Source organism: Microplitis mediator, chromosome 2 (assembly GCF_029852145.1).
Source record: "Microplitis mediator isolate UGA2020A chromosome 2, iyMicMedi2.1, whole genome shotgun sequence".
NCBI lineage: Eukaryota > Metazoa > Arthropoda > Insecta > Hymenoptera > Braconidae > Microplitis > Microplitis mediator.
The window spans coordinates 720,536-856,489 of NC_079970.1; the positions used below are offsets into that span (position 1 = coordinate 720,536).

The following is a 135,954-nucleotide window of genomic DNA, read 5'->3' on the forward strand; positions in this document are numbered from 1 at the left end:
TAACTATGGTTGTTTTAGGAATAATAAATTATTCAAAATTTGAGACAAATTAAAATTCGTACGTTAAAATAAAGTGGCGGCAGAATATGATATAAAAAAAAATATTTAAAATATTTAAAAAAAAACACTGAAGTGTTTGAACAAACCTTGGCAGGGAAATAATATGCAGAAGGGTGTCCTAATACAGTTGGAGATTTAAATTAAATTGCTCCAAGTGTATTGCAGCTAAAAAACGTCACTTAACTGCTATTTCCCACCAGACGATGCCAGATGATTTTGCTCAGGAACTCGGAAGTCATCAGCATCAGCCATCAGCAAAACTTTATACACTACCACTGAACACTTAACACTTTACACCAGCACTGAACACTTAACTACACCAAAAATACTTTGCACAATTTAAATTAATAAAAGATAAATTTAACAATCACTGCACAATTTTACACGACGCCACAATACTGTGTTCCAATTCAAACGTAAAGAAGGATCTGGACTACTACTGCCATTATAGATGATACTGACTGCCGCTATCGAACCACCAGTTGATACAAAACAATCGATTCTACGATTCATTCGATCGCCCCCACTCTAGCAAAAATTTAATGATCCTGAAGTTAGCAGACAATTCGTAATTTTCGGTTTTTTTTTTTCACCAAACCAATTACAAAAAAACAAAAACTAAAAATATGCACACGTAGAAAATTTAAAAAACTAAAGGTGCAATTTTTTCAAATATTATTTTTTTCGGCCTATCGTCTAAAAAAAAATCCAAAAATTATTAGATGTCTGCTAACTTCAGTATCATAAAATTTAAATGACGCACACAGCAACGCACAGTAGCGCCAACTTTAAAAGTAGCGCGAAATTTCAAAGTTGACATTTAATAATAATTATCAAATTTACAAGTCATGCGCACTAGCGAAGTATTTTCAAAAACTCATGCGCAGCTCCGTTTTAGGTCTTGGTGGGGGTATTTATCAATCACCAACGTAACCCCATACCACCATACCTTGTACGTTGGCCCATACTCCAGTCTGGTTCTATACAGTATACGTGGTGCGCGTATTTTCTTTATATTACCAATCGATAAAAAACCGAAACAAAAACATTGTCAAGTGCTGCGGTAATCGGAGTCTCAAAATATTGAGTCGATAATTTATATTTATTCAAAATATCTCTGTGAAAAAATAAACAATTTCCTACGCAAAGAAAATCAATCTAATTAAAAGTGAAATAGTTGTGATAAATCAAGGCGTGGGAGTCTGGTAAATCCTCGGCAAGTTTGGTGTTGATCGTCACAGCCGAGTTCGACGTCGGCCATTTCCCGTCATCTTTCATACCGAGAAATACGTTTCCAAACATTGAATTTTTTTTTATTTTATAAATTACGATCTAAGTAAACTAGACCATGCTTAGTCTAAATGAGCAGCCACCAGGGCCCTTGTGGCTGAAAAGTCCACCGGTATCATTTAATATATATTCGTCGACGAATCCTGACATGGTTGCAGTATTCTATTTTCCTCTTAAAGACGCATATTCTGATTCGTATAAAGATAATAATCTTGAAACATTTAAAAAGCAATTAGTGGTAAGTACTTTTGCTTAGAATCATTTAAATCCCATTTCTCGGGTCGCATTTTGCAATTATCATTTATTTTCGATATAATTATAATTACATTCCATTATTTTTACATTATAGGATTTGAAAATTCTTAAGGGTGAAGTAAAATCAATGGACTACATTGATGACGAAGATGATGTAATTCGTATTGATTCTGAACACGAATTCATGGAAGCACTTAAAGTAAGTAATTATTTATGATCCTGAAGTTAGCCGACAATTAAAAATTTTCGGATTTTTTTTTTTTCAACAAATAAATTACAAACAAAAAAATCTAAAAATTTGCACATGTAGATAATTTAAAAAACTATGTGCGCAATTTTTTGAAACATTTTTTTTTTTATTATTTATTGTTTCAAATAAATTTCAAAAATTATTAGACGTCAGTTAACTTCAGTATCATGATTATTTATTATTCAGTTTAATTATTAATTTCTCAGGTAATTTAATATATATATTTTTTTTTTAAATTTAAAGTTCGCTCGAGCGTATAAAGAGAAAACTGGCCAGAGTGTTTTTCTGCTGATTGATGAAAAATCAGAGGAAGAGGTCACCGAAAGCGCCATGATTCCTAGTGACGATGACCCAGCAGAATCGATTGTAGAAGAAGTTATGGGTACCCGCAAGATAACTCACGATAAATCAAAGAGGAAAGGTTTTGCTGTGGGAAGTGGGTTGAAGGCTAGAAGCTTGAAGGAAAAGAGGAGATACAAATCAGCCAAAGTTGATGATAAATTGGAACCAAGTGCTTGCTGCCAAAAATATTTAGAAAAGGTAAGAGATTAAATTAATTACGGTTTAATTTATTTATTGATTGTAGGATTTTTTGTTTCAATGATTTATTGTATTTGTTTCAGTTTAAGCAAGAAATAGTTGCTGAAGTGACGAAAAATGTAATGAAGAAAGTAGCCAGTGCTTTTAATATAGCAGATCTTGATGTCGATGCTGCCAAAGAAACGCCAGAGGAAGAAACATGCCACCAACCGGATGCTGGACAATCCTGCTCCATCTCCGACACCAAGACACAAGCAAAGCACATTGAGAATATTGTTGATTCACCAAAGAAAAGAGCTGATATCCTCAGCGAGGCTTTTCATCTAGAATCGAAGGCCGCTTTGCTCCGACTGTCTGTTGAACCGAGAGCAGGTCGTCCAATAACTTATGCAGAAACAGCGGCTAAGGATAAAACACTTGATCGAGAGTATTCCATTCACAAGGTACCAAATTATCCCCATCATCCAGCTTCCTACGGGCCAAACCCACTAGGACGTTATTTCCCGTCACTTCCCATGGTCCCGCCATTCTATTCATCATATAATCCAATGCCATATATACGTCCGGGAAGCATCATGGGACCTTCAGGACTACCCCCCTTTCCAAGTCTTAACAGCGCCCAGTATTTAAATGACTATATGAAACAGTACGCACCGATATGCCGTCCATCACCCCATGCTTCAGTTCCTGCTCCCGCGCCAGCTCTCGCACCAGCACCAGCTCCAGCTCCAGCTCCAGCTTCACCTTCAGCTGAAGAAAAGAATGGTGACAGCCAGAAAAAGAAACCTAAGATAACAGATTACGTGGTACTAAATCGTGATGATTTAACAGAAGAACAAAAGAATTTACTTGAACAGGCTAAAAAAATTAAGTTTAAGAAGTCAAATGCACTGGAAATAAAGTCAACGATTAAAAAAATGACAACACCTTCTCCGAAAAAATCAAGCTCTTCAAAAATTAAAAACAAGAATAAAATGGAAAAAGAGTTGATGATGAACGTTAAGAAAATGTACAACATTAAAATAGACGATCAAGTCCAAAAGACGAGCGGATGCAAAAGGAAATCCCGGTCAACTGACGAAATTCTCAATCTATGGGCAACTAGGTGTTCATTGTTGAATCATGTACCCGGTACAGAAAAATTTAATCCGGAGAGAGCGCTCAATTCGAACTTAGAAAACCTGGGAATTTACGCTTGGCCGCCATCAGACTCAGTTAAAGGCGAAGACAGGGAGGCTAAAGTTGTAAAGGATGCTGTCGAGGACAAAGAGATTGAAGACAATGATGAAAAAAATTTTGATCAGGATGAACAGTCCTCCAGTGACGACGCCAGTACGCTTTCAGAAACAAGTAATTTGTCTATACCCAGTGAAACTAATAATTTTGAGCTCGTCTATTATGATAAAGACACCAATGACTTTGGTATTAAAGATGATAAACCCGATTATGTGGAATTTATGAAAAAGTATTCTCCGGCAGTCTTTATGTCAGCTGGCCTAGGCTGGCCAGCCACTCAGTCTGGAAATAAAATCAAAGAAGTGGAAAACGAGGCTAGTACTGGGTCAGGCTCAAAACCTCTAAAACAATCTGATGAACCTAAAAAAGAAGTACGTTTCGAAGTAGAGGTCGAAGACATTGGACCGGATGAGTCTGAAGAATTGATCCCTGAATTAAATAAACGTTCTGGTGGTGGTTATTCGTTTGTAAGCGAGACGTTACCTAAAGCTGAAGAAAGTATTACAGAAAGCACAGCTAGTGCTGATGAAAAAAATACTGAGAAAGAAAAGAGCAGCCAACAATCCCAAGAGCAATCTCAGCAGAGCTCAGAATTTAATCATCAACGTAATTTATGTCCTTCTCTTAGTCAGCTCAATGCAGGGTCTAGCTGCGAGACACAGTATCCAGAAAAACCTACCACTGGAACCAAAAGTAAATCAGAAAAAAAATCTAAAGATAAAGAGAGTCAACAAAAGCGCCCAAGTTACTCAGAAACAGTTCCAAATGTATCAGCTCACTGCTTCGTTATGAAATCATCAGCCGAAAATGTTCAAGCATCAAAACTGTTGAAGGCCGACGAAAAATTAAAGAAAGCAGAAAAACAGTTGAAGGAGTACCAGAAAAAATGTAAAGAAGCTGAAAAAAAGTCCAAGTCGGCCCAAGATCAATCGTCACGAAGCAAGACTGCTCGTGATGATTATGTTAGAAGTAGTTTTTGTTACCCTGAAATGCCAACCAACAAACCCGGTTATCCGCCGCACCCTACAAATGCTTGTTATTCAAGCGCCAAAAGCAGTCCTAAGCACAATTACCCATATGTATGTGAACCTCCCAGAAACTTTTTTAGTCTCTATGATCCCGGCTTCGTCGATCTTCCTCCAACTGCTAGCAAACCCAGACTCTCTTTTCCAGATTACTCTGAACCAATGCCTGTAGTGTTCCCACCACCTTCACCTTACCCACCAAACATGCCACCATTAACTTCCAATACAAGACCGAATCCACTCGGTCCCAGCGCTACTGATCCTCCAACAAATCTTGGGCAGGGATTCTTTCCTCGTCCTCCACCTCCTTTCAATCCTTGTCACATACCCAGAAACGGCATGATGTACTCAAGAAATCCAGGAAGCGATTTTGATCCCTCACAGTCATTCCCCGATACAATCGCCCACGAAGCTGCAACTCAGGCTTTCGTCCATGCTCGCCAAGCTGTCAGCAGTTACATCAAAAATCAGGTAAACTTTTGAATTAATTAACCATCCAAATGGATTTTGAATTATTTTTAATATTAATAATAATAAATACTAACAATTGTTTTTTATTTTTCTTACAGCTGAACAACAACAAACCTTAAGTCTACTGCATTTACCTGATGGGCTTTCCATCTTTTTACGTTTGTTTTATATTTCTTTAATATAATTACTGCAACATATAACATTATAATAAAAATTATAATCTATAATCTCTCTGAAATTACTATTTGTAAAAGTATTTAAATGTAGTATTACAATTACATTATCATTTTATGTCTACTTGATATCAAGTAAATATTATCATTTTTTAATTTAGATTAATCTAAATTTAACTGTATCACGATATATCTCATAAATGTATGACTTTCTTTTAAAATAAAGTACACAAAAGTAAAAAAAAAGATTTTGTAATTTTATTTTTAAAAATAATTATGAATCACAAAACATTTTATTATGAAATGAAAAATATCAATGTCATTGATAAATACCTATATACAGTTATTTAAAAACTTATAATTACAGACAATTAACTTATAAATCAACAAGTAAACAACATTCTTAATCTTGGATAATAATACAGCTTAAAAAATAATACAAAATGAATTTATTCATCATTTTTTGTAAAAGACAAATTATTTTCTCCATAGTCTTTAAGTGTCGTGCCGTTACTTGTGTCAGTGATCTCATCATCACTATCATTGACGACAATGTATCTATAGAATTTGGCCATGACTGCAAATATCATCATGTCGACGATCATAAGTCCAGCGAAAAGGAAAAATTCTTTTGCCTGATAAAAAAAAACATGATTAATTATCATCACCGTCATTAATAATTAATAAATGGAAGTGAGTAATCAGCAAATATCCGGTGGTATTAATTAATTATAGGTCAAAGACATCGACATTTAATTAAATATCAACTGACCTGTCTATCGAAAATTTTTGCTTCAGCAACTATCACAACAATGAGATTACCGAAGGCAACAGTAAACAGCCAACCGGCTTGCAGCAAAGATTTCATGCTGACGGGTGCCTGAGTAAATGCAAACTCTAATCCTGTAACTGAGAACATCACTTCGCCCGTGGTGATGATGATGTACTGAGGAATCAACCAGAGGATGTGCATTGAATTCGGCTGAGTTACTGTCACTATTTTAGCTGTCATTAATTCTTCGGACGCGTAAACCTGAACGGTATAAACGCCGCCCATATGTAATACTATTTCGCTGCTGACTCCGTTTACTTTGACTCTGTAAGTTCCTGGATCAAGAGGAACGAAGAGCGAGTGCTCGACTTTGCCAGTCACTACTGATTTATAAAGAATTTTATCTTTACTATTTAATATTTGTACAATTGCTGGAGTGTCCAGAGCATTGTATGTAAGTACCCGTACTGCTGGATTTCCAATTTCTGTTTTATTTACATGGTCTTCGTATTCATATGGACTAGAATCAGGTATCAAAGCGTAGGACATCGCTTTCTTTTCAATCAGATTTAAAAATCCTGGTGAAAATAATAATTCATTTTTAATTTTGGGTTTCAAAATATAATTTGGTGTTTTTTCTTACCGCGATTTAATTTTTCAAAACCACACTTTGAAAAATTTGCCTCGTATTCGATTGATTTATCATCAATTGTATTTATATTTGTGTCTTGCCACATTGCAAATGGCGATATATCGAAAGATTGATTATTATTTAATTTAATTCCTATATCACAATTGTTTGGATTGAACAGCCTCAATTGCGCCAATCCGCTGGACGGTAATACTGGATATGTTTTCTACAATAATAATAATAATAAATTATCGGCTTTATTGGAATGAGTGATTAATTAATTAATTTATTAAATAGTCACCTCGAGTTGCAGTTCCACGATACCGGAAACAATAAACGCGAGACCGGCGAGAAACCCACCGGTGACCATTTTCTTTAATGGCGTATTTATAAATTTAATTTTAGCCATTAAAGGATAAATACAAGTCTCAAAAATGGGAATGAATATAACGATGAATAGTGGATTGACAACTTGCATTTGGTCGGCTTTTAGAACGAAATTCCCGATCTGGCCATCCATCCTCGTCGCCTGGAATGTCCACCGCGATCCCTGTTGGTCGTATAGTGCCCAAAAAAATGGCAATGGAATAAAAAGTTTGAGAACTTTAAGCGTTGACTTTATGTCAGATATCAACTTTGCGTCGTATTTATCATCCGCGTGATCTAGCCAGTGATCACGAGTTATTTTTCTCTCGTTCATTTTTTTATAAATCGCATGCTATAATCAACAATCGATTCACAAATTAATAAATAATCTATTGATTAATATATTTTTTTTTTAAGTAATTAACTCACATAAATACATTTGGTGACATTCAAAATAACATTTCCTTCAGGTTTCTTCATTCTGTACATCGGTTTTCCAAGTACAAAAATAACTGCCAAGTAAAAAATAATCAATCTATTAATATTTTTACCGTAGTAAATAAATAATGAAATTTTGACTAATTACCGATTGATGAAATCATCAAAATGGCCGGAACAAGAAATGCAACAGAGTAACAAGTTTGGTCACCAAAACATTTAACGCCATGACGCAGTTCTGGAGTAGCAAACGTCGAGATCAACGATCCCAAATTAATAGCAAAGTAAAAAACAGAGAAAAACATTCCCAAATATTTTTCCTGCTGGGGGAGAATAAATTGGTCCCCACCAAAAGCCGCGACGCATGGTTTTATTCCACCGGACCCCAGCGCAATCAGAAGCAAACCCAGGATTGAAAACTCTCTGCAAACAATATATTGCAATACAAATTACGTGTAACATTAAAAATATTACCAGTGTCATATAATTCAATCACGTAAACAGTCGTTAACTATTTTCCAATTACTCATATATCACTCGTAATTTAATTGCGTGATAACGATATATTTTCAAAAACTAATTATATTTTACAACAAATGCACACTGTTAAACATTTATTTACAAAATATTATACATTGTTATTTTATTTTAATTTTTCTTATTTTAAAATTTAAAGTTACGTAAAAAACAAGTATATAAATAAGTTCATTTATATTTTATATTCAAGAGTAATTTAAAATTTTTAACTTCAAGTAATTCAATTTATATTTTCAGGAGAAATTTTAACAGTGCAATGCATTCAATATGTAATCCAAGTTTATCATTAAAATATATAAGTTTTTTTATAGAATTACATAATGAATCGCAATTAGGAACGGAGAAATCTGCCCGGTAAGTGGGACATGCCCTTGAAATAAAAGATAATCCTCACCTGATAGGCAGCCCAAATGTCGGCGCGGCACTCGCCGATAGTAAAAGTTGTCCAATTGCATAAACGATACTTAAATACAGAATGGTCCTGAACTTGCCGAGTAATGAGTCTGCGATAATTGCACCAATTAACGGGAAAAAGTACACAAACATTGTGAAAGTATGATAAATAACTGTAGCCGTGTCATCACTGTACTCTAATTTTGAACTCAGGTACAATGACAGTATTGCTAGTAAAACAATTAATACAAACATTCAGTTAATTGAACACATATATACACAGAAAAAAAGGATTTCTTGGCGCAAACAATTTTTTCTTGTTCTAAGAAAATTTTTACTTGACCCAAGAAATTTTTTGTATTATAAAGTGAAAACAAAACTTTTCTTGGGGTAAGAAAAAATTTTCTCGGAACAAGAAAAAAATTTTTTAGGCGAGAAAAAAATTCTTCAGCCAAGAAAAATTTTTGTCTTCAATTCATAATACAAAATATTTCTTGCGCCAAGAAATTCTTTTTTTCTGTGTATGTATCCGGTAAAAATATATCTATGTTTTTTATTAATCTAGATTACTTACTTCGCATTCCATAGTAAGAAAATCGTTCACAGAATTCATTACTGACAATAAAGAATACGGACTTTGGATATTTAAGTTTCTAAAATTAATAATTATTATTTTTAAAATTTATTTGATTAATGATGAGGTAATTAGACATAAATAACTAAATATTAATTATATTAGTGTGATAGTGAAAAATATTTATAAACTCAATATTTATAATTGCGATTTTATTTTTATTCAAAAATTCAACGACGCATTAACAATTGCAATAACAATTATTATCGGTTACTTTGTACGATATTTGCATTGAAGTATAATATAAAAAAAATATATAACTGTAGATAAATATTTAGGTGGATAGAAAAAAAAGATTGGAATTTTTTGAAATCTCGGGATTTAATGATGAGAGAAAATATACGTGACAGAACTCATTAAAACAATTCAATACAATTCTTCAAGCATTTAAACACGGATTCATTGCCTTTCCTGTCAAGTACTTGACCTCATACCGAGAACAAATAGATATTTATATAAATATATGTATGTATTCATACACAGGCTACATTGGGACCCAAGATTTCGTTTAGTTTGTAAAGCAGAAAAAAAAGGATACCAGACATATATTTATGGTACCATTAAAATAATATCGCGGATATCTTCAACCATATCTTCAAAACTAATTTTTTTTATCTTGTTAATATAACGATTTAGATTAACTCTAATTTTATCAATTACTCTGATTAAATCTTGAGTAGATTTTCATTTACAAAAATTATTTTAGAAAACGTGTTTTTTTTTCTTAATTCAATTACAAATTCATATTTTTTCATAGCGTTGATACAACTGAGTTTACAAAACAATTAATAACACAACATTCGATAACTTGTCATACATTTATATATATATATATATTTATAATTATAATTACGATTATTTTGTCAACCGGTTAATTTTTTTTTCAACAGCAATTAGTAGTTGACACTTAAAATTATTCATTATTTTTATAAAATTATGCCCAAAAATTACCTTCGTCCGTTTTTCTTCATCAATATTCATGATAAATTATTTAAGTGCAACTTGGAGTAAAATAACTTCTCAATAAACTTTCACTTTGAATTGTTACTTAATATGAACTCAATTTAATATCAGTAGTCAACGAATTTAAAAAATGTTTCTTAGGTAAGAAAAGAATCGAAATTTCTCTGTTAAAAATTTTGGTAACGGATTGAAAGCGACTTCAAAAAACGATGTAACTCAAAAAAATGGATAAGCGAGACATAGTTGTGCTTACAATGACGATGAAAACGCGACTGACTTTAATTCATGTGACAAAGATTGTAACCAATACACGTATATGAGTCGTGGGTAAGAAGGAACAGAGTCAAAGTTGTCATTATAACGAAGGCCAATACAATACGAGTATCTTCGTGGGGATACTGATATGATCAACTGTCATCAGACAGCATCGCGATGTGATGGTTTTTAAAAACTCAGGCTATTAAAACAGAACTGATGTCTTCAATTGGAGACAAATTGTCATCAGTTAGTATTGATATTAATGTTAGATTGTATATGTCTTGACTCGAGAGAAAGTTTTATTAAATCTCAGACACTCTGATATAATTTATAGATAAGATTGTGTCATTGATACACTCACGTTTTAAAATATATCCTCTCAAGTGTCAATGAAGCGTAAAGAAGTAATATCACTCAACATAATAATTATACTGCCACTATTTATTTTTATAATTGAGGCCAATGACTTGTAAAATAAATTAATACCAAAGATTTTTATTTATTTACTTTAATATTTTTTAGTAAACTTATTTTTAACTTTATGTGCTAACAAAAAATTCATAAATATTTATTTATAATTTTTATTGGTAATAAATATTTACTACTTCTCTGCTTTAATTTTGGAATAAGTAAATATTTATATTTTATGTAGAAATAAAACTGTTTATTTTTTTAAATAAAATTCATCTTATCTTCGATTGGAAAAAAAAATTCATACCTGATAAATAAATTTTTCTTTACTTTCATCCAATAATAAATTTCGTTCCATGATAAAAGTTATTAGTTTCAGTTTTTATTTAAAAATACTTGTAACTGTTTTATTAAAAGTTTAAAAAAATAATAATAATAGTTAATAATAATGTAGAACGGGAAGTATTTTGCGAGAATGTGGCAACTAGATAATTACTTTAAACTCTTGGAATTACCCGCAGTTGCATTATATCTGCAATCGCTCAACAATTTTACACAATAACTATTTAAATTTATAACACTTTATCGATGGCTATTAACTAAAATTACCATTTTTTTATGTCACCTAACTATTTTTACTGCTCGATAAAAATTTTTTATTTACGCTTAAATACCGAAAGTTGACTTTAAATGTAAGGAAAATATTGTTTTGAATGCAAGGCTACTTTTGTTATCTTTTACAAATTTAACTGCAATTATCGATAGCGAACAATTATTTTAGTCAAGAAGATAAGACAATTTTAAAGGCCAGAAAACCAATTAATTGTCGTACAAATATCAATAATTAGTGTCAATTTATTTCAATCTATAAATTATCAAACGTACAAATGATACAAAATAAAGAAAATTATTAAAACACTTCTTAAGTAATTGAGTATGTGCGCAGATCTGATGGGTTTTTAAATCAAAGGATGATGCGAAGGTCATTTATTAATAAATATTAAATGTAAAACGTGTGAAAAAAATTAATTACTGTGCAATGTAACAAATGATAGATAACTTACAGAAATTAATTGAATTAAAAATACATAATTAAATTTTTTATCTTATCCCAATTTTTTAAACTTCGTACCTGACATAATTTAAGATTAAAAGTAATTTTATTATAAATAAATTAATAAATTGAAGATTAATTACAATAAATGTAATTAATTTTATTTTAATTGTAAAAAAAAATGTATTAAACTTTATTTTTTAATTAAAATAAATTTTTAAAAATTACCTCATTAGAATCGTTTTCAGTTCCAATACTTTCTTCAGAATCTAAAATAATCAATTAATTAATAAGAAGAATCTTTGAAGAATATGCAATTTATTTGATAAATTGTAATCATTACCGGGTTCTTCCGTTACCCGCTGCATAATTATTAATAATTAAATTACAAAAATAAAAAAAAAATAAATTGACTTATTTAATTAAAAAACTAGACTGTTTCGCAGCAATCGTTGAGGATAAACTGCAAAGAGATATTATTGATACGACAGATACTAAAAGCTTAAATATGAGCTGCGCATCTTATCTTTGAAAAAAATTTTCATCGTTTTATTGAATCAATCATTTGATTTTATCGTAATACTGATAATATTATGACTCTAGCTGTTCAGTATTTTATTTATTATTAACATATTAATGTTTATCAACTGTAATCATTTTTTTAACTTCCCGCTAAGAAAATTTAAAATTTTCAAAAATTCAGAAAGTTATTGGTTTCGGTCCGATTTGCAAAAACCGAATTTCTATCAGATTTTGACGTTTTGAGGTTCTAGGAAGCTACCCTGACTAATTTCACGATGATGTCCGAGTGTATGTAGGTGTGTACGTCCGTACGTATGTATGTAAATATTCATAACTCTTGAATGGATGAACCAATTTTGGTCTTTGAGGTGTCATTCGACGAGGTTTGTTAATATCTTAAAGGTCTAAAAATTTGAGCTTAATCGGTTGGGTGCGTTCGGAGATATTTCAAAAATGTTTTATTCGGATAACTTTTAATTTGCTCAATAGATTGATTCCAAAATCTAATCAGCTCTAAAACTTTATAAGCTGCGTCGAATGCCACCTCAACCATCAAAATCGGTCAATTCGTTCGTGAGATATCGTGGGAGGAAGAAATGCTAAAAAATGTTTTTTTAGAAAACAATGACATACAATAACTTGACATACATTTTTCGCGGGATTTTTCAAGTTGACAAGACGCCATCTTGTGGCGCAAACAAAAATGATCACCATCTATTAGATCTTCCTGTACTGAGCTATCGTCGGGTGGTATGTTGACCGTTATATATTGTATCGTCGTACCGGTCGTACCTTCACGGGTGTCGGTAGTCTCATTATCACTATCATTGGCGGTAATATAATTATTGAATTTGGCCATGATTTCAAAAATCATCATGTCGACGTCATTCATAAGTACCTATATACAATTACTTGAAAACTTACAGGCAATTAACTTATAAATCAACAAGTAAACGACATTCTTAATCTTGGATAATAATACAGCTTAAAAAATAATACAAAATAAATTTATTCATCATTTTTTGTGAAAGACAAATTATTTTCTCCATAGTCTTTGAGTGTCGTACCGTTACTCTTATCAGTGATCTTATCATCACTATCATTGACGACAATGTATCTATAGAATTTGGCCATGACTGAAAATATCATCATGTCGACAATCATAAGTCCAGCGAAAAGGAAAAATTCATTTGCCTAAAAAAAAAAAAACATAATTATTAATCAATAATTAATAAGTAAAAGTAAGTAATCAGCAAATGCCCGGTAACATTAATTAATTATAAGTCAAAGTCATCTAAATTTAATAAAATATCAACTGACCTGTCTATCGAAGATTTTTGCTTCAGTAACTATCACGACAATGAAATTACCCAAGGCAGCAGTAAACAACCAACCGGCTTGCACTAAAGATTTCATGCTGATGGGAGCCTGAGTAAACGCAAACTCGAATCCTGTAATTGCAAGCATCACTTCGCCTATGGTGATGATCACGTATTGAGGAATCAACCAGAGGATATGCATTGAATTCGGCTGAGTTACTGTCACTATTTTAGCTGTAGTTAATTCTTTAGACGCGTATGCCTGGACGGTATAAACGCCGCCCATATGTAATACTATTTCGTTGCTGACTCCGTTCACTTCGACTCTGTAATTTCCTGTATCAAGAGGAACGAAGAGCGAGTGCTCGACTTTGCCAGTCACTACTGATTTATAAAGAATTTTATCTTTACTATTTATTATTTGTACAATTGCTGGAGTATCCAGAGTATTGTATGTAAGTACCCGTACTGCTGGATTTCCAATTTCTGTTTTATTTACATGGTCTTGATATTCATATGGACTAGAATCAGGTATCAAAGCGTAGGACATCGCTTTCTTTTCAGTCAGATTTAATAATCCTGGTGAAAATAATAAATTATTATCGATTTTGGGTTTTAAAATATAATTTAATTTTTTTGCTTACCGCGATTTAATTTTTCAAAACCACATTTTGAAAAATTTGCCTCGTATTCGATTGATTTATCACCAATTGTATTTATATTTGTGTCTTGCCACATTGCAAATGGCGATATATCGAAAGATTGATTATTATTTAATTTAATTCCTATATCACAATTGTTTGGATTGAACAGCCTCAATTGCGCCAATCCGCTGGACGGTAATACTGGATATGTTTTCTACAATAATAATAATAATAAATTATCGGCTTTATTGGAATGAGTGATTAATTAATTAATTTATTAAATAGACACCTCGAGTTGCAGTTCCACGATACCGGAAACAATAAACGCGAGACCGGCGAGAAACCCACCGGTGACCATTTTCTTTAATGGCGTATTTATAAATTTAATTTTAGCCATTAAAGGATAAATACAAGTCTCAAAAATGGGAATGAATATAACGATGAATAGTGGATTGACAACTTGCATTTGGTCGGCTTTTAGAACGAAACTCCCGATCTGGCCATCCATCCTCGTCGCCTGGAATGTCCACCGCGATCCCTGTTGGTCGTATAGTGCCCAAAAAAATGGCAATGGAATAAAAAGTTTGAGAACTTTAAGCGTTGACTTTATGTCAGATATCAACTTTGCGTCGTATTTATCATCCGCGTGATCTAGCCAGTGATCACGAGTTATTTTTCTCTCGTTCATTTTTTTATGAATCGCATGCTAAAACCAACAATCAATTAACAAATTAATAAATAATCAATTGATTAATTATTTTTTGTAAAAAAAACTAACTCACATAAATACATTTGGTGACATTCAAAATAACATTTCCTTCAGGTTTCTTCATTCTGTACATCGGTTTTCCAAGTACAAAAATAACTGCCAAGTAAAAAATAATCAATCTATTAATATTTTTACCGTAGTAAATAAATAATGAAATTTTGACTAATTACCGATTGATGAAATCATCAAAATGGCCGGAACAAGAAATGCAACAGAGTAACAAGTTTGGTCACCAAAACATTTAACGCCATGACGCAGTTCTGGAGTAGCAAACGTCGAGATCAACGATCCCAAATTAATAGCAAAGTAAAAAACAGAGAAAAACATTCCCAAATATTTTTCCTGCTGGGGGAGAATAAATTGGTCCCCACCAAAAGCCGCGACGCATGGTTTTATTCCACCGGACCCCAGCGCAATCAGAAGCAAACCCAGGATTGAAAACTCTCTGCAAACAATATATTGCAATACAAATTACGTGTAACATTAAAAATATTACCAGTGTCATATAATTCAATCACGTAAACAGTCGTTAACTATTTTTCAATTACTCATATATCACGTAATTTAATTGCGTGATAACGATATATTTTCAAAAACTAATTATATTTTACAACAAATGCACACTGTTAAACATTTATTTACAAAATATTATACATTGTTATTTTATTTTAATTTTTCTTATTTTAAAATTTAAAGTTACGTAAAAAAACAAGTATATAAATAAGTTAATTTATATTTTATATTCATGAGTAATTTAAAATTTTTAACTTCAAGTAATTCAATTTATATTTTCAGGAAAATTTTAACAGTGCAATGCATTCAATATGTAATCCAAGTTTATCATTAAAATATATAAGTTTTTTTATAGAATTACATAATGAATCGCAATTAGGAACGGAGAAATCTGCCCGGTAAGTGGGACATGCCCTTGAAATAAAAGATAATCCTCACCTGATAGGCAGCCCGAATGTCGGCGCGGCACTTGCCGATAGTAAAAGTTGTCCAATTGCATAAACGATACTTAAATACAGAATGGTCCTGAACTTGCCGAGTAATGAGTCTGCGATAATTGCACCAATTAACGGGAAAAAGTACACAAACATTGTGAAAGTATGATAAATAACTGTAGCCGTGTCATCACTGTACTCTAACTTTGAACTCAGGTACAATGACAGTATTGCTAGTAAAACAATTAATACAAACATTCAGTTAATTGAATACATATATATGTATCCGGTAAAAATATATATATGTTTTTTATTAATCTAGATTACTTACTTCGCATTCCATAGTAAGAAAATCGTTCACAGAATTCATTACTGACAATAAAGAATACGGACTTTGGATATTTAAGTTTCTAAAATTAATAATTATTATTTTTAAAATTTATTTGATTAATGATGATGTAATTAGACATAAATAACCAAATATTAATTATATTAGTGTGATAGTGAAAAATATTTATAAACTCAATATTTATAATTGCGATTTTATTTTTATTCAAAAATTTAATGACGCATTAACAATTGCAATAACAATTATTATCGGTTACTTTGTACGATATTTGCATTGAAGTATAATATAAAAAAAATATATAACTGTAGATAAATATTTAGGTGGATAGAAAAAAAAGATTGGAATTTTTTGAAATCTCGGGATTTAATGATGAGAGAAAATATACGTGACAGTACTCATTAAAACAATTCAATACAATTCTTCAAGCATTTAAACACGGATTCATTGCCTTTCCTGTCAAGTACTTGACCTCATACCGAGAACAAATAGATACTTATATAAATATATGTATGTATTCATACACAGGCTACATTGGGACCCAAGATTTCGTTTAGTTTGTAAAGCAGAAAAAAAAGGATACACCAGACATATATTTATGGTACCATTAAAATAATATCGCGGATATCTTCAACCATATCTTCAAAACTAATTTTTTTTATCTTGTTAATATAACGATTTAGATTAACTCAAATTTTATCAATTACTCTGATTAAATCTTCAGTAGATTTTCATTTACAAAAAATTATTTTAGAAAACGTATTTTTTTTTTTTCTTAATTCAATTATAAATTCATATTTTTTCATAGCGTTGATACAACTGTGTTTACAAAACAATTAATAACACAACATTCGATAACTTGTCATACATTTATATATATATATATATATATATATTTATAATTATAATTACGATTATTTTATCAACCGGTTAATTTTTTTTTCAACAGCAATTATTAGTTGACACTTAAAAATATTCATTATTTTTATAAAATTATACCAAAAAAATTACCTTCGTCCGTTTTTCTTCATCAATATTCATGATTAATTATTTAAGTGCAACTTGGAGTAAAATAACTTCTCAATAAACTTTCACTTTGAATTGTTACTTAATATGAACTCAATTTAATATCGATAGTCAACAGATTTAAAAACAGAATGTGTTGAGGTAAAAAAAGAATCAAAATTTCTCTATTGAAAATTTTGGTAACGGATTGAAAGCGACTTCAAAAAACGATATAACTCAAAAAAATGGATAAGCGAGACATAGTTGTGCTTACAATGACGATGAAAACGCGACTGACTTTAATTCATGTGACAAAGATTGTAACCAATACACGTATATGAGTCGTGGGTAAGAAGGAACAGAGTCAAAGTTGTCATTATAACGAAGGCCAACACAATACGAGTATCTTCGTGGGGATACTGATATGATCAACTGTCATCAGACAGCATCGCGATGTGATGGTTTTTAAAAACTCAGACTATTAAAACAGAACTTATGTCTTCAATTGGAGACAAATTGTCATCAGTTAGTATTGATATTAATGTTAGATTGTATATGTCTTGACTCGAGAGAAAGTTTTATTAAATCTCAGACACTCTGATATAATTTATAGATAAGATTGTGTCATTGATACACTCACGTTTTAAAATATATCCTCTCAAGTGTCAATGAAGCGTAAAGAAGTAATATCACTCAACATAATAATTATACTGCCACTATTTATTTTTATAATTGAGGCCAATGACTTGTAAAATAAATTAATACCAAAGATTTTTATTTATTTACTTTAATATTTTTTAGTAAACTTATTTTTAACTTTATGTGCTAACAAAAAATTCATAAATATTTATTTATAATTTTTATTGGTAATAAATATTTACTACTTCTCTGCTTTAATTTTGGAATAAGTAAATATTTATATTTTATGTACAAATAAAACTGTTTATTTTTTTAAATAAAATTCATCTTATCTTCGATTGGAAAAAAAAATTCATACCTGATAAATAAATTTTTCTTTACTTTCATCCAATAATAAATTTCTTTCCATGATAAAAGTTATTAGTTTTAGATTTAATTTAGAAATATTTGTAAATGTTCTATTAAAAGTTTAAAAAAATAATAATAATAGTTAATAATAATGTAGAACGGGAAGTATTTTGCGAGAATGTGGCAACTAGATAATTACTTTAAACTCTTGGAATTACCCGCAGTTGCATTATATCTGCAATCGCTCAACAATTTTACACAATAACTATTTAAATTTATAACACTTTATCGATGGCTATTAACTAAAATTACCATTTTTTTATGTCACCTAACTATTTTTACTGCTCGATAAAAATTTTTTATTTACGCTTAAATACCGAAAGTTGACTTTGAATGTAAAGAAAATATTGTTTTGAATGCAAGGCTACTTTTGTTATCTTTTATAAATTTAACTGCAATTATCGATAGCGAACAATTATTTTAGTCAAGAAGATAAGACAATTTTAAAGGCCAGAAAACCAATTAATTGTCGTACAAATATCAATAATTAGTGTCAATTTATTTCAATCTATAAATTATCAAACGTACAAATGATACAAAATAAAGAAAATTATTAAAACACTTCTTAAGCAATTGAGTATGTGCGCAGATCTGATGGGTTTTTAAATCAAAGGATGATGCGAAGGTCATTTATTAATAAATATTAAATGTAAAACGTGTGAAAAAAATTAATTACTGTGCAATGTAACAAATGATAGATAACTTACAGAAATTAATTGAATTAAAAATACATAATTAAATTTTTTATCTTATCCCAATTTTTTAAACTTCGTACCTGACATAATTTAAGATTAAAAGTAATTTTATTATAAATAAATTAATAAATTGAAGATTAATTACAATAAATGTAATTAATTTTATTTTAATTGTAAAAAAAAATGTATTAAACTTTATTTTTTAATTAAAATAAATTTTTAACAATTACCTCATTAGAATCGTTTTCAGTTCCAATACTTTCTTCAGAATCTAAAATAATCAATTAATTAATAAGAAGAATCTTTGAAGAATATGCAATTTATTTGATAAATCGTAACCATTACCGAGTTCTTCCGTTACCCGCTGCATAATTATTAATAATTAAATTACAAAAATAAAAAAAAAATAAATTGACTTGTTTAATTAAAAAACTAGATTGTTTCGCAGCAATCGTTGAGGATAAACTGCAAAGAGATATTATTGATACGACAGATACTAAAAGCTTAAATATGAGCTGCGCATCTTATCTTTGAAAAAAATTTTCATCGTTTTATTGAATCAATCATTTGATTTTATCGTAATACTGATAATATTATGACTCTAGCTGTTTTGTATTTTATTTATTATTAACATATTAATGTTTATCAACTGTAATCATTTTTTTAACTTCCCGCTAAGAAAATTTAAAATTTTCAAAAATTCAGGAAGTTATTGGTTTCGGTCCGATTTGCAAAAACCGAATTTCTATCAGATTTTGACGTTTTGAGGTTTTAGGAAGCTACCCTGACTAATTTCACGATGATGTCCGAGTGTATATAGGTGTGTACGTCCGTACGTATGTATGTAAATATTCATAACTCTTGAATGGATGAACCAATTTTGATCTTTGAGGTGTCATTCGACGAGGCTTGTTAATATCTTGAAGGTCTAAAAATTTGAGCTTAATCGGTTGGGTGCGTTCGGAGATATTTCAAAAATGTTTTATTCGGATAACTTTTAATTTGCTCGATGGATTGATTCCAAAATCTAATCAGCTCTAAAACTTTATAAGCCGCGTCGAATGCCACCACAACCATCAAAATCGGTCAATTCGTTCGTGAGATATCGTGGGAGAAAGAAATGCTAAAAAATGTTTTTTTAGAAAACAATGACATACAATAACTTGACATAGATTTTTCGCGGGATTTTTCAAGTTGACAAGACGCCATCTTGTGGCGCAAACAAAAATGATCACCATCTATTAGATCTTCCTGTACTGAGCTATCGTCGGGTGGTATGTTGACCGTTATATATTATATCGTCGTACCGGTCGTACCTTCACGGGTGTCGGTAGTCTCATTATCACTATCATTGGCGGTAATATAATTATTGAATTTGGCCATGATTTCAAAAATCATCATGTCGACGTCATTCATAAGTACCTATATACAATTACTTGAAAACTTACAGGCAATTAACTTATAAATCAACAAGTAAACGACATTCTTAATCTTGGATAATAATACAGCTTAAAAAATAATACAAAATAAAATTTTTATTCATCATTTTTTGTGAAAGACAAATTATTTTCTCCATAGTCTTTGAGTGTCGTACCGTTACTCTTATCAGTGATCTTATCATCACTATCATTGACGACAATGTATCTATAGAATTTGGCCATGACTGAAAATATCATCATGTCGACAATCATAAGTCCAGCGAAAAGGAAAAATTCATTTGCCTAAAAAAAAAAAAACATAATTATTAATCAATAATTAATAAGTAAAAGTAAGTAATCAGCAAATGCCCGGTGACATTAATTAATTATAAGTCAAAGTCATCTAAATTTAATAAAATATCAACTGACCTGTCTATCGAAGATTTTTGCTTCAGTAACTATCACGACAATGAAATTACCCAAGGCAGCAGTAAACAACCAACCGGCTTGCACTAAAGATTTCATGCTGATGGGAGCCTGAGTAAACGCAAACTCGAATCCTGTAATTGCAAGCATCACTTCGCCTATGGTGATGATCACGTATTGAGGAATCAACCAGAGGATATGCATTGAATTCGGCTGAGTTACTGTCACTATTTTAGCTGTAGTCAATTCTTTAGACGCGTATGCCTGGACGGTATAAACGCCGCCCATATGTAATACTATTTCGTTGCTGACTCCGTTCACTTCGACTCTGTAATTTCCTGTATCAAGAGGAACGAAGAGCGAGTGCTCGACTTTGCCAGTCACTACTGATTTATAAAGAATTTTATCTTTACTATTTATTATTTGTACAATTGCTGGAGTATCCAGAGTATTGTATGTAAGTACCCGTACTGCTGGATTTCCAATTTCTGTTTTATTGACATGGTCTTGATATTCATATGGACTAGAATCAGGTATCAAAGCGTAGGACATCGCTTTCTTTTCAGTCAGATTTAATAATCCTGGTGAAAATAATAAATTATTATTGATTTTGGGTTTTAAAATATAATTTAATGTTTTTGCTTACCGCGATTTAATTTTTCAAAACCACACTGTGAAAAATTTGCTTCGTATTCGATTGATTTATCACCAATTGTATTTATATTTGTGTCTTGCCACATTGCAAATGGCGATATATCGAAAGATTGATTATTATTTAATTTAATTCCTATATCACAATTGTTTGGATTGAACAGCCTCAATTGCGCCAATCCGCTGGACGGTAATACTGGATATGTTTTCTACAATAATAATAATAATAAATTATCGGTTATATTGGACTGAGTGATTGATTAATAAATTTATTAAATAGACACCTCGAGTTGCAGTTCCACGATACCGGAAACAATAAACGCGAGACCGCCGAGAAACCCACCGGCGACCATTTTCTTTAATGGCGTATTTATAAATTTAATTTTAGCCATTAAAGGATAAATACAAGTCTCAAAAATGGGAATGAATATAGCGATGAATAGTGGATTGACAACTGGCATTTGGTCGGCTTTTAGAACGAAACTCCCGATCTGGCCATCCATCCTCGTCGCCTGGAATATCCACCGCGATCCCTGCTGGTCGTACAGCGCCCAAAAAAGTGACAACGGTATAAGAAGTTTGATAACTTTAAGCGTTGTCTTTATGTCAGAAATCAACTTTGCGTCGTATTTATCATCCGCATGATCTAGCCAGTGATCACGGGTTATTTTTCTCATGCTCATTTTTTTATAGATCGCATGCTAAAATTACCATTCAATTAATTAATCGCCAATAACTACTCATAGTTTTTAACTTTCGGGAAATATAAGGTCTAGCCCGCAGGGTTAACCGTAGTCTAAATTTTTTTTAAACAATCAACTCACATAAATACATTTGGTGACACTCAAAATAACATTTCCTTCGGGTTTCTTTATTCTGTACATCGGTTTTCCAAGTACAAAAATAACTGCCAAGTAAAAATAACCAATTTATTAATATTTTAACGTAATTAATAAATAATGAAATTTTAAGCTATTACCAATTGATGAAATCATTAAAATAGCCGGAACAAAAAATGCAACAGAGTAACAAGTTTGGTCGCCGAAACATTTAATGCCATGTCGCAATTCTGGAGTAGCAAACGTCGAGATCAACGAACCTAAATTAATAGCAAAGTAATAAACAGAGAAAAACGTTGCAAACACTTTTTCCTGCTGGGGGAGAATAAACTGATCCCCACCAAAAGCCGCGACGCATGGTTTTATTCCACCAGAACCCAGCGCAATCAGAAGCAAACTCAAAATTGAAAATTCTCTGAAAACAATATATTGCAATACAAATTACTTGTTACATAAAAAATATTGAAAATTTCATACAATTCAATCATTTATATACGGTTGTTAAATATTTTTTATTTACTCATATATTGCTCGTAATTAAATTTAGTGATAACGATATATTTTTCAGAATTACATTACATTTTACAACATATGCTTATATGGAGTCGCAATTAGTAGCGGCAAAAACTAACAAAGTATAACACGTCCTTGAAATAAAATTTATTCCTCACCTGATAGGCAGCCCGAAAGTCGGCGCGGCACTTGCCGATAGTAAAAGTTGTCCAATCGCATAAACGATACTCAAATACAGAATGGTCTTGAACTTGCCGAGTAATGAGTCTGCGATAATTCCACCTATTAGCGGGAATAAGTACACCAACATTGTGAATATATGATAGATAACTGTAGCCGTGTCATCACTGTACTCTAATTTAGTACTCAGGTACAAGGACAGTATTGCTAGTAAAATAATTAATATAAACATTTAATTACTCAAATACATATATAGGTATCCGGTTAGAATATGTATGCATCTTTTATTAATCTAGAATACTCACTTCGCATTCCATAGTAAGAAAATCTTTCGCAGAATTCACTACTGACAATAAAGAATACGGACTTCGGATATTTTAGTTTCTAAAATTAATAATAATTATTAATATACATATATAATTTTAATCACGATTATTCAGTTAACCAGATAATTTTCTTTCCTAAAAACCTGAAAAAATGGCAATGGAAAAAATACAGTTTCGAATTCAAAAACAGTGACCTCGTATCAAAAACTTCAAATATTATAGTTTGCACTGTAATAATTGATACAATTTCTTGTAATAAAATAATTACAATTATAGATACAAAATTTTACTGTTTCTGATGTATTTTTATTTGATTGAAACTTTATTATGTATGAAACGCTTTCAAGGACTGAAAAAAGTCTTACATGAAACTGTAATAATTGCTAAATAATTCCTACGTCTCAAAAATAATGTAATTTTTACAGTTTCGAAGTAGTGGGACTTTGCAGATATTTGAAACTGTAATTTCTTCACTATTCTTCTTCTCATGTAATTATTAATCAGCATTAAAAACTAATATTAATCAACATTTATTATTTTTATTAAATTAAAACAAAAAATTACTTTTGTGTCATTTTTTTCATCACTATTCATGATTGATTATTTAAATGCGATTGAGATTAAAACAAAAACTTGATAAAAATAACTTGTCAATAAACGTTTACTTTAAATTGTTACTTAATCACATCTTAATTTAATATCAATATTTAATGGATCTAAACAACGTATTAAGATAAGAGCAATAAAAATTTCCTATTGTAGACCTTGGCGACGGATTGGAAACGACTTAAAAATGCGATGACGGTAAGAACGTGACTAAGTTTGATTCATGTGACAAAGATTGAAACCAATAGAAATATGTAAGTTGTAAGTAAGAAGAGAGTCAAAGTTGTCATTATGCTGAAGGCCAAAACTATACGAGCACCTTCGTGGGTATACTGATATGATCAACTGTCATTAGACCGCATTAAAACAAAACTTGCGTGTTTGCGTAGACAAACTCTTATCAGTTATCAGTTAAGTGTAAATGCAACGTAACGAAATAATATCACCTATAGCAAAATAATCATATCGCTACACTTAATATTTATAAAAGAGGCCAATGTCTTGTAAAATAAATTTATGCCAGAAAATTAAATTTATTTGAATAATCTGTAGTAAATTTATCTTTTAAAAGATGTAGGAATCATTTTCCGTGAATGAATTAATTGAAAAAACAATTTTAATCGTAAAGCAGATACAGCGCTTCGCGTTTGAGGTGTGCAATTAATACTTATCTATAATTATATTTAGTATTTTTAATTTTTAATGGTAATTAATATTAATATTCCCTACTTCCGTTCTTTAATTTTACACTGTAAAAAATCAAGAGTGAATTCGGAGTGATTACGGATTTTATTTAAATCCATATTCACGAGTCTCGGAATTTAAAAAAAAATCACTCTGCACACGGAGTAATTAGGGAGTTGTCTTTTCAGCGGAGTGATTTCAGAGTGGTTTGGATTATATTTGAATCCGCATTCACTCCGATTTTATGTTAAAATGAACTCCCCTTCGAAGGAAATTTCACTCCGAGGGAATTAAATAAATAAACAGTCATCCGCTCCGTATTCATTCCGAATTTAATCCGCGTTCTCTGCAGAATTTTCACAGTGTAAAATAGATAAATAATTATTTTTATTCTATGTAACAAAAAAATTAGCTATTTTTATAAATAAAATTTATCTTATCTTTTTATTTAAAAAAAGAAAGTCCATATCTGATAAATCAATTTTTACAAATATTAATAATTAGTATCAATTCATTTCAATTTGTTAATTATGAACCGTACTAAAGACACAAAAGGGAGAAAATTATTAAAACATTTTTTAAGTGATTGAGTATGCGCGCAGATCTGATGGGTATTGAAATCAAAGGATGATGCGAAGGTCATTTATCAATAAATATTAAATGTAAAACGTGTGAAAAAAAATAATTACTGTGTAATGTAACAAATGATAGATAACTTACAGAAATTAATTAAATTGAAAATAAATAATTAAACTTTTTATCTTATTCCAGTTTTTAAATTTCGTAGCTGACATAATTTAAGATTAAAAATAATTTTACTATAAATTAATTAACAATTTGGAAATTAATCACAATAACTGTAATTAATTTTATTTTAATTGTAAACAAAAATGCATTAAACTTTATTTTTTAATTACAATAAATTTTTAAAAATTACCTCATTAGAATCGTTTTTAGTTCCAATACTTTCTTCAGAATCTAAAATAATCAATTAATTAATAAGAAGAATCTTTGAAGAATATGCAATTTATTTGATAAATCGTAACCATTACCGAGTTCTTCCGTTACCCGCTGCATAATTATTAACAATTAAATTACAAAAATAAAAAAAAAATAAATTGACTTGTTTAATTAAAAAACTAGATTGTTCCGCAGCAATCGTTGCGGATAAACTGCAAAGAAATATTATTAATATGATAGATACTAAAGGCTTAAATATGAGCCGCGCATCTTATCTTTTAAAAAAAGTTTTGATCGTTTTATTGCATTAATTATTTTATTTCACCGTAATACCGATAGTTTTAACTCTATTTATTCTGTATTTTATTTATTATCAACTTCATTAAATTTATCAACAGTAATCACTTTTTTACATTTAGTCCAAAAAAATAAAAAAAAATTGAAGTAAAAATTTCACTAAAAGAAATAGAAAGGATCCATAGACCTCTGGAGGATTCCATTTGAAAGTATTTATTTATAAGTTGCAAAATTAATAATTTGTTGCCTTAATTTCATTCTTATCAATGAAGTATATCAGGGAGAGAAGGGAGGGCACTCAAATATTTTCTTTGAAAACTTTCTTTAAATTTAGATAATATTTATTTAATTATCAATATAAATATTATATTGAAATAATTAAAAATAAATATGCTAAGGACATATTTATAAAAATTCTATTTATGCTATAAACATAAATATTAATAAATTAATTATGTTACAATAATAGTAATAGTAGTGAGATTTAAAAAAATTAAATTTTTCGCGGGAGTTTTAAAATTAACGAAACGCCATCTTCAGGTGCAAACAAACTTATCGCCAACTATTGGATTTTTCTGTACTAAGCTATCGTCGGGGGGTATGTTGGTCCTTAATCGTCGTACCGGTCGTGCCGTCACGGGTATCGGTAGTCTCATTATTACTATCATTGACGACAATGTATCTATAGAATTTGGCCATGACTGCAAATATCATCATGTCGACAATCATAAGTCCAGCGAAAAGGAAAAATTCATTTGCCTAAAACAAAGAAAACATAATTATTAATTGTCTTCATCTTCATCAATCATTAATAAATGAAAGTAAGTAATCGGCGACATTAATTAATCATAGGTCAAAAATATAAACATTTAATTAAACATTAACCGACCTGTCTGTCGAAGATTTTTGCTTCAGCAATTATCACAACGATGAGATTACCTAAGGCAGCAGTAAACAACCAAGAGGCTTGCAGTAAAGATTTCATGCTGATGGGAGCCTGAGTAAATGCAAACTCTAATCCCGTAACTGAGAACATCACTTCGCCCATGGTGATGATCACGTACTGAGGAATCAACCAGAGAATATGCATTGAATTCGGCTGAGTTACTGTCACTATTTTAGCTGTAGTCAATTCTTTGGACGCGTAAGCCTGGACGGTATAAACGCCACCCATGTGTAATAATATTTCGTTGCTGACTCCGTTTACTTTGACTTTGTAAGTTCCTGGATCAAGAGGAACGAAGAGCGAGTGCTCGACTTTGCCAGTCACTACTGATTTATAAAGAATTTTATCTTTACTATTTATTATTTGTACAATTACTGGAGTGTCCAGAGTATTGTATGTAAGTACCCGTACTGCTGGATTTCCAATTTCTGTTTTATTTACATGGTCTTGATATTCATATGGACTAGAATCTGGTATCAAAGCGTAGGACATCGCTTTCTTTTCAGTCAGATTTAATAATCCTGGTGAAAATAATAAATTATTATCGATATTGGGTTTTAAAATATAATTTAATTTTTTTGCTTACCGCGATTTAATTTTTCAAAACCACATTTTGAAAAATTTGCTTCGTATTCGATTGATTTATCACCAATCGTATTTATATTTGTGTCTTGCCACATTGCAAATGGCGATATATCGAAAGATTGATTATTATTTAATATAATTCCTATATCACAATTGTTTGGATTGAACAGCCTCAATTGCGCCAATCCGCTGGACGGTAATACTGGATATGTTTTCTATAATAATAATAATAATAAATCGTCAGTTTCATTGGAATGAGCGATTGATTAATTAATTCATTAACTAGACACCTCGAGTTGCAGTTCCACGACACCGGAAACAATAAACGCGAAACCGGCAAGAAATCCACCGATAGCCATTTTTTTTAACGGTGTATTTATTAATTTAATTTTAGCCATTAAAGGATAAATACAAGTCTCAAAAATGGGAATGAATATAACGATGAATAGTGGACTGACAACTTGCATTTGGTCAGCTTTGAGAACGAAACTCCCGATCTGACCATCCATCCTCGTTGCTTGGAATGTCCACCGCGATCCCTGTTGATCAGTTAACGCCCAAAAAAGTGGCACCGGTATAAAAAGTTTGAGAACCTTAAGCGTTGACTTTATGTTAGATATCAACTTTGCGTCGTACTTCTCATCCGCATGATCTAGCCAGTGATCACGGGTTATTTCTCTCATGCTCATTTTTTTATAGATCGCATGCTAAAATTACCATTCAATCAACTAATTAATAAATCGCCAATAAGTAATTTATAGTTTTTAACTCCCCGAAAGTATCAGGGCTAGCCCGCAGGGTTAACCGTAGTCTAGATTTTTTTTTAAATAATTGACTCACAGAAATACACTTGATAACATGAAGAATAACATTTCCTTCAGGTTTCTTCATTCTGTACATCGGTTTTCCAAGTACAAAAATAACTGCCAAGTAAAAAATAATTAATATTTTACCGTAGTAAATAAATAATGAAATTTTGACTAATTACCGATTGATGAAATCATCAAAATGGCCGGAACAAGAAATGCAACAGAGTAACAAGTTTGGTCACCAAAACATTTAACGCCATGACGCAATTCTGGAGTCACAAACGTCGAGATCAACGAACCCAAATTAATAGCAAAATAAAAAACAGAAAAATACATTCCCAAATATTTTTCCTGCTGGGGGAGAATAAATTGGTCCCCACCAAAAGCCGCGACGCATGGTTTTACTCCACCAGTTCCCACCGCAATAAGGAACAAACCCAGGATTGAAAATTCTCTGCGAACAATATATTGCAATACAAATCACTTGTAACATCGCAATTAGGAGCAGAAAAATCTGATTGAAAGTATAACACGTCCTTGAAATAAAATATATTCCGCACCTGATAGGTAACCCGAATGTAGGTGCGGCACTTGCCGATAGTAAAAGTTGTCCAATTGCATAAACGATACTTAAATACAGAATGGTCCTGAACTTGCCGAGAAATGAGTCTGCGATAATTGCACCAATTAACGGGAAAAAATACACAAACGCTGCGAATATATGATAGATAACTGTAGCTGTGTCATCACTGTAATCTAACTTAGAAGTCAGGTATAAGGACAGTATTGCTATTGAATAAAATAATATAAACATTTAATTACTCAAATACATATATATGTATCCGGTTAAAATATGTATATGTTTTTTATTAATCTGGATTACTCACTTCGCATTCCATAGTAAGAAAATCGCTCACAGAATTCATTACTGACAATAAAGAATACGGCCTTCGGATATTTAAGTTTCTAAAATTAATAATTATGTTTCATATATATATATATATATATATTATATAATTTTAATCACGATTATTCCGTTAACCATCAGATGATTATCTTTTCTAAAAACTAACACGGAAAAAAGAGCAGTGGAAAAAATACAGTTTTCAGTCGAAAAACAGTACCCTTGTATAGAAAACTTTAAGTATTATAGTTTGCACTGTAAAAATTTAGACAACTTCTTGTAATAAAGTAATTGCAATTATAGATACAAAATTTTACTGCCTCTAATGTACTTTTAGTTGATCGAAACTTTTTGCCGATATTTGAAACTGTAATTTTTTCACTATTCTTCTTATCATGTAATTATTAATCAGCCTTAAAAAACAATATCAATTAACATTTATTATTTTTATTAAATTAAAACAAAAATTACTGTTGTTTGTTTTTTCGCATCACTATTCATGATTGATTATTTAAATGCGATTTAGTTTAAAATAAAAACTTGATAAAATAACTTGTCAATAAACTTTCACTTTGAATTGTTACTTAATAAAATTTTAATTTAATATCAATATTTAATGGATTTTAAAAATTTCGATTGAAGATCTTGATGACGGATTGAAAGCGAATTCAAAATACGATAAAACTCAAAAAAATAGATGAATAGGGCATAGTTGTGCTTACGACGACGAAGAGAACGCGACTACGTTTAATTTATGAGACAAAGATTGAAACCAATAGAAATATATAAGTTGTAAGTGAGAATAGAGTCAAAGTTGTCATTATGCTGAAGGCCAAAACTGTACGAGCACCTTCGTGGGTATACTGATATGATCAACTGTCATTAGATCGCATTAAAACAAAACTTGCGTGTTCGCGGAGACAAACTCTTATCAGTTATCAGTTAAGTGTCAATGCAACGTAACGAAATAATATCACCTGTAGCATAACAATTATACTGCCTCACTTAATATTTATAAAAGAGGCCAATGACTAGTATAAAATAAATTTATGCAAGAAAATTAAATTTATTTGAATAATCTGTAGTAAATTTATTTTTCATTGAAAGGCAGATTCGGCGCTTCACGCACGTGGCCTGCAATTAATACTTATCCATAATTACACTTAGTAATTTTAATTTTTATCGGTAATTAATATGAATATTTACTACTTCTATATATACTTTAATTTTAAAATAAATAAATATTTTTATTTTATGTAACAATGAAATTGGCTATTTTTATAAATAAAATTTATCTTATCTTTTCATTTAGAAAAATAAAATTAATACCTGATAAATAAATTTTTCTTTGCTTTCATCCGATAATAGATTTCTTTCCATGATAAAAGTTTTGAGTTTTAATTTTTATTTAAACCCACTTGTTTTATTTTATTAAAGTAATTAAAAAAATAATAATGATTTTTAGTAATGTAGTACACAAAGTATTGTGCGATAGTGTGGTAACTAACAAACTATCCTATGTTAATGTTTATCTGCCATCGCAACAGTTGTATACAATAAATTTTTAAATTTATAGCACATTTTTATCGATTAACTAAAAATGCCATTTGTTAATGTCACATAAAATATTTTAGCCGATTGATGAACAATTTCAAAACTTCACTAAGTATATTTTTAATTTACACAGTAGTGTCGAAAGTTGACTTGGACTAAAATAAAAATTTGTATTAAATGCAGCACTATTTCCATTATTTTTTTTTTGTAATCTAACTGCAATTATAGATAACGAACGATTGTTTAATTTAGTTGTATAAGTTAATTTTACCGATAAGAAATTAATAAAATTCATAAATGTCAATAATTGGTGTCAATATATATCAGTAATGTTACCAAATGAAGAATCAGCTATTCAGAGATTAATTACGATAAATATAATTAATTTTATTTTACTTGTGAAAAAATAAATTTATCAAACTTTAATTTTGAATTAACATTAATTTGTAAAAAATTACCTCATTAGAATCGTCTTTAGTTCCAATACTTTCTTCAGAATCTAAAATAATTAATTAATTAATAAGAAGAATCTTTGAAGAATATGCAATTTATTTGATAAATCGTATCCATTACCGGGTTCTTCCGTTACCCGCTTCATAATTATTAACAATTAAAATACAAAAATAAAAAAAAAATAAATTGATTTGTTTAATTAAAAAACTAGATTGTTCCGCAGCAATCGTTGCGGATAAACTGCAAAGTAGATATTATTAATATGATAGATACTAAAGGCTTAAATATGAGCCGCGCATCTTATCTTTTAAAAAAAGTTTTGAACGTTTTATTGCATTAATTATTTTATTTCGTCGTAATACCGATAGTTTTAACTCTATTTATTCTGTACTTTATTTATTATCAACTTCATTAAATTTATCAACAGTAATCACTTTTTTACATTTAGTCCACAAAAAAAAAAAAAAAATGGAGTAAAAATTCGACAAGAAAAAAGTAGAGAGGGTCCATGTATCTTTTGCGATTTCTATTTTAAAGTATTTATTTATCAGTTGCAAAATTAATTATTCACTGTCTTGATATCAATTTTAATTAATAAAATATATCAGGGACGGAGGGGAGGGGAATCAGATATTTTTTTTTAATATCTATTTAAATTTAATCAATATCTATTTAATTATTAACATAAATATTGTATTTAAATAATTAAAATACATTATATAAAATATATATGCATATATATATTTATAAAAATTTCATTTAAGTTATAAAAATAACTATTAATATACTAATTAAATAACAACAACAGCAGCGGTAATGAGATTTAAATAATTCAATTTTTCGCGGGAGTTTCAAAGTAAACAAAACGCCACCTGGAGGCTCAAACAAAAACTAAATTCCCCGAAAAGGTAATTCGGCATTATTGTGATATTGTTGTCTTTGTCTGTCACTTGACGTTTTTTATATATTTTTTTTTGACATTACTTGTTTTATTTTTTAGTTACAAAAGTGACACAAGTGCAGCTACGAAACTTGTTTTCAATGATCGATCATTTTCATCATCAGTTCATTTCTCCGAACTCCAGCTAACAATTTATTTTAAACAAATAAATTTTACTGTTTCTAAACAAATAAAAAATAACAAAACAAATTATTTTATAAATATCTGGAGCAAAGTATAAATATATGTAACAATAAAAGTGGTCGTTGGTTTCCAAACGAGCAATTCATCTACCAAATTTGGAGAAAGGTCTAGTTCTTATCAAATTATTTCTGATACCGCTTCCAGGTCAATCCAGGTAACAGTCTGATGTCTGGTGTCTGATGTCCTGGTTCTTTGGTGGGAGACCAACACTAAAGTAAGTCCAAAAAAAATTAATCTCCGTTACCGGTACTTTTGTCTGACGTAAAAAAACAAAACTCAGACCTGGGACCTCAGCCCAGTCTCTTTACCACTGGAATACTATCACTATTGATAGCAATAATAAATAACTTTTGTTTCAGATAAAATATTGTAACCATGATTGAAATGTTTGTGAGGATTTCACATGTCAAAGACACTGGAGTTTATTGAAACGTGTGAGACTAACCTCGAATATCATCAAAAAATTTATTTACTTAACAAAATATATGACTTAGACGTTTTATTTTAAGTGAGTAACGAAAAAAATGGGGTTTGACGTTAATAGATTCCAAGGAGAAGTCGACGAAGAATTGATATGTCCAATATGTTCTGGTGTACTCGAGGATCCTGTTCAGGTAAATTTTTTTTATTTTCACTTTTAATTCAATCAGATTTTTTATTTAATATAAATTATTATTTACTGACAATTTAAATTTAAATTTCATGTAGAGATTTTTTGAAAATTTAAATTTAAAAAAAAATAATAATGATTAATAAAAAATAAAATAAGACATGCAGTATCTGAAGAGCGTTAGGTGAGTGATGTGTTGCAGGCAGCGGTTTGTGAGCATGCATTTTGCCGTGTCTGCATCAACGAATGGATTGGCCGTCAGCCGACGTGTCCTCTGGACAGGACACCGATAACCCCAGCTCAGCTGCGACCTGTTCCGCGGATCCTGAGAAATCTGCTGGCGCGCCTGTGCATCAACTGCGACAACATCGTCTACGGATGCCAGACGGTGATAAAGCTGGACAGTCTGGTGACACATCTAGAGGAATGCGAGTTCAACCCCAAGAGACCTGTACCCTGCGAGCAGGGCTGCAGTCTCATTGTGCCCAAGGATGAACTTAAAAATCACAACTGCGTGCGCGAGCTCCGGAGCCTGATTCAGTCCCAGCATCAGAAACTCAGTGATATGAAACGCGAGTTAAGTGAACAGCAGTTCCAAATGAATGAACAGAGACGTGAAATAAATTTACTTAAAGATTTTATGCGTGCTATGAGAGTTTCTAATCCAGCAATGCGGGCTATTGCTGACCAGATGGAACGCGATGAAGTTGTTAAATGGTCTGCTACACTTCCTCGTGCCCGAGTTACAAGATGGGGTGGAATGATTTCTACTCCAGATGAACTTTTACAAGTAATTAATTTATTTTAGTCAATCATCGTCTTGATAATTTTAATAATAATAATTTATATTTTTTAGACAATGATAAAAAGAACATTATCAGAATATAATTGTCCGCCGCACGTAATTGACGAGCTGATGGAAAATTGCCACGAAAGAAAGTGGCCGCCTGGTCTGAGTTCACTGGAGACGCGACAAAACTCCCGGCGTCAGTATGAAAACTACGTCTGCAAACGGGTACCTGGTAAACAAGCTGTCCTAGTACTTTATTGCGACAATACACACATGCCGGAAGACATGATGGTCGAGCCGGGATTAGTTATGATTTTCGCTCACGGCATCGAGTAAATTTAAATAAACTTTTAAAATATATTAATTAAATTAAATTAAATTAAATTAAATTAAGCAAAGACGCTTTCCCAAGTGAATTAATATAAGAGTCATTACCATAAGTAACTTGTAAATTAATTGTTTGATTACTCTTAAAAAAAATCCATATTTTATGATCATTAAATTTAGTGTTTTTTTAATTATTACTTACATGTAGCTCGCACTTCATTGGTAGTTAAATAATTTTTATTTTTTTTTAAGTCATGCAGGATTTTAAAATTAATTACAAAGACTGGCGCGCAAAAAAACTAAACTTTAAATATTAAATTATTTTGATCTCTTACTTACAATTTTATAATTAAGACTTATCAATAAGTAGTTATTATTATTAATTTTTTTTATATATATTCCAAATGAACAATATAAATTAAAAATAATATTTTTTACAAGCTAGACTATATTTTTAAATAAAATCAACAAAAGCATAAATTTTGATGGTGAAAGACAGAGTCGAGCGAATTTATCGCAAACCGAAAAACTGTGATAACACTTTACACCATTTAAAATCCTTAACTCGTTCAACTAATAAATATACAGATACTTTTGTTAATTAGTAAAATATTTGCTGCATACGTCATCAATTAAACAATTAATTAACAAGATCACAAATGCTTTCAAACATCACAATCGACTTTGACACTTTTTCGAACCCCGACAATTTTTATTGGAGTTTAAATTTTAAATGATTAATTAATTAAATTAATTTTTCAGTTAATTCCTATGTGATATTTTAAGAAAGTACATAAATATATAAATATATATATCTTTATTTGAAAAAGTGTGATCAGTTTAATTCTGATGATTTCAATAATTATTCTAAATCGAATGATATGCGCACCATGTCCGATGCAATTAATTATAAATAGTTAGTTAATTATATCGATTGACAATTAATACATTTTTTAAAATTAATAAACATTTATATTAAATGTATTCCAGTGTTTTTTAGTTGATGGGATCCGTTAATATGCTTTGCTTATTATTTTTTGTAATTATTTCAATAAAAAATTTTAAATATTATTATATTTAATTTATTTATTTATTATTTTTTTTTTTCAGACTAACAAAATATATAAAAACTTATTCTAATTTGGTTTGTAAAAATGAATTTTACTTTTTTTTTTAAATTATTGGACACACTCCGGTGGTGACGTGACCGAAGGCACGTTCAGGATCCGGAGTTATTTCATTTGAATTAATAATTATGTTTTTAATACAGCCGACGTACTGCGAGTGAGATGTACTTCCGCGCAATCGCTTTCCGAGGAGCGGATGCCCGCCTATAAATATCGGATGCTTCGATAAAACACCCGCGGAATTTTTGTTCCCGATTCCTGGTGGTGCTGCTGCATGATCTACTGACAGTAGCACAGCATTCTTTTGCTTTACAGCTGAAATTATTTTAAATAATTAATTTTTTTATCATTTACTTATGAGTAGAAAAAAATAAAATTACCTCTGATATTGTGCCAGTTTCCGTCGCACAATGAATTAGGCATCTTTGGTACAAAGGAAGTTTCAATTGGACCTTTTGTTGTCTTAACCAAGAACTTGATGGTACCATTGACCATTTCTAGTAACAAGAAATCACGTTTTCCGTGTACGGATAATAAATGACCGGATGTTGATCTAGGCTTTATGTCCATTTGTATGTCGACACTCCGTCCGACAGTAAATTTATCCACTGGTTAATTAAAAAAAAATATATCAATTACTATCATTAAAGTATTTAATTTAAAAATAATTATTGTAACTTTTTTTATTCAAGATTATAAACATACTCGCACGGAATAAATTGCTGCCGTTTCCAGGGTAGAAGAATACACCAGACTCGACGCGATTCGAGCATGGAATCACTCCAACTTTCTCATCAGGATCACCAACAGGCTGTCCGTTCATCATAAAGTTACTCAGGCATCCATTGAATGTTTTATTGGTTCCCTGAAAAAAAGAAGAAAAAATTTTAAAAAATAATGTCGTAAATTGTAAATAATTAATTAATGAGTCTTACAATATTAGCTTGAACATTGGCAGACAATTCGGGAAGTATTCCACCCAAGTAGAACGGAGGATTAACATCCATGGTGGCAGCATTGCCTTGTGAGTATTCCGCGACCGCGAGATTTTCATCGACGATAAGTTCGCCGAAGTTGCCGCTTCTCTTGAAGACAATAGTGTGCCACTGGTTGTCATTTATTTTTATTTCACTCTTGAGCCAGGCGGGTCCAGTGCCGCAGTCGAATGAATAATGAACGCGGCCACCCTGAATGTAAACAGCGATGAAGTGATTTTTGGTGATCGCCGAGCTGTAGAAAATGATTCCTTCGTCTGCGGCGGTCTTCAAATCTATCTGGAGATCGTAGTCATCCTTGTACCGGCCATTCAGCGATCCGTATTCCAGTCTGCTGTTTCTGGCAGTTCCGAATCTCCAACCGCTCTCACTTTCGGGATCAACTGCAGGCATATACGGGAGCTTGCAAGAGTCTACTGTGTAAGGAGGCGCTTGAGTAGTCACTGGCTCCACAGGTCTCTCGGGTTTCTCAGGTTTTTCGGGTTCTTCAGGCTCATCTGGCTCTTCAGTAGGCGATTCAGTCAAGGGAACATTGAGGGTAACTCGTCCCTCAACTTCATTAGGACCCGGTTCGACGGTGTCGACCTCAACGTCAATAATGTTGCTCTTAGTTGAAGCCATTGTTATTGTTTCAGGCAGTCCAGTGACAGGTGGAGGAGGCCAGACCCCGATGTCAGTTTCAGTCGGCAGATAAGCAGGAGTCTCACCACCCAAACACTTGCCGAGGAAGGCATTGGGACGTTCTTTTGTATTAGCGAAGTTTATGATCTCTCCATTGAGAGTCGCGTCGCCGATGCACCCGACAAATGGCTCTGTGGACTTTGAACCGCTTGGCGCATTAGGTAACCCACCGATATACAAATTTCCTTTCCGAATACTCAAAGCGGGAGGGGGGTAATCTGTTACAAAGTTATCAATATCATCAATGTCTATCCTCAGAGCGGTGTCATCATGAGTTGCAGTGACGACGTGCCACTCATTGTCATTGAATTTGCTACCAGCGCTGCTACTCCGGACGACTTCACCTTGACTCTTGAAGACCAGGACTCCCTCTTCGATGGACAACGCGCTGTTGGACGTCTGGTCGGCATTGGTGGCGTAGAAGATGAGACCATTGTCTGCAGTGGTCTTGAACTTGAGGTTTACCTGCAGCGTTGGATCAGCGGTTACGTTCTGCCACTTTACATAACCAGGTGAGTCTTCTTCAAACGATACTAAGCTTGCGAATCTCACTGGGCATCCTGGCATTACACCAAACGCCTGAGAATTCCTACTGAGATCAACTGAAGTGTCTAGAATTACAACTTCGTCAATGCAGCCCTCGAAACCGAGATTAGTCACGGATCTGTACGAGTGTCGTATGTTTGGTGGATACCCGCCCACATATATGTGGTCATTTGCAGCTAGAGTCTTTCCGCCAGCTTCTATTTCATTTTTCGCTACCATGATACCGTCGATCTCCATCAAACCGATGCCTCCGAGTCTCCGGGCCTCGAGAGTGTGCCACTCCCCGTCGTTGTACTTTTGCTGAGACATCAGAGCCACCGGGCCGTCTCCCAGATCAAACTGGTACAGCACTTGTCCGTTTTTCATCTCCAGCGCCAAGAAGTGCTTGCCCTTACCCATCAGATACATCAACCCGTCTTCAGCGAAGGTCTTGAAGTTCATCTTCAAGCTGAATTTCGAAGGATCGTGTCGTATTTGCGAGTTCTTCATACTCAGGACCGCGAACCCGTTTCTGTCAAACCTGTAGCCCGTGCTGGGAGTAAAGTCAATAAGTTTGTCGCGTTCCATAGCGCCTTGCTGATTGTTCTCGCCCTTGATAAAGTTCCAGAACGACACGGGAATGTCTCCGATAACCAGGTCCTCCATTTGTCCTTCAAACGAGGACGCGGTCACGACATCCGGAGTCTGGAATGACGTTGGGTAGCCACCGACGAACAATTTCGAGTGCTCCTGATCCAAATTGAATATCGAGTAAGTACCTGGTAGCACTTGTTCCTTGACGATCTGCTCGTCTCTTCCCTCTCCGATGTCCTCGCGTACGATAAGTTTTACATTCTTACCGGTTCTGTCGACAATTATCTGACGCCATACATTGTCCGACACGTATTTATTGTTAATAATCTTCACTGGACCAGAACCCAAGTCGATAATCAGTACCGGGTAACCGCCTTCGATCATCAGCGCCAAGAAATCATGAGTTTTATGCCGCGTCACCTTTCCTCTGTCTTCATTTCCGAGGTACAGAAGGAATCCATTGGCTTTGTCTGTTCTAAAGTACAGAGACAACTTTGTGGACGTCGCTAGTAAAGGCAGACTCTCTGGGTTCTTCAACTGCAAGGTCGTGTTGCGATAGAATGTCACTCCTATTTTGAATCGATCAGCGAGTTCTCGCGCATTAGCTATTTTATTTTTCAAAGCTTCTATTTTGATTTTTAAGTCATTGCCAGTAACGTCAATACTATTTTGAGTCTCTCCCAATTTGCTCAACAGGTCCGCCATGTTGGGCAGAACTTTGCTGACCGAGTCCAACTGCTTCTTGGCCTGAGAGACGTCGCGCATTGAATCCGTAGTGTCTTTAGTCAAATTCTTAGTGTCTTTTAAATCATTTGAAATTTTGTTTACGACGCCGTCCATGCGGTCCATTGAATTGTTGATCGTCTGCTCAATCTCATTGGCCTCCTGGGTGAGATCGTCCATCGGCGAGCCAGAACTCAATGACAATTGGTTTAGTGTACTGTTAATCCGATCAAGCGCCTCAGTATTTTTTTTATTCTGCTTAGCAATGTAATTATTGAACTCCTGGGCTTGGTCTAAATCTGCCTCGAGTTTTCCCTCCGTGGTCGCCAACGCGGACTCTGCAAGACCCAGTAATTTTGACGAACGCTCAAGCGTTTCGCTGGTTTTGCTGTCAATGCCGTTTGAAAGTGCTGTCGCGTTAGTTGCAGCCTGAGCAGCTTCGTAAGCTGCGTCGCGAGCTTCTTGAATAGCGCGTTCGATATCTCGATAAGCTGACACTGCTCTTACTGCACTAGTGTTACGTGTAGGATTCAATTTACTATCCAGATTAATTGACTCGTTGTAAAGTTTCTCTGCATGCTCTTCAGCTCTCGCTACCATATCTATCACGTCTAGAAGGTCATTGTCATTTTGATTAATTGTATTGTTTAATTGATCAAACGACTCTTGATTTTTAATCGCCAAATCACCTGTAAAAAAAAATTAATTACTTTTTTATATTTATTTTTAATTACTCAAAATAATTAATTAACTAAACGTCAATACCAAAAAATAATAAAATGAAAAGGTGAATTTATTTTATAATCAAATTATTAACGAAACTATCGATTTTAGTAATAACTTTTGAATGTTAATTTGTTATAGCAATTAAAAATAAATGATAATTTACTTACGCAGAGTTTTAAAATTATCATCTGCTTCACCCAAATACATGGTAGCATTTGTATTCAAATTTTGTCCAGTCATAATGTCATCTTGGCTCTCAGTAGTTGCATTTTTTATCAATAAATCAAAATTACCGAACTCTTTAGATCTGTTGTTGTCATCAATTAATTTTTCAGCTGCACGTGTAAGTTCATCGGCTTTGTCAGTAATTACATAAAAGTCATCAACTTTCATGCTGAAGTTATGAATTTTTTCTCCTAATTTACTGGCAGCGGCGCTTAAATTACTCACAGGGAAGTTGTACTCAGTCATTTCAGATACCAAACCATTTGCATGATCTGATTGATCGATGGCTTTGTCTCTGAAGCTTACAAAAGATACATTTTTTATTTTATTCAATATCTCATTGGCTTCTTTAAGCGCGCTGTCGATTTTCGCGGCAGTGCCCTGGCCGATGTTGGTCGCCAGGTACTGGACTTCTGAAATTATCGTGTTTACAGAATTTATTTCCTTCCTGACATCCGTTTCCAAATTGTTCATTTCGACTAGAGTATTCTCGGCTCCATTTTTCCATCTCTTGCTGTCGTCGGCGGTGTACTCGACGCGCCTCTTCTGCGTGGAAACTTCTTGGTCAAGTTTTGAAATTTCTTGCTGCAGAGGAACAAAGTCAATGCGACTCGAGTCAAGTAACTTAACGTCTGGATATAATTCATTGACGCTGTCGTTGACGAATTTCAAACGTTGGTTGGTGTAATAGCTTTCGGCGACGGTGTTGAACTCTTGAGCTACTGGAGATAGGAGTGACTCGAGTTGATCGGTGACATCGAGAAGATCGTCGATACACGAGTCACATTCGTAGCAACCGTCACCTTCTTTTAGGACCCAGCGGTAAGGACAGTGATCACATTTCTCGCCAATAACTCCGGGTAAACAGGAACACTGACCAGTTGTGGTATTACACGAGGATCCGAGTGAGTATCCGGTGTTGCAGTTACAGGAGGTGCAGCCTTCTGGTCCGTAATTCCAGAAGCCAGCGATACATCGGTCGCATTTACGTCCAGTGACACCTGGCTTACATTTACATTGACCTGATGAGAGGTCGCATTGAGCAAAATCTGAAGCAAGACCGCAGTCACAAGCTTGACATCCGTTACAGGAATTGAAACCAAAATGATTCTCTGCACAACGATCACACTTTTCACCGATGACGTTCGTTCTGCACTCGCAGAGCCCGTTGTAGCTGTCGCAGCGTTCCATTCCACAGGATTCGCACTGACATGTTCTGCAGTCTTTGCGCTCGACGGCGTCCCCGTAGAATCCTGGGGCACAAAGGTTACAGGCCTCGCCGTAGGTGTTGTTTAAACAGTGAAGACACTCGCCGGTTATTGAATCGCAGGAGCCTATATCGTTGGTGTCGATGTTGCCGGAACACTCGCAGAGTTTACAGAACTCGCCCTCGATGTTCGGGTCACCGTAGAAACCTGCAGCGCAAGATTCGCAGCGCGCTCCGTAGTAACCGGGCAGACAGTCACAGCTGATTTTGTTCCCTGCTTCGTTGACTTCGCAGCCGGTGGCAAAGTTGTTGGAGGCTATAGGTAGAGGACAGGCACAGATTAAACAGTCAGTCGGGGTTCCGATAGTTGCGTTACCGTAGTAACCTTGTTCACAGAATTCACAGTGATCGCCAGTTGTTCCATTTTTACAATTCTGCAATAAAATTGAAATTTTTAATTAATATTTAATCTAAATGACTCGGTCTCGTGTCAAATAACCTGATACCAAGTCAACTGATCCGGTACCAAGTCCTGAATTATAAAAAAATAAAACTTACATGACAAATTCCAGTTTTAACATCGCAAGTATCGGCATGTCCATTACATTGACAACGTACACAAGAGCCACCATAAGGTCCTGACTCAACTCTATAATATCCTGGAGCACATTCTTCACACGAAAGACCCTGATAGTTTGGTGGGCACTGGCACTGCTCGACACTGCTCGCTTGTTCGCTTCCCGGGATGTAAGTGTCCGTAGTCGTGTCCATCGTAACATCTGACAACGTTGCCGCGATACTCGGCTCCCAATACGTTCCTCTAATATAAACCCCCTTCAAATTCTCCAGCGTCACCAGCATTTGCTCACGCGTCACATCGATATTTCCCATCGTGATAAAGTTAGACTCGACAAGCGCCACCGAGGCTCCGAAGTACGTAAACGAAGGCGGCTGTTCCTCGCCATAGTGCAGCAGGACACTATCGCTACCCATCAGAATGACATCAGGTCCAGCGATAGCTTTACCAAACGGTCCAGTGCTGTAGAAGACAGTATAGTTCAGCGTTCCACCATACGATGTTAACTTTTTGCCCAAATAGTTGCTGGGTGCTGAGAAGTAGACAATATTTGAAAAGGTTTCATTGTTTGTGAGACTGACCATTATGGAAGTGTCGTTGTATTCTTGCGGAATAATTGTCAATATCGTAACATTGCCCGTCTTGTCATTAACCAACGCAACATCCCAATCAATCATGTTGTACTCGTAAGCCCTGTAAAGATTCGCCGAATCACATCTGGTTGTTTTTCCAAAGCAGAAGCATTTGCTGCAACCCTCAGCATTGTCCTCTTGCAAATTGAATGTCCCTGTCTTACAAATATCACACGCTGAACCATCAACATTAGCTTTACAATAACACTCAGCAGTATACTGGTCACAAATTTCCGCCGTAGTTCCTTTGACATCGCAGTCACAGGCCTCACAATACGGGAACTGGGTGTACCCATTCTGACATTTGTCACACTGCCGCCCAACGACATTTTCCTTGCACTTACACGTGCCGTTAAGGAGATCGCACTGCATGTCACCATTGAGGACACCAGCAGGCGAGCAATTGCACTCCTCACAACCGATGATCGGGTGGAATCCATAAGTGCCTTCCTCACACTGATCACATCGTTCCCCAGTGACCCTAGACGGGCAAATACATTCGCCTCGCTCTGGTTCGCAGATCGCCGTGATCGGACAATCACACGGCCGACAATTTGGATACCCATAGAAACCAGTCTTACAAATTTCACAGCGACGGCCAATGATATTTGGTTTGCACGGACACTGTCCGCCAAATTTATCGCACTCGAAGCTCGTAGTACCATGGGCGCTGCAATGACAAGGCAAGGCTCCATTGTTGTAATTCGCGGTCAGTGAAAATATTGAATCGCGACAGAAACCGTCATCTGTAGTATTAATGTGGAAATGATTGTTACCACAGCGTTTAATAAACTCTTTGGTCTGATCGATTTGGATTTTCTTCAATACCTTGTCGTCATACTGATCTGCTGGTATTATCAACAAGTAGTCAATCCAAATACCCGGACCGGGATTTTTTAAACTTATAACGACATTCTCAATTAACTGGAACTTTAAATTACCGTCAAGCTGACGAATTATGCTACGACACCCGCTGTTACTTGGACAATGAGGCACCGCAACTTTTGATTCATAGAATTTACCATTCTGCACAATAACTTCCAACTCAAACTCCGGGTTATCAGGCTGGTAATATTGAATTACAAAAACATACTCACCAGGTTGGGGCACTTTAGTTTTTATATCAATGAAAGCATTGTTATTATTATCCAAATAAATAAGCTTGGTCGTGTTGTCAAATATACCAGGCGGACGGTTATCAAGTTCCACATCCTCAACGTGAGCTTCGAACTCAACTTTTTTAGCATCGGCGCCTCCTGGGAATATTCCCTGGACACATTTACCGTTTTTACGCACGCAGACTGATTTCGGCTTGATATAATCCAGCGACCAGCGTTCGTAAGGTATTGCCACAATGGATTCGACGGCAATGTTTGAATGCGGTTCGCCGGTTAACACCAGAGTTGCGTAATTTGTAGAGAAATTAGTGACGGCTATTTTGCCGTGTCTGTCTGTGACAACCTGACGACAAATGCTGGTATATTTACACGGGTAAAGTGTCGCTTTACCTTGGAAACTGGTATTTACTTCAATCAAGAGAGTCGAAGTTGATTTGTCTTCGCGTGCTGTTACATAAGTCACCAGCAGAATGTAAGAACCGGGTTTAGATACGCGGAATTCAAAGAGAATCCGTTTCTGCTGATCATTAATCAGCGGTATTTCGTCCTGGCCGATTTCACTGAGGACGTCGTGGTCGGTAAAGTACTCGGTCAAAGGGAATCTACCAGAGTCGGTGTCCAAGAAACCACCAGAGCCGTGAACTGAATCAAAGCCCTTGACATTCGGATAATCGTAGTGACGACACAGACCCACTTGTCCTATTTCACAGGGAACATCAACGTCCTGAGTTAGAATTGTCGCCTCATAATACTCAGCTGGCAAGAGAACGAAGTAGTCGAGGAATAAATTTTTCTCAGTCGCGATACTTATTGACCAGTATCCGGGATTCATTACCATTGTCGCTGGTAAATTACCGTGGACGCCGGCAACGGTAACAAATGCGGGTTCATTTGTCGGTTTGAGCTGGACTTTGAAAGTCTGTTCAATCTCTTGCGGATTATCTGGAGTAATTTTTATATTACCGAGAACTGGTTCAGAATTTTTGTTGACGAACCGGAGAACCATGCGGTTGAGTGATGGCTTGGAGATGTAGACGCGTTGGATTATTTCATTCTGCAAAGCTGAAAATACGGCGTAACCTTTCCAGCTGTAACCAGGGAAACTGTCTTCTGCGAAACCGTAGCGCACTGGGCTGTTGCTCGGCGTGCGTCCATCCTCAACTTCATACTGGAATTGGTGGAGTGTCGGGAAGTAATGAGCTTTAAGAGGTTCCGTACAAGTTTGCCCTGTGACTCGCGGTTGACACGGACATTGCCCGGTTTTTTTGTCACAAATTGAACTTATAGAGCCACCGATATCACAAGCGCACACTAGAAAAAAAAAGTTTTGTCAGCCAAAAAAAATTAAACGTAAAAATTATTTAAACAAATAATTTACCTGAACATCCAAACAGATTTGATTCTTCTAGATTATAAGTTCCGTCAACACATTGATCACATGCGCGACTTGTAACTCCTGGTTTACAAATACATTGACCCGATTTAGTGTCGCATTCACCAATACTTCCAATAACACCAGGAATATTACAGTTACAGTCTAAAAATATATAAATTATTTAGCCCCCAATGATAATTTTATCACCCGCAAATTCTCAGTAGAATAATTCAGCCTAAAATAAAAGCAATACCTTCGCAACCATCAGGATTAGCCTGCTGCAAGTTCCAATACAGTGGCTTACACTGATTGCAAATTCTTCCCTGGACCCGATCCTTGCACTGACACAATTCGCCCGCCGGCAGAGATCCACATCCCGTAAAAGACTTAGGAACACCAGCGGGATCACAATTACAGCCTTCACATCTTGGGAAATTGTAGAATCCTTCTTTACATTGATCACACTGCAGTCCATCAAAGTTTTCATGACACTGGCACTTGCCTTCAGTGTCACAAGACACCCCTATCGATCCATGGCTATCACAATTACAGCCTAAAATTAATCAGTAATTAATTAATTAATTAATCAAACAAACAATTAATAGGGAATATAGAATGTATACTTACTGACACAATCGGGATACATAAAGTAACCGGGACTACATTGATCGCAAGAACGTCCAGCAAAATTACCAAGACACGAACATTTGCCATTAACGTCACAGCTTATTGATGAGGAACCAACGGAACTACAATTACAGGGCCTACAATTTGGATATCCGTAATATCCGCTGATACATTGGTCACATCTTGCTCCTCCGTAGCCTTCTTTACACAGACAACTGCCGTCTCTTTTGTTACAAACCTGTGGCTCTGTTCCTCTTGCATCACAATTACAATCTTCATACATATAATTAATCAATCAATTAATCGATACTAATAATAGTAATATAAAAAGTTAATTTTGTAAAAAAAATGAAACTCACAGTTACAAACTGGATAATTATAATAACCGTCTTCACAAATGTCACAAGTTCTGCCTCCGTAATTATTCTTACATGTACAATTACCCGTCACGACGTCACATACATCGTTGAGTGAACCTTGCGGGTTACATTCGCAAGCTAAAATTATTTTAAATAATTAGTTTTTTTATTAAATTTTTATAGTGTACGTATATGAAATTAATGGAATTCGTACGTAGACATTCGGGAAATTTATAGTATCCCTCGGCGCAAAGATTACAATAAGCGCCGGCATAGTTTTGTTTACACGGACAACTGCCGTCAACGGCTTCACAATGATACCCGTCAGTTCCACCCAGATGACATTCACAGGGACGACAATTTGGGTACCCAAAGTAACCGTAGGCACAGGAGTCGCAATCGGGGGCCGTGAATTCTTGGCGACATTCACATTTCCCCGTTGACTCGGCGCAGTTGCCGGTTGAATAGAAAAAGTCGCAGTCACATCCTATAGAAAATATTTCATTATTGAGTAATTGGTTTGTTAATTAATTAATTTAAATGGACAATAATTACGTTGACAAACATCCGTTGCGTTCAAGGGTTTGCCTTCGGGTCTGAAGTACTTGGGCTTACATTGATTACAGTTTATTCCTTGTGTATTGTGAGCGCAATTTTGGCAAACACCACCTCCTTCATAAGCGCCGTGTATGTCAAGTGACAAATGTTTTTCATCTACTTCCGGGTCGTAAATACACTCGGTCGAGTGTCCGAAACAATTACAAGCTACAGAAAAATTTTTTATTATTTTTTAATCAGAAAATATAAAGTCATTTTACAATTCGGGTTTCAGAAATTGTTCAAAATTATTTAATGTATACATGAAAAAAATTTGGAAGCATAGAATTCAAAATTTTCAAATATTCTATTATTATAATTTATTTAATTTTCAATTTATCAATTTATTTCTGAAAATTTTATTTGTGGGCCAAATGATTCTCTAGAAAATCGTTATTTTATTTAAAAACTTGGGGAATGATAAGGGACTTTATCATAATTTTGATAAAAAAATGAACTTTCACCTCAACTCCAAATCTATCTGACACATATTTTTCTCAGTAGACGTTTTTGTAGAGAATTTTATACTTTAACCTTCCGGTAAAAAATTATTTTTATATTTTTTACGGCGAACATTAAATTCGAAGCGGCTTTGAAAATTATCATCAAAGACTGGGCTTAAGAATTTTTTTTTTTTTTATGTATACAAAATGATTTTGAACAGAGTAAAAAAAGAATTGCCGCTAAATGACAGCTAATTAGTGTGTACGCACGTTCACAAGTAAACTTCTTGAATGCTGTAGAAATCTGCCATTTTTTTTGTTGGAATCCTGGCAAACAAGAGGCGCACTGAGGGCCATAAGTATTGTGCTGGCAAATACATTCTAATTTTTTCGGCTGCTTTGGATCACGAATATCACACGTGTCTGCGTGCCCATTACACATACATCGTCCACCGATACTTATGTCTTTTATTGAATAAAAATACTAAAAATAAATAAAATAAAAAGTTATAAAAGTAAAAAGTTGAAAATTTAAATTCTCGATGAATGAGTTTAGTTAAAAATCTTATAAGTTTATCTAGAGTTTATCGGGCGATAAAGATAAACAAGTGGGTCATTGACTGCTTCCATTAATTAAAAATTCAGGGAAAAAAAAAATTTATATTTGACTTAGATCTTTTGAGAACTTACTCTTCGAGTTACTGTTGGATCCTGACGAGCGACGGACATCAAATGTCCAAGTAAATTTTTAGTCCTCAGAAAACGGAAGCGCACATTAGTAGCGCGGGTCCACTCTTGAAGAAGACTCGAGTTGAAGTAATGAGAGGCTGCCGGACGGTTATTTAAAATAGAAATCGGTATTTCACCGCCTTCGAGAGGTACAATTTTCGAGTACTCGGTTGTACAAATTACGCTGTCGTCACGTGTTATCGGTGTTCTGCTATCAACACCAAAGTATGTAAGACAATCGCTTGCTGAGTCAGAAAAATACTGCCATGGCTGCCAAGTTTTCCCGTAATCTTTTGATTTTTCCAAGACCCATAATCCTGGACGAGGTGAATTTCCCATTCGAATGTAAACGTATGCGACATGAAATTCCTGTTGAAAAAATATTTTACTCATGTAATTTTTTTTTTAATCACCAATTTATTAAAAAGTATTTTAATAATTCCTAGTTAATATAAATAACAAAAATTTATCAAGTTTTTTTTTTTAAATTTATACGGTACTTGAATTTTCTTTAAATCTTAATCTATAAGTTAATAAAAAAAAAATGTGGGAGTAATTTCTTTTGAAACTTAAAAAGGGTCCGATGGCCAGATGTGTGTTTTTTAAACACAAACATTTATATCTTGGTCTCGGTCTTGGTCTTCTCTTTCATTCTTTTTCTATTCCCCCTACACGACTCTTATGATGGATTCCAAAGACACATGTGCGGGTTTAGAGCCCTTCTGCCATCGCAGTCCTTATTCTAAGAATAATCTCGACTTTAAACCCCGACTTGATATTTTATAGTTTTAAAATTAATAAATTATTTTTATTTCAAATTTAGCGGCCATTATAATACAATCCTCCGTTTGAATTACGTACAAAATTAATATATTTTTAAAAAATTTAATATTATCTGTGCGATAGTAAGCTTCCTGTCTCAGAACGGAAGCCGCCTACGTATTTGATAGCTCATCATTTTATCAAATGTCTTTCTTCGAATGCTCATGATAAATTTATATACATATTTTCTGTCATATCATTTCTTCGTACATACATAAAATTTATTCTTAATATTTTAAATTCTTGAAACCCATTTATTTATTAATTAATTAAATTAAAAATATTTTACCTGTCCCAAATTAATTGTCAAATTAACTTCATTGTACTTCATCCCACGTGACAGAGGCGGCGATTGCCACCAGGTTTCCATTCCATCGACTGCATGTTCCGGGGGATGAAATTTTTCCGGTACCGTGGGGTCGCAAACATCACAGACCTTATTTTAAATTCAAATATATCATTAATAATTCATGTTGCATCTCAACATATATGATTACATACAATCCGCATGGATTATAATTCAAATAACACAACAATAATCATAATAAAATTCGGCTAAAGATTTAATAATAGTCAAATAGTAGATGTTTTTATTTAAAAAGTTGATGAATAATAATTATTCTTATTAAAAAAAGGGATAACTAAATTTTTGAACCGTTGCTGGTTCAAATTATCATTATGTATTTTTATATTTCCATGCAGTAATAAGAGTAATATAAGACAAGTTAAGTATACATAAGTTATTTTCGGTCATAAGAACCCAACAGTTCCAACGGACTCAGTAGTTTACAGAGAACTTACATCAGTAAACCCATAACTCAAATTGATAACATATTTAGTAGGGCTATCTCAGGTCATTTTTATCTTATATATTTTTTTATAACTGCTCCAAAGAAAGTAACACTAAAATTTATCATCATGCATTAAATATATTTATAAATTATATAATTATTTATTTTTAAAAAATTAACAAAATTTTTGACCACGCGAAATTAAGTGTTTTTAATTTTTGAGCGAGTGCTAGATTTTTTGGAGCGTAAAGTCGGAAAAAAATGATGAATGAAGAGAAAAATATTATGTGAGTTATAGTAATTTAGTATTTACTTGGCCTTGAATGAGATTGACTTCGGTGTCCTGATCGGAATTGGCACCCACAAGCTTACAATACAATTCAGGACCGGGAGTATCGACACCACACGTTGCTGAGGCGATTATTTCTTTTCCTTCAGCTAAATTGAAGTACGGAGGGGTCAAGATTTCTGCATTTATGCTTTGGATAATAAATCCAAGGCACAGCAGCACCCACCTCATTTTTAACGAAACTATTTTAATGACTTATTGTTTATTACACTTATCAAGTTTGTTAAATATAAATATAAATATTAATAGTAAGATTGAGCGATAATTTTTTTTCTCCCGGTATTAGGATCGAGCCGGCTTGGCTTCTGCATCCAAACTGAACAGATCCAGACTAAATTCAGATCACAGGCTCTGCTCGTTGGTAGTTGTTAGTATAGTAGTTGTAGTTTGTAACTAGCGAGAGATGATGGAGATGGAGATGGAGATGGAGAAGGAACACAAGTCTGGGGTGAATGAGAGAATGTTTTGTGGTATTTTTTTATTATTCTTGCTCTCTTTATTCTTCTTCTTGTTTTATTTCTAATACAATTCTACTCAGCTTAAAAAAATTTTTTTTACTTAAATTTTAAATTTACTTTCACCCTCCCGCCATAAAAATATAAATAATTCATTTTTAAAAAATTCTAATTTACCAGAGTTATATAAAAATATCAAATTTTCTTATTAAAACTCGTCAACATCCTACCAGATTTAATTTGGCGCCAAAAAAATTAAACCTACTACAGGAAAAAAATAAAAAAAATATTTTTTAATAATTTTTTATTATCTAGTGGATTACAATTATTTTAAATTATAATTTGTTGTTGGTCTAACGGTTAGTATGATAACAATAATTAAAATTTAATAATTATTTCTTAAAAATATATATTTAGTATATATAAATATATAACGATTGTAGATGAATTTGTATTTATTTAAATGCTTACGTAATACTTAATATTATTTTTAACCATGTAAAGACCCAAAAAAATTTTTTCTCTTCGTATATTTACACAAATATTTTTTTAAAAATATTTTTCTTCTCCGTTGGTCTTCAAAACTTAATTAAAGATCACCGAAGAATTATCTTTATAAGAATAAATGCAATTAGTGCCTGCATACTTCTTTGGAACCAATAAAGTCTGTAAACAAATATTTGCTTAAGTAATTAGTTGATCAAATAATTGAATGGTTTATTATTAAATGAATGGAAACTTACTTGGACAATCGATTGCGTGCTTGTGTCAGTGTTTCAGGTCCATCTTTAAGTATATACTTTCTTATTCCTAATATATATCCATGTACATAAGTACTCCAGTCAAGTGTTTTTATATCGACGTTAAAATTGTGAGCGTCAGTTACAGTTTTGACGCACTCTGATAATTGACTGATGTTGTTGCTCAAAAATTTCCATTCGTTGTTTGCAAAATAGTAACCCGTCGACGCAATACGAGCGAAACGTTTCGATAACTTCAACATTCTGAAAGAAAAAGTTTAATTTTGGAAAATAACAAATTTGATTTGTAAAAAAATTTTTCAAATTTAAATTACTGTAACTTTTTTTTAAATTGTCGTAACCACTTCGTCAAAAATGCAATTTGTAGTTTTGAATGTCTACTTTACATGAGTATTTTTAAATTTATCAGAAAAAATTTTCAAACCCTCAAATTTTTAATAGGAAAATCTTTCACATTATACCAAAAATTTGAATTTTTTATACTTCTCATTATAATTTTATAAATATAGGGGAGGGTGGGGCAGAGCGGCCCCCCTAAGCCAATTATTATTTTTTGTGGCTTTCAACCATAAGATCACTTTACTTTTGTCCTATTTCGAACGAATTTATGAACATTTTGCCAAAATTTTGAAAAAAAAAATTTTTTTTTTGTGGGGCAGAGCGGCCCCCCTTCAAAAAGTGATAAAAAAAATTTTTTTGTTTGTTTTTTTTTTTTTTTAATTGTTTTCATCATTAAGAATGTATTTCTTTCTCTTGACAACTATTTTTGGTTTTATATTACTCGAAAAAAATTTTTTAAAGCGTAAAAAATCGTTCACTCTCGATACCTTAATTACTAATTGTTATTTAATAAAAAAAAAAATAAATTCTATAATTTTACTTTATTTCAAAAATTTATCAACTAAAAAAAAAAATTTAATTTTTATAAATTTTTAGTGACCAAATTTGCCTCTCACATAAAGAAACGGCCGAAAAATATGAAAAAATAATTTTTTCGGAAGTTTCGGCTGGTCCATTTTGCCCCAGGTGTTATGCGTAGGGCTAGAAATGTGGAATTATAATAATTTTTTTTTAATTTGACGATAAAAATATGAAAAAATCACTTTTTCAAAATTTTGGGCTTGTCCATTTTGCCCCAAATGTCATGCGTAGGGGTAAAAATGCGCAAACATATCGAATTTATAGTAATTAGTCGAAAAAAAAAAAATTTTTTTTTTGGTCAAAATTTCAGGGGGGCCGCTCTGCCCCACCCTCCCCTATAAATATTTGGTATATTAGTTGAATGCAATGCAAAGCGGAGATTCAAAGCTTAAAAATGCATTTTTCAAAATTTGAATCCGATAATTTAAATAAAAGTTACCGCAGCTTAAATTTCAGATTCCAGTTTCAAAAAAACGTTTTTGACTTACATCGGTTTTTCTCCGCGGAATTTTAATACAATATCAACAATAAATGCTGGAACATGGTGGAACAATAACGTAGAAATTTTATGAAACAATAAACTAGGCGTGAAATTAAATCCTGGATACCAGATGGTTAATTTTGTCGGAGATTCAACGGCATATTTATTGATGTAATCACCAAATTTTCCCCAGCTTAAAAAAAAATACATCCCGATTATTAATAAATAATTGCCGGATATCAGATGGGAAACTTACGTGATAGGATTGAAAGCACCACTAACGCAGTTATAAATTTTGATGGTATTCGTTCTTCTCATAACGTTGTGCCAGGCGGCACAAACTAGAGTGTCGACGACATAGTCGACGGGTATGATATCAACTTTCAAATTTTTTTGACAATAAACACTTTTGAGTGTGCCGCGAGTTATTTGGACGATCAATCCTGTAAGTCCGCTGGTGTTATCGATCCATCCTGGATATGGCTCACGATAAGCTGCACAAACAATGCTGGGACGCACAATAGCAATAGGTAAACTTGTTCCCCTTTTCAAAATAATCAGCTCGGCCAATCTTTTAGTCAGCGTGTACGTGTTGGGGTGTCTACCTTTTAGATTTGCCTCCAAAATACTCAACGTTTCGTCATCCAAATTTTCACACATGTCGATTGCTATATCCGGCATTATTTTTGTACTGAAATTACATTTTTATCGTGATCGAAATCATTTATTTTTTATATTTTCACACTCGTAAAAAATTAAAACTTTTTTTTTTTCAATCATTTGATAATTTTCCAACATTCGAATAGTGAAAAAAAAAAAAAAAATAGTAATAGTTGATATTGTTTCATAAAAATTTAATGTATCGCCGAAAAAAAAACTTTTTAATTCATCAATTAAAAATTTTTAGCGGCTAAACCAGATAAGAGTGAAAGTAAAAAATTATCATATTAAATTTATGAAACTCTGAAAGTTGTAATTTTTTTAAAAATAATTATATCATATTTAAATTTTGAATATTAATTTAAACTGTAATTAATTATTCTGCCATAAAAATTAATTTTTAAAAATAACTCGAATTTTAAACTAGATTTAATTTAAAAAAATGATAATTTTCAATGAGTGCAGTAGTAACTAAAAGCAATTACTTGTAAATAATTTCATCAACTTCAGCCTGTTCGGGATTACTGTAAGCAGTACTAACATGAATAAAGCTTATGAGATTTATCATGCCAGTGCAGAGTTCGATAACACGTTCAGTACCGCGTGTATTTAAATTCATAGCTACTTTTAATGGTTCATTGAACTTGACGGTAGCAGCACCATGAAAGACGATGTTTACTTTTTGTGTTAACATTAAACGGTCTTGCTCACTTAGACCAAGGTCCGGTTGGCTTACGTCACCCATTACCGGAATTATTTTACTAAATGCACTTGGACATTCCCGTCTTATTCTGTCAAACACCTGTCCAAACAAATATATACATACATATAAATATTTTATTATGTAAATTAATTATAAATAAGAACAATAGTAATCAATCATACACACAGAAAAAAAGAATTTCTTGGCGCAAGAAATATTTTGTATTATGAATTGAAGACAAAAATTTTTCTTGGCTCAAGAATTTTTTTCTCGCCTAAAAAATTTTTTTCTTGTTCCGAGAAAATTTTTTCTTACCCCAAGAAAAGTTTTGTTTTCACTTTATAATACAAAAAATTTCTTGGGTCAAGTAAAAATTTTCTTAGAACAAGAAAAAATTTTTTGCGCTAAGAAATCTTTTTTTTCTGTGCATTATTTTTATAATAATAAAGTAACAAGACTTACAGTGCTGTCTAAAAGGGCTTGGAACCTCTCTTCCATAGTAAGATCTTTTTTTGGTCGAATCAAAACGTAGATTGTCGATATCCTTGGACATGAACGAAGTAATTTTTCAAGCAAAGCTTTTCCCAGAAATCCAGTGGCTCCAGTGATAAGAATAACTGATGCTGCAAAAAAGGCTTCGATAGATGTTCCTCCGGGATTAGCTTCTTCATTGTTGTGTTTATGACCATTTTCCGTTTGTGTATTAGATGTACCCATTTTTTAAATTATTTATTCTAAATCTGTAATTTTTTTATTTCATTTCATTTAAATATTAATGATAATTTATTCGAATTTGTTTTTAATGACAGAATGCTCGGAGTCATGTTTTGCATTTAATTACTTGGTAATGTGACATTTGTTTCATTTAATAATATTTTGTGTTTAAAAATTCTTTGCAAGCTCGATACGATACTTTATTATTGATCATCAATTGACATGTATCTCTTATATTTTTCTTATGACCATTATTTTATTATTTAATTCGAATAGTCGGATTCCGGTGAAGGCCGGGCTAAATGAGGGCGCTACAGAAATTATGAATTTTTTAAAAATTTAATACATATCCTAAATTTTTCTGCTTATTTTCAAAAATATTTAAACCGGTTCGAAAAAAATTCAATGAAAAACTTGAGTGTATTCCCGATTTTCAAAATTGCGCAGTAAATTTTAAAAAATTAAATATGATGTCATGTTTAGATGTTTAATTAATAAAATCATAATCACGGAAAATTTGAATTTTTATTGAAAATTTATGCGCACTATTTAAAATTATATAAACGTACATACATTGTATGTATTCAATAAATTCTTATTTTAAAAATAAAAAAGAAACATTAATCGATAAGTTATTGATTCGCTCAGCAATCGTTCGATATTTAAAGCCCAAAAAAATTTTATATTAAACGCCTGCAGATCCAAAATACACAAAAATTAATTTTTTCATTTACTATCGATTTACAAAATTGTAAAATAAACTACTGGCCGTCATTATTGTCAGAACTAATCAGATAAGACATTAATAATTACTTTGTTTTTATTTATGAAGTAACAAAAAACCCCAACGTCATTTTTCATACCACAAAAAATGTCTTGATTAATATAACACTTGACTTTTATCAATGTAATTATAAATTATAATTTGTCCCTGCATATTTCTACGATTTTATCAAAAACGTAAAATATATTTGTAGATGAAATAAACGATAATGAAAAGTAGATAAAATAATTTAAAAAACTTGTTCGTGAGTATTTTTCCTGTAAATATCGATTAGTGAAAGTGAAACTTAATGTCTCACTCTTTACATACATAAATATATAGACATAATTCAATGTATAGTTAACAAAGCTTACATTTATTTAATATATTTATAACTTTAATTGATCAAATGTCACATAAATCGCAAGGTCAATTAATAAAATTACTAATTACTCTTTAAATTTATCAATATGAAAATTAACATACATATATTTTTACATAAATATCCCTGATTAAAAATATCGATTTAAAGGGATTCAAAAAAAATTTTTTTTAATACTTTTAAATATTTTTGAATACCTTGAATATTTTTGAATCTCTCTTCTTATAGGCTTTAAATTTTTTTAATCAGGGACGTGAGTATTTAAATTTTTCGAGCGATTTTATTAAAAATGAAAAAAATCTTCCGCAGAAAGTATGAAATTAATAGAATAAAATAGATTGAATGTCGACCAAAAAGAATAATCCTATAAAAGGGAGCAATGTAATGGGATTATATCATGTACTGAGTGTTTAATTTTTCATGGATGCTATTAATTTTTTATTAAATGATACCTTGAAGGTAGTGGTAACCTTTTCCAATCGATAAAAATGAGTCGTATAGTTTGCACGTGGCATCAAATGTAGTACAATAAATGTTATAGTTCTATATATATCTATATATGTAATATGATAAACTATTATAGTAGGTAGTAGTTGAACCAAATATAAAACTTTCGATGGACATGGTGTAAATATATTGTTGATATCGATCAATAAACTTTTCCATAAATTAAAAACTAATGACCCTTTTTGTTCTACTCAATTACTAGATGGTAAAATTAATATTTTTTATTTTATTATTTAATATTTTTCATTGTTTAGGCGGATAGTTTTTACTTTTTATGTAACGCGAGTTGCGGTCGTAGATAAAATAATTGCTGGCGATAAACTAATTGCGGGCGGCTGATAAAGTTTTTTTATAAATTTGTGACAAATATTTAGTCACGTTCATTATTTTTCGGTAATTAAATTTAACTGAAATTACTGGAGAAATTATTCAATTTAAAAAGTTTATTAATGTACTTTGTAATTATGATAAGAAAAAAATTTATCGAGTGATAAAAACTAAATCGGATAAATTCAACTAAATTTATAAGCCGGAGAATTTGGTAAATAAATTTTGGTGGTTTAGTAAAAGATTTTTGGTGGTGGGTTTGATATTCAAATTAGATATTTAGGGATTTTATATTGTTATCAATTGTTATAAATAAAAAATGAAAAAAGTAATACGTACACATCGAGTACAACCTTCGCAATCGACAGTCAAATGACGACTTGGCGCGTCAAAGGTGAGAACACGCGCGACTGTTGAAACCCGAACTAAACCGGCAGAACGACAATAAAAGCGGTGCGGGTTTTTTTTTATTTTTTATTGCGACGTCGCGACGCCGAGTTGGAAAGCGTCGTCACAACGGGTCTCTTGTTTTTTATTCTTTCACACCAGATGACTCTACTTGTGTATTTTTTATTTTAAATTTGATTTGACAACCGCCGAATCATTTTTTTTTTTTTCAAGTTTCATAAAATTTTTTTTTTAATTTTTTAAAATTTTTAGAAATTAAAATAACTCGAGATGAATTAAAAATAGATTTCGCGCCATAGTTAAAATAAACATGACTTAAAATGCCTCAAGTACTTGGTCTTAAATATTAAAAAAAAAAAAATGCCATAAAAATTATTAATTTATTTTGAAAGCATGGAATAAAATTTTAAAATAATAAAAAATGTAAAAATAAAAACATTATCATTATTATGAATAAGTGAAAATGAACGACGGAGAGAGTATAAATCTTAAATCTTGTTTCCTTAAGATACGAGCCCAGTTGCTGCATTATGCAATAAGGAAACTGCATCGCTCTCACATGGAGTCGGAAGTTACTTTCTTTCAGTACTTGCACTCTATACGCATTTATATTTTGTATTTTTAAAGTTTCTCAGTATGTTCACGTGCATTTATGTCACAAACACTCATACATACTCATGCACATCATACATATATGTGTATTTATAGATTTACTTATTTTCTAAACACCAGAGCTTACCTTAAGTACCAAAACCACCCCCACTGCAACTGTAACGACCATAAACACCGATAATTTAAATCGATTCGTTTAAAAAAAAACTAATAATAATAATAAGAGCTACGTGAGATATAATCGAATAAACAGCACGTGAATGCACAAACTTGTTGATAACGACTGGTAAGATCCATCGATTTCTTCGTTTCTATATAATGCCCCTCTGCTTTTACTCCGATTCATAATAATCCCTACCTCTACCCTGTACTTGAACACAATCCTCGACTTTCTTTACTTTAAAATTTATTTCAATTTCATTTTATTACAAGTGTTTAATTTTTTGTTATTTTTTTAATAATAATTATAATTTTTTTACGAAAATAATTTTTTTGATTGTGTGAAATTAAAAAAAAATGAACGAGACCAAATTTTAAATTACTTTGTCCTCCAGATAAATTTATCGTGGGCATTATATTTGTAGATTACAATTGTAATCAATAGAACGAATATATATATGTATACTTGAATAAGGGATAAAATTGAATGTCACTTCGTAATTTCACAGCAATACTTTAGCCGTGAAAATTCCATAACCCAATTTCGTTGGGAGAAATTGTCGCTTGCGTAAGAGAATCTCACGAATGCATACATGTATATATATTTAATAAAATATAAAATAGGTCAATCATGGAAGAATATGTAGGATAAAAAACTCAGGATATAAGATAAATAAATATAAATCTCAAGAAAGAAATCAGTGTAAGATCTCAAAGCTTGAACTTCCTTCATTCAATTTTATGCTTTTTACTTTATGATCCATTTTTTCTTATTTTGTTTGAGGGTCGGAAAATGGAAAACTGAGAAAATTCTTTATAATTGTGATTTTTTGATTTTCAATTTTGCCCCTGCCCTTTCCTATCATAAAATTTTTAACTTAAAAATTTTCTTTATCTGCCCCTCCAACTCAAGTCTGAAATTTAAAATTTCGAAAAAGTTTTTGTTAAATTTTAATTACACAAATTTATTTGGTAATTAATAGTTACGGGGTTCCCAAGACTACGTCAGATGTCACTTAAGTACAAGTTTAACGATCTTACTAATTCCACAATCTGTATTGCCTACAGAATTTAAATTTAAACTGATCCCGAGGCTAAAATTGCCATAAATAAATTTTCTATCACTTGTCAACTCATCAATTAAAAATAAACACTCTCTACTTACTTCTAATTACACCAAAGAATAAAAAAAAAAAAATTTTTATCTGCTCATGAGCGTTAGAAAATAATCGTACATGTGTTTAAAGTAAATAAATAATTTTTCCGTTCAATTTCCATTGAATTAAACATCTGTGCTCTTAATCCCAGTTAAATAAATAATTCACGAAATTATTAATATAAATTATCCTGTAGTAATTGTTATCGAAACATATGTCACAACTTTATAGAATAAATATTTAAAGATATAAAAATATATTATTTGCAATGATGACTAGACTCGGCGGTGGGTAAGCCCAGAAAATTCCCATATACGGGGATTCTGTTTGTGAAAAATTCTGGTATAAATGACGTCATTAAATCGCACTGAAGTAAGTAAAGTAAGCCGTGACGTTTTGCCCGTCTGTTTATTTTCCCGCTCATTCGCGGAATAACTGGGATGTCACTTCCGCATTTAAATATTTAAATCCTGATAATTGTTGAGAAAAATATTATTTTAATTTGCATATTTTTATCCCGCATGAAAATTGAAATTGAACGCAAGGTTTTTCTTAACATCGAAACTGCACAACATTCAATCGCGAGGATAAATTGGATGAAATTTTTCTAAACCGGAAACTTGAAGGAGATCGAAAAATGTCAGCTGATGTCTAGTGAAAACTGTCGTCCACAAATCAGAATTAAATTTATCTCATTCGAAGTTAGATAAAAATCTAACTTACGTTTAACTCTGGGGTTATCCCCAATATTTGTATCCATAAATTCCGCAATATCTAATGCCTTGGATCTAACACCCCAATCCAATTATTTGTCATCCATTAATTTCTTAGTTTACAAACATTTAACTCAAAAAAAATTAAAATACTATAAATTTTTTTTAACGATCACTAAATTCACTTGATTGTAATCGTGAAAAAATTTATTGTTTTTTTTTTAAATTTTATTCTCCTGAATAAACACATAAGTAATTAAATGATAAAAGTAAATTTGTAAATTTATTCAAAAGTAAATTATTTTTAGCCTTTTAGTAAATTAGTACTAATAATTATCATAAAAAAATTTTTCTTTAACAGTAAATTGAAATCTCTAAATACGGACAGTAAATTTTCAGTATTGACTTATTTTTTACTGAAAACAGTAAATTTTAATTAAAAATTTTATTTTTTATTGCCTACTATAAATTATAATTAAAATTTCTAAATACGGATACCGATTTTTTCAGTGATAATAATTATTTATAAAATGATCATTTTTTTTTACTAAAAATAGAAATTTTAAATTAAAATTTTTTTTATATATTTTTAAATAATAATATGTCAAAAATAGTAGTAATTTTTTTATTTAAAATTGTAATGTATTACGTGATGCTTCAAACAGACGTCAGATTGTCAACCAAAGGAGTAGAAAAAAAAAATATACACTCATGATATCACATCCTTAAATAGAGATATTAAATATTAATTATTAAATAACAATTAAATTCATCGCGTTATAAATATTAATAATAAACACCGAAGCGCATGACGTAAAATAAATTTCGGGTGTTTCATAAATAAATTATGTGTCAAGTAACCACAAGATTCGATTGGTTAAAAAATTAAAAAATATCACATCCCAAAAGGTCTCTTTACAAAAAAATTACCTCGTTTCCTCTCGAGTTTATCAAAAATTACGTAAAAAATATGAATAATTAATTGATATTTTTTTCCTTGTATATTTATAGAGAAGAGATGATCGAAATAGTTCATTGGCTCAGTCCTTGGGCGGCACAAAGACCCCCAGCCAATTTATTAAATTTTTCTGTCATTCTGACAACCATTCCCGTAATATTAATCAATAAGCATTTATTATATTTAATAATCTACTAGCTTTTATTCGATATCGCTATTCTCCGCTCAACTAAATTCGCGGGGGTTTTTTAAAATACAAGGAATTTTATATCTTAGATTTAATTCATGGCTGATCTTCTATTCATCGCTGATAATAAGAAATTCAATGATAATAATAATAAATTAATTTATTTACTTTTAAATTACCGCGAATTAATTTTTTTTAAATTATTAATTATCAATTTTAATTAGAAATTTTTGTTTTTCCATCACTAGATGACCCACTTCTTATGTCCTTGTTTCGGGAATACTTCAGTACGAGACATGTTAAATCGAGGCCATTTTAATTCGTCTGATCATATATATATATATATATATATTTTACATAAAAGTTGGGCGATGAACTCACACATAAAAGTTATTGAATAATAAGTATGTATTTAATCAAGAAAGAATTTCCGGGAATAAATTTCTCTACGTGACGTCAAAAGGAATAAAAAGGTGCAAAATTAAATTAAGGGGAGGGGGGTTTAAATTAAAACAAAATTTTATTGGGCAGAATTGACGATCCTTTCGTGTCCTTGGGTCTGAGTATAAAGGTCGGCAGAGACATACGTGATCTTCCTCACGCGAGATTAATTCTACTCCTTTGGCGCGAAAATATTTAAATTATTTTATTTAAAAATAATATTTGTTGGTATTTATAGAATTTTCGCGGTTCTATCAATATTTATCGAATTGGAATGGCGGTAACGTGATGTGGCTCTTGAAAAAGAATTGAGTCGGCGGTTATCTTTAAAACTGACCCTACTACTTTTTTTTTGCTTTTATTATACAAAAGTTAAATTTTTTAGTCAAGGAATCGGTTGCTGATTGTTGTGAAATCCATAAATGTATCGCCGGAAATACCCTTTAAATTCCGCAGGTATTTCGGCGAAGTTGTAACCGATGTTTCAGAGACCGTCTTAGTCATGATAAAAAAATTTCACCGTGCGAAAGATTCATTCACAAGTTTAATTAAAAGGATAAATAATTTATGAATAGATTTGGCCGATTTTTTTGCAGATTTATTTTCAGACGCGCCGTCATAGATTTTAATATAAATATATTTTGATGTTTTAAAAATTCTTATTAATAGAATATTAAAAGTTTAAATGAATCATCCCAGTAGAAAAAAGACACATATATATTAGGCTGGGCCAAAAAAATCGACTATTTTTTGTTTTTAACGATACTGTGGAAATATTATTTGGGATGACAAAAAAAAATTATTGTGAAAATTTGAGCCCTTAATTTTGATATTAAGAGGTGTATCATCGCAATTTTCGATTTTTTTTAAATGAGCGGGTTTTTGTCTCATAACTCTCAATCCATCAAGATAAACGAAATCGACTTGGAAACATTTTTTGAAGGAAATTTGATGTTCTACAAAAAAGGTCTGATTGAAATTTTCCGTCAGATGAACCGTTTCCTTATAATCATGCTTTGAACGTTGGTATGATTTTAAAATTTGATTGTTGAACTTTGGAATTTTGTAATTCATGTAAAAATAAGTTTCCGGAAAAAGACAATGAATATTCTTGAAGGAAATTGAATGCTCTACAAAAAAAGTCTCTTAACAATTTTCGCTAAATTCACTCCTTCAAAAGTTATTCAAGATTATTGAAGTCGTTTTACATAACTTCAACCTTGAATAACTTTTGAAGGAGTGTATTTAGCGAAAATTGTTAAGAGACTTTTTTTGTAGAGCATTTAATTTCCTTCAAGAATATTCATTGTCTTTTTCTGGAAACTTATTTTTACATGAATTACAAAATTCCAAAGTTGAACAATCAAATTTAAAAATCATACCAACGTTCAAAGCATGATTATAAGGAAATGGTTCATCTGACGAAAAATTTCAATCAGATCTTTTTTGTAGAGCATCAAATTTCCTTCAAAAAATGTATCTGAGTCGATTTCGTTTATCTCGATGGTTTGAGAGTTATGACAAAAACCCGCTCATTAAAAAAAAATAAAAAATTGCGATGATATACCTCTTAATATCAAAATTAAGGGCTCAAATTTTCACAATAATTTTTTTTTGTCATCCCAAATAATATTTACACAGTATCGTTAAAAACAAAAAATAGTCGATTTTTTTGGCCCAGTCTAATATATATATATATATTAAAAAGTGAGTATCATCTCGGGTTAATGACATCCAGGTATTTCGATGATTTATCATAAATCTTTCGCGGAGTTGCATCATATTGAGAAGGAATTACAAACACTCTTATTAATATATGCATATATACAAATAAATACATACATAGATAAAAATTAAGAGTATTTACTTTTATTACATTTTATTGAGTGTAAATATTTATGATCTAATCATTTGCTCGAGTAAGCTATATATCAGTTATCAGTTATTACAAATCTTGTTGGCTAAATCGGTCATTTCATCATTTATTGTAATACTTAATTTTATCAATGGAATTTATTTAAAATTTTTTTTTTTCAATAGAATAATAATGATAAATTTTAGTATTGAAAAAAAAATTGTTACAATAAAATGAAATAAAAAAGTGCAGAAATAAAAAGTTTTTGAATAAATTTAAATAATTAACAATATAATCTTACGAAACTCGATAAAAAAATTTGATATTTAATTTTATTGCAATAAATATAACCGTCAGTGAAGCCACTGACCTATCGCTTTTAAAAGTGATTCGTCCAAAACCGTCAATTTCTGAGTAATAATAATAATGATAATAAGTATAAAAGGTTAAAAAAAACATAAAAGTCCTTAGTTTTTATGTATCGCAGCTCCGAATAAAGTCGGGCCATCTTTGATAAAATAAGTCCATTATTTATAGTCGTAAATATTATTTAAATTGATGCCGTCAAAGGAGCGAGTGATCTCTCAGGTGATCTTGCGGTGAAAAAAGTTTGTATTAGAAGAATGAGAATGAAACATCGGATTGGTATTCAAGGATCATTGTGGGCGTACTGTAGTAATTTCGAAATACGGTGACAATGACCGATTAAATTAAATTCCTATTTACCGATTGGTCGCTATAGTAATTTTAGTATATAATTATAAACGTATAAATGTTCATAACTCTGATAATTTAAGTGAGTAATTTTTTTTGGAGCGCGATTATCGGATGTGGGGGTATGATATCGCGCTGATTTTTTACTCACGTGATAAAGAAATACTTGCAAATTTTTTTTTATCATTACAACAAATAAAAAAAATGTATGTATATATATTTAACTCAAGTATCTACAATTTAGTGCAACACCCGCTAATTACCATAGATAAGTAAAATATTTAAGATTGCGGTGAGATGAAAAAATAATAATTAATGTTAATTTTATAAATTAATCATTATTTCATGAAATTTAAATAAAATCAATGAATTTATATACCAATAAATTTCTGCAATGCCAAATTATTTCGAAATTTTGATAATGCAGTTACTCCATCTTTTTTTTATGATAACAATTCGATTCGTTAATTTATTCCGATATATATGTATACAAATGTATCACAGATATTTAAATTTATCCACTATAATTCGTTATTACCAGTCGGTTATTCCAACAAATAATTAAATAAATAATTTTTCTTTACAAGTGAATAAAACAGATCCATAAATTAATTAAATTTTTAGTGTAATTTAAGTGCTAATAAATTTAATTTATTAACACTTATCAATTGTGTGTGATGACGTAAATATACTCATTGATATTACTCAGTATATTATATAATATAATTAGATATAGATCATTTAATTGGTTATTAAAAAAAGGGGTTGACTTAATAATTTTAATAAAAATCATACATTTTATTTATTTATTAATATCATTATTTTTACTCTTACTAGTGTCTGTATTTTTTTTTTAATGCAATAAATAAAATGTAAATATTAATACTACATATATATTGGGAGTTATTCAGTCCCTATATAAATATTGTAATAAAATAATTCGATAGTCGGTCTTCTCTATCGTCCATAAATAATTTTTATGAAATAAAATAAAAATAAAAAATCTTAAGATATTAATAATGTATTTATTATTATATAAGTTAGCAAAACGTGAAAAGAAATTTTACCAGAAATATAAACATGTCTCATTTAGAAAGCAATAACCAATAAGAGAACGTCTAAACATATTGATACATACATTTTTATATGTAAATTTATTATCATGTTTATCATCTTTGGATCCGACATTATAATAAAATAAAAACTAATGCGTCGTTGGTTTCGCGTATTTTTTTTTTTAAATAATAAAAATCCGGACGACGACCGTGTGAAATGAGGAGGAGTAGAACCACCGCGAAGCGGCTTCTTGTGTAGTAGCATATTATGTGTATTAACCTAGGTCAAGAACACACTCTCCCACTACTCAATACTCATATTTATATCGCCGTTTAATATAACACATTATTATTCTATCCATCAATCAATGGACCAATTTTTTATTTCCTTTTTTTTTACCATTATAATTATTTTCCTATCATGTGAGTAGTGTTGTTTATTATCGTGAATTTATTTACTAATTTATCAATTTGTATTCCGAATAAATAAATATATTTTCCAGGAATTTTATTTTCGTTCGGGGAATCACGTCGCGAAAAATTATGGAAAGAAACTGCGTTTATTGTAAATTTAAAAAAAAATGCATTTTTTTTCTTTGAACTTAAAGTAAATAGTTTTATTACCAACATTATTAAAAATAAAATTTAATAATTGAGTTACATTAAAATAATGTACGCAAATTTAGTGAGTCATATCTATAAGAAATGAAATTTAAAAAAACCAATCGCGATAAAAGGATTTTTAAAAAAAGACGACTAATTTTATCCTGCACTATAAAAAAAATAAAATCTCATAATTTTCCTCATTAGTTTTTTTTTTATACAAGTATTTATTTTTTGTTACAGCCTTTGGATAAAACAATTAGAGAATGATTCAGAGGCGAAGGATCTGAAATGAGAGAAAATAAAATAAAAGGTGGGTGAAAGTCATCATCAGCAATATCCACGTGGTAGGTTTGAAATCCGCACATGGCTTCAAATTAGTCTCACATTTTTATTTAATAATGAAAAAAAAACTTAATTATTCTAGACGATTTTCGTCGGTGATCTCAATTTGCGGGAAAATTAAATTATTAATGCAGCCAATGCCCAGCACTTGTGAGAAGCGCGTTAATGGCGACATCTACTACGCGATATCAGAGTAATTATTTTCTTAATTTTTAATTTATTGATAGATAGTACTTTTACCCTAGTAAATGAAAGTTTAAAATTTAAAATTTTTGATCAGACTTTTGAGCCGATGGCGGCAGATGCAGGCCCAATATTTGGAGGAGCATCTTGGCGATGATCATCGGGATTGTTGGATCCTTGGGAAATTTTTGTTAGAGGATAGTTGTAGGATGTACTATTTCATATATTTGTACATGATGATATCTGCGAAGATTTATTCACGGTGTAAGCGCAAGATAAAAAGTGAGGGAGGATCGGCGATATTCGAGTGGAGGGAGAAGCCTTCAACGCTCTTGGAGTATATATGCGTGAAGCAACTAGCTGAATGGTACAGTTCAACAAGAGATAAAAAGGACAAGACAGAGTTTGTTTCATTGATTGATAATTGATCTATTTATTTTCACTACTACTTACGCTATTGGGAATTTTAATTAGTGAAGTTTTATTATCACATTTTTAGTGATTGTGACTTATTTTATTTTTATGTATTTATTTTCATTTTCGTAATAATAGTAGACTATTATTTTTTTCTTCCTGGTGAACTAGTAATTATTTTGAGCCTAAAAATGAAGAGTTTAAATAAATTTAATTTTTTTACGGGTATTATTATTGTCATTATTATTTGCACTGTTGTTATTGACGTGCATGCAAAATCTATTGGAGGAGTTCTCAGGTAATTTTTAATTTTATTTTTTTTGTTATAATTATTGAGAGTCTAAAGGAAAATTAGTAAATGCGGTTGCGTAATTTGAATTTTAAATAAATTTTATTTCCCGCCAAAAATTTAAATTAATAAATTTAATTAATTAATTAGTAACGCATTTTAAAAATTTAATTTTTTTGTTGAGCAAAATTTTATTTAATTAAAAAAATTATGATTTAAAAAAAAAATTTTGAAATTCGGTGCAAAATTAGAGCACTTAGTAAAATGGATTAATGACCGGTAGATCGACGTAAAAGTGCATAAAATGCATTTCAGCTGATGCAATAAACGCACATGTTATCTGAGATTTAAATTGCACACTAATTTTATTTACATTCTCTTTTTTTTTTAAATACGTAACTATTTTTTTTCAAACCAAATTTAACCCCGTGCGGGAAATTCTGCTAGAAAAATTTATAATTTAAAATAATTAAGACCTAATTAAAATTGTCGAAATGTAACACAAGTTATTTATAAAATAAATAATCAATAATTAATTACCCTTGTAATTTTTTAGTCGCCGCAAACGTGTATCAGACCAACGTTTAGCTGAACTAGAAACTCTATTAGCACTAGCTCGCATGCGAGGAAAATTAGTGACCGTTCCAGTGGGATTTGGTCGGGTAGATCCAGCTAAAATGTAAGTTTTATATAAACTTTATATATATTTTTATCCCCACCTCTTTTAATTCTAAACATCGTCTTATTATATAAATTTCATAGTGGACATAAAAAAAATTATCGTTTATTTAAAGGAAAAAAAAAATAATTAACGCAACTACGCATTAAAAAAATTTATCTCTCATTGATTAATCGTGTGAAGAGGATTTGATTCTAATTCTTATCAACTTGAGTGACCAACATTTAAAGTATTTAACAATCAACGAATTTAGAAGTCACCCATTGATTTAAATCAATTATTTTATCTTCTTAAATTGTATCTTCTTATATTTAGTTTTAGTCAGTTTAAACTTTAATTCAGAATACTAATATATATATGATATTTCGGGGACATTTTTTCATTTACATTTATTATAAAAAAAAAGACTCCAATTTTATCAATAAAAGATCGTCTATAAATTCTATTAAAAATTACCATTTTTTATTCCTGATAAAAAAAAACGTGATACAAATGTAATGGACCAAAATGATATTACATATATATCAAATTACTATAATTCTTATCTTATAGTATCGAGAGTCGCAGAAAATAGAGGAATAAATTTTAAATGTAAATTTTTTTCTTTACCATAAATAAATTACATAATTTTATTTTCTACCCTTTGGAAATAAAAAAAAAAGTCTGAATAAATACGTGGGTAATTATAAATAAACTGCCAGACAAAAGACAAAATTGATAAGAAAAAAAAAATGTGTGATCATTAATAAATTTAAAAAATTTCCTCAATATTTGAATAAGTGATTAAATCATCCGGGTGATTACTCATGATTAATAATATAAAAGTAAGCTATATATATCAGATAATAAGTATAAGGAAATAAGGAAATCCTTAAGTTAGGTCAAGTCACCATGGAAGAGGAAAAGTGTTAAATTCCACTTCGATTAAATTCACAAAAATAACTATTGGCTTTAACGACAGTCGCGTTAATCGATCGTTAACTAGCTCTCATATGACAGACAATCTTCAATCTAGACACTCGAAGTAAATGATAACAAAAATTCTACATAAAAAAAAAGTTGAACCTTCTAGCTAAAGATTAAAATTTTTTTTTCAGCGGCCGCAGACGGAGATCGAGCATCGATCATGATTTGCTAAAATTGAAACGTATTTTACAAGCTGTCGTCGATGATAATTTCGGTACCGAGTCTGTTAGTGAAGAAAATGATGAAATTTCTTCATCACTGGTAATTTATTAATTTTAATAAAATTAATTAATTATAATAATGAGTAATAAATCAATTAATAAATCAATTTTTTTCCAGCAATTTGGAGATCCGCATGAAGATATAGAGGATTAATTAAATTAATTTATAATTAAATTAAATAAAATTATTAATAATCGTCATGTGTTAAAAATAATCAAACAAGAGGTGCAAATATCAACTGATAAGCAGGAATAATTTAGTCTTTCCAGCCTAAACAGTATTAACGGTCAATTACCGTCTTCTGTACTTATTAATTATTAATTTTTTTTTTATTGAGGCTTAGTATTTATAAAAAAAAATTACCTCGTACTTATTAATTCCATAAAATATCACGTATATAATTATTTATTTATATTTATTTTCTAGAATAGAACATTAGTCTATTAAATTAATTTTATTAAATGACTGGAAATTAATAGACTAAATTAATCAATTATATAAATAATAATATTAATTGCATATCAAATTATTGTATTTTAATTTATTTTTAAAATTCAGATAAAAGTAATTTTATTTTATTGATAATCATTTTTTTTTATGATGACAATAGTAGCGGCGCTACTGCATTATATATTTTTGTAACGATAATTCGCGACGAAAAATTATGCATTTTATAGAAAATTAATTAATTTAATATATGGCAGAGGCTCAAGTTAATTAATTTTTTTTGTGCTAAGTATTAATTTATTTTATTTATTTATTACTTTGTATATTAATTTATATTTTTTATTGATAAATAAATTATTTGTGAACTAAAACATATTTTTTATTTTAAATCCCGTACAATTGTCTTGATTTTCTTTGTCTTCATAAATTATTTAATCAACAAGATAAAAGTATTTGGTAAAAATAAATATATGTTTCATAGGTAATGAATTTTTTAAAAATAAATAGTTGAATTATTTAAAGTAACCTTGGAGTGAACTATTACTTACGAATTTATTGACTCATTGTCAGAATATAAAATACCAGAAATAAAAAAATTCTCGCAATCAAATTATTTTTGTAAGAAAAATAAATATCACATATATATGAATTTTATGTTAAATTATTTTATCTGCAATATTTTTAATTATTAACTAAAAATTTTATTTCATTAATAAAATTGGTAATTATATAAAAGTGGGGCTCCCCTATTTTTTGGCCATAAAAAATCGAAAAATAGAGTTTTTCAAATTATTCTATTTTCAATGCACAACAAGAAAAAAAATAGAAACTAAAAAAAAAAAACGTTTTAATGCTCAAATATTTGATTGAAAATCAAAAATTTAATTTTTTTTCTTTTCAATCGCCAAAATCTTCATGAAATTGAATTTTTTGGGTATTGATTTAATTTTTTTTATCAATCCGCCGAAGAGTAGAACAAAATGAAAAAAAAAAATCTCGGATATCTTCATTTTTCGATTTTTTATAGCCAAAAAACAGGGGAGCCCCACCTCTATATAATAACCATAAAATTATTTTAAAATCTTAATTTTAATAAAACAAAAAATTTTTAATTATAAGGAATAATAATAAAAAATCCATAATTATTTGCAATGTTTCATTTTTCGTTTTAATATTATTCTATAATAATTATACAGTATAATGTTTATTAAATTAATTAATAATAATAATCAATAATAATAATAATAATTAATAATAATAATAATAATAATAAATATTATTTTATAAATGGTATGGATCGCATTTCCGGATAACGTTACAGATGAGACTAGCTGATGATGACTTTCGCAGCACTACGTCAATTAAACCATTAAAATTATAAAATCCTCACTTATATATTTATTAATTTATTTAAAATCATTGAATTATATTTATATTTTAAATCCCTGACCCTAAAGAATCAACTCGTACTCCTCAGCATCGTGTGTACGTGACTTTCAGCACATGTGTCTTTTTAAATTCCCATATATAAAACTTGGAACGATAATAAACGATAATAAAACATTTAAAATGGTATTTCCATTTGTCCAAGTTAAGGGAAGCTCACTCCGACCGGCAGTTAATTAACGACAATATCCGATACTTAGTAAATAATCAGCGTCTAATATTCATGTCAATCTCAAAGGCACAGGCAACAGGTGACACAAATTCACAATTACGTACAAATATTGACTATCATTTATAGCATACTTCGACACTCGACTCATTATCTATCTCTTTTAATTACTCGTACCCTTAATTACAATAATTATCATAAATAATTGCAGTAATTTTAAAAGATAGATAATTACGTGTCTGATTAATCACAAATAAAACAGTTAAATAATAAATATTTATTTGAAACCTACACCAAACTTTCAATTAATAATAATTATAATAATAATAATAATAATAATAAAATATCATTCGCTATCACAACATCGAGCATTACATTTATTTGTTAACAATTTTTAAATACATTCATCTAAACTCTCACACTTTGTCTAACTACTGAATAAATAATTATAAATTATTTATATTATTTATTATTCCAATACATTAATAATAATAATAATCATAATAATGACAATAATTAATATTGATATTTAATTTTTAATAAAAGATTCATGTAAATTAAATTAGTCCTCAATTATCGTTATAAATTAATATTCATTTTTTTTTGTAATTACGTCTAATAATTACGGTCTCACTCATTTATTTATTTTTCTTCACAAATTTGAATTTTTCAATGACAAAAATTTTTTGCCGCCAAATAAAGAATTTAACCGACTGATTTTAAAAAAAAAATAAATGAGACCGTAGTTAATTAGATAAAATATTTGACGATAATTATTTATAATAATAATAATTATAAACGACAATGAGGAGTAATTATTTACTTTGGATAATTAATAAATTTAAAGATTTATTTTATTTAAAATAGTAAAGCTGCACCGGCGTTACATCAAAGATTAATAAATTAATAAATAATAAAAAAATGAATCATCAAAGCTTATTAATTATGTTATTTTTAATTAGCAAGCTCAAAGTATTTAATTAAAAGCAATAACTTTTAAGCGATTTCAAAATTATTCATTGTTATTTTAATTATTAAAACCTTATTAATAAGGCATGTCTTTTATACAAACGGAATTCCGTCCGTCAAATAAATAAATTAATTAATTAATTAATTAATAATAAAATAAATGTAACTAATTGATTATTGAAATAATAAACTGGTAACAAGAGTTGGTATTTAATATTGAAATAACATGCAATTCGCACTAGACTGAGAGCTCATTAATTTATTTTTTAAAACATTTAACTTACGACACATTTGTTGTTTTATTATTTAATAACTATATAATACATAACACTGCGTAATTTATTTAGCAGCGATTTCGTATTTACAACTCTCCTATTTTATTATTATTTATTTATTTTTTTTTTAATCATTTCACTCAAATTTTTTTCTAATCACTTACTCGTACACGCTAGTTTAATTGTAATCGCACACTCGCTTTTTAATTCATTTATTTATATGTATTCATATATATATTTATTTTATTTCTGTTGGACAATACTTCATTTTGAATAACTAAGTTGCCAATGCCTTCAAAATTTAATAATAAAAATAATAATAATAATAATAATAATAATAATAATAATAATAATATTAATAATAAATAATTCATTGCTCTGTATTTTATTATCTATAGATTTTGTTAAATATCTGTCTATTATTATAATTATTTAAAATGTGCTCTGCTATAAATCTGTCCGCAGAGTGGCAGTTGTTAAATAACTAATTTAAAATTTAAAAGTTAATTAATTTTTATTGAGGGTTGTAACAAATAACGATCTAGGTATCTTACAAAAAGTAACAGGAAATAAAAACAAAAATATAAATAAATAATTATGATAAATTTTATTTAAAAATATGTCGGATACCGAATTAAGCGGTGGCAAACGGATTTAAAGATCTGTCCGTTATTTATATTTATATTGTTCTAGTCTATGTAAGCAGCAATTGAAACACTTTTCGTTAGATATATTTATCACAAATTGAACGTGACATTTAACTTGCCCGTTATTATTTATTATAACAATCAAAATGTGGATAAATTTAAACGAAAGTACAATTCCATTTATCATTATTATTATTATTATCATTATTATTATTATCATTATCATTATTATTAATATTAATGTTATTATTAATCTTATTATTATTATTAATCTTATTATTATTATTATTAATTTTAAATAAATTGTTAATTAATATATTATTAAATGGCTGCTGCTTAGTAATTGATGCCATCACTCAATCGGTAGCAGACAAATTATTTAAACAAATTTAAACGGCTGACAAAATCGCGTGTCCAGCGATTATATGCTAATTTATGAACAAATACAAACGTTAAAAAGGCCAACGTTTGGGAGCGAAATGATAGCGCCGTCGTCGTCGGGGATACTGAGCTGCGGTAATGATAGTAATGGAGATGATGATGATGTTGATGTCAATGTCGATGCTGATAATGTTGATGATGCTGGTGATGAAGGTCGAAGGACAATTCGCACCTTGCAACTAAGCTCCTCTGTTGGCTTTTGCATTTTTGCATTAATAACATTACTGTGTAAAATCGTAAATTTGGCTCTGAGACGTCAAACAATCATGCGGCACATACGGAGTACTATTGATAGAAGCATGAACCACGTGGATCTTGCAATTGAGCTACGGGACAGAAGAAGACGTAGTACAAATGCTACTAAGCTTATTTGTATCACTTTTTGAAGCCAATATAATCTGAAAATTTATTTTATCAAATTATTTATCATGATAATTAAGATAACAATCAAAAATTTAAATATTTTCGGGCGCGTTCAAAGCTTGTACTTACGCGCCCCCATGAAAAAATTTATATTTTTTTTTTAAAGTAATTAAGTATAATTAATACATTGTCGGCGAGAAGTTTTAGGAGAAATATATGAGGACAAAGTTTTAGTTAATAAATTAAGGAACATGACAGCAGCTGACGTGAGTTAGTAAGCTGATATTTAAATAACTTTACCGTCAGCTTACACCGAAAGTTTATTAATTTATGAGAAGTAAATAAATATAAAAAAATGAATGTACCTCATAATATGTGAACGCGCTGCTGGCAGTGTCTCCGGACTCTCTTTGAGTATAAACTGTCTTATACCAATAATATAATTTTCCAAATAAGAAGGCCAGTCGATTTGCCTGACGTCGAACATAAAAATACTACGATCTTCAGGAGTAAGTTGTTGATTAAGTCTCCGTACATTGTCGTCCTTAAAATTCCACTGCTGGGTTGTGAAATACTCGAGGCAAGTTGCGGCTTTTGTCAATTTAGCCTGTACACGTAACATTATTGGCTTAGTACCTCTCAATCGAGCAATCAGATCGAGAATATGTGCGGGTAATATGTGCTGAAATGTTATGAATATTTTGTTCAAATATGAGTACTTTTGGCAACTACCACCCGGATACCATACAGCATCTCGCGCTGGGTGTATTCTGCTGTATTTAAATGACAAATCAATAAATTCTTTCCATGTTATTGGGTTTTGTTGACCGGTACAACAATTGTACACTGTTATTGTGTCGGTACGGTGTGTTGCAGTTTTCCAGGCCGCGCATATCATCAAATTTATCACTATGTCTACTGGTACAAAGTCTGCTACCTTTTCTTCGTGACACAACATCGTTCTGAAACGTCAATTCAAAACAATAAATTACGTCTTTCATACATTTACTTTATGTTCATTATTTATTAATTTATGTGTACACTCCAAGTTTTCAGATTTTAGGTTATCGTGACTCTTTTACTCTCACGTGATTGGTCGATTCAGTGCGAGCTTCAGCTATTGGTTAATGATTAACTATTGGTTAGAAATCGTCCAATCACTTGAAGCAGAACTGAACCTCAAAAAAGCAGGGGCCGGATTAAGAACTCGGATTGAAACCGATTTAAAAATTTTTGATGGGAAATTTTTTATCAAAACTCCAAAGCAGACCGAAAACTTGAATTATAGGAATGAATTAAAAATAAAATAAATGGAGGTTACCTAAAAAATCCTTTGCCAGCAGCGGCGATAATCCCAGTGGGACCGTTCAAATTGTCGACCCATCCAGCCATCGGTTCTCGTAACGATGACAGGACTATTGATGGTCTGACAATCGCGACCGGCAATGAACCGCAACCGTCTTGCAACATAGTCTCTGCAAGTGCTTTGGTGAACGTGTAAGTATTTGGTCGACCTTCAATTAACTTTGGCGTTAATTCCTCGACTAGTTTGTCATTTATGTACTTGGTGCAGTTTATGACTTGCTCTGGATCCTGAGGCGGTGGATAAATAACTTCCTCGACTTCAGTGCGGTCACAATTGCAGTATGCCGTTGACACGTGAATAAGCGCCTGTGAAAATCATATATTTACTTTTATTATTATCATCTATCTCTGCTATTATATATATCAATCAAATTCCGGGAAACACGCCTTCAACTATTTACGCCGAAACTTTTTATTAAATTAAATCTACTAGATCTTTATCAATATCATCATAAATTTATCTATCTATATATCACTTTAATTAGCGAAATAGTTATAGAATATATAGATTAATATTTAAAGATTAGATTAGAGTATAAATAATGGATCGAATTCGTTGGAAAAATATATGTGAGTCTTTTTGGAATTAGTGACGCGATATGTATATATTTATAGATATATTTACCTCTAAATTATCCATTCGATGACAGAGATGTACCAGTTGTTGGCTGCCCAACATATTGATCATGACCGAAAGATTAAGTGCTTCGTCAAATTTAACGGTAGCTGCTGAATGAAATACAATCGATACATCTCTTATTAATGTTTCACGATCAGCTGCTGATATTCCAAGTTCTGGTTCAGTCACGTCACCAGCTATTGGTACTATCTTCGCCAATTCATGTGGACTATCACGACGCAGTTTATCGAATAGCTATTGGATATCATAAATAATATATAATTCTTACGTTTTACAAATCAACTACAAGCAGAACAAACTATTCAATTATTTATTTTATCATTAATTTCATGAATTTTTATCAATTATTTTTCAAAGAGCTGGGGACTGAATAGTTTTTCTTGTAATTATCAATTAGTACTCAATTAATTATTATTTTTTTTTGTTACTAATTAATGTAAATGTCACAACTACACTGTAAAAAATTTGCGGATTTAATCAGCAGTGAAATTGCAAGAGAAGTAAAATTCACTCCAGAGGGAGTTTATTTAAAATTAAAACTTCGGGTCAAAACTCCGCATGCGAAGTGATTTTTAAAAAAATTCCGGAACTCCAAGTGAATGTGGATTTAAATAAAATCCGAATTCACTTTCAACTTTTTACAGTGTAATTTTGTGAAACAAATAGTTGATTGAATAATAAATTATTGTTTAAATAAAATAAATGTGTACCGGTGCATTGAGAAGTTCTTGCAGCCTTTCTTGGACATTCTGTCCTTTTTTAGGTCGCATAAGTAAATAAATATTTTTTATACCAGAACATGATCTCAGTAATTTTTCCACAAGTACTTTTCCCATAAAACCAGTGCCTCCTGTTATAAATATTGATCTTCCCATATAAAAATCTTTTACAGAAGTATATTCGCCGCCAGCCATCGTTGCCATAACTTGTGTTCTTTTATTATTATTATTATTATTATTATTATTATTATTATTATTATTATTATTATTATTATTATTAATTATTATTATTATTATTACTATTATTACTTTAACAACGAATCAATCAATTAATGAGCTGTCGAGTTAATTTTGGAAGTCGATGCAAAAAATATAATGGAAGTTATTCGTAGTCAGCCTTGGCTTCGGAATAAAATGAGCGAACAGATTTAAACTTGCCGCTTAAATGAAGAAGACTTTATTTATGCGTTAACGTTGATCTATATTGATTTTCCACTGTATAAATTAGACTGCTGCCGATTAAATCGCTGGTGGTACTCGGGGTCTTTATTGTTGATCCAAAGTCGTACAAGTTGTACATCAATCCAATCACAACCATTTCGTTTTACATTTCAATCTTCACTCACCTGAAAAATTAATTTTTATTTTTAATTATTACCCACAACTCTAAATTTTTATCCACATAATTATCTAATACCAACACACTTTACTACTAAAATATACTTGTCACATATTAAATAATATTCTTAGTGACGCACTGTCACAGTATTACTCCTTTCAGAGATAACGACTCGTACAATTTTCGATAACGTCTGATAAAATCATAACGGATAATTTTATTTTTTCTGCAAGATTTCAGATAAATTTTCATTAACTTTAGATACTTTATTTATTAAAAAAAAAAATATATATATATATATTTTATATTTTTTTAACAATGAAAATCGGAGTAAAAAAGTAATATAGGTCACGTACTTAATATTTATTCATTCATATAATGGATTCTATTGTTCTATTCTTAATTTTGATATATCGTGAAAGTTTCTTAGATGATATACCAGCAATATCTTTTGTCGTACATATATATGTATATATATTTAATTGATATTTTAAGATAAGTGAGCAAAGTTTCCACCGATAGACAGTTATTTGTTTGTAAAAAGTATTATAATTTATGGTAATGAAAGCTGTCCATCGCAAACTAATATTTATTATTTACGGTTATATATCTATATATATATTTATGATATTGTGTGATAATACGCGATGATTAAACGGGAACTTAAATGAGACTAGTTGATGGTTCCGGTACTGTAAGTTTCCCGCTTATTTACAAACTGGTCACATACACACGACACACACACGTGCCCTACTTACAACAAATGTCTTCACTATTATATGTATATGTATATGTATATATATATATATATGTTTAGTTTATTCGCGCCCGAGAGAAACTTTATTGACGAGAGATATCGATGTCGCATATACTTTAGTTTATTTAATCAACTAAATAATCGTGAGAATTTTTTTTCAAGTTCAATCATTCAAATTTTATTATTTGACAAGAATTTGATATTAAATTTAAATAAAAAAAAATTTCATCAATTATTTAGTTGATTAAATTTCTTAGACTATTGAAATCTTATTCACAAGAATTCTTGACAAAGAATCTCGTGATCTATTAACTTGATTTTAAATTTTATTATTGAATTTTTTTTTAATAAAAAAAAAAATACAGGAAAAAAAATATAAAAGATAGTTATTAAAAGTAGTGATGAAGTAACTAGAGAACAATAGTAACACAAGGCACAATTAATTAAAAATAACAATAAAAAAAAATTTTCCCAGTGTAAAAAAAAAAATAAAATAAAATGGCAGTGTCATCATAAGAAAATTCGATATTATGAGAGTAGACTATTTTCCTGGTAACCTTAACCTGGTTACCTTCGGCATCTCCCCGCCGACGTATTTGTAATAAAACTGGTTTAGTTGTGCGATGATATGAAGGAGAATATTAATATAATATAATATATACTTTAATATAATAGAATAGAATATAAAGGAAGGGAATCCCTGGGTCGGGAGCTGATACTCCGATCGACGCACGTGCATGAATAAAATTATTTATCGGAATTATTTAAACTGATGAGCACTTTCGCGAACGTGACAGTGTACTAATCGATGTAAATATACATATACACATACATATATATGTATATTTATTCATTTAAAACTGTGAGTACAGAGAAACGGACGGGAGATTCCAGGTCAGCGTCCTCGGCCTCTACTAAACTTATTTTTATTCGCGGTCACTAAATTCCCATTGATTGCGTTTTATTTGCAAGGTGGTCTACTGGCTTCATACTTTAATATCAAGTGTAGTAACAAGGGAGTGACAAAGAGAGGACTAAAAAGAGTAAGGATTGTATATTAAAGATATAGAGGAAGACACCCGACCCCGTTACACGAAAACCCGTTACGCTTCGTGACTCACTGCCCGAGTTTGTTGAGCTTTTTATTTATTTTTTAATTTCAAACTTTTGTTACGCAAATTTTTAATAAAAAATAAATGTTTTATTTCATTCCTTGGAAAAAAAAAATTTTGATTAAAAGTTTTTTTTTATTAAATTATTATTTAGTAAATAAATAAAAACAACAGTAGTCTTCCCGTGTAAAAAAAATTCGTTCCGAAAAGGTTCCAAAAAAGTTCTGCATGTGGAACTTCTAAACATGAGACAGATTAGAACTTCGAATGGAACTTTTTTGGAACGATAGTAATTTTGATGGTAAAAAAAAATTTTTATGAGTAAATTTAGCGTCAAAAAAGGACGTTTTTGGAACTTTTTTGGGATTTTATATAAACATTCCAAAAAAGTTCCAGAATCACCACTTTTGACTCTTTTATGGACTAAAAAAGGCATTCTAAGAGATTCCAAAATCACTACTTTTGCATCTTTTAGAGACTAAAGACGTTCCAAAAACATGCCAAAATAGTTCAAAAATCACTACTTTTAAATTTTTTATACAAAAAAAATTAACATCCATAAAAAATTCCAACAAAAATTCCAAGAACGTCCTTTTTTGACTCTAAATTTGCTCATAAAAACTTTTTTTTTACCATCAAAATTACTAACGTTCCAAAAAGTTACATTTGAAGTTCTAATCTGTCTCATGTTTAGAAGTTCCACGTGCGGAACTTTTTTGGAATCTTTTTGGAACGAATTTTTTTTACACGGGTAAAAGATTATTTATTTAAAAAGTTAATTGTAATTTAAATATTTTTTATTACAAGATATTGTGATCAAAGCAGCAGCAAGAAACACTTTAGAGTATTGATCGTTATAACGTTGTTAATTTGGCAAACAAATATTATTATATTATAATAGCCTTCACTTAACTACATTGTAGGTATGAATAATAACATCATTGACCGAGTCACTGTTAAATAACTTTTACCTTTTATTACAAGATTCTCTCTCTCTCCCTCTCTTTCTTTCCCTTTCTTGCTGCTTATAATATTTGATTCACTTAATTGCTTTCAAAGTGCTAACGCCATTATCTACATTAATTACTCATCAATATTTTTCATCACTCGAATTATCTGATTTTATTCTTCAAGTGTTTTAATGGAAAACAATAATTATTTATTTTTTACTCCATCATTTAAAAAAATGAATATTGCGTAGTATAAAAAAATATATTTTGCCGATAAAATGATAAATTTTTTTTATGGTAAACTGATGACAAAAGTTTGAGTATTAACTCGAGAAAATAAAAATTTATGTGAGCAAAAATATCATTATGGGGTAAAATATTATATGTGTATATATATTAGATATAAAAGCGACAAAGCGTCGCCATAATGTCGCGTGTCCCGACTTAACATGCTCTCGCTCGTGGAAACTAAAGAAAAATAAGAAAAAAAATAATAACTGCAGATATTTAAAAAAAAATTATATATATATATAAGTATATAAAATATATATTTTCTAGTATCACGACATGCGTCACAGCGCAATGCGGTCATTCACATATACGAATTATTAACAGTAGATTTGTTTCCCATGTAATAAACCACGACACCATAAACAATTAAGTCTTGGATATAAAAATAGACGGATTACATTTCACGCCAGGTACTAGTTAATCTTTCGATATTGTCGTTTAAATAAATTTAATTATATAGTCTGCATAAATTTACATACTTAATTGTTGAACAAAAACTAGTGACTTTTTTTTGGAGTTTGATTGTAATTTTGAGTCTTTAACTGGAAGATCGCGAGAGGTTTGTGTTAAAAATTCTCTTTGACAACAAAGAATAACTTGTTTCTTATTTATATTTTCATTCTACTACTTGTGTCGTGTGAATTTAGCATCAAAAAAACACTTAAGCTCAATAAAAATGACAGCCAAGAAATTGCCACTCGAAATGGAAACTTAAAGTGAATATATTAATATCAATTGATAATTTAATTAAGACAGAATAGAAAAATTTTTGACATCTCTAAAAAAAATTTGCATTGCAATTACTACTAATTACTAAATACTATCAATAATCAGGATCAACAATTAAAATTATTACAGTTAAATTGAAAATTATAAGTAAAAAATCTGTCTATCGGTTGACCCTGCGGGCCAGCCCCAAAACTTCCCGCTGTTTTCGAGCTCCTCGAGCTTGAAAACATTGTTGTGGATACATTTTCGAGCTCTTCGAGCTCGAAAATACTTTAGTGTGCCATTGTTTTAAAAAAAACCGATTTTAGCATTTCTTTCTTCCACGATATCTCAGGAATGAATTGACCGATTTTGATGGTTGAGGCGGCAATCGACGTGTTTTATTGAGTTCTAGAGCTGATTAGATTTTGAAGTTGATCGTATAAGTCGTTTCTGAGAAATCAATAAAAAACTAAAATAAAAAAAAATTTTTAATTCTTATTCTTTGTATAACTTGTAAAATACATGACCGATTTACCCCAAAATCTAATCAAGGCTAAGTTTTGGTGAGCTCTTTCGATCGCCACCAAGTACGTTCAAATCGGTTCATCCGTTCCAAAGATATCGTCGGACAAAAAAAAGTTCACACACACACACACACACACACACACACACACGGACGTCCACCCGGGAATAGTCAGAATAGTTTCCTAGGACCTCAAAACCTCGACATCTGATGAAAACTCGATTTTCGAAAATCGGACCGAAACCAATAACTTCCCTTTTTTGAAAATTTGCAATTTTCTTAGCGGGAAGTTAAAAAAATAATTACTGACAGTAATTTGTAATTTAAAAAATTGATTAATTTTTTTTATCATCTCATTTGTATTTTGTGGATAAAAAAAATTTTTTTTAAAAATTCAATATCAATGACCAAATACCAGATGATACCGGTTCTATGGCTTGTGTGTTATATGGTTGTGTTGCTCTGAAAAATATTGAGCCATGGTTGTTCACACACAGACTTAACTCACCAGTTAATGTTATGTGTGTAATAACCTGCTTGAACGAGCAATCTAAGTGTGCCACTCGGTCATTCACTTCCAAATCCTCACATCAGCCCAATAGAAAAAGAAAAAAAAATATATATATATAATACGCATTATATATAATACCAGTGGGAATACCAATAATAAAAATATTTAACTTCGTCCTTCGAATCGATGACGAAACCTTCGAATTCCTTAAAATATTTGTCAACCTTTTGGTATTAATTTACATTAGACACAGATATAATGAAATTCATTTCTTAGATACCGTCTTATCTAATACCCGAACTTATGTAATGGCCATTAATTTATTTATAATCCCTCTTACGTATTTTTATTTGTTTATTAATGACACTTGCTGTTCAATTATTATTCAAAAATTTATATTTTATGATTGAAGTTTATCGATTTGAATTTTTAATCAACGATCCAATTAATATTTTTTATCAATGCGCGAATACAAAAAAAATTAATTGAATATTAAAACATTGAAACACATTTTGTATTATTAATGATAAAATTTGAATGAAAAAGAAATTATCTGTAATTAAACTGCCAACAAAAGTGACACACGAATCAAAAAAAAGTTTGATTCGATGATTAAATTATTCATTGAACTTTGACGTTAAAGTTAATTGCTAATTATCATTAAATTATTAGTAATTAAAAATACTTTGTAATACAAAGTAACGTGACAGTTAAATTTTTTATAAAAGTAAATCAGTTCTTGTGAGGTAAATAAAATTTTTTACCGAGTTGACGTAAGACGCAAATAAAAGTAACTGTGAAAAAAATAACTGATGCATTTATCGAAGTTTCGAGATTGTAAAGAGTTTAAATAGTTAATAATTGTAATTTACGATAAATAAAATAATAAAAAGAAAGATAAATAATTACGATGCAAAGTATACCGTTACTTGCGCTGATTTCGCTCGGTTAAACTTTCGCGCGTAAACAGATAGTTAAATACTTTAGTAGTTGAGGAATTACTTGATATTGAATTAATAAACCGGGTAACTTTAAAATTATATTTTTTATAAATATATCAAGTCTATGATAAAATTAATTATTTAATTACAAACTAAATAATTATTTTTACTTTATTTCAATTTAAAACTTTCGAGACAAACGGAACCAATTAAACAGCAATTTTATCAACTAAATCAAATTGTGTTTTTTAAAATTTAATTTAAATTAAATTTATTTATAATTATAAATTTCAGAGCAATTTTAAATTTTAAATTGAATTAGTCTTCTTACCAATAAGTAAATTTAATTTTTAATCCATTGAAGGTGCAAACAATAACCACAAATGAAATAATTAAAAACAAACGTTTAAAAAATAAATTAAACAAATAAAAATAGTTAATGAAACTGATATGTTGCTTTCGGATCGAGGAACGAAAGGTAACTGAGCGTACTGGGTCCTATGTCGGGATTCTTATATCATCATCTGATAGGAAGACACTTGGGCACTTGCTCTTCCCTCTCCGTTATACCTTTAGTTATAATAATAATAATTATTATTATTATAATATCTAACATCTCAAGGTCAATAATGTGTCCTTGTATAGTTTAAATTATGGTACTTAAAATTCCTAAACCCAAAAGCGAAAGTATATATGTATTTTTATATTTTTCAAATTAAATTTATGTTTGGATTTCGTAAGATCGTTTGGCCAATATCAATTTTTTATTTAATGGAGTCATCAATCAAAATATTAAAATATTTATTTTACCATGAAATTTATTAACTGATGTTTTTATTTTTTTTTTCTTTTAAATTTCTGGTGTAAATAATTTTTTGTTCAACTTAAAGTTTTACAGTAAAAAAAGTTTAGACAATAAAAGAGTTTAAAAGTTGCCTGGTTATATTACAGCATCGCGTATTAAATATCTCCAAGACTTAAAAAATACGATTATTTAAATACTGAGGAAATCGAGTAGTGAAGACAAGAGATTCCTCTCAAGTCTCACGAGCCACCTGCTTTATTTCGTGTCAATAATGCTATCGAATTTAAAAGTTTTTTAAATTAAACTCGAAATTTGATACTTGGTAAATAAATGATATTTTTCATTATTATTTTATTTGAATTTATCGTTTAAATCAGAGCCAGAGCCGCATTTAATTCAAAAAATGAAATATAAAAATATTAAATATATGTATCGTCTTTTAATAAAAGTACCAATTGAGGAAATGGACTAGGTGTAACATACAAGTGACACTTGTGCTGTATTGTTATATGTACTACATTTATACATACATACATACATACATTTATACATATATACAATACGCTTGCGCCACAGATTTACCGACTTTGGATAAACGCAGGGAGGGACATACTTGGATCGATCTTTTATGTTACGATAATTTTCTAAAAAACCATTTTAAATATTTTAAATTATTATTTTTTTTAAAACATATTTTATTGACACTTGTCATTCCATATCCGCACGATCAATTATCGATCCACATGCTCAAGTTTTTTTTTCTTCTGTCAGCTAAAAAAGAATTTTTTTAAATTACAGTTACAACAGTTCAGATGTGAATGTAAGAATAGTTGATATTTATTTTGCAAAACGGAGTAGAGTTAATAATATATAAATATTGTAAATTGTGAGTAAGGTGTTGAAGTACATTGAGGGGTTTATAAAATTATTGAATTATCGAGTGTCTTGTGCAAGAGTAAGGGTTTACTGAGGCCAACTTGGTTTACTTGGTAAGGGTAAAAAAAGGGGGATATCAAGGGGTTGTATGGATGTATATATGTATATATGTATGTATTAAATGTAAGTAGTGGGTACGGATGGGCTTGTAGAATTAAAGTGGGGGAGTAAACGAAGAGAAAAGATCGCCGCATTGGGCGGTGGTGCATCACGTTGAACAGAAATACATATATGTACTTATAACCGGCAACTAATTTACTGAGACAACTAAACCAGAAACGAGACGAGTCGAACGTCTAGATCATGAGAGAGTCCACTATTTCATTGATATGCTCAATGTATTTTATTTTTATATTATTGGCAAAAGTTGACAGTAACTGGGGATGGAAATTTTTTTAATTTATCAAAACGGGGATGATAATTTTTTTTTTTATGGGAATTGAATTTTGAATTTATTGATAGAGAACAGGAAGATTTTTTCGACGTGGGCATGCCGGGTGTCGGAGAGAAAAAAAAATTTCATGTAGAAAATAAAATGAACTAACCCTGAACAAAGATGAATGGGGAATCTGAACCGTTATCTCCGGCACAATTTCGCTCTATTGTTACTGCTCTCTAGTTTCTCTAGTCGACCCGGAAAAGCAGCTGGCGAAGGCGCGGCTGTCCAAAACCCGAGGCCGAGGACTAAAAAAAAAGTATAATAAAATTGGTAAAATGTTTCTTTTTATTTTTTTTTTTTATTTATTAGATGATTTTATAAGACCGGAGTAGGTAATTTAATAATTGAATAAAATTTACAGAGTTTAGGTCTAAAAAAAGGGAAATTGAAACGGGGCCATCGCACACTGGCACGAGATTAATTGAGCGTGACATTAATAAATGACATTACCGAAATTCATTGACAATGGGAATCGGTCATCATCCAATTACTGGTAACTAATTGGACGTAAGCTGGGAGGTGAAAATATAAATAAAATAATAATTTTGAAGATAAAAGATAAATTTGTGATACTGACGGTGGTAGGTGGGGCTTTAAATGAGGAATGAGGATGTGTGATAGGCAGATGAGAGTATCTGATAAATAGTTACTGGTAGTAAGTCTGAGTAGTAACTTGACTGTAAGATAAAACTCACCGGGCTGAATGTGACAGATAATTATTTTCACGTGCAATGGCACCTTGTACTCGTGCGAGCTCCTCTTTTACTTAAATCGCCGCAATAACGGCCTCTTTAACACAGGAACCCGCACTTCTTGTCGCGTTTTTTACACTTTTCAGCCCGAATCAGTCGCACGCCAACCGCGTTCGCCATCTTGGGGCAACTGCCAAGTACCACCAGTTTGGGTAACTAACTAGTACTAAAAGTCACCATGTTACTCACTATATTTTACTACCCCAGTTTCCCACCATCCCCGAGAACTCGATCCTTTCCTCACCCACTATCTAGGCACCCTAGTTTAAATTTCACCCTCTGCTCCCTCTGAGCTCACCGCCACCACTCCCACACTCCCACGAGCATGAAAACCCAGGCTACACTATCTGCCCTAATCTCCGCTTATTCTAGTTCATCCCAATCCACAATCCGCAATTGACTACTTGGACACCACTAACTGCTCCATTACACTAGTCTATTTTATTTTAATTACTTTTATTTACAGATACAGAGTTTACGTGAGACCCGAAATCCCGAGACCCGGAAATCAAAGACTCGCTTATTTAATACCAATCATACAAAACATCATAAAAATAGAGCTTTCAGTGATATAAATCAACAACCGAAACTACTTGCAGCTGGTTAAATCCGTCTCAGTCTACTCCAGACAAGAACTGTCTCTGACTGACTTTCTCCCCTGGAGCTTGACGAGTTTATTTTTACATTTAGCTTACAATCAATTAAAAATAAGACAAACTTATTTTACATTAATTGAGTTAGTAATTGTTTACTATCGATTGTAATTATAAGTGATAAAAAAAATTTCGATAAAATTTAAATCGAATAAAAATAACTAGTAGTAGTTGGTAATGAATAAACGCCCTGATATAAAGTGGCGCTACGATCAATTTAATATCTTCTGTATTAACAGGGCTTTTGAATATCTATATATAAATATATAAATTTAACGTCCAGCATAAAATTTTTTTTTTTTTTACTTTAACTCAAATTAAATTTATAGAGGCTGAAAAAATATATGTGACAACAGCGCGTATATTTTATTTAATAATAATACAATTATGTAAATTCGAGTGTCACTGACACTTAAAATACAATCTAGTTCAATCAATAAAAAAATAATCCGTGTACAGAGATTGGAGTACATACTTTTTTTTTGTATATGTATTTATATTTATAGGAATCGAAATGATATAATATGTAGATTTGATAATTATTACGAAAATAGATGTGGAAAATTCAAGGTAAAGAATATATATTTGGTTTTATAATATATAACTAAGCTGAGATGTATACGTGACATGCGCGTCATTAACTTGGCGCTAATAATATATTTTATTTGAATTATGTACTCGAATTAAATACGGAATGCGTGTAAAGCTGTTGTATATATGGGTATACTTTTTTTTTTTATTAATTCAATTGTAGCCGGAATTGGAGTAATCAAAAAAAAAGTGTATGTATGTATTTAGATGTGAATTATTTAAAATGGGCGCAATTATTTTATTTAAATATATTATTGTAATTTACTTACATTATTGTGTTAATGTGGGTAAAAAAAACGCAGGGTCATTGTACTATTTCACCGAGTGTATAAACAATTTAAACTTTACAACTTGTCGTCCTCTGACTCGTGCTGAGTGTCGATTGAAAATAATTGCACGGATGTACAATATTTAAGAGAATAAGTACGTATAAAAAATGATGACGCATCACTATACAAATATGTGAAATAGTCGTTATTTATTAATGTACATACGATTTTTTATTTGTACGTTTAAAAAAAATACTGTACTTAAATTAATGTAAAATAGAAAAAAGTGTGATTCGTTGTCGGAAATTAGTTACAAAAAATATGAAAATCATAATATCAAGTAGAAAAAGTTCAATTAATGATCGATGATTACCATTTTTATGGATTTGATGCCAAATGAATTACTAATTTTATTCAAATTTGTAATTACGAATATGGATTATTTTTAAATGTTATTGCTTTTTAGTAAAAAATGTAGTACAAAGTAGCAAATTTTATAGCGCAATTTTTTTCCGTGCAATGTGTAGTGTGTGATTTCAGCTAAAAAAATTTCAAGCCAAAAAAATACAGTACACTGGTTATAAGTAATGTTTCTGTTTATACTCTTACACTCAGAAAATTAAGTAATTGTGTTTATTATGCTAAAATTTTAATTCCAATTATCTAGAATGATAAGAACGTTTTTCAATGCAAAAATAGTTAGTGTTATAATTTTTTTTAATAGAATTAATAATTATTGGATGATAACTTCTGCAATAAATTTCGTAACAGTTACTATCAGGATGGTAACAATTATAATTTCTGATGGTAACTGTTATTAATTAACTCTAGTTAATATACAGGATTGTAACAATTATTATAAATATGGTGAATATTACAATCTAGATGATTTATACAATCATCTAGATAATATTCACTACTATCGGAATGATGGTAGAAATTTTACCATAACTAGATAGTAGTAAATATTATTTAATTTTCTGAGTGTACTTACAGGAAAAAATGAAATTGACGTGAGTGAGTAGAGCGTCCGATGTAACTTACAACCAGAATCTACTGTAATAAAATTTTTTTCTCAGCTGAAAAGTGGCTGACAAAAGGCCCAGTAGTGAACACGGCCGAAAACTATCTAGACCTGAAAATGCTCAAAAATTTTGAAACTTTTCTGTTCTAGATTGAATCGCTTGAAATTTTTCTAAATTCTATAATTTTATTGCCAAAAATACGCCGATTCAATTTGTCAGCCAAATTTAGGCCTCTTTGAATTAAATTGTAAGGTTTCGAAGTGATTTCGGCCTTAATTATTATTATGTTCCACCATCGCTAGGAATTTTAATTCTGCGGTTGTAATTCAATAAAAATACATGGCTATGATTTAATGATAAATAAGGCGGCATTGTAATGTGTACATATGTACTTATTACCCGTTACAACAGTAAATTAAACCGGAAAAACATAATATACTTTACAAAGAGACAATTACTGTACTCGTGATATTTATTTTTAATATTTTCTAGAAATTTTTTTTATTAAAATTTAAATGAAAAAAAAAAGACCGGAAATTTTTGATACAAGGACTTTTTTTGTTAAATAATTTGGAAATAAAAAATTAGATAAAGTCTTTATTTATTTTTCAATGAATAATTTAATAATCATTCTTTACTTTAAATATAAATTATAAAAAAAACTATTTACATAGAAATATATTAGTAAATTAATAATTCATTGAAAATAAGATAATTAGTAAATAAATAGACTGGATGACGTAATATAAAACATACTTTAATAACCATGATTTCAAAATACTTAAGACATTATATTGATGTCATAATTATTATAATTTTATTTTCACAAACAAAACTTGTCAAGTTATCATTTTTAATGTCTGTCGTAATAAATAAATAATTCGATGATATTATTTTCGAGGCCAAACTCGCTAGAAAAGGTTAACAGTCTTTGACAAAACATATCACCGGTAAATCTACGTCACAAAAATATAATCACATGAGTATTAAATAATTCGATAAATCGATCGGCATCGAGTCCTGTTCACTAGGACAACTGCCAGTACTTAATTTTATTGTCACGATTGTCATGCCCCAGATTTTCTAACACGCAATCGTCGACTTGACAAAGTCAATTTATAAATTTAAAAAAAATCTATTAATTAGATAATCAATTAAAAATTAATATTAATTTTCTGGTAACTACAAAGTAATTGCATGATTTTATACAAGTCACGATCTTAATCCATCAGATAATCATTATCAACAATTTTTTATCATGTACCAACGTGTTTCATTCAACAGCTTTGATATCAATTGCCGCCCACTTGAATCAGCAAAATACGTGTGTATTAATTTACTAAGTACACGTTATCTGAATTTCCTTAAAAATTTATTAGACACAGACTTAAGTACATATTTAAACAATACGTTGAATGTACACGCGATGGTCATTAAATTATTAGAGAACGATTATTTTTATCATCTATTGGTCCTATTAAATTTATTCAACTGCTATATACATGTATATATATATCAGAGGTGGGCAAATCATATTCGATTCAAAACTTGAATTGAATTATTTGATTTAATTCCAAAAATTTGGATCAGCTTTCAAATATCCCGTGTAAAAAAAATTCGTTCCAAAAAGATTCCAAAAAAGTTCCGCACGTGGAACTTCTAAAAGTGAGACAGGTTAGAACTTCGAATGGAACTTTTTTGGAACGTTAGTAATTTTGATAGTAAAAAAAAAGTTTTTATGAGCAAATTTAGAGTCAAAAAAGGACGTTCTTGGAACTTTTTTGGAAGTTATCATGGATTTTTTTTTGTTCTATAAAAAATTCAAAAGTAGTGATTTTTGAACTATTTTGGAATGTTTCTAGAATGTCTTTAGTCTTCAAAAGATGCAAAAGTAGTGATTTTGGAAAGTTTTTGGAACGCCTTTTTTAGTCCATAAAAAAGTCAAAAGTGGTGATTCTGGAGCTTATTTGGAAAGTCCATATGAAATTCCAAAAACGTCCTTTTTTGACTCTAAATTTGCTCATCAAAACTTTTTTTTTACTATCAAAATTACTAATATTCCAAAAAAGTTCCATTCGAAGTTCTAATCTGTCTCATGTTTAGAAGTTCCACATGCGGAACTTTTTTGGAATCTTTTTGGAACGAATTTTTTTTACACGGGATGCGTCATATTATATATTAATTAATTAAATTTATTATTTTTGTAGAGGACGTCAGTGGATTTACTGAGAATTAAAAATATTTTTTTAATTCTTAGTAAACATGTTAATTTATATATTTGTATTTACTGAACAAATGGCAGAAAACTTGTTAGCCATCGAGAGAAAACCAGTACCAGTATAAATAATAAGACTAAGCTAAGACGTTCTCAATATTTCTTAATAACATAACTGGAATAAACCAACTGTTGGACGGGTTGACAATGTCAACAATGAGTTTTCATTGATGTGTTAGCAAAAAAAAAATAAAAATTCCGCATGAGTTTTATTATTTTAACGTTACGTCAAAATGCATTTTTAAAAATATAAATATATTTAAATCAATACAATAGACCGCAATTTATTTTAATTTATGTAGATAAATTTTTATCTTGTCTTTGTAAATTTCTTCCTTATCTTTACTAGATAACTCGGATAATTATTTATGTATTTAAATGTCAAAACAAATTTTAAAAATTATGCTCAAGTATTTTTTTTTTAATTATGCCAAAATATTTTTTTCTAAATATTCAATTATATTTTTATTTTTTTGAATTTTGAATTTACCAAGCAGAAGTTTAAAATTAGATGTGACTTCAATTGATATCGGTAATGAATTTTTCTTGAAAAAATTCTGATTAGAAAATTACCATTCAATTTTCCAAAAACACAAAATTTCGATTTATTACAAAAAAAGTTAAATGAAAGTCAATTGGAAATTTTTTTATTTTTGTAAAATTAAATAAAAATTTTTAAACACGAACGCGAAATGTATGTCGCTATCAATCTATATGAGTCAGTCATAAATATTGTGAGGCAATTTGTTATCCTAATTCTTCACAAAAAAATAATTTAAGCAAAGTAATATTTATTTTATATAATTTTGAAATTAAGCCGCCGTGTTAAATCGACTGTCTCAATTGTTTATGGAAAAACACATTTATGAGTCATAAAAATAATAAAAACTTAAGAATTCTTGTCAGTATTTTGCACAGACGGTCAATTATTACCAATAATTTATTTAATAAAATTCAAGGTTCTGTTGCTAAAGATGTTTGCTATTTTTAGGTAAAACTAAACTGAATATCCATTAGGAAATCTATAATAATTATTATATTAATGACAATGATGATGATGAACTCAAATACGTCAGAGGTAACGCAGACTTGCATGATTTTACTCAAACGTCATTGGATATTTAAACAAAAATACTTATTAATTATTAAGTGGCATTTCCTCGGCAGAAGAGAAAGTCATCAGATGGATCCGCGTTCAAAAAACTGAGATAAATATTTTATTATATTAGAAAATATTTTAAAAATCAATCGCCGCGTGTTGTTGGTAATCAAAGTTAATTTTTATGCAAATACAAATTATTTATCTACAGATTAAAAGGTTTTTTCAATTTTTTAAACAATCGTAGCTAAAAATTAAGATAATTATTCAAATATTAAAATTATAATAGTTCAACACTGACTGTAAGAGATATGAATAATGAATACATTTGAATCCATTACAGTAGTGCTGATGAGCACTAGAAAGTAGATAAAAAAAAAAAAAAAATCATTTTTATTTTATTTTAAATCCAAAGTCGAAGATTTCACGTAGACGTCACCAGAGTTTTCTACCACATTCTGTTATAACTACAGCATTTCTTTTACTTTTTATTTTTTTTTACAGGTTGAAAGTAATTGCAACTCTCGCGCTGTTGGTGAGTTATTTTTTCAAACTACCGGTTGTTAGTTTATCAGCACAGTGACTATTCTTTTGTTGACAATCCAATGAAATTTAAGTAAAAAAGTCGATAAAATTTTTTTTTACAGCAAAACAATACTTTAGTTTTTTATCCTAAGGAATAGTCGCTAATAAATATCGCATGTATGACAAAGTCCAAGTTTGTCTAAAGTTATTTATGTTTTTACTATTTTTAAACAAACAATGACATCATCATTTAATCTAACAAAACTTTTCAACGTGAAAAATTTAAAATTGTCAATTTATTATTTTAAATTTTCATTGAAATTATGAAAATAAAATCGAAAACTGCGCACTGGTTTCAAATAATGGCGACCGTCTTTTTCTTCTCATGCAATAATTTCTTGCGACAAAATTTCTCAGCAATAATTTCTCAAGGCATATTTTCTTGAATAATTTCAAGGCAAATAATATATAGCGAGAAATTTTTGTGACAGATCAATTTTTGTTTGAGTAATTATTGCTGAGAAATTTTTGCAGGACGCCTTCAATAATAATTTGAAATTTTCGATTTTTTTAAATTTCACTAAAAATTATCAGAGTAAAAGTTAAAGACCAATAGTAATTTATTTAAATAAAATTTTTATCCCAACAAATGGCAATTTATTTCTCTTCTCTCTAATAGAAACAAATCAAATCAATCATTAAAATAATTATCTATCATTGAATTGAATTATCCTTTAGACAGTTAATGACACATTTTGAATTGCAAATTAATAATTGAATTATCATTTAATTTGTAAGTCGCTTTCATGTTCGGATAAATAAAAATAATAATAAAATAAATTTTTTAAATTTTTAAAATAACTAAAGCCCGCCAATGAGAGCCACTGGTGACCTAGCAACTTTATCGGCAGAATTTCATATATATTTATATATATATATATATATATATATATATATATATATATATATATATATATATATATATATATATATATAAACATGTATACCTGTATATTTTATATCTGTGTTGATTACCATCTTTACTTCCTCCCATTCGTCTCATAATTTAAATTCTGTTCTATCGAAGTCAGTGTTTTCGTAACCCCCCTCACGGTTTTCTCGACACTTCGAAAAGTTGTTTCCAATCCTGTCTCCTGTCTTTCATTTCTGGTATCATACGTACAGAGTCTACATGGTAAATCTATACAAATATATATTTATATATTAGTGTGTACAAACATATATTTAACTTTAATAACATATTGAATGAATAATAAAGACGTGGTGTGGATTCTCCTCGGCTAGTTACGAATCTGCATTGCAACAGCAAACTTCTATCATTCATTTCAATTTATTTAATATAAATAAATATCATTTTATTAGTCGTAATTTTATTGCAATGTTTTTATTTTATTATTTAAATTAATTGTTTTTTTTCAAGTGATTATTTATTTATTTACTTAAGTGGTTTGTTTATTGTAGACAAGTGGAAAAAACTAAAAATGGGATCAAAAGTTGCTGAGTTTTATGATGGAAAAAATATATTTATCACTGGTGCTACCGGCTTCCTTGGTAGCTGTCTAATTGAAAAATTATTACGCACTACCGCCATTAAAAATATATATGTATTGATAAGACCGAAAAAAGGTAAACAAATAAATGAACGGTTGGAAGAACTCACCAAGAACTCGGTAATTATTCAAAAAAAATTTTTTACTTATTTTTGAAAAGAGATTTTGTTATGAAATTGGGGGTTATGTTTTTGTGACCCAGGTCTTTGACCGAATTCACGAGGAAAAGAAAGCGGATTTATTTAAAAAATTAATCGCCGTTGCTGGTGACGTTGGCGAGGATAATTTGGGTCTGTCTGCTGAAGACAGATTTACTCTCGTAGAAGAGGTCCATGTTATTTTTCACTCCGCGGCGACTTTGGACTTTGAGGCGAGTTTGAAGTCTGCGGTCGACATAAACCTTTTGGGAACTCGTCGGGTCGTGGAACTCAGCCAAGAAATTAGAAATCTCAAGGTAAGCAACTAAATTATTAACAACTTTCTGGCAAACTTGATAATTAATTTATTAATTAAAAAATACGTCATTTAATTTATTAATATTTAAAGGCATTAGTTCATGTGTCAAGTGCGTTTGTCAATTCATTTTTACTGGAGACTAAGGAACAAGTTTACCCACCGCCAGCGGACGTAAACGAAGTTCTCAAGATTGTAAATGAACTGGATGAAAAAGCCCTGGCTGAAGTAACACCGAAGCTGCTGAAAAATCACCCAAATGCTTATACGTTCACGAAACATCTAGCTGAGCATGAAGTCGTCAACGGATTGCTACCAGCAGCGATCGTCAGGCCTTCGATGAGTGAGTTAATTTGCTGATTGAGGTCTTGGTACTGGAGGTTGAGGACAAAGCCAATTAATCTGTTTAATTTATAATCAGTCGTAGGAGCATGGAAAGAACCAATACCTGGATGGACTACATCAAAAAATGGACCCCAAGGTTTCCTGATGGGAGCTAGTCGAGGAGTTGTACGTCGGTTACCTGTCGCTAAAGATCTTATTTATGATTACATTCCTGTCGACATTGTAGTTAACTCTCTTATTGTTGCTGGTTACGTCGTTGGTTCTAATCCGTAAGTATCAGTTTGATGAATTACAAATCCAAGAATTAATTTATCAACAATTAGCAATTTCTGTCTTAACAACTGATGATTTATTATTTAATAAACTTTTTTTAGCGACAAAGTGATCAAGGTGTATCACTGCACGTCCAGTACTTGCAATCCGTTTAGATGGGCAGCCATTGAATCAAAAGTTAATGGATATTTACATAAATATCCATTGAAAAGCGCAGTTTGGTACCCGCATCTCAAGCTCCTGCCTTCCTTATGGATCTACCGGATCTCTGCTATTTTTGTTCATATGATACCGGCCTACATTCTGGACACGGTCACTCGTTTGTCTGGCGGTAGACCCATGTAATTATTTTAAATTATTTGTTTTTGTAATTTATTGTTGGTCTTGAATTAAATAATTATTAATTTTTAGACTGGTACGCTTGCACACGAATGTTAATAATTCGTTGGAACGTTTAGAGAGATTCATTTTTACTGAATGGAAGTATCATAATCCGAAATTACTTGCATTGCACGAGTCTCTGACAGCTGAAGACAAAAAATTGTTTGGTGTTGATGTCAGACCGCTGAACTGGGAAGATTTTTTTATCGAATTAACTAAAGGGGTCAGAGTTTATTTGAGTAAAGAACCGATGAAGAATATTGAGAAAGCTCGTTCTAAGGATAATATGTAAGTTTATTTATTATTAATAATTAAATAAATCACGATCGCTTCACTAAATATTTGATTAATCATAAGCACGGTTGCAATTTTCTTGGAAAAGAGACAAATTACTAAATTTAAAATTAACTGACTCCCGTCAAAAATTTGTCTGATCAGTCAAGTGTCAAAAAAATAAATTTTTGCAAAATTACATTAATTATTACATATTTTATGACGTCTATTTTTTATATTTTAACAAAATTATTTTTCAAAAGTAATTAGTACCTAAAAAATTTTAATTTACAATCATTTAGAAAAAAAACACTTGATAGAGATTATAAATGACATCAGAGAATGTTAAATTTTTACTGACTTAATTGTTAGCTAATTTAAGAGAAAGTTTATTATCTCATAAATAAAAATAACAGCTGAGATTTAAAACAAAAGTATTTCTAAAGTACTTATTTTATTCAAAATCTTTGCGGTTGATGAAAAATTTTTTTATTATAAAAAACTGGATGAAAAAAATTTCAGTGAAAATTTATTTAATAAATTATGAGTGTGAAGTAGCAGAAAATTACCAATTTTTTTAATTTTATAATAAATGAATAAAATTAAAGTAGAGAAAAAATTAAAAACTGCATTTTTAAATAAACGCAAAATCCGTACGCGCATTTTTTTAAATTTCATTATTTTGCAATTAATTTATTTATTTATTTCAAATTTATAAATTGTCTTATGTCTGCTACATTCACACTCATAATAAATTACGAATATTTATTTGTATATTTCAGACTTCTTATCGCACACTTGGGGCTGCAATGCGCACTTATGGGATTAATTTGGTGGATTGTCAAAGTAATTCTAGGGTCAACGTGGACCACAACTGGGATGGTTGTACCTCTAACTTATTTTATATTCAGTCTGCTTTAAATAAATATCACTTCTCCATTTATAAATTCATAAACAATACAAATATTCATCATTTACTTCCATAAATTAATCTAGAGTTTATTATCCATAATTTTTTTTTTTTTTTTTTTACTAGTTTTCCATTCAAGATAAAAATAAAACTTTTAATCGCAATAAAAAACTGAAACAATTCCAACGCATTTAAATTAAAACTTCGTGACTGAATTTTCCGATTTTTTTTTTATAAAAAAAAAATTTCCATCATCACTTTTATTAAGAAGTCATTACATTTTATTACCTAGTATAATGAATAAATTTAATCCCAGCTCATTTACTATTATTCCAAACACTGAATCACGATCACCGTTAAATTAAAGATACAATCGATAATATATGCTTGCAGTTGATCTATCGTTAATTTATAAAGATAATTATTAAAGAGAGAAAAAACAACTACTTGCAATAAATTTTTTTCATTATACGTACAAGCGGAAAAATAAAAAATTTAATTGTCACGTAATTTTCTCATGTTTAGTTACAAAATAACATTACAAAGTTTGATGATTAATAAAAAAAATAAAAAAATTTATGAATGTATTTGAATAAAGAAAAAGCTTGATATCAATTATTAATAATTAATTATAAAAATATTTTATTAGAGTCGTCTGTAATTTTAATGACATTAATAAAAATAAATATTTTATATGGGACAAATATTTAGTGAGTTTATTTTTAGTTGTAACACTGAAGGTTTAAAAAAATTACCATAGATTTAGTAACAACAATAATAATAATAAGTAATGAGTTAGATAGTTATTACATATGAGTGTTGTCTGTTACACAAAAGAAAACCGATGAATAAATTGAATACGGACATTTCTAAAAATTATCGAACACTGTTTTAATGAAATAACCTTGAGCGATAGACTGTGACACTGGCATTTACTGGTTTATAGAACTGCTAGTCGAATAGGAAGGTGAACATTAAGAGAGTTTATGGTAGGGAAAAAAATATTTAAAAAACGTTACGATGAAAATAAAAATGAAAAAATGTTAGTAAATTACGTGCTGCTACGAAATACGCGGTGTTTACTACCAGGGGAATACCGCAACCTCGAGGAATAAAAGAAGGAAGGCTTAAGAATACTGAGGACTGAGGGACTCGGCTCGGGTCCCATCAACTTCTAGCTGATCAGTTCTTCGGCAGCTATCGTACCAGTGTAATACCCGCGACTTAACTATTTTATTTAAATACTTTAACACTTTTTTTTACTCAATCATTGAGTTTTTTGACAAACGCAATATCGGTGACTGTGATATCAAATATCAGGTAAATTATTAAATTACATTTTCTTTTTTTTTTAAATTTAACCCGGTGATTATTTTCTATTATTACGAATCTTGTTTAAATCCTTGGTAATTAACGTTCATTTATTATTTCCATTGACATTATTGTGTACTTACATCGCGTGTAATTATTTACTTTACTATATAATTTGTATTCACGTTTAAGAATTAAAAAAACTTTTTTTTTATTGAAAGTTAATAGATTTTACTTTTTATGATCATCAGATTAATTAGCATTTGTAAATAATAATTATTTCTTCATATCATTTTTTAAAATCTTCAATATAATAATTGAAGGTTTTATTTTCATCCTCTTTATTTTTCTTTATTTTATAATATGGGATGAATTTAAATCCTGGAGATTTAAAAAGACAAATTAATTAATTTTAAAATGATAATGATAATAATGTTGGCTAATGATAAATAGATAAAATGACAATGAAATCGAAACCGACGATTGGTGAGTGGTTCAAAAATCGTCATGTACTAATTACCGGAGCGACAGGTTTTATGGGTAAAGTCCTTGTTTCGAAATTATTGGTGAGTTGCCCGGATGTTGAAAAAATTTATCTACTTGTACGTGAAAAGAAAGGGATTGATCCAGAGACTAGATTGCAATCGATTGTTCAGGTAAAGTGAAAACTTTATTATTATACACCGGCATGTACTCTGTCCAAGACACATTACATCGTGCGATGCTTCAATGATTACTTGCCTTCTACACGTGTTATTTATTTATTTTTATTTTCATTTTTTACTTTGCTGTACTGTAATACTAACAACTTAATCGCTCTAATGGAGGGAAAAACATTTTTTTTTACAATGCTAAGTATAATAATTCTTCGCATTACCTATACTTTAAACTACAATTAAAAAAAAAAATAATCATAATAATGATAAATGTTTTTCATCATTTTTATTATTATGAGCATTAAAAAAATATAAAATTAATTTTCGATTTCAAAATATGAATTAATGATTATGATTTATAAAATCTCTAGACCTGGATATATTTAAATATGTAAATTAAATTTTAATTTATTGACTGTAATAAAAAAAATTTTCAAATTTATTTTTCTATTTTTAAAAATTATAAATTTACTGTATTTGTAGAAAGTGTTTTGAAATTTTGAAATAATTCAAATGTTATAATTTTCACTTCACACGATTTTTCATCTTAAACGGAAGTCATTTTCGAACTAAATGCCACATGATACATCCACGTTACTGCTACCTTGACACCATTCGTCTACTACTTTCATCAATGGTTAATATAAAATCCATTAGTGCATCAATTTTGTTGATTAAAAAAATTTAAATTACTAAATATGTTAATGTTTGTTAACATTTCAAAATATTTACACTAAATATGCAACCTTATTTTTTAAAATAATAAATTCTTCAACAAGTTTTATTTATAAACTTTGTATAAGGCAATATATATAATATATATACATAAGTATATTATGGCTCTCGATTAGGTTGCATAAAAGCTGTGTTCAAAAACTGATTCCATTCTTACATTCGTTTTTTTATCTTCTCTCGAAATCATAAATTATTCTTATATTCTCGCTCGCTTTCCTTTCTCACAACTTTTATATAAATATATAAATATAGACAGTATTTGTATGCTAGTTGTGTATCTATCTGTCTATTTATAAAAACATCATGAGTTAATTAATGTAAAGAACGCAGGTATTTCCGTATGACGTCAAACAGGTAGTAGGCGGAAGAAAATAATTATCTTTGTACGACAATTCATTGTTTGCTTGATTACATTTTTTTATCTCGTATTTTTCAAAACAAAAAAATCTTTTTCATTTCACTTCACTTTCACGAATTTAAAAATTTTAAATTTAATTATCGGGAAAAAATAATTAAAAATTTTTTTTTTCATCTACGGAATCGTTTATTTTTTTCTGCAATGAAAAATATGAACCTTGGCGGCTTATAAATTTGATATTTATCCAAAATGATTAGTCATATTTATAATAAGTCAAAAGTTCACAAAAAAATGGATAAAAAAATTTGAACTTGACTTTTAAAAATATGAAAATAAATAAATACCGCAAAATATAAAAAGACCCAAGGTTCAATCGAATGCCACCTTATTTTAATTAAAAAAAAAATTATTGATAAATAAAAACTATAATCACTTCCTAGTAATCAATAACCGAAGGCCAGGGCAAAAAATCCCCCGTTCTTATATTAGAGTTACAAGAATTCAAATCCTGAAATTATCTTTAAAAAAAAAATTTTTCCTCAAATCATTTTCATCAATTATGAAAAGTAATTTGAGAATAATGATGAAAATTAATTGCATAATTATTGATTGCAGCAAGAACCATTCAGAGCATTGCGTGAACACAATCCAGAAAAATTAAAAAAATTGGTCGTGATACCGGGCGACGTCACTGTCGAAGGATTAGACTTATCACCGACAAACAGAGATTGTCTAATACGTAAAGTCTCAGTTGTATTTCACGGTGCAGCCAATGTCAAGTTCGACACACCACTTAGAGATGCCATTACCATGAATACGAAAGGAACAGCTAATGTTTTAGCATTAGCCAAACAGGTATTTTACATTCACACGCGATCATTAATTTATTATTTTTATTATTCGAGCCGATAAAAGCCATAACATAACATTCGGCAGACTTAATCCGTGACAATATAATGCAATAATTCTATAAATATATATGTGGTTGCATTGTTTTTTTGATGGACCGGTTATTTTATTATAAAATAATAACGATGACTAACTCGGGCACTCACTTCTCTGGATTTATCCTTGAGAGCCGAATAAAGAATTATATATATTTAAAACAAAGCTTTAAATTCATAGTTTGTACGTAATTTATAACGAAAACTCCTTTTGTTGAATAATAAATTGCGTGGAGTTTTATAATATTTAAATAAGAATGGTAATTTATAGATTATTTTGAAATTTTCAGATGAATAATTTGGAATCGTTTGTACATATTTCGACGGCCTTTTCGCAATGCGGTGAAAAAGAGCTTGAAGAGCGTGCATATTCTACGCCTATTCCTCCGGAGAACGTTATGACACTTGTGGATATTGTTGACGATGATCTTCTGGAGACTATGACCCCGAAGCTGCTCGGGGTCCAGCCTAATACTTATGCTTTCAGCAAATCTCTTGGTGAAAATTTAGTTAACAGATCTGGTTTACCTGCTGGAATTGCGCGACCTTCTATTGGTAATTGATTTATTATCAAAACGTCAGCAACTGATTTATTTATTTGGAAATTAGATGGAGATTTTATCGGAAAATTTCAAAATAATGATCGTGGTTTCAATTAAATTTTGTTTTGTGCCCTGAAAATTTTTCAAAAATTGAATTTATATTTTTTTTCTATTGGAGATTTTGGATTCAGTGGTTTTTAAATCAATCGATAATTTTGATCTAAATCTGAAATCTTTTTGAGAAAATAGAACCAGAGCCAAATTGAATTTTTTTTTCTCATAAAAAATATGAAAAACTTTTTACTGGTTTTTATTCCTTGACCCATTTTTATTTATGTCCTATAAATAAACTGTCCTTAAGATTTTTTTGAACCTTGAGCCCTTTAAAAGTTACTTTCTATCGATTTAAATAATTAAATACATCAGAAAAAAAATTTCACAATAAAAATTTAAAATAATTTTCGTTCCGTTTCAAGGGCACAAATATCACATTTTATTGCAGTGAAAGGTACTCGGTTATTTATAATAAATATAATATATATTTTCAGTGGTTGCGTCTTGGAAAGAGCCGGCGCCCGGTTGGATCGAGAGCATGAACGGACCCACGGGTCTGATGATCGGCGCAGCGAAGGGTGTAATTCGCAGCGTACTCTGCGACGCCGATCTTCTTATCGACGCGGTGCCCTGTGACATTGCAGTGAACGCGATAATCGCACTCGCCTGGCGAGTGGGACTAGAACACCCAAAGCTACCGATTATCATAAACGTCACTGAGAGCGGCGAGAACCCGATGACTTGGGGAGAGGCCTTAGAATACGGTCGTAAACATGCCCTATCAAATCCGTTCTCTGGTAAATTTAAAAAATTTTTAAATACATCTTTCAATTATCAGTTACCACATTAAATTTTTTTTTTTTTTTTAGGAATATTGTGGTATCCAAGAGGTGGAATTACGAACAACAAATTCGTACATTTACTCAGCGTATTTTTACTACATTTATTACCGGCTTATTTCATTGACGGTATTTGCGCATTGACCGGAAATAAACCGTTTTTAGTTAGGATTCAGAGTAGAGTAAGCTGGGGATTAAGATTAGTTCAATATTATACAATAAAACCCTGGATATTTAGGTAAATTTAATTAGACGTAATATTTACTTAGGGTAAGTCGACCAATAAGTTGATGGTTACGCAGAATTTTATGTTCTAATTAATAAATATACATTTGGTTCGAAACCTGTTGCTCGTTCGCTTGCAATCGAATGAAAATATTTTCTGATGTACATTCAAGTAAATTTTTATCAGGATTAATCAGAAATGAGCATTAGAAATTCAGCGGTCACGCATTTATTGGTCGAGTTATCCTATATTTATATTGATATATTTTTAAAATCTTCCTATATACTTTTTTTGCAAGACTTTTTGAGCGAATCAGTTAAATTAATTCTGCGAAATGATGATGATACGAAATTTATTTTTGTTCTTACTTTGAAAAATTTAAAATAAGTCAAATTTTTAAATTAATTATTGATAATATAAATTTACAGAAACGATGGGATAAAAGAGCTGAGGCAGAGTTTATCACCAGCTGATAAAGAAACTTTCTTTATGGACACAAAAGCCTATGAGTGGGATTCTTATATGAAAACTTATGTCCTGGGCGCAAGGAAATATGTCCTCAAAGAAGATCCTTCTACTCTCCCACAAACCAGACGTATATTTTTCTACTATTGGATCGCTGACGGTATCGTCAGATTCGGACTTCTAGCTCTCTTCTCCTGGTTCATTTACACCCTCATAAGTCCCTGGCTCTTCACAAAAACACTTGTTGGAGTTCTTGAGAACTAGTATCGCTATTTATTACCATACCATAGTTATAATTATTGTAATATTTTATTAAATTTAGTAACTGCTCACAAGATTGACTGAGTAACTCAAATAATCTTTATATTTTTAATATATTTAATTCTTTTATAAAATACTCATAGAATTTTATTTAAATCCCCCATATAGTTTTAATTTTTTAGTTTATAAATATTCTAATAACTCTTTTGAATTACGCATTTAAATCCCTCAACTAGATAAATAAAAGTATATATTTATCATAATTTCAATTTTAATGTATACTTTGAACGTGTCACTAATCGAATAATTTTTTTTTTTACTATTTTCAAAAAACCTCATATTTGTTTTTATAATTTCCTGAGTACCAAATTATATATAATAAGTAACTACTCATATTTTTTTATATATTTAATTATTGAGTTTTATAAATAAAAAATCGATATTTCATTTAATTTTTTTTCTCTATCATTTAAAAAAATGTTTTTTTTCAATAATGAATTAAATGTGGAGGCTTTAAGTATCAGGACATATTATATATTAGACTGGGCCAAAAAAATCGACTATTTTTTTTTTCTAACGATACTGTGTAAATATTATTTGGGATGACAAAAAAAAATTATTGTGAAAATTTGAGCCCTTAATTTTGATATTAAGAGGTGTATCATCGCAATTTTTTATTTTTTTTTAATGAGCGGGTTTTTGTCTTATAACTCTCAAACCATCGAGATAAACGAAATCGACTCAGATACATTTTTTGAAGGAAATTTAATGCTCTACAAAAAAGGTTTGATTGAAATTTTTCGTCAGATGAACCGTTTCCTTATAATCATGCTTTGAACGTTGGTATGATTTTAAAATTTGATTGTTCAACTTTGGAATTTTGTAATTCATGTAAAAATAAGTTTCCGGAAAAAGACAATGAATATTCTTGAAGGGAATTGAATGCTCTACAAAAAAAGTCTCTTAATAATTTTCGCTAAATTCACTCCTTCAAAAGTTATTCAAGGTTGAAGTTATGTAAAACGACTTCAATACTCTTGAATAACTTTTGAAGGAGTGAATTTAGCGAAAATTGTTAAGAGACTTTTTTTGTAGAGCATTTAATTTCCTTCAAGAATATTCATTGTCTTTTTCCGGAAACTTATTTTTACATGAATTACAAAATTCCAAAGTTGAACAATCAAATTTTAAAATCATACCAACGTTCAAAGCATGATTATAAGGAAACGGTTCATCTGACGAAAAATTTCAATCAGACCTTTTTTGTAGAGCATCAAATTTCCTTCAAAAAATGTATCCGAGTCGATTTCGTTTATCTCGATGGATTGAGAGTTATGAGACAAAAACCCGCTCATTTAAAAAAAATCGAAAATTGCGATGATACACCTCTTAATATCAAAATTAAGGGCTCAAATTTTCACAATAATTTTTTTTTGTCATCCCAAATAATATTTACACAGTATCGTTAGAAAAAAAAAATAGTCGATTTTTTTGGCCCAGTCTAATATATATATATATATATATATGTTTGTGGTTTATATGAGAGTTTGGAGTATCATATCTTAGGCATCCTGAAATAATGTTGAAATCTTATTCACTCACTCACTAGCTTACTGTTTACACTTTATATATATATAAATATATATGTGCAGGTTCTCTTGTTAAGAGTTTAAAGCCAATCCAGCAAGCAAAGCAAAGTAAGTTGCTTGAGCACGAAAGTAAATTGCGTCATTAAATAGAGGTCGAACGGCTTCAGTTCTCCAGTCAGTAAGCAAACCCGCAATACAACGATACACATTCATTACGATCATGAAAAACTTATTTTATTATTTTTATTATTTATTATTATCATTAAATATTACGGTTTACTTAAACCCAATGTTATGACAGAATATTATACTCAGCTTTGCTTTACTTTATTTGATTCTACAACTGGACAGACTAATTCATCACTCAAATATATAATTAATCTGTTAAGTAACTCAGAAAAATTAATAACTTTTTTTGGGGATCCTGGTGAACTTGATTGCACATAAGATTTTAATTGCGTTCAAGGCCAAGCGAAAGTTGAAAAAAAAATAAATAAAAAAATTGGATTGAATTAAAAATCGCAGAAGACACGTCATGGTTAAAGTCTGAATATTTTTTATTTGTTTTTCATAAAAATTTAAATCACGTCAGCTCAATTTACTCGGATTTGCGTATGCTGAGTAATTGTTTATTGCCGAGCATCAATTACAAAAAAAAAATAGATATGAAAAAATTCATGACAGTTGATAGATTATTTTGTAACACTGACATACTTTTATTTGAATAACTTTGATAATTGATCTTTTCCTTAGATCGCGTGCTGTTTTTTTTAAATCAGTACGCATGTGTGATGGATAAATTAACACTTGTCACATATATTTAGATTTTACTGCACAAAAAATTTATTCAAATTAGTGAGCATATAAATATCTAGTTCAAAAACTACAGTCGTATTCATTAAACTCTGCGATGTATTTTTTTTCACCGATCCCATCCCGCGAAATTTAAATTTCAAAAAATTAATTTGCATTAAAACTGAAAACCCACAGAATGATTTTAAATTTCTGCCAAAAATTAAATGATTTAATTTAACAAACGTTATATTTCATAATTAAAGTATATATATATATATAAATATATATATATACATGTATGTTGAGACACGACTTTTAAATGTCGTTTATATATAGAAATAAATTAACAAACGGTTTATTATGTAACGAAATTACACACGTGGATCTTCTCCAGTAAGAAACGAGGATAACCGATTAAATTATTTCAGGCATCAGCAAAACCGCCCGTAAGTATGTCATAACATGATCATTATACATGAAACCCGCAATAAAAATGAAAAAAAAAACCGGGATAATTTTTTGAACGACTTTTTCATTGCCAGGGGGAGAAACTCCAGCAAAGTCTATCGTCTTAAAACATATATTGCATAACAAACGAATAAAATAACGCCGCGAAACTCAATAATCAAAAAATAAAATAAATAAACAACCGATAAAGGAAACGCCTTGAACTTTATGTCACATGCTAAAATTTAGTTACATATTATCGGTCGAATCTGTCACACAGTATACTACTTTTAAGATTTAGACGTCTGATTAAAACGCACCGTGACTACTTGTAAATTTATTTTTAAAAACCGCAAGCTCAGTCACCGATTTGTTTATTTTAATAAACAACAGTCATTACTTTTCTATTATTAGATAAACATCAATCAATGAAATGTCGGCATATTTATTACACTAATAAATTTACTGCACATTATTTTCGATTACTTTTATTGTTAGATTTTTTGTCTATTGTATAAGTTGTTTAATTGGATAAAAATAATTACGCCGTTTGAGGAAGGACAGCAATTAACCGTTAGTTTTTTTTTTTTTTTGAGAGAGTCAACAGGTCGTTTGGTATCAAAGTGTCTTCCTACTTGGTACTTAATGCTCGGTCGGATGAAATAACAACAGATTTTAAGACAAGATTCGCAGTAATGATCGGTATTGTACAGAGAGTGGGGCTTCTGTCCAATCACTTACATTCTGCTGATGTTATATGTATTACTTATTTTAACGTATATATAAATACATATATATATGTATGTGTTGAGAGAAAAAGAGAGAGATTAAATTGAAAGTTCATACGGCCCTGGCCCAAAGACGACAAGTATTAGACCAATACATGTACGACCGAGCGTACCCCAACCGAACCTCAAGTTATTTGGTGGTAATACTCTTTTCTCATTCTGTAATCGGCTCACTGTCTGTCCGAGTCGACAACTATTGACACAGCATCCGATTTCGCTCATAACTTGCTTAACTTTTGCAAATCGTGATTATTCACGATTTTAAATATTTATTTTATTTTGTAAGTGATTTATTTTTTTTACTATTTTGTGACAGTGGTTTATTTATAAATTTTTTATTTTTTATTTTAAAAATACATTATTTTATTTGCTGATTTATTTCAATTAATCGGTTATCTAACGTGATATAAAAAAGTTGTTGCGGTTTAATTTCCAAATAAATTGATACGAGTTGTCATTGCAAGTGTTGTAATTTCAAAAAAATACAATTAAGAAAACATGAGATTACTCATTTTTTGAATAATTTATTTTCTTTATGCCAATTAAAGTCATTATGAAGATAGATTAGAACAAAAACTTCTTAGACCCTCTTTTTTTGCAAAAAAAAATTAATTGCCGAGGGTTTTTTGTTTAAAAATGCGTCAGATGTTTTGAAATTAAATTCAATGTTTATGATAGTTGTTAGTAATTTGGACTTCCCAATGACGCGCGACCTCTACATGCCCTGTAGGTAACATATATATATTTACCAAAAACCTGTTTTCCCGCGCAACATTAATAGATTCAATGGGGTATGAAAAAAAAAAACAACTTGTATGGACTGAAAGCAAAACTGACCGTCAATAAATTAATAACGTCAACAAACGGAAAAATTCCAAATTTTTTGCGTTCTGTTTTTTCATGAAATATTTAAATTATTGACGCATATAATGCACGTAATTACGTGCACGCGTTCGTGTAACTCTATTTTGTTGCAAAATTATGAGTGTCATGTACGATTCAAATAACTATTTTTTATCAGCTCTCAGACTGTCAATTATTTTTAAATACTACTATTTAAATTAACTTCAATAATTACAGATATAAATATATGTATACCTGTAATTATTACTACAGTGAAATGTACTAATAATTGCACTTATTGTTTATAGGCTTTGAAGGACAAAAAGCATAAAAAATGACAGATTCAAAAATTGAGGAGTTGCCGGATCGGTTGGCGGAAATGTTTAAGGGACAGGAATTATTGATAACTGGGGGCACTGGATTTCTTGGGAAAGTTATGATTGAGAAATTTTTAAGATGCATCCCAGACGTAGGAAGAATTCATGTTCTTGTACGGCCGAAAAAGGGCAAAGATCCAAAACACCGTTTAGATGAAATATTCAACTCACCGGTAAGTTGACAAGCAAATTAATCCTTTTTCTTATTACCTGCTTATTCAAATACTCCAGCACGCATTGCAAAAGTATTTCACATATACTTACAGTGAAAGTATACTAAAAATAACATACTTCAAAAAAATATTATTCAATTTTTATTTACATTTTTTCACACATTTTACGACTAATCGTGAGCAATCTAAATTGCTCACTCACTCAAGAACTTTATCAAATTTATCATTTTACACTGAGACAAAAATTAACTTCGGTAGGAAAAAAATAATTTTTTGATACAAGAAATTAATTTATTGTAAATTTGGAATAAAAATTTTTTGCAGGAAAATTTTTTTGTTGACATTTGAAATTTAAAAAAAAAATTTATTAATTTTCTTTTTTAATTATATTTCGTAGTAAGTAAATTTGTATTTTAAAAATAATTACTCTAAGAAATCGTAATTTCTTCAATGAAAAGAAAACTCGATTGCAAATTTCCAATAAATTAATTTCTTGGATCAAGAATATATTTCTTTATAAAAGTAATTATTTCTCTAAGTGTACGATTATATAGCTCACGAAAGATTGCGGTAAAAAAATTGATTTAATTTTTTATCCAACCAAGTAACCAACGTTTAATTCAATTCAATTATAATTGCAACCTGTCATAAAAAATTTCGGGGCGGGAAAATAAAAAAAATTGATGGCCCCATATGATGCTCGCACTTGTAAGCAGAAACAGAGTCAAGGCCTCGACATAAACCCGTAACCGAAGTATAAAGTATTATTGTCCAGTGAAAGTACCTGTTATGTCACAAACATCTCAGACTTTAGCTTCGATCTCACTTGTTACCTTCTTCTGTAACGCAATTTCTCTATTGCTCTCCCGATATACATTAATACATACCCCGACAGTCATCAATTACTCTCACTTACACCTGCATCTTACATTACCCACACACATACTCGATAAAACAAGGCCAGCGGGTCAGAATTTCCCATGGAAACCGGTATTTGCATGTTTTGGTCAACCCCTTGCGTCACCAAGAAAATTTATGATTAAATATCCCAGCATATTTTTTATTAAATAAATTTTTTCAAAATTCTAATTGGACAAAAAAAAACCTCTATATTCCCATCAATAACAAATAATTTTTTTTTATTAATAACTTCAGACTGTCAACTGTAATTTTGAGTAAATTAGCAACAAGATACCAACCGGAACTAATGAACGACATTTACGCTTCAAGAACAATTCAAATTATCGTAAATCAGTAGTAATTTATTTTTATTTTATATTAAAGCAAAATTTCGTTGCTTAATAAAAATTTGCTTAGAAAGTTTTTTAACAAAAGCTAAATAAATATTATTACTTAATTATCAATTATCCCAAATATTAGAGTTCTATTTACTGTCAACTGATTCAAATTTTTAAATTAAAAAATGTTTAAAAATTTGTAATAATAATAATAACGATAATAATAAATACCTAGTGTATCTAATCGAGATCGACTTATAACTCACATGTGCACATTACTATTACTCTATGACGAAATATTACTTGTTATAAGTTGTGTTCGAACGCACCTAGTCGACAACGCTTTCTAGCTCTTTAAAATTTTTATCTTACAATCCCTTTATTTATTATTATTATTGGTGTTTTTTTTTTGCAAATTAATAAACTTAAACCTCTTCCTTTCTCTAGCTATGAATATTTCCACGTAAATATTTAGCCAAGTAATTATTAATTCAGCGAGTCTAAGGTTAAATAACTTAAGTCTCATTGTATTTAAAAAGTATAATTAAAAGTAAATTTTAAAATAATTTATTATTTTATAAATTAGACTAGACATTTTATTTTCAAGGGCAAGGCCAGATGACTTGGAATTTTAAATCTTTTATTTTCAATAATACTGAAATTACTTTAGTATTTGCATTTACATTACATTACATTACGGTATTTTTTTATTAAGTAACGCAATATCCGTTTGTATTTATCATTCTGAGAAACATGTCGCGTTTTATTTTTTTATTTAATGCGCGAGTTAACTCAAAGGAAACCGAGACATGCAAAAATAAAAAATTAAAATTATTTTGGTTATTTAAAATATTAGCCAACAGTTTTTTAAATAAAATAGATTTAATATTTGCGCAATAAAACTCGATCCCAGTTTCTAATGGTCTGGCATAAAAAAGTGAAATTTTTTATACTTTTTATGAGAATCTCATTTGAATATAAAAAAAAATTATACAATGAATTTCTTCATCAGTAATAAAATTATATATGAAATTATTATTAATTTCAAATAAATTAAACTTTTATTCCCACAATTTATTGTCAATTTTTTTGACAATTATCTACAGGCCATTACTTATTATAAATTTGTTATTTATAATTTTAATTTTAATCCACAATTAAATATATAAGCAATTGTTGGCACAAGTTACTTCCTCTTTCAAATGGTAAACGTATGACAAAACCGCAAATCAACATATATAAACACGGAAATTCTCACGAATCCATCAGTCACTCAACAATTATACGATGAGACTATCAATTATTTGCGAATCTCCATTTGAATATGGATTTTAAAAATTTTCTTTCATCAAAAATTCATAATTCTTTAATATTTGCATGCTGAGTGACAACTCATGAGACAGGACACAGACACGAGAAAGTTTTTAAGCCCGCGCAAGAATCGCTGGAGATCCTAAAGAGCTGAGAGTCTCTTGTGTCTTCATACAGAAAGAAAAAAAAGAAGATAAGAGAGACATTTATCTTCCTTTCTAAATTTATTCACGACATACTGACTTGAGCATTAATAAAATCAATCGGGTATTTAATTATGCAATACAAATAATTATAAAAACCGCGAATCATCAAAAATAATTGGACAAAACAAACAATAAAACTTTCATTGCTACTAAAACTATTCTAGCAACAATTAAATTTTTTTTACTCCCATTATATTTTTAATAACAAATAATTAAATTTTATTTGTAATTATTGACAGTAAAAATTATTATTATCAATAACAATAAATTTATTACAGCTACGGTCAGGTCGGCCGGTTAACAAAAAATCTCGTTGGAATCTTATATTTTTTTTTCATTCTTACTAATTTTTTTTGTAACAATCGATTACTAAATTAATATTTTTACTATAAATTAGATTATTAAAAAATTTAACTTAATATAGGGGAGGGTGGGGCAGAGCGGCCCCCCTGAAATTTTGACCAAAAAAAAAAGTTTTTTTTTTTCGACTAATTACTATAAATCCGATGTGTTTGCGCATTTTTACCCCTACGCATGACATTTGGGGCAAAATGGACAAGCCCAAAATTTTGAAAAAGTGATTTTTTCATATTTTTATCGTCAAATTAAAAAAAAATTATTATAATTCCACATTTCTAGCCCTACGCATAACACCTGGGGCAAAATGGACCAGCCGAAACTTCCGAAAAAAATTATTTTTTCATATTTTTCGGCCGTTTCTTTATGTAAAAGGCAAATTTGGTCACTAAAAATTTATAAAAATTAAATTTTTTTTTTAGTTGATAAATTTTTGAAATAAAGTAAAATTATAGAATTGATTTTTTTTTTATTAAATAACAATTAGTAATTAAGGTAATCGAGAGCGAACGATTTTTTACGCTTTAAAAAATTTTTTTCGAGTAATATAAAACCAAAAATAGTTGTCAAATGAAAGAAATACATTCTTAATAATGAAAACAATTTAAAAAAAAAAAAAACGAAAAAAAAATTTTTTTTATCACTTTTTGAAGGGGGGCCGCTCTGCCCCACAAAAAAAAAAAAAAAAATTTCAGAATTTTGGCAAAATGTCCATAAATTTGTTCGAAATAGGACAAAAGTAAAGTGATCTTATGGTTGAAAGCCACAAAAAATAATAATTGGCTTAGGGGGGCCGCTCTGCCCCACCCTCCCCTATTTTATTTAAATTTAATTAAAGGTCTAATTAGCTGTCTATTGACTTAAAAAATTTTTATTGTAATAATTATTTATAGCTGTTTGAAAAAGTAAGAGAATTACGAGGGCTGTCATTTATTCAAAAAAAGATATCGATAGTAAGCGGCGATGTGTCATTACCTAACTTGGGAATATCATTAGAGGACAGAATAATGCTTTGTGAAAAAGTCAGTATAGTTTACCACGCTGCTGCAACCGTCAGGTAATTAAATAAATGGATCATTTTCAAATTAAGTAAGCAAATAAATAAATAATTATAATTATAGATTCGATGAATTACTGAAACGTGCAGTTCTACTCAATACCCGAGGCACTAAGAATATGATTGAATTGGCTAAAGAAATGAAACACTTGCTCGTGTTTGCTCACATCAGTACAGCCTATTGTCACCTGGAAGAGAAAGTTAGGATAACATCACTCTGCTAAATGAATTTATTAAATATTTATATACTTATATAGATATAAATAATATGCGTATTATCAATACTTATCTGCGTTAAAAATTTCTTAGGTACTTGGGGAGAAAGCTTACCCACCACCAGCAGATCCGCATAAAATAATTAAGTGCGTGGAATGGATGGACGATGACGTTGTTGAAGCAATGACTGGTAAAATACTTGGTGCATTACCTAACACTTACGCATTCACTAAAGCACTATCCGAGGGTTTAGTTGAAGAAGCTATGGCTCATATACCAGCAATTATTCTTCGGTAATATTTAATATTTTATGATAAACATAAATATTAATTTATCGAAGTAATTAAAATTTTGTTTGATAGTCCAAGTATTGTGATACCTATTTGGCAAGAGCCGTTGCCAGGTTGGACAGACAACATAAATGGACCAACGGGTTTACTCATTGGAGCTGGAAAAGGCGTTATAAGGACAATGTACTGTGATGAACGCGGTTATGCTGATTATTTGCCAGTGGACATTGCGGTTAACGCGATCCTAGCTTGCACATGGAATTACGTTGGTAATAAAGATGAAAGTAGACGTGTGTACAATCTAACGAGTAGCCACGAGTTCAAGGTAACTTGGAGAGAAATTGTTGAACGTGGTCGTAAACTGGCGCAAAAGGTACCATTCAATGGCATTGTTTGGTATCCTGGTGGCAGTATGAAGCAATCAAGAGTGATGCACAATATTTGCGTCTTGTTATTTCATATGATACCGGCATATTTTATTGATACTTTGTTATTTTTCACTGGCCATAAACCTGTGTATGCTTTTTTATTACTTAATAGTTGGTATAACTACTAATTATAATTAATTAACTAATCAATTGAATAATTTTAGAATGTGCCGCGTGCACCGACGTATTCAAAAAGGCTTTGAAGTCTTTGAATACTACGCCAACAATCAGTGGGACTTTAAAAACGACAGTATAGATATCATACGACAGAGATTCAATGACCGGGAGCGGAGCAACTACAAACTTGATGGCGATGGTTTGGATTTGGATGTTTATTTCGAAGCATGCATACGAGCTGCACGTATTTATATACTTAATGAACCACCAGAGACACTGCCCGCTGCTCGAAGGCATTTGGCATTGTAATTACCCGAATCAATAAATTACTTATCTAATTGATTGATAAATTCATAGATTTATCTAATTTTAAATTTACTTTTCAGGATGTACGTCATTGACTTGCTGACAAAAATGATATTCTTTGGATTCATTATGTTCACACTGTACAGCTGGAGTATCAGGTTGAAGGCTTATGCATTCGATTAGACTCTCATTATTATCATTATCAATAGTCAAAAATAAAAAAAATAATCATTATTATTGACACTATTATCATTATTCTGTTAATCATTATTGAACTTTAGTATTTTTTTGCTTCTCTTTATACTTTTTATCAATACCTATGTATTGTTTGTGAACCAAATAAACTTATCACATATACACGCAGTTTTTTTTTAAATCTCATTCTCAATTTATAACTCATTAGCTTTTATTATTAATTGGTCGTTGATTTAAATTGCCCGCCAAAATTATTCATTGATAAAAAATTTTGAATGGAATTAAATACCTGGTGATGAATGATGTTCTAGTGTCCATCGCTTTGAAGAAGATATTCTCAGCAAATTTGAATTTGAAACGGCCGCCATTTTTTTGAGATTCTATCAATTAAATGAATAGGAGTAGTAATTAATAAATAATATGAGTTTTTGGAGTAAATAATTTTTTGTAATAAAAGTAAGTTCAATTTTATAAGAAATCACTTATAAAACCGTGGTTTTTTTTATATTAAATATTTTATTTGGCAGTATTCAAATACCAGAAGTTAAAATATACAACTTCTGGATTTAAAATAGTAAATATTGCATATTTTATTAAAAGCAAGTCTATTATTTGCTCAAACTTTTATAAGTCATAAATATTCAAATATATGTTATATATTTTTAATTTATAAGTAATTACGGATTTAAATTATTATTTTTTTAGCTTGAAAAGAAAATCTGATAACTTTTGTAAAAGTTATCATATAAATTATTTGAAATTTTAATAATAAAATGAATGATACTGAAGTTAGTAGACATCTGACAGTTTTTGAAATTTTTTAAAAACGATTGACTATAAAAAAAAAATATTTTGAAAAATTGCACCTATAGTTTATTAAATTTTCTACATCTGTATATTTTTAGTTTTTTTTTTTTGTAATTTATTTGTTGAAAAAAAAAATCCGAAAATTTGGAACTGTCTGCTAACTTCAGGATCGTATAAAATGACATTAATTATTTTAAATTAATAATTAAAATTATTTACCTGAAAAATTATTAGGAAAATGTGATAATTCTTCTCTTTTTTTAAACACATTTTTTAAAAAAATAACCAACAAATTTGAATATTAATTTGAATGTTAGTTAACTTAAGTAAATAATAATAATTATACTTAATTATGTATTTGATAGATAATTTATTAACTGTAATACAATTTAAACAAAAACAACTAACACTGATAACGCGGTTTTTCACTAAAAAATAAAAATAAAAATCACTTGTTGCTTGTAACGGCAAAAAAAAAACCAAGATTTGAAAAATTAATTCGCGGCCCGGCCGCCAGGGAGCTGGTCTGTGATCGAGTTTTTTTTTCACGAAATCCAAAAATAAATTCTGTAAAATACATCTCGAGTAAAATCGGTCTTTCTTATAAATAATTCATTCTATTCAATACTTTGATTAAAACGTATACTATTTTGTAAGTAATTAATTAATAATCAATTACCTAATGTACTGCAACAATAAATTATAATTATTTAGCCGGCATAATTATAAATAATGAGTAAAGGTTGTTGGAAATTTGACGAGCAAGATAAAGGTAACATATGAAATTTATTTATAAAATATAAATACCAAAATATTTATATTTTATTAATACGCCATTACTTTAATTAATTATTTAGTCCATATCTTTTTGGTGCAATCACTTTTTTTAAAAAATATTTAATGTTTGCACAAGAATTTTACATTTTTATTTGGAAATTAAAAATTTAAAAAATATTATTATTTAATTAATTTTTTTACAAGATTTATATATTTAATTATAAATTAATACTACAGCTCTGTACATTGATATTGAAGAGGAACCAGAAAATAAAAAACGCAACAAATCATACAGCGCATGGGACAGATTACCCGACATACTATTAGAAGAAATATTTTCATATTTAACGATACGTCAACGCTATTACGCATCTCTGGTCTGTCGATCTTGGTACTATGCATTTAAATTACCAAAAGTATGGTCAAGATTTACTCTCCAAGACACGACATTGACCCGCGGAAAGTTCAACTATTACAGCGGGTGGTGTTACGTCCTCGATCACATGCGAACCTCAACATGTTTGCACAAAGTCGGCCGTCATTTTCGCTCCCTAGTATTCGAGCCCATGTACAACTTTTACAATCTGTATGAATTTATGAACATGATTTCCTGGTTCTCTGAGCGTCAGATCACCAACGACCCAGCGATCCTCGGAGTCGGCACAAATATTCGTCATTTGAAATTCACATTTCCCTGCAACATGGCCAATCGTGATGATCCAGAGCAGATAAAAGTATTTGGGACCGGTGGCAAACTTCTTGAAGCTGTAAAAAGGCTCGCCCAGAATTTAAAAAATTTACGCTCCCTAGAGTTCATCGATTTGATGCTTGACAGCAAAGAAGCGCTTTATTTTTTAGACACTATTTGTGAAAATTGTACTGAGACTTTGAAACATCTTGTGTTAATTAATACAACTAAATTTTACTGTCCATTATTACACGTCGGAGTATTTCTTAATTTAAATGTAAGTCTATTCTAATTAATTAATTAATAATTAAATTAAAAATATACATTTATTATTTCAGGTACTTGTCATAAGCCCGCAAAATTTAGATGACGATGTAATAGATTTGATTGGATATACTAAATTAAAACACATGCATATATTTCAAAATCGTTATAGCCCCGTTGACACAACTGTCCGATTGGTAAATAAATAAATAAATAATTTATTAAATAATGAATAATTAAAAAAATAAATAACATTTATTTAAATAAAATTAAAGCCAAAACATTCATCATGGATAAAGTTACGTAAAAATAATCCGTATCTAAAAGTTCACTTTGAAGTGGAAAGTAATAAACCGGATGTAGTACTACCGATTGAATTTCCTGAGCACAATTCAATACCGTGTCACAGTATTGTGATAGACAACCAGACAGCTCAGATAACGGCCTCGATGATGTTGGCGCAGGCGATTAATTTTCAAAAGTCATTGGCCATTTACGCGATAAAAAGTATCCCGAAATATTATCAGCATCGAAGCTTCTCGAAGCGTATAGACGAAGTCATCGTACGGCTCTGCAGAACTTGTCCAAATATTAACACACTGGTATTGTTAAAATAATGAACTTTGGAACTACAACTCATACATATTTATGTGTTTACATTCAAACATAACAAAGATAACGAGTGTGTTGTTGTAACACTTTTAACACCTTGGTGTGAGTTTTTTAGAGTACTAATTATCTTTAGAACTCTAACATATAATTCTTAAGTTTTATTTATAATTAATTCAAATTTAAAAATTAATATTTATTTATTTAAAAAATGTTTTATTGTTTTCTACCAGCAAATAATGACTCATTAAAAAAAATTAAAATGTTGATCACTAAAATAAATTTTCCATCGCTCCTGTGAATAATAAACCCAGCAATAAAAATAAATAAGTATTAATAATAATAATAATAATATAAAAAAAACAAAATTGTAGATGATACGAGACAAAATATCGACCTCAACACTACTCGAGATAGCGTCAACAGCAAAGTCATTGCGCTATTTATACGTCCGACGTCAGGCTGTTTTAAAGCGATGCGATAAAACCTGGTCATTGGTAACAGAGTGGACTCCGGATCACGAGAACTGGATAAAGTCGAACTGCAAATCCTACGACAGTACTGAGAAAGAAATCTCAAAGATTTTGGGGTACAGGTGGCATATGCTTACAGAAAAAGAATTTAAAGAACAAACTGTTAATTTACATGTATAATTAATTATTCAAGGTTACTTTACATACTTTTACCTCTTACCAGATTTAAAAGTCATTTTCAATTTAATAATAATAGTATAGACCTTTTATACGTATGACTTGTCATACTAATTGATAGTAAATATTCAAAGGATTACATAAGTATCAATTTCCTAAATTTTATCAGGCGAAAAATATTTTCCACATTGATATTTATATATTTATTTATTTATTTAATTTGATTATTGTAATTACAATTAAAACTCATTAATTAAAATAAATATGTTAATGTCAATTCATAATAGCGTCTGCAAACATCAATCGAGCGTTATTTATAAATTTAGTTATTATGTAATTAGCTAACACACGTACACATTAACATTAATATTTATTATCTAATTAAATGTGTTGTATATGTAAATACTTTTTAAAAAATTTATAGTTCAATTAAAGTATACGATTGTTGACTAATAATTTTACATATCCTAGGTCAATTAAAAAGTTATTACAATGACGTTTAATTACTCGATTAATTTAAAAAAATAAAACAAACAAAAAAAATTATGTGTATGACATTATATATGTATGTATAAATTAGCAACAGATAAAATACAACAAATATTTAATCGTCGCATTACGAAAAAAAATTTATCCAAACAAAAGTGTAACAAATGTTTCTACTAAAAAAAATAATTACGTGAATTTTTATAATTACGTAAAAGGAAAGAAGAATTTATTCAAATGAGGAAGAAGCATGAGTAATTTATCATTATTATTGTGAATATTAATTTAGTTACTGTGCTAAAACCGAACGCTTATCACGGGTTTTGTTTCGTAGAATAGTTCGTGCCTTGAATGCGGCGGCATTCATTAGAGTTTTTTGTAGTTTACTTGTCTTTTGGGTCGCCGTTGCGGGAATCGCTTCGCCGAGATGAAATATTTCGCGCAATAATATATTTTCCGCGAGATGAATGTTGATACCTGGGCCTAGCAAGCGACAGCATGCGTTGTATTGAATACGCGGACACCATCCCACAAGATACAGGGTTTCTTTTCCGAATCTTATTTGCATTTCCGGTACGACATCCTCCTATTAATTGACAATTAAATCATTAGCTCACGTGCTGCCTACTACTGGGATACTGGAAAAAAATTTTTTGCTTGAAAAATTAAATTTTTTACCTCAATATAACGGAGTATGTCCCGGAAACTGGCGCGCTGTTGCTTGCGGTCCTTCTTAGCGCGGAATTTGTTTGAATCAGTCGCCAGTTCCTTTAGATTTTCAATGAGATCGAGTGCCCAGTCTTGCTCGTAGTCTTCAGAATGTTCTCGACCGAGTTCGAAAATCACTGCAAGGGCTTCGCCGGCGGACATGCGCACTTCCAGATGTGGCGACTCCAATAATTGACGTAAACGTTCCAATGAACTGTAACGAATAATGATAATTATAGCAAATAAATTTTAAATAATTTCATGAAATGAATTTATGTAGGACTTGAGAAGTGACACTTACGGCATGAAATTGTTGGTTTTACTACTAGCGAGTAATTTATAGATATCAGAAGGTGCCATGATTGTTAATAGAAGAGTCCAAGCAGATAATGCAGCCGCGTGTAACGCTCCTAGTTCCGGGGATACCAAAGCTGCGGCACCATTGCCTTTTAGATATGAACCAGCAAATATATTTGACAATAAGTGCACATTACTGATGGTATCAGCGGCATCATTTCCGGATAAGAAGTGATTCATACTCAACGCCCAGCAACACTAAATAAAAATAAGAGATATAAATAATTTTTACATTCGGATCAAACTGATGGTAATTATGATGATGATGATGATGAAAAATAAAAGACATACCTCAGCTCTAGCTTGAGTGGATGCAGAGTTGTCATTGGCAATGAACGTAAGAGTGGCTTTGAGATCCTGGCAAACAACCTCAGCACTTTCAAATCCACCAAGTTGAACACACAGAAGAGTACTCAGTCTCGCGGCAGTGCAACGTTCCTCGCTGCGGCCCTTTTTCAGACCACGTTCTACAGAATCGGTGATGGTCATCTTCCTGTCCTCGACAAAGTCCGGAACGTACTTGAGGGCAAAGATCCTCTCGATACCAACAAAACATGCTGTCCTGCCCTTGGCACTCTTCTGAGACAGTCCATCGATAGCCTCTTTCAGCTTCTCTTCAAAGACCTCCTGCTGGCTTAGTTCCTCCACTTCATTGTTGTCATTTGCTACGTCCTCTGCTAAGACACTTCGGTTGTCCGATTGCCCGCTGATAATGCTGGCAGCATCATTGCTTGAATCATCATCCGACACCACTTCGACACGTTTACCGTGATTACGATGGCCTGCAAATGAGGAAATTCCGACGTTAATGATGATCGTTATTATGACGAATGATGACTAGACAAAAATATTTAAACAAAAAGTGAGATTTGATGTCTGGCCTCCAACCACTCCAATGACAATGCTCATGGAGCTCATGGACACAAGCACGTGCAATCTTCCACATGTTCATGGAGGAGTTAAATGACAAATGTCGGACATACGTTACATATTTTAACCATGAAAAAAATTTTTTTTACACTCGAGTATTTTTGTATGGACAATTGAATTCTGACAAAGAACGGAAGTGATGCGGGAGAGATTTAAAAAAAAATGTAAATTATTTTCGACTTACCCGATTTTCCCCTTTTTCCTCCTTTGGCTGGCATGCTTCTTACCTCACCTTATTGCACAATAAAATATAATATCTAAACAAACGATCAAGAAGGTAAATGTCTCGTACTATAAATTGTCGGTCGTATATTAAATCCACAGCACAATTTTTCAATAAAAACACTGTTTAAACTCATTAGCATGATGTGATTATTTAAGACGCATACACTTCGAGACAGCCTGGCGAGGGCTTTCTCGTAAAAGTTGTATGTGCAACTGTCGTAATAGCCTTCTGGCTCTGCTCCCTGGGTTTCGCACGGAGAACAGAAAAAAAAACACGGACTTTTACGACTAGAGCCGAAGCTGCCCGAAGGTTTCTGCGCAGCGAAGAATCCCGCGGAATAATCCAGAGAGAAATAGAAGGAATTATTTTTAATTATACAATATTGCTATGATACTGAAGTTAGCCGACGTCTAATAATTTTTGGATTTTTTTAAAAACGATAAATTATAAAAAAAAAAAATTTGAAAAAATTGCACCTGTAGTCTTTTAAATTTTCTACATATGCATTTTTTCAGTTTCTTCTTTTTTTAAATTTAATTGTTCAAAAAAAAATCCAAAAATTTGTAATTGTCTACTAACTGGCGAATACTCATCTATACTCAAAATTTCTTTACTCAAGCACAAAGACGACATCGATACTCAGCGACAACTATATTCAATGACAACTGTACTCCACTAAATTTTTATAAACATCTCATCTATATTATGTTTACTCAAAGTCCTTTATATTCAAAGTCATCTTTACTCAATATCCACAGATAAAAAAGATTGTCGATAATAAAGTAATTCATAGATAAGACTATTCGGAAAGTCGATAACGAAGAAAATTAAAAAATATTTAAATATTAAATAAAGAAAAATTAATTTTTAAAATAAAAATAAAATGGTTTTATCATTTTTACTTTGAAAACGATTTTAAAAAAATTTTACAAGAGCGTTTTTGTTAAGCTTTTGAATTAATCATAATTAATTAGTTATTTATAATTTCTCATGATGTAATGGTCTGAAATAAATGAAAAAAAAAAGTTATTAAAAGAAAAAACAATTTCATAAATAAAATGTTATTCATTAAATTAAAAATTTATTCAATATCAAGTAGGTAGTATTTAACATTAACTAGTGATATTTCATAAAAACATGAAAAAATTAATTGAGCTGAAATATCAAACTTATCCCTGTTTAAAAATATTGATTGAAAAGAATAAAAAGTGATGAAATTCAAATTCTTTTCAATAATTTCAATTGATTTCGATTTTTTTGTTTGTATATATACAAATACAGTTTGCATGGAGTGACCGCTTCTCAATTCTTTTCAATCAATATTTTTAATCAGGGTATATAATCAACAACAAATGAAGCACTATAAACTCATTGGTTGACAAATATTTAAATTGAAATCATATAAATGCAACCAAGTGTGAAAAACAATATTCAAATAAATGATTGTGACTATTAAATTATAAAATGATAGATTTATTTGTTGTCGCTGCTTAATTAAGGAAAATTATAAAAAAATATATATGTGACAATGAAGAAGGACTTGACTTACAACAATAGATATAACAGTTGTTTAATTAATAATTTTGACAACATAATTGTACTATATATTTGATAACTTTTCTTAATTCTTGAGGTTTTATTTAATATTTTTATTTTTTTCAAGTTTTATTGATTACATTTTTCATTGGATTGTATAGATTTACTCGCACATGTAACCTGGAACCATTTATGAGACTTATAAGTCTCAGGTTATAAATTAATTTGGTTTAGTATTTATTGTTAATTTTAACAATTTTTGTTTTTTATGTATTAAATATATGAGACGTAAAGGATTTATAAGAAAATACTTCGGAGATCAGTTTAAAACAATAGTTTTTTAAATAAGATTCAAGCCATAAAGTAGGCAATTCTAACGGGGTGACGCACAGAAATGTATTTTTAGTCAATTTCAAATGGGGGAGACCTACAACTTTACTATTATTTTTGAAATCGTGGTACTTTGGAATAAAATCGCGAAATCACTATAGAAATTCGAGTTTTTTGTGTTGTCGAGTTTAAAATGATAATCATGCCATAAAGTAGGCGATTCTCACGAGGGTGACTCACAGAAATGTATTTTTCGGTCAATTTCAAATGAGGAAGACCTACAACTTTACCATTATTTTTGAAATCTTGGTACTTTGGAATAAAATCGCGAAATCACTATGAAAATTCGAGTTTTATGTGTTGTCGAGTTTAAAATAATGTTCATGCCGTAAAGTAGGCGATTCTCACGGGGTGACTCACACGAATGTATTTTTTAGTCAATTTCAAATGGGGGAGACCTACAACTTTACCATTATTTTTGAAATCTTGGTACTTTGGAATAAAATCGCGACATCACTATGAAAATTCGAGTTTTATGTGTTGTCGAGTTTGAGATAATATTCATGCCATAAAGTAGGCGATTCTCACGGGGTGACTCACAGAAATGTATTTTTTAGTCAATTTCAAATGGGGGAGACCTACAACTTTACTATTATTTTTGAAATCTTGGTACTTTGGAATAAAATCGCGAAATCGCTATGAAAATTCGAGTTTTATGTGTTGTCGAGTTTAAAATAATGTTCATGCCGTAAAGTAGGCGATTCTCACGGGGTGACTCACAGAAATGTATTTTTAGTCAATTTCAAATGGGGGAGACCTACAACTTTACTATTATTTTTGAAATCGTGGTACTTTGGAATAAAATCGCGAAATCACTATAGAAATTCGAGTTTTTTGTGTTGTCGAGTTTAAAATGATAATCATGCCATAAAGTAGGCGATTCTCACGAGGGTGACTCACAGAAATGTATTTTTCGGTCAATTTCAAATGAGGAAGACCTACAACTTTACCATTATTTTTGAAATCTTGGTACTTTGGAATAAAATCGCGAAATCACTATGAAAATTCGAGTTTTATGTGTTGTCGAGTTTAAAATAATGTTCATGCCGTAAAGTAGGCGATTCTCACGGGGTGACTCACACGAATGTATTTTTTAGTCAATTTCAAATGGGGGAGACCTACAACTTTACCATTATTTTTGAAATCTTGGTACTTTGGAATAAAATCGCGACATCACTATGAAAATTCGAGTTTTATGTGTTGTCGAGTTTGAGATAATATTCATGCCATAAAGTAGGCGATTCTCACGGGGTGACTCACAGAAATGTATTTTTTAGTCAATTTCAAATGGGGGAGACCTACAACTTTACCAATATTTTTGAAATCTTGGTACTTTGGAATAAAATCGCGAAATCACTATGGAAATTCGAGTTTCATGTGTTGTCGAGTTTAAAATAATGTTCATGCCGTAAAGTAGGCGATTCTCACGGGGTGACTCACACGAATGTATTTTTTAGTCAATTTCAAATGGGGGAGACCTACAACTTTACCATTATTTTTGAAATCTTGGTACTTTGGAATAAAATCGCGACATCACTATGAAAATTCGAGTTTTATGTGTTGTCGAGTTTGAGATAATATTCATGCCATAAAGTAGGCGATTGTCACGGGGTGACTCACAGAAATGTATTTTTTAGTCAATTTTAAATGGGGGAGACCTACAACTTTACCATAATTTTTGAAATCTTGGTACTTTGGAATAAAATTGCGAAATCGCTATGGAAATTCGAGTTTTATGTGTTGTCGAGTTTAAAATAATGTTCATGCCGTAAAGTAGGCGATTCTCACGGGGTGACTCACAGAAATGTATTTTTTAGTCAATTTCAAATGGGGGAGACCTACAACTTTACCATTATTTTTGAAATCTTGGTACTTTGGAATAAAATTGCGAAATCGCTATGGAAATTCGAGTTTTATGTGTTGTCGAGTTTAAAATAATGTTCATGCCGTAAAGTAGGCGATTCTCACGGGGTAACTCACAGAAATGTATTTTTTAGTCAATTTCAAATGAAGAAAACCTACAACTTTACCATTATTTTTGAAATCTTGCTACTTTGGAATAAAATCGCGAAATCACTATGAAAATTCAAGTTTTATGTGTTGTCGAGTTTAAGATAATATTCATGCCACAAAGTAGGTGATTCTTACGGGGTGACTCACAGAAATGTATTTTTTAGTCAATTTTAAATGGGGGAGACCTACAACTTTACCATAATTTTTGAAATCTTGGTACTTTGGAATAAAATTGCGAAATCGCTATGGAAATTCGAGTTTTATGTGTTGTCGAGTTTAAAATAATGTTCATGCCGTAAAGTAGGCGATTCTCACGGGGTGACTCACAGAAATGTATTTTTTAGTCAATTTCAAATGGGGGAGACCTACAACTTTACCAATATTTTTGAAATCTTGGTACTTTGGAATAAAATCGCGAAATCACTATGGAAATTCGAGTTTCATGTGTTGTCGAGTTTAAGATAATGTTCATGCCATAAAGTAGGCGATTCTCACGGGGTGACCCACAGAAATGTATTTTTTAGTCAATTTCAAATGGGGGAGACCTACAACTTTACTATTATTTTTGAAATCTTGGTACTTTGGAATAAAATCGCGAAATCGCTATGGAAATTCGAGTTTCATGTGTTGTCGAGTTTAAGATAATATTTATGCCACAAAGTAGGTGATTCTCACGGGGTGACTCACAGAAATGTATTTTTTAGTCAATTTCAAATGGGGGAGACCTACAACTTTACTATTATTTTTGAAATCTTGGTACTTTGGAATAAAACCGCGAAATCCCTATGGAAATTCGAGTTTCATGTGTTGTCGAGTTTAAGATAATATTTATGCCACAAAGTAGGTGATTCTCACGGGGTGACTCACAGAAATGTATTTTTTAGTCAATTTCAAATGGGGGAGACCTACAACTTTACTATTATTTTTGAAATCTTGGTACTTTGGAATAAAACCGCGAAATCCCTATGGAAATTCGAGTTTCATGTGTTGTCGAGTTTAAGATAATATTTATGCCACAAAGTAGGTGATTCTCACGGGGTGACTCACAGAAATGTATTTTTTAGTCAATTTTAAATGGGGGAGACCTACAACTTTACCATTATTTTTGAAATCTTGGTACTTTGGAATAAAATCGCGACATCGCTATGAAAATTCGAGTTTTATGTGTTGTCGAGTTTAAGATAATATTTATGCCACAAAGTAGGTGATTCTCACGGGGTGACTCACAGAAATGTATTTTTTAGTCAATTTTAAATGGGGGAGACCTACAACTTTACCATTATTTTTGAAATCTTGGTACTTTGGAATAAAATTGCGAAATCGCTATGGAAATTCGAGTTTTATGTGTTGTCGAGTTTAAAATAATGTTCATGCCGTAAAGTAGGCGATTCTCACGGGGTGACTCACACGAATGTATTTTTTAGTCAATTTCAAATGGGGGAGACCTACAACTTTACCATTATTTTTGAAATCTTGGTACTTTGGAATAAAATCGCGACATCACTATGAAAATTCGAGTTTTATGTGTTGTCGAGTTTGAGATAATATTCATGCCATAAAGTAGGCGATTGTCACGGGGTGACTCACAGAAATGTATTTTTTAGTCAATTTTAAATGGGGGAGACCTACAACTTTACCATAATTTTTGAAATCTTGGTACTTTGGAATAAAATTGCGAAATCGCTATGGAAATTCGAGTTTTATGTGTTGTCGAGTTTAAAATAATGTTCATGCCGTAAAGTAGGCGATTCTCACGGGGTGACTCACAGAAATGTATTTTTTAGTCAATTTCAAATGGGGGAGACCTACAACTTTACCATAATTTTTGAAATCTTGGTACTTTGGAATAAAATTGCGAAATCGCTATGGAAATTCGAGTTTTATGTGTTGTCGAGTTTAAAATAATGTTCATGCCGTAAAGTAGGCGATTCTCACGGGGTAACTCACAGAAATGTATTTTTTAGTCAATTTCAAATGAAGAAAACCTACAACTTTACCATTATTTTTGAAATCTTGCTACTTTGGAATAAAATCGCGAAATCACTATGAAAATTCAAGTTTTATGTGTTGTCGAGTTTAAGATAATATTCATGCCACAAAGTAGGTGATTCTCACGGGGTGACTCACAGAAATGTATTTTTTAGTCAATTTTAAATGGGGGAGACCTACAACTTTACCATTATTTTTGAAATCTTGGTACTTTGGAATAAAATCGCGAAATCACTATGGAAATTCGAGTTTCATGTGTTGTCGAGTTTAAGATAGTATTCATGCCATAAAGTAGGCGATTGTCACGGGGTGACTCACAGAAATGTATTTTTTAGTCAATTTTAAATGGGGGAGACCTACAACTTTACCATAATTTTTGAAATCTTGGTACTTTGGAATAAAATTGCGAAATCGCTATGGAAATTCGAGTTTTATGTGTTGTCGAGTTTAAAATAATGTTCATGCCGTAAAGTAGGCGATTCTCACGGGGTGACTCACAGAAATGTATTTTTTAGTCAATTTCAAATGGGGGAGACCTACAACTTTACCATTATTTTTGAAATCTTGGTACTTTGGAATAAAATTGCGAAATCGCTATGGAAATTCGAGTTTTATGTGTTGTCGAGTTTAAAATAATGTTCATGCCGTAAAGTAGGCGATTCTCACGGGGTGACTCACAGAAATGTATTTTTTAGTCAATTTCAAATGGGGGAGACCTACAACTTTACCATTATTTTTGAAATCTTGGTACTTTGGAATAAAATTGCGAAATCGCTATGGAAATTCGAGTTTTATGTGTTGTCGAGTTTAAAATAATGTTCATGCCGTAAAGTAGGCGATTCTCACGGGGTAACTCACAGAAATGTATTTTTTAGTCAATTTCAAATGGGGGAGACCTACAACTTTACCATTATTTTTGAAATCTTGCTACTTTGGAATAAAATCGCGAAATCACTATGAAAATTCAAGTTTTATGTGTTGTCGAGTTTAAGATAATATTCATGCCACAAAGTAGGTGATTCTTACGGGGTGACTCACAGAAATATATTTTTTAGTCAATTTCAAATGGGGGAGACCTACAACTTTACTATTATTTTTGAAATCTTGGTACTTTGGAATAAAATCGCGAAATCGCTATGAAAATTCGAGTTTCATGTGTTGTCGAGTTTAAGATAATATTTATGCCACAAAGTAGGTGATTCTCACGGGGTGACTCACAGAAATGTATTTTTTAGTCAATTTCAAATGGGGGAGACCTACAACTTTACTATTATTTTTGAAATCTTGGTACTTTGGAATAAAACCGCGAAATCCCTATGGAAATTCGAGTTTCATGTGTTGTCGAGTTTAAGATAATATTTATGCCACAAAGTAGGTGATTCTCACGGGGTGACTCACAGAAATGTATTTTTTAGTCAATTTTAAATGGGGGAGACCTACAACTTTACCATTATTTTTGAAATCTTGGTACTTTGGAATAAAATTGCGAAATCGCTATGGAAATTCGAGTTTTATGTGTTGTCGAGTTTAAAATAATGTTCATGCCGTAAAGTAGGCGATTCTCACGGGGTAACTCACAGAAATGTATTTTTTAGTCAATTTCAAATGAAGAAAACCTACAACTTTACCATTATTTTTGAAATCTTGGTACTTTGGAATAAAATTGCGAAATCGCTATGGAAATTCGAGTTTTATGTGTTGTCGAGTTTAAAATAATGTTCATGCCGTAAAGTAGGCGATTCTCACGGGGTGACTCACAGAAATGTATTTTTTAGTCAATTTCAAATGGGGGAGACCTACAACTTTACCAATATTTTTGAAATCTTGGTACTTTGGAATAAAATCGCGACATCACTATGAAAATTCGAGTTTTATGTGTTGTCGAGTTTGAGATAATATTCATGCCATGAAGTAGGCGATTCTCACGGGGTGACTCACAGAAATGTATTTTTTAGTCAATTTCAAATGGGGGAGACCTACAACTTTACCAATATTTTTGAAATCTTGGTACTTTGGAATAAAATCGCGAAATCACTATGGAAATTCGAGTTTCATGTGTTGTCGAGTTTAAGATAATGTTCATGCCATAAAGTAGGCGATTCTCACGGGGTGACCCACAGAAATGTATTTTTTAGTCAATTTCAAATGGGGGAGACCTACAACTTTACTATTATTTTTGAAATCTTGGTACTTTGGAATAAAATCGCGAAATCGCTATGGAAATTCGAGTTTCATGTGTTGTCGAGTTTAAGATAATGTTCATGCCATAAAGTAGGCGATTCTCACGGGGTGACCCACAGAAATGTATTTTTTAGTCAATTTCAAATGGGGGAGACCTACAACTTTACTATTATTTTTGAAATCTTGGTACTTTGGAATAAAATCGCGAAATCGCTATGGAAATTCGAGTTTCATGTGTTGTCGAGTTTAAGATAATATTCATGCCATAAAGTAGGCGATTCTCACGGGGTGACCCACAGAAATGTATTTTTTAGTCAATTTCAAATGGGGGAGACCTACAACTTTACTATTATTTTTGAAATCTTGCTACTTTGGAATAAAATCGCGAAATCACTATGAAAATTCGAGTTTTATGTGTTGTCGAGTTTAAAATAATGTTCATGCCATAAAGTAGGCGATTCTCACGGGGTGACTCACAGAAATATATTTTTTAGTCAATTTCAAATGAAGAAAACCTACAACTTTACCATTATTTTTGAAATCTTGGTACTTTGGAATAAAATCGCGACATCACTATGGAAATTCGAGTTTTATGTGTTGTCGAGTTTAAAATAATGTTCATGCCGTAAAGTAGGCGATTCTCACGGGGTGACTCACAGAAATATATTTTTTAGTCAATTTCAAATGGGGGAGACCTACAACTTTACCATTATTTTTGAAATCTTGGTACTTTGGAATAAAATCGCGACATCACTATGAAAATTCGAGTTTTATGTGTTGTCGAGTTTAAAATAATGTTCATGCCATAAAGTAGGCGATTCTCACGGGGTGACTCACAGAAATATATTTTTTAGTCAATTTCAAATGGGGGAGACCTACAACTTTACCATTATTTTTGAAATCTTGGTACTTTGGAATAAAATCGCGACATCACTATGAAAATTCGAGTTTTATGTGTTGTCGAGTTTAAAATAATGTTCATGCCGTAAAGTAGGCGATTCTCACGGGGTGACTCACAGAAATATACTTTTTAGTCAATTTCAAATGAAGAAAACCTACTACTTTACCATTATTTTTGAAATCTTGCTACTTTGGAATAAAATCGCGACATCACTATGGAAATTCGAGTTTTATGTGTTGTCGAGTTTGAGATAATATTCATGCCATAAAGTAGGCGATTCTCACGGGGTGACTCACAGAAATATATTTTTTAGTCAATTTCAAATGAAGAAAACCTACTACTTTACCATTATTTTTGAAATCTTGCTACTTTGGAATAAAATCGCGACATCACTATGGAAATTCGAGTTTCATGTGTTGTCGAGTTTAAAATAATGTTCATGCCATAAAGTAGGCGATTCTCACGGGGTGACTCACAGAAATATATTTTTTAGTCAATTTCAAATGGGGGAGACCTACAACTTTACCATTATTTTTGAAATCTTGGTACTTTGGAATAAAATCGCGACATCACTATGAAAATTCGAGTTTTATGTGTTGTCGAGTTTAAAATAATGTTCATGCCATAAAGTAGGCGATTCTCACGGGGTGACTCACAGAAATATATTTTTTAGTCAATTTCAAATGGGGGAGACCTACAACTTTACCATTATTTTTGAAATCTTGGTACTTTGGAATAAAATCGCGACATCACTATGAAAATTCGAGTTTTATGTGTTGTCGAGTTTAAAATAATGTTCATGCCGTAAAGTAGGCGATTCTCACGGGGTGACTCACAGAAATATATTTTTTAGTCAATTTCAAATGAAGAAAACCTACTACTTTACCATTATTTTTGAAATCTTGCTACTTTGGAATAAAATCGCGACATCACTATGGAAATTCGAGTTTTATGTGTTGTCGAGTTTGAGATAATATTCATGCCATAAAGTAGGCGATTCTCACGGGGTGACTCACAGAAATATATTTTTTAGTCAATTTCAAATGAAGAAAACCTACTACTTTACCATTATTTTTGAAATCTTGCTACTTTGGAATAAAATCGCGACATCACTATGGAAATTCGAGTTTCATGTGTTGTCGAGTTTAAAATAATGTTCATGCCATAAAGTAGGCGATTCTCACGGGGTAACTCACAGAAATATATTTTTTAGTCAATTTCAAATGGGGGAGACCTACAACTTTACTATTATTTTTGAAATCTTGGTACTTTGGGATAAAATCGCGACATCACTATGGAAATTCGAGTTTCATGTGTTGTCGAGTTTAAAATAATGTTCATGCCATAAAGTAGGCGATTCTCACGGGGTGACTCACAGAAATATATTTTTTTGTCAATTTCAAATGAAGAAAACCTACTACTTTACCATTATTTTTGAAATCTTGCTACTTTGGAATAAAATCGCGACATCACTATGGAAATTCGAGTTTCATGTGTTGTCGAGTTTAAAATAATGTTCATGCCATAAAGTAGGCGATTCTCACGGGGTGACTCACAGAAATATATTTTTTTGTCAATTTCAAATGAAGAAAACCTACTACTTTACCATTATTTTCGAAATCTTGCTACTTTGGAATAAAATCGCGACATCACTATGGAAATTCGAGTTTTATGTGTTGTCGAGTTTGAGATAATATTCATGCCATAAAGTAGGCGATTCTCACGGGGTGACTCACAGAAATGTATTTTTTAGTCAATTTCAAATGGGGGAGACCTACAACTTTACCAATATTTTTGAAATCTTGGTACTTTGGAATAAAATCGCGAAATCACTATGGAAATTCGAGTTTCATGTGTTGTCGAGTTTAAGATAATATTCATGCCACAAAGTAGGTGATTCTCACGGGGTGACTCACAGAAATGTATTTTTTAGTCAATTTCAAATGGGGGAGACCTACAACTTTACTATTATTTTTGAAATCTTGGTACTTTGGGATAAAATCGCGAAATCGCTATGGAAATTCGAGTTTCATGTGTTGTCGAGTTTAAGATAATATTCATGCCACAAAGTAGGTGATTCTCACGGGGTGACCCACAGAAATGTATTTTTTAGTCAATTTCAAATGGGGGAGACCTACAACTTTACTATTATTTTTGAAATCTTGGTACTTTGGAATAAAATCGCGAAATCGCTATGGAAATTCGAGTTTCATGTGTTGTCGAGTTTAAGATAATATTCATGCCACAAAGTAGGTGATTCTCACGGGGTGACTCACAGAAATGTATTTTTTAGTCAATTTCAAATGGGGGAGACCTACAACTTTACCAATATTTTTGAAATCTTGGTACTTTGGAATAAAATCGCGAAATCGCTATGGAAATTCGAGTTTCATGTGTTGTCGAGTTTAAAATAATGTTCATGCCATAAAGTAGGCGATTCTCACGGGGTGACCCACAGAAATGTATTTTTTAGTCAATTTCAAATGGGGGAGTCCTACAACTTTACTATTATTTTTGAAATCTTGGTACTTTGGAATAAAATCGCGAAATCGCTATGGAAATTCGAGTTTCATGTGTTGTCGAGTTTAAAATAATGTTCATGCCATAAAGTAGGCGATTCTCACGGGGTGACTCACAGAAATATATTTTTTAGTCAATTTCAAATGAAGAAAACCTACTACTTTACCATTATTTTTGAAATCTTGCTACTTTGGAATAAAATCGCGACATCACTATGGAAATTCGAGTTTCATGTGTTGTCGAGTTTAAAATAATGTTCATGCCATAAAGTAGGCGATTCTCACGGGGTGACTCACAGAAATGTATTTTTTAGTCAATTTCAAATGGGGGAGACCTACAACTTTACTATTATTTTTGAAATCTTGGTACTTTGGAATAAAATCACGAAATCGCTATGGAAATTCGAGTTTCATGTGTTGTCGAGTTTAAGATAATATTCATGCCACAAAGTAGGTGATTCTCACGGGGTGACTCACAGAAATGTATTTTTTAGTCAATTTCAAATGGGGGAGACCTACAACTTTACCAATATTTTTGAAATCTTGGTACTTTGGGATAAAATCGCGAAATCGCTATGGAAATTCGAGTTTCATGTGTTGTCGAGTTTAAAATAATGTTCATGCCATAAAGTAGGCGATTCTCACGGGGTGACCCACAGAAATGTATTTTTTAGTCAATTTCAAATGGGGGAGACCTACAACTTTACTATTATTTTCGAAATCTTGGTACTTTGGAAAAATATCGCGAAATCACTCTGGAAATTCGAGTTTTATGTGTTGTCGAGTTTAAGATAATATTCATGCCACAAAGTAGGTGATTCTCACGGGGTGACTCACAGAAGTGTATTTTTTAGTCAATTTCAGATGGGGGAGACCTACAACTTTACCAATATTTTTGAAATCTTGGTACTTTGGAATAAAATCGCGAAATCACTATGGAAATTCGAGTTTTATGTGTTGTCGAGTTTAAGATAATATTCATGCCACAAAGTAGGTGATTCTCACGGGGTGACTCACAGAAATGTATTTTTTAGTCAATTTCAAATGGGGGAGACCTACAACTTTACTATTATTTTTGAAATCTTGGTACTTTCGAATAAAATCGCGAAATCGCTATGGAAATTCGAGTTTCATGTGTTGTCGAGTTTAAGATAATATTCATGCCATAAAGTAGGCGATTCTCACGGGGTGACCCACAGAAATGTATTTTATAGTCAATTTCAAATGGGGAAGACCTACAACTTTACTATTATTTTTGAAATCTTGGTACTTTCGAATAAAATCGCGAAATCACTATGGAAATTCGAGTTTCATGTGTTGTCGAGTTTAAAATAATGTTCATGCCATAAAGTAGGCGATTCTCACGGAGTGATTCACAGAAATGTATTTTTTAGTCAATTTCAAATGGGGGAGACCTACAACTTTACTATTCTTTTTGAAATCTTGGTCTTTTGGAATAAAATCGCGAAATCACTAGGGAAATTCGAGTTTCATGCGTTGTCGAGTTTAAAATAATGTTCATGCCATAAAGTAGGCGATTCTCACGGGGTGACCCACAGAAATGTATTTTTTAGTCAATTTCAAATGGGGGAGACCTACAACTTTACTATTATTTTCGAAATCTTGGTACTTTGGAATAAAATCGCGAAATCGATATGGAAATTCGAGTTTCATGTGTTGTCGAGTTTAAAATAATGTTCATGCCATAAAGTAGGCGATTCTCACGGGGTGACCCACAGAAATGTATTTTTTAGTCAATTCCAAATGGGGGAGACCTACAACTTTACCAATATTTTTGAAATCTTGGTACTTTGGAATAAAATCGCGAAATCGCTATGGAAATTCGAGTTTCATGTGTTGTCGAGTTTAAAATAATGTTCATGCCATAAAGTAGGCGATTCTCACGGGGTGACCCACAGAAATGTATTTTTTAGTCAATTTCAAATGGGGGAGACCTACAACTTTACTATTATTTTTGAAATCTTGGTACTTTGGAATAAAATCGCGAAATCGCTATGGAAATTCGAGTTTCATGTGTTGTCGAGTTTAAGATAATATTCATGCCACAAAGTAGGTGATTCTCACGGGGTGACTCACAGAAATGTATTTTTTAGTCAATTTCAAATGGGGGAGACCTACAACTTTACTATTATTTTTGAAATCTTGGTACTTTGGAATAAAATCGCGAAATCACTATGGAAATTCGAGTTTCATGTGTTGTCGAGTTTAAGATAATATTCATGCCATAAAGTAGGCGATTCTCACGGGGTGACCCACAGAAATGTATTTTTTAGTCAATTTCAAATGGGGGAGACCTACAACTTTACTATTATTTTCGAAATCTTGGTACTTTGGAATAAAATCGCGAAATCGATATGGAAATTCGAGTTTCATGTGTTGTCGAGTTTAAAATAATGTTCATGCCATAAAGTAGGCGATTCTCACGGGGTGACCCACAGAAATGTATTTTTTAGTCAATTTCAAATGGGGGAGACCTACAACTTTACTATTATTTTTGAAATCTTGGTACTTTGGAATAAAATCGCGAAATCGCTATGGAAATTCGAGTTTCATGTGTTGTCGAGTTTAAGATAAAATTCATGCCACAAAGTAGGTGATTCTCACGGGGTGACTCACAGAAATGTATTTTTTAGTCAATTTCAAATGGGGGAGACCTACAACTTTACTATTATTTTTGAAATCTTGGTACTTTGGAATAAAATCGCGAAATCGCTATGATAATTCGAGTTTCATGCGTTGTCGAGTTTAAAATAATGTTCATGCCATAAAGTAGGCGATTCTCACGGGGTGACTCACAGAAATGTATTTTTTAGTCAATTTCAAATGGGGGAGACCTACAACTTTACTATTATTTTTGAAATCTTGGTACTTTGGAATAAAATCGCGAAATCACTATGGAAATTCGAGTTTCATGTGTTGTCGAGTTTAAGATAATATTCATGCCATAAAGTAGGCGATTCTCACGGGGTGACCCACAGAAATGTATTTTTTAGTCAATTTCAAATGGGGGAGACCTACAACTTTACCATTATTTTTGAAATCTTGGTACTTTGGAATAAAATCGCGACATCACTATGGAAATTCGAGTTTTATGTGTTGTCGAGTTTAAGATAATATTCATGCCAAAAAGTAGGTGATTCTCACGGGGTGACTCACAGAAATGTATTTTTTAGTCAATTTTAAATGGGGGAGACCTACAACTTTACCATTATTTTTGAAATCTTGGTACTTTGGAATAAAATCGCGACATCACTATGGAAATTCGAGTTTTATGTGTTGTCGAGTTTAAGATAATATTCATGCCAAAAAGTAGGCGATTCTCACGGGGTGACCCACAGAAATGTATTTTTTAGTCAATTTCAAATGGGGGAGACCTACAACTTTACTCTTATTTTTGAAATCTTGGTACTTTGGGATAAAATCGCGAAATCGCTATGGAAATTCGAGTTTCATGTGTTGTCGAGTTTAAAATAATGTTCATGCCATAAAGTAGGCGATTCTCACGGGGTGACCCACAGAAATGTATTTTTTAGTCAATTTCAAATGGGGGAGACCTACAACTTTACTATTATTTTTGAAATCTTGGTACTTTGGAATAAAATCGCGAAATCGCTATGGAAATTCGAGTTTCATGTGTTGTCGAGTTTAAGATAATATTCATGCCATAAAGTAGGCGATTCTCACGGGGTGACCCACAGAAATGTATTTTTTAGTCAATTTCAAATGGGGGAGACCTACAACTTTACTATTATTTTTGAAATCTTGGTACTTTGGAATAAAATCGCGAAATCGCTATGGAAATTCGAGTTTCATGTGTTGTCGAGTTTAAGATAATATTCATGCCATAAAGTAGGCGATTTTCACGGGGTGACCCACAGAAATGTATTTTTTAGTCAATTTCAAATGGGGGAGACCTACAACTTTACTATTATTTTTGAAATCTTGGTACTTTCGAATAAAATCGCGAAATCACTATGGAAATTCGAGTTTCATGTGTTGTCGAGTTTAAGATAATATTCATGCCATAAAGTAGGCGATTCTCACGGGGTGACCCACAGAAATGTATTTTTTAGTCAATTTCAAATGGGGGAGACCTACAACTTTACTATTATTTTTGAAATCTTGGTACTTTGGAATAAAATCGCGAAATCGCTATGGAAATTCGAGTTTCATGTGTTGTCGAGTTTAAGATAATATTCATGCCATAAAGTAGGCGATTCTCACGGAGTGACCCACAGAAATGTATTTTTTAGTCAATTTCAAATGGGGGAGACCTACAACTTTACCATTATTTTTGAAATCTTGGTACTTTGGGATAAAATCGCGAAATCACTATGGAAATTCGAGTTTCATGCGTTGTCGAGTTTAAAATAATGTTCATGCCATAAAGTAGGCGATTCTCTCGGAGTGACCCACAGAAATGTATTTTTTAGTCAATTTCAAATGGGGGAGACCTACAACTTTACTCTTATTTTTGAAATCTTGGTACTTTGGGATAAAATCGCGAAATCGCTATGGAAATTCGAGTTTCATGTGTTGTCGAGTTTAAGATAATATTCATGCCATAAAGTAGGCGATTCTCACGGGGTGACCCACAGAAATGTATTTTTTAGTCAATTTCAAATGGGGGAGACCTACAACTTTACTATTATTTTTGAAATCTTGGTACTTTGGAATAAAATCGCGAAATCGCTATGGAAATTCGAGTTTCATGTGTTGTCGAGTTTAAGATAATATTCATGCCATAAAGTAGGCGATTCTCACGGGGTGACCCACAGAAATGTATTTTTTAGTCAATTTCAAATGGGGGAGACCTACAACTTTACTATTATTTTCGAAATCTTGGTACTTTGGAATAAAATCGCGAAATCGATATGGAAATTCGAGTTTCATGTGTTGTCGAGTTTAAGATAATATTCATGCCACAAAGTAGGTGTCTCTCACGGGGTGACACACAGAAATGTATTTTTTAGACAATTTCAAATGGGGGAGACCTACAACTTTACCAATATTTTTGAAATCTTGGTACTTTGGAATAAAATCGCGAAATCACTATGGAAATTCGAGTTTCATGTGTTGTCGAGTTTAAAATAATGTTCATGCCATAAAGTAGGCGATTCTCACGGGGTGACCCACAGAAATGTATTTTTTAGTCAATTCCAAATGGGAGAGACCTACAACTTTACTATTATTTTTGAAATCTTGGTACTTTGGAATAAAATCGCGAAATCACTATGGAAATTCGAGTTTCATGTGTTGTCGAGTTTAAAATAATGTTCATGCCATAAAGTAGGCGATTCTCACGGGGTGACTCACAGAAATGTATTTTTTAGTCAATTTCAAATGGGGGAGACCTACAACTTTACTATTATTTTTGA

General features: G+C 30.8%; 15 protein-coding genes across 39 annotated transcripts; 7 read left to right on the top strand and 8 right to left on the bottom strand.

Annotated features, from left to right (window-relative positions):
- The first annotated feature begins 1,024 nt into the window (after positions 1-1,024).
- Positions 1,025-5,530, top strand: LOC130678467 (uncharacterized). The gene is made up of 5 exons (XM_057485680.1): positions 1,025-1,588; positions 1,700-1,804; positions 2,099-2,395; positions 2,479-5,127; positions 5,226-5,530. The coding sequence occupies exons 1-5, from the start codon at positions 1,409-1,411 to the stop codon at positions 5,244-5,246; spliced, it is 3,252 nt and encodes a 1,083-aa protein (XP_057341663.1). The 5' UTR covers positions 1,025-1,408; the 3' UTR covers positions 5,247-5,530.
- Positions 5,531-5,605: 75 nt separating this feature from the next.
- Positions 5,606-13,171, bottom strand: LOC130678468 (peptide transporter family 1-like). Of its 4 annotated transcripts, none has more exons than XM_057485681.1 (10): positions 12,928-13,171; positions 11,986-12,026; positions 9,012-9,090; positions 8,439-8,667; positions 7,656-7,930; positions 7,499-7,581; positions 7,005-7,421; positions 6,716-6,929; positions 6,073-6,650; positions 5,606-5,935 (listed from the first exon to the last, which is right to left on the bottom strand). In XM_057485681.1, the coding sequence occupies exons 1-10, from the start codon at positions 13,169-13,171 to the stop codon at positions 5,750-5,752; spliced, it is 2,346 nt and encodes a 781-aa protein (XP_057341664.1). In that variant the 3' UTR covers positions 5,606-5,749. The 4 variants fall into 4 exon arrangements, with proteins under 4 accessions (XP_057341664.1, XP_057341665.1, XP_057341666.1 ...); XM_057485682.1 differs by lacking the exon at positions 12,928-13,171 and adding an exon at positions 12,101-12,260; XM_057485683.1 differs by lacking the exons at positions 11,986-12,026; positions 12,928-13,171 and adding an exon at positions 11,011-11,769.
- LOC130678470 (peptide transporter family 1-like) lies at positions 13,157-20,436 on the bottom strand. 3 transcript variants are annotated; one of them, XM_057485685.1, is made up of 10 exons: positions 19,397-20,436; positions 19,282-19,322; positions 16,290-16,368; positions 15,963-16,191; positions 15,182-15,456; positions 15,025-15,107; positions 14,532-14,948; positions 14,243-14,456; positions 13,600-14,177; positions 13,157-13,473 (listed from the first exon to the last, which is right to left on the bottom strand). In XM_057485685.1, the coding sequence occupies exons 1-10, from the start codon at positions 19,419-19,421 to the stop codon at positions 13,288-13,290; spliced, it is 2,127 nt and encodes a 708-aa protein (XP_057341668.1). In that variant the 5' UTR covers positions 19,422-20,436; the 3' UTR covers positions 13,157-13,287. The 3 variants fall into 3 exon arrangements, with proteins under 3 accessions (XP_057341668.1, XP_057341670.1, XP_057341671.1); XM_057485687.1 differs by lacking the exons at positions 19,282-19,322; positions 19,397-20,436 and adding an exon at positions 18,307-18,900; XM_057485688.1 differs by lacking the exons at positions 19,282-19,322; positions 19,397-20,436 and adding an exon at positions 17,316-18,096.
- Positions 20,437-20,568: 132 nt separating this feature from the next.
- Positions 20,569-25,908, bottom strand: LOC130678471 (peptide transporter family 1-like). 3 transcript variants are annotated; one of them, XM_057485689.1, is made up of 10 exons: positions 25,747-25,908; positions 25,632-25,672; positions 23,384-23,462; positions 23,057-23,285; positions 22,526-22,800; positions 22,371-22,453; positions 21,831-22,247; positions 21,542-21,755; positions 20,899-21,476; positions 20,569-20,772 (listed from the first exon to the last, which is right to left on the bottom strand). In XM_057485689.1, exons 1-10 carry the CDS (start codon positions 25,769-25,771, stop codon positions 20,587-20,589), a joined length of 2,127 nt encoding a protein of 708 aa, XP_057341672.1. In that variant the 5' UTR covers positions 25,772-25,908; the 3' UTR covers positions 20,569-20,586. The 3 variants fall into 3 exon arrangements, with proteins under 3 accessions (XP_057341672.1, XP_057341673.1, XP_057341674.1); XM_057485690.1 differs by lacking the exons at positions 25,632-25,672; positions 25,747-25,908 and adding an exon at positions 23,969-24,328; XM_057485691.1 differs by lacking the exons at positions 25,632-25,672; positions 25,747-25,908 and adding an exon at positions 23,770-23,909.
- Positions 25,909-26,320: 412 nt separating this feature from the next.
- LOC130678472 (peptide transporter family 1-like) lies at positions 26,321-31,449 on the bottom strand. 4 transcript variants are annotated; one of them, XM_057485692.1, is made up of 10 exons: positions 31,323-31,448; positions 31,208-31,248; positions 29,179-29,257; positions 28,852-29,080; positions 28,471-28,745; positions 28,323-28,405; positions 27,773-28,189; positions 27,484-27,697; positions 26,841-27,418; positions 26,323-26,710 (listed from the first exon to the last, which is right to left on the bottom strand). In XM_057485692.1, exons 1-10 carry the CDS (start codon positions 31,345-31,347, stop codon positions 26,537-26,539), a joined length of 2,115 nt encoding a protein of 704 aa, XP_057341675.1. In that variant the 5' UTR covers positions 31,348-31,448; the 3' UTR covers positions 26,323-26,536. The 4 variants fall into 4 exon arrangements, with proteins under 4 accessions (XP_057341678.1, XP_057341675.1, XP_057341676.1 ...); XM_057485695.1 differs by lacking the exon at positions 27,773-28,189 and having other exon boundaries at positions 26,321-26,710; positions 31,323-31,449; XM_057485693.1 differs by lacking the exons at positions 31,208-31,248; positions 31,323-31,448 and adding an exon at positions 30,525-30,853.
- A 678-nt stretch (positions 31,450-32,127) lies between these two features.
- Positions 32,128-34,966, top strand: LOC130663931 (E3 ubiquitin-protein ligase NRDP1). Of its 3 annotated transcripts, none has more exons than XM_057463510.1 (5): positions 32,128-32,560; positions 32,706-32,780; positions 32,856-32,960; positions 33,141-33,746; positions 33,813-34,966. In XM_057463510.1, exons 3-5 carry the CDS (start codon positions 32,871-32,873, stop codon positions 34,080-34,082), a joined length of 966 nt encoding a protein of 321 aa, XP_057319493.1. In that variant the 5' UTR covers positions 32,128-32,560; positions 32,706-32,780; positions 32,856-32,870; the 3' UTR covers positions 34,083-34,966. The 3 variants fall into 3 exon arrangements, with proteins under 3 accessions (XP_057319493.1, XP_057319494.1, XP_057319492.1); XM_057463511.1 differs by having other exon boundaries at positions 32,706-32,778; positions 33,159-33,746; XM_057463509.1 differs by having other exon boundaries at positions 32,706-32,960.
- A 102-nt stretch (positions 34,967-35,068) lies between these two features.
- Positions 35,069-49,617, bottom strand: LOC130663929 (laminin subunit alpha). The gene is made up of 16 exons (XM_057463506.1): positions 49,260-49,617; positions 48,445-48,591; positions 47,295-47,702; positions 46,875-47,088; positions 46,120-46,329; positions 45,779-46,051; positions 45,565-45,702; positions 45,206-45,478; positions 44,832-45,131; positions 44,582-44,740; positions 41,435-44,514; positions 39,612-41,310; positions 36,136-39,407; positions 35,906-36,065; positions 35,581-35,808; positions 35,069-35,515 (listed from the first exon to the last, which is right to left on the bottom strand). Exons 1-16 carry the CDS (start codon positions 49,464-49,466, stop codon positions 35,247-35,249), a joined length of 11,037 nt encoding a protein of 3,678 aa, XP_057319489.1. The 5' UTR covers positions 49,467-49,617; the 3' UTR covers positions 35,069-35,246.
- Positions 49,618-50,029: 412 nt separating this feature from the next.
- LOC130663930 (putative fatty acyl-CoA reductase CG5065) lies at positions 50,030-57,256 on the bottom strand. Of its 2 annotated transcripts, none has more exons than XM_057463508.1 (7): positions 57,117-57,256; positions 53,739-54,016; positions 53,059-53,375; positions 52,170-52,604; positions 51,921-52,106; positions 50,494-50,754; positions 50,030-50,416 (listed from the first exon to the last, which is right to left on the bottom strand). In XM_057463508.1, exons 2-7 carry the CDS (start codon positions 53,991-53,993, stop codon positions 50,347-50,349), a joined length of 1,524 nt encoding a protein of 507 aa, XP_057319491.1. In that variant the 5' UTR covers positions 53,994-54,016; positions 57,117-57,256; the 3' UTR covers positions 50,030-50,346. The 2 variants fall into 2 exon arrangements, with proteins under 2 accessions (XP_057319491.1, XP_057319490.1); XM_057463507.1 differs by lacking the exon at positions 57,117-57,256 and adding an exon at positions 56,309-56,454 and having other exon boundaries at positions 50,031-50,416.
- A 5,739-nt stretch (positions 57,257-62,995) lies between these two features.
- Positions 62,996-68,654, top strand: LOC130662936 (uncharacterized). 4 transcript variants are annotated; one of them, XM_057461919.1, is made up of 7 exons: positions 62,996-63,067; positions 65,075-65,178; positions 65,259-65,369; positions 65,457-66,071; positions 66,619-66,741; positions 67,839-67,968; positions 68,047-68,654. In XM_057461919.1, the coding sequence occupies exons 4-7, from the start codon at positions 65,965-65,967 to the stop codon at positions 68,080-68,082; spliced, it is 396 nt and encodes a 131-aa protein (XP_057317902.1). In that variant the 5' UTR covers positions 62,996-63,067; positions 65,075-65,178; positions 65,259-65,369; positions 65,457-65,964; the 3' UTR covers positions 68,083-68,654. The 4 variants fall into 4 exon arrangements, with proteins under 4 accessions (XP_057317902.1, XP_057317903.1, XP_057317900.1 ...); XM_057461920.1 differs by having other exon boundaries at positions 63,012-63,047; XM_057461917.1 differs by lacking the exon at positions 62,996-63,067 and adding an exon at positions 63,721-63,855.
- Positions 68,655-69,518: 864 nt separating this feature from the next.
- Positions 69,519-86,423, bottom strand: LOC130678574 (putative fatty acyl-CoA reductase CG5065). 6 transcript variants are annotated; one of them, XM_057485863.1, is made up of 8 exons: positions 86,271-86,405; positions 84,112-84,250; positions 75,720-76,036; positions 75,402-75,624; positions 74,677-74,925; positions 74,008-74,357; positions 73,052-73,648; positions 69,519-72,721 (listed from the first exon to the last, which is right to left on the bottom strand). In XM_057485863.1, the coding sequence occupies exons 4-8, from the start codon at positions 75,612-75,614 to the stop codon at positions 72,580-72,582; spliced, it is 1,551 nt and encodes a 516-aa protein (XP_057341846.1). In that variant the 5' UTR covers positions 75,615-75,624; positions 75,720-76,036; positions 84,112-84,250; positions 86,271-86,405; the 3' UTR covers positions 69,519-72,579. The 6 variants fall into 6 exon arrangements, with proteins under 6 accessions (XP_057341846.1, XP_057341843.1, XP_057341845.1 ...); XM_057485860.1 differs by lacking the exon at positions 86,271-86,405 and adding an exon at positions 84,701-84,847 and having other exon boundaries at positions 75,402-76,036; XM_057485862.1 differs by lacking the exon at positions 84,112-84,250 and having other exon boundaries at positions 75,402-76,036; positions 86,271-86,423.
- A 4,635-nt stretch (positions 86,424-91,058) lies between these two features.
- On the top strand, positions 91,059-96,093 carry LOC130664052 (putative fatty acyl-CoA reductase CG8306). 2 transcript variants are annotated; one of them, XM_057463723.1, is made up of 8 exons: positions 91,059-91,204; positions 92,677-92,885; positions 92,968-93,219; positions 93,312-93,561; positions 93,640-93,832; positions 93,938-94,177; positions 94,248-94,505; positions 95,273-96,093. In XM_057463723.1, the coding sequence occupies exons 2-8, from the start codon at positions 92,697-92,699 to the stop codon at positions 95,409-95,411; spliced, it is 1,521 nt and encodes a 506-aa protein (XP_057319706.1). In that variant the 5' UTR covers positions 91,059-91,204; positions 92,677-92,696; the 3' UTR covers positions 95,412-96,093. The 2 variants fall into 2 exon arrangements, with proteins under 2 accessions (XP_057319706.1, XP_057319705.1); XM_057463722.1 differs by lacking the exon at positions 91,059-91,204 and adding an exon at positions 92,229-92,389.
- A 330-nt stretch (positions 96,094-96,423) lies between these two features.
- Positions 96,424-101,927, top strand: LOC130664054 (putative fatty acyl-CoA reductase CG5065). Its single transcript, XM_057463727.1, has 7 exons — positions 96,424-96,720; positions 97,165-97,367; positions 99,076-99,315; positions 99,695-99,959; positions 100,495-100,797; positions 100,870-101,077; positions 101,494-101,927. Exons 2-7 carry the CDS (start codon positions 97,170-97,172, stop codon positions 101,792-101,794), a joined length of 1,515 nt encoding a protein of 504 aa, XP_057319710.1. The 5' UTR covers positions 96,424-96,720; positions 97,165-97,169; the 3' UTR covers positions 101,795-101,927.
- Positions 101,928-104,602: 2,675 nt separating this feature from the next.
- Positions 104,603-112,686, top strand: LOC130664053 (putative fatty acyl-CoA reductase CG5065). Of its 2 annotated transcripts, none has more exons than XM_057463726.1 (8): positions 104,603-104,621; positions 106,562-106,803; positions 110,809-110,972; positions 111,037-111,172; positions 111,282-111,481; positions 111,551-111,994; positions 112,071-112,328; positions 112,410-112,686. In XM_057463726.1, exons 2-8 carry the CDS (start codon positions 106,588-106,590, stop codon positions 112,510-112,512), a joined length of 1,521 nt encoding a protein of 506 aa, XP_057319709.1. In that variant the 5' UTR covers positions 104,603-104,621; positions 106,562-106,587; the 3' UTR covers positions 112,513-112,686. The 2 variants fall into 2 exon arrangements, with proteins under 2 accessions (XP_057319709.1, XP_057319708.1); XM_057463725.1 differs by lacking the exon at positions 104,603-104,621 and adding an exon at positions 105,404-105,691.
- A 1,222-nt stretch (positions 112,687-113,908) lies between these two features.
- LOC130664055 (uncharacterized) lies at positions 113,909-116,927 on the top strand. 2 transcript variants are annotated; one of them, XR_008989290.1, is made up of 5 exons: positions 113,909-114,103; positions 114,346-115,073; positions 115,135-115,257; positions 115,336-115,774; positions 116,044-116,185. XR_008989290.1 is itself a non-coding variant. In XM_057463728.1 (5 exons), exons 1-5 carry the CDS (start codon positions 114,064-114,066, stop codon positions 116,320-116,322), a joined length of 1,497 nt encoding a protein of 498 aa, XP_057319711.1. In that variant the 5' UTR covers positions 113,909-114,063; the 3' UTR covers positions 116,323-116,927. The 2 variants fall into 2 exon arrangements, 1 of the variants encoding a protein (XP_057319711.1); XM_057463728.1 differs by having other exon boundaries at positions 115,336-115,662; positions 116,044-116,927.
- Positions 116,512-119,626, bottom strand: LOC130664056 (interferon-related developmental regulator 1). Its single transcript, XM_057463729.1, has 5 exons — positions 118,985-119,626; positions 118,162-118,652; positions 117,815-118,068; positions 117,484-117,727; positions 116,512-117,391 (listed from the first exon to the last, which is right to left on the bottom strand). The coding sequence occupies exons 1-5, from the start codon at positions 119,016-119,018 to the stop codon at positions 117,095-117,097; spliced, it is 1,320 nt and encodes a 439-aa protein (XP_057319712.1). The 5' UTR covers positions 119,019-119,626; the 3' UTR covers positions 116,512-117,094.
- Positions 119,627-135,954: the final 16,328 nt, after the last annotated feature.

What these genes read in the sequence shown, in the direction of transcription:
- LOC130678467 (XM_057485680.1), top strand. Translation starts at nt 1,409, where the DNA reads ATGCTTAGTCTAAATGAGCAGCCACCAGGGCCCTTGTGGCTGAAAAGT. An exon ending in CATTTAAAAAGCAATTAGTG is followed by an intron (nt 1,589 to 1,699) that starts GTAAGTACTTTT and finishes TTTACATTATAG; the next exon opens with GATTTGAAAATTCTTAAGGG. An exon ending in AATTCATGGAAGCACTTAAA is followed by an intron (nt 1,805 to 2,098) that starts GTAAGTAATTAT and finishes TTAAATTTAAAG; the next exon opens with TTCGCTCGAGCGTATAAAGA.
- LOC130678468 (XM_057485681.1), bottom strand. Translation starts at nt 13,171, where the DNA reads ATGAATGACGTCGACATGATGATTTTTGAAATCATGGCCAAATTCAAT. An exon ending in TGAAAAATCCCGCGAAAAAT is followed by an intron (nt 12,027 to 12,927) that starts GTATGTCAAGTT and finishes TGATTATTTTAG; the next exon opens with ATTCTGAAGAAAGTATTGGA. An exon ending in ATGTCACCAAATGTATTTAT is followed by an intron (nt 7,422 to 7,498) that starts GTGAGTTAATTA and finishes TGTTGATTATAG; the next exon opens with CATGCGATTTATAAAAAAAT.
- LOC130678470 (XM_057485685.1), bottom strand. Translation starts at nt 19,421, where the DNA reads ATGCAGCGGGTAACGGAAGAACTCG. An exon ending in CTGAAAACGATTCTAATGAG is followed by an intron (nt 16,369 to 19,281) that starts GTAATTGTTAAA and finishes TATTAATTTTAG; the next exon opens with AAACTTAAATATCCAAAGTC. An exon ending in TCGTGGAACTGCAACTCGAG is followed by an intron (nt 14,457 to 14,531) that starts GTGTCTATTTAA and finishes TTATTATTGTAG; the next exon opens with AAAACATATCCAGTATTACC.
- LOC130678471 (XM_057485689.1), bottom strand. Translation starts at nt 25,771, where the DNA reads ATGCAGCGGGTAACGGAAGAACTCG. An exon ending in TTTAATGATTTCATCAATTG is followed by an intron (nt 22,454 to 22,525) that starts GTAATAGCTTAA and finishes TTTACTTGGCAG; the next exon opens with TTATTTTTGTACTTGGAAAA. An exon ending in TTTTGAAAAATTAAATCGCG is followed by an intron (nt 21,477 to 21,541) that starts GTAAGCAAAAAC and finishes TATTTTCACCAG; the next exon opens with GATTATTAAATCTGACTGAA.
- LOC130678472 (XM_057485692.1), bottom strand. Translation starts at nt 31,347, where the DNA reads ATGAAGCGGGTAACGGAAGAACCCG. An exon ending in CTAAAGACGATTCTAATGAG is followed by an intron (nt 29,258 to 31,207) that starts GTAATTTTTTAC and finishes TATTAATTTTAG; the next exon opens with AAACTTAAATATCCGAAGGC. An exon ending in TTTGATGATTTCATCAATCG is followed by an intron (nt 28,406 to 28,470) that starts GTAATTAGTCAA and finishes TTTACTTGGCAG; the next exon opens with TTATTTTTGTACTTGGAAAA.
- LOC130663931 (XM_057463509.1), top strand. Translation starts at nt 32,871, where the DNA reads ATGGGGTTTGACGTTAATAGATTCCAAGGAGAAGTCGACGAAGAATTG. An exon ending in TACTCGAGGATCCTGTTCAG is followed by an intron (nt 32,961 to 33,140) that starts GTAAATTTTTTT and finishes GAAGAGCGTTAG; the next exon opens with GTGAGTGATGTGTTGCAGGC. An exon ending in CTCCAGATGAACTTTTACAA is followed by an intron (nt 33,747 to 33,812) that starts GTAATTAATTTA and finishes TATATTTTTTAG; the next exon opens with ACAATGATAAAAAGAACATT.
- LOC130663929 (XM_057463506.1), bottom strand. Translation starts at nt 49,466, where the DNA reads ATGAGGTGGGTGCTGCTGTGCCTTGGATTTATTATCCAAAGCATAAAT. An exon ending in CCAATGTTCAAGCTAATATT is followed by an intron (nt 36,066 to 36,135) that starts GTAAGACTCATT and finishes TCTTTTTTTCAG; the next exon opens with GGAACCAATAAAACATTCAA. An exon ending in CAGCAATTTATTCCGTGCGA is followed by an intron (nt 35,809 to 35,905) that starts GTATGTTTATAA and finishes TTAATTAACCAG; the next exon opens with TGGATAAATTTACTGTCGGA.
- LOC130663930 (XM_057463508.1), bottom strand. Translation starts at nt 53,993, where the DNA reads ATGGGTACATCTAATACACAAACGGAAAATGGTCATAAACACAACAAT. An exon ending in AAGCCCTTTTAGACAGCACT is followed by an intron (nt 53,376 to 53,738) that starts GTAAGTCTTGTT and finishes TTGTTTGGACAG; the next exon opens with GTGTTTGACAGAATAAGACG. An exon ending in GGTGCTTTCAATCCTATCAC is followed by an intron (nt 52,107 to 52,169) that starts GTAAGTTTCCCA and finishes TTTTTTTTTAAG; the next exon opens with CTGGGGAAAATTTGGTGATT.
- LOC130662936 (XM_057461919.1), top strand. Translation starts at nt 65,965, where the DNA reads ATGAAGAGTTTAAATAAATTTAATTTTTTTACGGGTATTATTATTGTC. An exon ending in TCTATTGGAGGAGTTCTCAG is followed by an intron (nt 66,072 to 66,618) that starts GTAATTTTTAAT and finishes GTAATTTTTTAG; the next exon opens with TCGCCGCAAACGTGTATCAG. An exon ending in CGGGTAGATCCAGCTAAAAT is followed by an intron (nt 66,742 to 67,838) that starts GTAAGTTTTATA and finishes TTTTTTTTTCAG; the next exon opens with CGGCCGCAGACGGAGATCGA.
- LOC130678574 (XM_057485862.1), bottom strand. Translation starts at nt 75,614, where the DNA reads ATGGCAACGATGGCTGGCGGCGAATATACTTCTGTAAAAGATTTTTAT. An exon ending in GCTGGCAAAGGATTTTTTAG is followed by an intron (nt 73,649 to 74,007) that starts GTAACCTCCATT and finishes TTGACGTTTCAG; the next exon opens with AACGATGTTGTGTCACGAAG. An exon ending in GCGCGTTCACATATTATGAG is followed by an intron (nt 72,722 to 73,051) that starts GTACATTCATTT and finishes ATAAATTTTCAG; the next exon opens with ATTATATTGGCTTCAAAAAG.
- LOC130664052 (XM_057463723.1), top strand. Translation starts at nt 92,697, where the DNA reads ATGGGATCAAAAGTTGCTGAGTTTTATGATGGAAAAAATATATTTATC. An exon ending in GATCGTCAGGCCTTCGATGA is followed by an intron (nt 93,562 to 93,639) that starts GTGAGTTAATTT and finishes ATTTATAATCAG; the next exon opens with TCGTAGGAGCATGGAAAGAA. An exon ending in GCTCGTTCTAAGGATAATAT is followed by an intron (nt 94,506 to 95,272) that starts GTAAGTTTATTT and finishes TGTATATTTCAG; the next exon opens with ACTTCTTATCGCACACTTGG.
- LOC130664054 (XM_057463727.1), top strand. Translation starts at nt 97,170, where the DNA reads ATGACAATGAAATCGAAACCGACGATTGGTGAGTGGTTCAAAAATCGT. An exon ending in TTTTAGCATTAGCCAAACAG is followed by an intron (nt 99,316 to 99,694) that starts GTATTTTACATT and finishes TGAAATTTTCAG; the next exon opens with ATGAATAATTTGGAATCGTT. An exon ending in CCTATCAAATCCGTTCTCTG is followed by an intron (nt 100,798 to 100,869) that starts GTAAATTTAAAA and finishes TTTTTTTTTTAG; the next exon opens with GAATATTGTGGTATCCAAGA.
- LOC130664053 (XM_057463726.1), top strand. Translation starts at nt 106,588, where the DNA reads ATGACAGATTCAAAAATTGAGGAGTTGCCGGATCGGTTGGCGGAAATG. An exon ending in ATTGTCACCTGGAAGAGAAA is followed by an intron (nt 111,173 to 111,281) that starts GTTAGGATAACA and finishes AAAATTTCTTAG; the next exon opens with GTACTTGGGGAGAAAGCTTA. An exon ending in GCTCGAAGGCATTTGGCATT is followed by an intron (nt 112,329 to 112,409) that starts GTAATTACCCGA and finishes TTTACTTTTCAG; the next exon opens with GATGTACGTCATTGACTTGC.
- LOC130664055 (XM_057463728.1), top strand. Translation starts at nt 114,064, where the DNA reads ATGAGTAAAGGTTGTTGGAAATTTGACGAGCAAGATAAAG. An exon ending in TTGACACAACTGTCCGATTG is followed by an intron (nt 115,258 to 115,335) that starts GTAAATAAATAA and finishes ATAAAATTAAAG; the next exon opens with CCAAAACATTCATCATGGAT. An exon ending in GTCCAAATATTAACACACTG is followed by an intron (nt 115,663 to 116,043) that starts GTATTGTTAAAA and finishes ACAAAATTGTAG; the next exon opens with ATGATACGAGACAAAATATC.
- LOC130664056 (XM_057463729.1), bottom strand. Translation starts at nt 119,018, where the DNA reads ATGCCAGCCAAAGGAGGAAAAAGGGGAAAATCGG. An exon ending in CCACTCAAGCTAGAGCTGAG is followed by an intron (nt 118,069 to 118,161) that starts GTATGTCTTTTA and finishes ATTTTTATTTAG; the next exon opens with TGTTGCTGGGCGTTGAGTAT. An exon ending in AAAACCAACAATTTCATGCC is followed by an intron (nt 117,728 to 117,814) that starts GTAAGTGTCACT and finishes TATTCGTTACAG; the next exon opens with TTCATTGGAACGTTTACGTC.